The sequence below is a fragment of the Helianthus annuus genome, chromosome 17 (genome assembly GCF_002127325.2).
Source record: "Helianthus annuus cultivar XRQ/B chromosome 17, HanXRQr2.0-SUNRISE, whole genome shotgun sequence".
Classification (NCBI taxonomy): domain Eukaryota; kingdom Viridiplantae; phylum Streptophyta; class Magnoliopsida; order Asterales; family Asteraceae; genus Helianthus; species Helianthus annuus.
The window spans coordinates 79,278,731-79,422,909 of record NC_035449.2 but is presented as its reverse complement, the minus strand read 5'-3'; the positions used below and the strand labels follow the sequence as shown (position 1 = coordinate 79,422,909).

General features: G+C 37.0%; 4 protein-coding genes, 2 long non-coding RNA genes and 6 other non-coding genes across 12 annotated transcripts; 9 read left to right on the top strand and 3 right to left on the bottom strand.

Moving 5' to 3' along the window:
- Positions 1-45,151: 45,151 nt before the first annotated feature.
- Positions 45,152-83,985, top strand: LOC110912955 (tyrosine-protein kinase JAK1). Its single transcript, XM_022157795.2, has 9 exons — positions 45,152-45,363; positions 46,232-47,195; positions 58,629-59,748; positions 60,507-60,569; positions 74,741-74,806; positions 79,824-80,768; positions 81,231-82,130; positions 83,206-83,262; positions 83,362-83,985. Exons 3-9 carry the CDS (start codon positions 59,356-59,358, stop codon positions 83,899-83,901), a joined length of 2,964 nt encoding a protein of 987 aa, XP_022013487.1. The 5' UTR covers positions 45,152-45,363; positions 46,232-47,195; positions 58,629-59,355; the 3' UTR covers positions 83,902-83,985.
- Positions 46,236-59,225, top strand: LOC110914617 (receptor-like protein kinase ANXUR2). Its single transcript, XM_022159403.1, has 2 exons — positions 46,236-47,195; positions 58,629-59,225. Exons 1-2 carry the CDS (start codon positions 46,236-46,238, stop codon positions 59,223-59,225), a joined length of 1,557 nt encoding a protein of 518 aa, XP_022015095.1.
- Positions 83,986-89,007: 5,022 nt separating the features above from the next.
- On the top strand, positions 89,008-90,342 carry LOC110914615. The gene is made up of 2 exons (XM_022159402.1): positions 89,008-89,155; positions 89,237-90,342. Exons 1-2 carry the CDS (start codon positions 89,008-89,010, stop codon positions 90,340-90,342), a joined length of 1,254 nt encoding a protein of 417 aa, XP_022015094.1.
- Positions 90,343-101,032: 10,690 nt separating this feature from the next.
- LOC110914614 lies at positions 101,033-103,706 on the bottom strand. Its single transcript, XM_022159401.1, has 4 exons — positions 103,689-103,706; positions 102,105-103,586; positions 101,838-101,974; positions 101,033-101,372 (listed from the first exon to the last, which is right to left on the bottom strand). Exons 1-4 carry the CDS (start codon positions 103,704-103,706, stop codon positions 101,033-101,035), a joined length of 1,977 nt encoding a protein of 658 aa, XP_022015093.1.
- Positions 103,707-104,703: 997 nt separating this feature from the next.
- On the bottom strand, positions 104,704-105,838 carry LOC110910883. Its single transcript, XR_002576548.2, has 3 exons — positions 105,702-105,838; positions 105,096-105,152; positions 104,704-104,798 (listed from the first exon to the last, which is right to left on the bottom strand). It is a non-coding gene; the product is annotated as an uncharacterized LOC110910883 (long non-coding RNA).
- A 4,369-nt stretch (positions 105,839-110,207) lies between these two features.
- LOC118489604 lies at positions 110,208-110,309 on the top strand. The gene has a single exon (XR_004887621.1). It is a non-coding gene; the product is annotated as a small nucleolar RNA Z157/R69/R10 (small nucleolar RNA).
- Positions 110,310-110,393: 84 nt separating this feature from the next.
- LOC118489612 lies at positions 110,394-110,479 on the top strand. The gene has a single exon (XR_004887629.1). It is a non-coding gene; the product is annotated as a small nucleolar RNA R11/Z151 (small nucleolar RNA).
- A 40-nt stretch (positions 110,480-110,519) lies between these two features.
- On the top strand, positions 110,520-110,632 carry LOC118489615. Its single transcript, XR_004887632.1, has one exon. It is a non-coding gene; the product is annotated as a small nucleolar RNA Z152/R70/R12 (small nucleolar RNA).
- A 101-nt stretch (positions 110,633-110,733) lies between these two features.
- Positions 110,734-110,857, top strand: LOC118489628. Its single transcript, XR_004887645.1, has one exon. It is a non-coding gene; the product is annotated as a small nucleolar RNA snoR80 (small nucleolar RNA).
- A 1,013-nt stretch (positions 110,858-111,870) lies between these two features.
- On the top strand, positions 111,871-111,973 carry LOC118489607. Its single transcript, XR_004887624.1, has one exon. It is a non-coding gene; the product is annotated as a small nucleolar RNA Z157/R69/R10 (small nucleolar RNA).
- A 74-nt stretch (positions 111,974-112,047) lies between these two features.
- LOC118489609 lies at positions 112,048-112,133 on the top strand. Its single transcript, XR_004887626.1, has one exon. It is a non-coding gene; the product is annotated as a small nucleolar RNA R11/Z151 (small nucleolar RNA).
- Positions 112,134-115,490: 3,357 nt separating this feature from the next.
- Positions 115,491-116,988, bottom strand: LOC118489015. The gene is made up of 2 exons (XR_004885786.1): positions 116,873-116,988; positions 115,491-115,736 (listed from the first exon to the last, which is right to left on the bottom strand). It is a non-coding gene; the product is annotated as an uncharacterized LOC118489015 (long non-coding RNA).
- Positions 116,989-144,179: the final 27,191 nt, after the last annotated feature.

Sequence of the window (144,179 nt, the reverse complement as noted above, 5' to 3'; positions counted from 1 at the left end):
TTGAAATAAATTCAATCATTCGGTTCTATGTTAAAATGTGTGTTGAAAACATTTCTCCTATTTGATTGTGTGTGAAAGTTTGTTTCCATTTAGTTTCCGCTACAATTACTTGTTCATCTTCATTAATTCTCAAACAAAAACACAATCAATTGATACTCAGATCCTAACAAAACGAGCTCATATCCAACATGAATAACACATACAAGTTACTAATATGCTGAGCTAGTGTAAACTATATGTCAAACCCAAGTTTCCAACGCAATCGTGATTACCCAACATCGTCGAGACAAAGAGGGTGTAACATGTTTTACTTAACAATACCCCAAGCATCAAGGGCGGTGCGTTAATCCTATAGCGCTATAATTGTTAAGGTAGGCTAGCAAAGTTAATAAGCATATAGACACAAATATATACACAGCATATGAGATTAACAAGGATCACATGTTTTCATGTTTAAAATGTGGATAGAGTGTGATTTTGAATAAACAAGTCTCAAGTGTTGCACGTTTTTGTATAATGTACATGTTGCCCCCAAAGTGTTTTAAAACGAAAATGGGATCGAGTATACTCACAGTTTTGCGTAAGGTAAACACTAAAACCGCGAGCGGAGTTGATGAAGTCTCGAGAATCACACTGAAATGGTTAAACGAGAGTATAAGTATATTCTCGAGAAGGAGTGTCGGATCAGAATGTTAAAATATAGAAATTAAACGAGTAGTAGTTTGGTTCGCACGGATGGGCATAGTCCATTCGTGCGGATCGACCTTTCCAGTAAAAACGGATCGCTTGATACGGTCTGATCCAACCTATTTTTGATTTGTACAATAGTTCAAAACAACAAATAAAATGATCAAACGTGCTATCTGATGTGAAAACAGAAAGTAAAATAATTTAGTTTTGGAAAAAGTTCGTTCGTGCAGATGGACTTAGTCCATTCATACGAATCGGCTGTTAACGTTACGACAGTTTGATTTATAATTTGATTCAATTGTATCCGTTAAGTAAATTGTACATAAACGAGAGAATGACAATGGACATGTGTGAAAACAGAAGTAAAAATCCAAAGCAGAATGCGTGGAAGTTAGTCCGCTCACGCGGATGGACATAGTCCATTGGTGCGAACCTACTGTTCTTGTTAAAACGTGTGTTTGATCCATTTAATCATACCATTTCTTGATGGAAATTAACTCTAATGCAGACCCTTAACTATGAAATGAGTTGAGGGTCTAACAGGTTCAAGATTCTATCAAGATCGTATGATTTTCAAAACGAAAACTTTAATTAAGTTGTAATTTGTTTAGATTTCTATAACTTTGATTCAATCTCGGATGACTGATGCTCCACAGCAGTTTGCCTAGGCAAAACGTGTGGAAACCATCTTCGAGATGGGTGGAATCCAAGGGTTTTGTAAAAATCAAGGGTTTGTGATTAAAACTCAAGAAACAAAATGAAATTAGATTGAAAAGGAGAGGAAGACTCTTACAACAGTTTCTGGTCGCCAATGATAGCTTGAGAGTGTTTGCAAAGAGTTGGGCGAATTTTGGAGTGGAGTAGTGTGCCTATTTATAGGTTTCGGGGGAAATTAGGGTTTCTTGGAATTTCGGACGAATGGACTTAGCGCGGATGGACTTGATTCCCGCGGATCTACTTGATCCGTGCGAATGGACTTGTTTCATTATTTTGTTTTCCAATTTTGATTATTTTACGTGTTTTAATCAATTTTTCGAGTATCAAACATCAATGTGTAATGAAGAATCAAGAATCAAGAATCAAGAATCAAGAATAATACAGCGTTCAAAACGTGAATTGTGAATACCAATTTGCACATAAGTCTAACATGAATATGATTAAAAGACTTGCGTTTTCATTACGATTAATAGTCTCGAATTACAAATTGAAACGAAATAGATTACAACAAGAGTACAAGTGTCTCAAAATGGAAAGTATAAGAAGACTTGCTAAAACAGGAAAGTCCAAATATGCGAATCGTTACACAAACCGTATCTCCCACATTATTTTTATTTTTTTCCATGTTTAATCTTATTTAATCATTTAGATACTTGTTAAAACATGTAATCTATTATTTATTTTAACTAGGTTTATCACTATCGCCGTGTTGCGGCGAACTTCTTTTGTCATTTAGTCTGTATTTACATGTGTTTTGAAATCACTACGAGCGCGTTATGCACATAACTGCTGACAAGAATAAAAAAAATGTAGAAAAAAAACAAGTATAAGATAACCGAAAGAAAAAAACCAAAAAAGTTTTATTGTAATGATGTTGTTCATATGAAACCCGTGGTCAAAGATGAGCAAATGATATTGGGTACAGGTACTGAATGGAGAGGACACTATTCAATAGATAAATTAAAAAAAAAACTTGCCACGTGGCAAGCTTTGAATGGAGAGGACACTATTCATTAGCTTTACTTTTTAATATATAGGAGAATTTTTCTTTTTTTATTTAATTATTTAATTAGCTTAGACATTTATTTATTATTAGTGGTTCATAAGAATACTTATAATCTATATATATATATATGGTCAGGATTTAGGGAAAACGATGAAAAGTGTGAGAACAGTGAGAACGGTTATGTATCGTCAGATTAAAACAATCTATGGACTAAATTGACGCGGTGACATTATCGTAAATAACATCAGTTTTCTTTCTAGAACGTGCTTCATTAAGGGTAAAAGGGTAAAAGCATCGTTTCATAACTAAGACGCCATTGAAATATAAAAAGCCATGTAAATGCAAAACGCCAATTTTATTCCTAACTCGTTTTTTCCGCGTTTTAGTTAAGGTTTGGTCCAACAAAAACGCCATAAAATATAAAACGCCATAAAAAATAAACGCCAAGCCTGAAAGATGGAACGTGTTATAGACTTAACAGATAAAAGCTGGGCAAAACCGGATACTTTGTTAATTGCATTTATTGTTATAATAATATCCCACCTAAACTACGCGCCAAAAACATCCTACAAAGAGAAACGTCTCAGCACCTTCTTTTGATCACATCAAAAACACACAAAACAAAACATAATGGTTCCTAAAAACCACTTACTCTAAAACGCCAAAAAGTTAGAAAAACCAACGATGGCAAACATTATTTCTTGGATACTCAGTAATGTTCTGCATGAAGTTTCACTAAATTGTTTGTTAGGCGAGGGGAGAAAGATTTTGCTGAATGAGATGGACAAATTTCAGGAAAAGAGAATGATAACACTGATATGTCATTTTGTCTTCTTTGTTCTTGAAGAAGATTTGGATGAGGAGAAGAGACCGATACCAGGGTAAATGCCATTTTGGACTCCATGATGATAATGAAGATTATGAGCAAATAGCATCGACCCACACGGCGTCGATCTATGTCTCCAACATCCACAAACCCATTTCAACACACGAACAAGAAAAAAAACCACGCCAAACCCAAAACACCGTTTATTTGTGACAGTTCTTTTAGTTTCAAAAGAAGCAAGAGACTGATGACAGTGAAGATTTGGATCATAAATTGCTTCTATTTGTTTTTTTTTAATTTTCTTTTTTTGTTGTTTGTTATGTAATTTTCAGTGAAGAACAACATTACATTAATCCTCTAATAAAAATATAATAAAACGCCAAACTCGCAAATGCTTGTGAAACGCCATCATGCCATAAAACGCCTAAACTACCAAACTATAATAAAATTACATTGGACAAGTAATATAATAATATATCTAGAAAAGGTTAAAACAATGTGCAAGAGAATAAAACAAAAGTACCATCTTTATCTAAACGCCATTAGAAAACAAAACGCCATAATTACAGCCGTAAAGATGGGACGTGTTACAGCCATAAACAGATGAATCTGAAACAAAATAGAGTTACTGCAAACAGTAAAATGAAGCGACGGAAACATAATTATTAACATTTATTATATTAAAAGCCAAATACATGGGGAATTGAATTTATTTATCTTTTCAAAACGCCATAATTACCTGTCACTATGCGGGAAAAAAAGTCATTATAAAAGTAGAACATGAGAACACAACTTAACACGCTACACATTGTCTAAAACGCCACATATTGTCCAAAACGCCAAAAACTTAAAAAATGGCTAAGGTTATTGCATGGAGGTTTGAAAGGTCGGAGAGACGTTTCATGATAAAGTTCTCTGATTGGAGAAGGGTGAAGGTCAAGACAATCAAAGTCATACTTGGTATGGATGAAGGGTTCAAAGGGATATTCTGGCCCTTGGGGTTCCAATGGACAACGATTGTGAAAGAACTCGAACGGTAATAAGAAGATTGCAGAGAAAATTTCTGGCATAAGATGATGATGATGATGATGATGATGATGATGATGATGATGATATTGACGATACTCTTCTACCAACAGTTAGCAGTTGGGTGGTGCATGAAGAAGCAGGAACGGTTGAAGTGACTTCTTGACACGGGGTGCCATATTCATTGCCGATGGGGGAAATGTTGAAGACAGAGAGGCTGTTTCTCCTTGAACAACTCTGTGATTTAGCACCTTAGAACGATGCAAGATCCAGGGTTGCAATGATATTCAAGAATAGGCTAAAGCAAAGAAGAGACGAAGTGATGGCGTTATACGCCAATCTAAAATTTGATGATGATGATGATGAATCTAAAGAAAGTGATGAACAAAGCGATGGGTACATCTCTGATGTAATCCCATACACAGAATACTATTAGTTTGTTTTCATTTGGTCTTATTGTAATCTTATGAAAATATTAATGAATGGTAATGAATTACTAACAACGCCACGGACGCCAAAAAGTTGACATGGGAAACGCCATAACTCCAAAAAATTATCTATATGACAAAAACAATAAATTCAACGAGACAGATCCAAAAAACAATAAAATGCCAAGTAGTTAATGAATCTAATTAACGCCAAAATAATCTTAGACGCCAAAAATGAAGCAGCATGTGACACGAAATTTGGAAAAAAGAAGATTGAAAAGACAAAAAAGCCCCTCACCCCCTGATTGTTTCCCGCACCACGTGTTTAATCAGGATGCGTTCTCACCGTTCTCACACTTTAGGGCGTTTTCTCCTAATCCCGTTTCTATATATATACTAGTAGGATATCCGCGCGATGCTAAGGGGCAATATTTTACAACGCCATACTCGTTTCTCTTAGTTTATCATATCTTTTTTGTGTGAAGACTTTATTGTTACAATTTATACATAGAAAATTTTCTCATTATGAAATAAACAAAAATTTTTTGCAAGTCAACCTAGTAGGATACCCGCACAATGCAGCAGTGGCGACAATTTACAACACGGTACCTATTTCTATTACTTTATTGTTCGTAATACTAGTGTGGTTTATCTATTTCTTACATATATGAATGAAATAATAACTAACACATGAATAAGAAAATGCCAGTTATAGACATAATTAAAAAATAAAAATTTGAAGACATGACTAAGAAAATATAAGTCATAAAACAGTAACTTAAAAATAAAAATCCGTCCGTCAACTACTTGCATTGTAAAAAATGTCATTTCGGTTATAAGGGCTACACATCTTAATTAACTTTTTTGAACGGCTAATAGTTGCACTTCACATGAATTGAACCCTTTATCTCCTTTTATCCAAATGCCTAGAAGGTTTTCTTCTACCACTGTGCCAAAGTCTCAATGGACCAGATTTCAAGTTTAAATAGTTGGTGGTATTAAATAGAGATGGGCATAATCGGGTAATTTTAATACCCGGAACCGGGTACTACCCGTACCCGGGTTCTGATAACACTGAGTGGAACCGGGTACACTGAGGAACCGGGTCGGGGTTAAACCCGGGTAGAAGTCAAAAAAATGGAACCGATGTAACCGGTTACGGGTATTGTCGAACCAGGTTCGGGTATAGTTTGGAACCGGGTACATCGGGTACTGACAGGAACCGGTTCTGTGGGTATTTCAAATCAAAAGTTGTAGAACACTGTTTGGAACCGGTTCCAACGGATATATGACCGTTGGAAACCGATTTTATATTAAAAAATTGGCTTTTTTCCTATAAAACCCCAAATTTTTACCCTTCACTCCCATTATTACACAAGTTCTTCATTACCTTCAATTACTACTCCAAAAATTCATCAAACGAAGAGAGAATGGCATGCAACGAAGAAGTTGTGATGGTTTTGGAAACCAAACGAAACCCGACTATTTGGAAGCACTTTGACTTGTGTTTGATGACCGCCAACCATGAAATGGCTAGGTGCAAGGGTTGTGGAAAGTTTATGAAAGCAGCCGCCAACTCGACTCTAAAGAAACACACCGAACGCCATTGCCCCGTGACCAAGGCGAAAAACGAGAAGGATGAAGGATCCGGTTCCTCAAATGTTTAGGTTGTTGTTGTGTAATGTTTAGTTAAGTTAGGTTTGTTATGTTTAGTAAGTTAGGTTTAGTAATGGTTAGTTAATATTTATGTTGGTATGAATATGTTCGTTCAATGTAACCGGTTCTAATAAATATTTATGTTTTGGTTTTGTCACACCCTGATATTTACAGCTTAGCCCGGTGTGCCCGGTGGGGAGTATCGTGATGTAAGATTGATATCGTCATAGTCAAACATACACAGAATAGCACAGCGGAAGTCTTGGAATATAAAATATTATTACAAACCCAATTGTCAGAATATACTAAAAAGACAATTACATTCGAGCTTGCAATATTAAATCCACAGGCGGATCATATTAAAATGAACAAAATGAAGTTTAGCAGACTTTAGGGCATCCTAAGGATTTGCAAGATCCTTCATTGACACCAAGGAGCTTCCAGCCAATTACGTATAGTACCTGTCACTTAGTCTTTTGAAAATACGCCAGTTTACACTGGTAAATACAATTAACTGACTCTTTTGAAAAGTGTTTATAAAATTGGTTTGGATGCACAAGGCATAAAATCTTTTATGACTTGGGACAATTATTTAAATAATCTTGTATACAGATTTACATGTTTGTCGTACGTTCAGGGCCCGGAATAGAAGAGCTGAACCATGATTAATTAACACACCACTAATATAGTCCACAAGGAGTTAACCTCACGTGTGGATTATATTTATATCTTGATTCCCTTTTTGGGGAAAAGAAACCGTATCGCAATTGTCAGGTGTATGCCTACACCCCGTGCTTAGGTTGTGGCCATTTGCATTTAAATGATGCCAAGGATATCCAGGACACGGTCATTAACCCCCAAATGCTTTGTATCAAAAAAGACAGATTAAAACGGGTTCTCTCAATGATTTAATCATTAATCGATTAAATATTCAATACCCGACCAAGCGGTAATAATTTACCGTATCCCAAGCCCGTATAAGGGAAAATAAGTTAAAAATATTTACATGAGCTAAAAATTTAAATTATACTTAGCCGTATATTCTAATCAGCAAGTGCAAGTAGCTTTTACTGGGCTCCTAATCTGGAACGAAGGTTTTAATAACCTATTAGATTCCTAACGGGTCTTATTTAAGTTTTAATTTAGACCGGTTAGTTTTATAGAAAAGTTTACGGTACAAAACGCAAGATTAAGCAGTGACCGGATTAGAATATGATTTAGACCCAACAAGTATGAAGACTTGTATAAAATGGGTAAACTAAATACATTCTGGATTTTGGAGTAAAAATGATAAGGTTTGACCCGTCTCGGCTAATTTATGCAAACTAGTTACATAAACCGTACCAAACGCGTATTTGCATAACGAGTAACCGAATGAGTTATGTGCAAGTTCCATAAGTTACTATGCTTAAAATATGTTGTGATATCAGTAGGATATCTTCCATTATGCCCAAAACGAATTTAAAACCAATTTAAGCCTCGTAAGGGTTTTTTGGTCATTTTAAAGTTTATAAAAGAGGTTTAATAGCAACGTGAGATTCTGGTCTAAAATATTCAGTAAAAAATGTTTTAACATAAGGGCATAATGGTCAACTTTTAAGAAATTAACGGAAACATGCAATGTACTATGATTTCTAAGGGACCATGAAGTAAACCTCAGAGGGTTATTCTAACATATAACATGGTCACAAAGGAACCCTAAGGCATAACTAAACTAAGCTAATTCGGGTCAGAACTGAAAATCAAAGCAAAAGTCTACTTTTGTGACTTTCGGTTGCGAACCGAGCCTAATACTCAAAATTGTCGGGTTGAACATGCCTAGACATGTTCAATTAATATTTACCAAGTTATTAAAGTGATAAAACTGATTTTATAGCTTCTACATTATCAGTTATGAATTTTATTTAAAAACTGACCCATTTGACTTTTATTTTAATTACTTTGACCCGATAATTAACTAAGTAAACGTGATAATTAGGAGGTGCCCTTTTGAGGGTTTAACACCTACCTAATTACGATCACGTAGCCATGTTAGTTGCGAACAATGGCTTGACCGTTTATGGTCTAGCTAAAAGTCAAAGCGTTTATCGTAAACGCTTGACAGCCAAATAAAATACACTAGTCACGAAAGGACACTTACAAATGGTCTTATGGACTGAATAGAACTCAAAAGAGGTTCCAAAATGATCAGGATCCTCTAGGATTGAGATATGGCAAGATTGAGCTTGAAGGTGCAAGTGAAAGTGTGGGTGAAACACCCCTTTATATAGTTTTTGGGATTGGATTAGATCTTGCCAAGTGTTTAGGACTGTCTTAAGATTGTTACAGGTGTCTTTACAGCTGTTAAAAGCTGTATACCAGTCCGTAGTATGATTAAAAATGGTTTTGTGGGGAAACAAGAGGAGAAAAACCATCAAACTCAAAGAATTCTGCATACTGGGCTGCTGTTTGGTTTGCTGGCAGCCCGCGAAGGCAGCAGGCCCAGCGGTCGCCGCCTGCGAGCTAGTCCGGCCCAGCTTAAACTCTTCGGCAGATTGGCAGTTATGGTCCCTGCAATGTTTTATATGCTTTGAACCTTTAAAGTTTGCATTTGTGGGCTGCAAGTAAGAAATCAGTAGCTGGTATGCTGTTTCTGCATTTTGTCTTCTGTCTCGCCACGCGCCAGGGAGTGGTGGAGCTGGCGCGCCACGCGAGGCCTCCCATTTTCAGCCAACATATTGTTTGTTGACAATTTCAGTCCCTGGACTATCGTATTTCGCATATCTTTCCTGTTTAGCGATATGGACCCTTCAAACTTGGTTTTAATTATTCTTGGGAGTATGAACAAATGTCATAGGGTCCCCGGTTTGTCAAAAGATCGCTCGAAAGTACTTGTTTCTAAAATTGACGCTTTTAACCCTTTAATTTGCGGACTTGCGCATGTTGTCGCGAAATGGCGTAAAAACCATTCAAGGTCAATAACAAGCATTCCCAAGAGTATGGTGGAACATTACGACACTCCAGTACACTCTGGTTCGCTTAAATGGTCGCTCAAAGGTGTAGTTTCGCTTATTGTCGCTTTTAGTCCTTTAATCGCACAAGGTAGCACGTAATATCATTTAATGATATCTAAGCCTTTCGTGGCCCATATTGAGTATTCCCGAGCATATGCTTAAATATTATGACGCTCCCGTTTGCTTAAAAGATCACCCTAAGGTCTGTTGAACAATATTTTGCATTATGTTTTAGATCCGCCCTTGGATCCTTATACAACCGGCTGTATAATATTTTACTCGTACTTTACATTTCAGTTTGTATTAATATTTTCCTCCAAGACTTCCGTTGTGCTATAAACTGTGTATGTTTGACTATGATGATATCAACTCCGTCACCGATTATATGTGGAAATATCGGGGTATGACATACCAATCTCCACATAAGTCTAACATGAATATGATTAAAAGACTTGCGTTTTCATTATGATTAATAGTCTCGAATTACAAATTGAAATGAAATAGATTACAACAAGAGTACAAGTGTCTAAAAATGGAAAGTATAACAAGGCTTGCTAAAACAGGAAAGACCAAATATGCGAATCGTTACACAAACCCTATCTCCCACATTTTTTTTATTTTTTCCATGTTTAATCTTATTTAATCATTTAGATACTTGTTAAAACATGTAATCTATTATTTATTTTACTAGGTTTATCACCATCGTCGTGTTGCGGCGAACTTCTTTTGTCATTTAGTCTGTGTTTACATGTGTTTTGAAATCACTACGAGCGCGTTACGCACAGAACTGCTGACAAGAATAAAAAGAAAATATAGAAAAAAAAGTATCAGATAACCAAAAGAAAATCAACTAAAAAAGTTTTATGGAAATGATGTTGTTCGTATGAAACCCATGGTCAGAGATGAGCAAATGGTATTAGGTAGCGATACTTAATGGAGAGGACACTATTCATTAGATAAATGAAAAAAAAAAACTTGCCACGTGGCAAGCTTTGAATGGAGAGGACACTATTCATTAGCTTTACTTTTTAATATATACGAATATACAGGAGAATTTTTATATTTTTATTTAATTATTTAATTAGCTTAGACATTTAGTTATTATTAGTGGTTCATAAGAGTACTTATGATATATATATATATATATATATATATATATATATATATATATATATATATATATATATATATATATATATATATATATATATATATATATATAGGGTCAGGATTTAAGGAAAACGGTGAAAAGTGTGAGAACAGTTATGTATCATCAGATCAAAACAATCTATGGACTAAATTGACGCGGTGGCATTATTGTAAATAACATCAGTTTTCTTACTAGAACGTGCTTCATTAAGGGTAAAAGGGTAAAAACATCCTTTCATACGTAAAACGCCATTGAAATATAAAACGCCATGTAAATGCAAAATGCCAATTTTATTACTGACTCGTTTTTTCTGTGTTTTAGTTAAGGTTTGGTCCAACAAAAATGCCATAAAATATAAAACGCCATAAAAATATAAACGCCAAGCATGAAAGATGGGACGTATTACAGACTTAACAGATAAAAGCCGGAAAAACTAGATACTTTGTTAATTGCATTTATTGTTATAATAATATCCCACCTAAACTACGCGCCAAAAGCATCCTATAAAGAGAAACGCCTCAGCACCTTCTGTTGATCACATCAAAAACACACAAAACAAAACATAATGGTTCCTAAAAACCACTCACTCGAAAACGCCAAAAAGTTAGAAAAACCAAAGATGGAAAACATCATTTCATGGATACTCAGTAATGTTCTGCATTAAGTTTCACTAAATGGTTTGTTAGGCGAGGGGAGAACGATTTTGCTGAATGAGATAGACAAATTTTAGGAAAAGAGACTAATAACACCGATATGTCATTTTGGAGAGGACACTATTCATTAGCTTTACTTTTTAATATATAGGAGTATTTTTCTATTGTTATTTAATTATTTAATTAGCTTAGACATTTAGTTATTACTAGTGGTTCATAAGAATAATTATAATATATATATATATATATATATATATATATATATATATATATATATATATATATATATATATATAGGGTCAGGATTTTGGGAAAAAGGTGAAAAGTGTGAGAACAGTGAGAACAGTTATGTATCATCAGATCAAAACAATCTATGGACTAAACTGACGCGGTGGCATTATCGTAAATAACATCAGTTTTCTTACTAGAACGTGTTTCATTAAGGGTAAAAGGGTAAAAACATCATTTCATACGTAAAACTCCATTGAAATATAAAACGCCATGTTAATGCAAAACGCCAATTTTATTACCGACTCGTTTTTTCTGTGTTTTAGTTAAGGTTTGGTCCAACAAAAATGCCATAAAATATAAAACGCCATAAAAATATAAACGCCAAGCCTGAAAGATGGGACGTGTTACAGACTTAACAGATAAAAGCTGGGCAAAACCAGATACTTTGTTAATTGCATTTATGTTATAATAATATCCCACCTAAACTACGCGCCAAAAACATCCTATAAAGAGAAACGTCTCAGCACCTTTTGTTGATCACATCAAAAACACACAAAACAAAACATAATGGTTCCTAAAAACCACTCACTCGAAAACGCCAAAAAGTTAGAAAAACCAACGATGGCAAACATCATTTCTTGGATACTCAGTAATGTTCTGCATGAAGTTTCACTAAATGGTTTGTTAGGCGAGGGGAGAAAGATTTTGCTGAATGAGATGGACAAATTTCAGGAAAAGAGACTGATAACACCGATATGTCATTTTGTCTTCTTTGTTCTTGAAGAAGATTTGGATGAGGAGAAGAGACCGATATCAGGGTAAATGCCATTTTGGACTCCATGATGATAATGAAGATTATGAGCAAATAGCATCCACCCACACAGCGTCGATCTATGTCTCCAACATCCACAAACCCATTTCAACACACGAACAAGAAAAAAAACCACGCCAAACCCAAAACGCCATTTATTTATGACAGTTCTTGTCGTTTCAAAAGTGTTAGTGCATGCATCTGTCGACTTCGTCTTGAATTTAGTCTTATGCTAGATAGGTTAGATCAGGGCACGTTGTACGAGAAAATAGGATGTTTTAAGTTGTAAAGTAAGTGATTTCGCTTGAAGGGGATATTCCGCTTGAAATGACTTTGGTCATTTTCAAGCGGAATCACCAAATTCCTAATTCCTCTCAAACTGATGAGTGTGTGATTCAAGCTGAATCTCCACACTATATATAGGTTACCAGCGAAATCATATGTAATAGTTTCTGAATTCCATACCGAGGTGCTGCCGGTGTGAGGTTTGATTGTAACCTGTGTTATATTAATCACATCAGTGTTTAAAGTGAAGAACAAGCTATGTCTAAGTCTGTTTCTTGTTTTCCGCACCTGAAACAGATCAAAACTCCTCTGAACGACTCGTTCGGGTCTGAAAACGATCCTACAAGTGGTATCAGAGCTCAGGAGGAGGAGTTCTGCAGATTTCAGCTGATTTTCATTGCATTTTCTTACTTCTACACCTTCTTTCTTCACTAAAACAAATTTTAACGGTCAAAATTGGATCAATTTTTCACAGAATGTGTAAAACTACATATTAACAAACCCTTGAAAGTTTCATGCTAAAATACAGCTTAAAAATGGGTAAAATTGACCTTAGATGTGATTCCGCTTGACCGAACCAGGTGATTCCGCTCGAGATTGCATCTTATTTCGCTTGTCATTTCAAGCAAAATCTGGTATTTCGCTTCAAAAGTTGTTGATTCCGCTCCAATAGACCTATTCCGCTTGAAAGTATTTCAAGCGAAATCAGTGATTTCGATCGAAAATTGATTCCGCTCCAAATCATCCTGATTCCGCTTGAACTTCATATTTCGCTTAAAACTGATCTCGCTTGAAGTTGTTTCTGTTTGCAGGTTATTCCGCTTGAATGGTTGTGATTTCGCTCGAAGGGTATTTCGCTTGAAAATTCATATTTCGCTTGAACTTGTATTTTATGATGAGTGGCGAATTTCACAACGTGTTCGCCACATCTTTGATTACTCCGGCGTCCATTGCTCAAAACATGAATCTGGAAAGTGAAACCGGAACTACACAAAAACCCCCGAAGCTAATGAGCATTGAGGAGTACTATGGATGGAAAGATCGGTTTGAGAACTGGGTTCAAGCTAATCATCTAAGATCGTGGGAGTGTATATTGAAGAGATATGTTCTACCACGTACTGAATTGCAAACTGAAAAACAAATTTCTGTGTTTAATGACCAAGAACGAGAAATGTACAGAGCTGAAAAGATGATGATTAGTTTACTTCAGCAAGCTATCAAAGAAGACATCTTTGTATTACTCCAACATGACAAAACTTCAAAATCGATATGGGATGCTCTTAAAGTCAAGTTTGAGGGTAGTGAGAATATGATTAAAAGCAAGAAAGCATTGCTTAAGAAAGAATTTGATTTATTCAACAGTCTGCCCGGAGAAGATACAAAGAAGCTAATTGAAAGATATTGCCACTTGGTGCGATCCATGTCGATGCTAAGTATAACTAAAGATCGTGAAGAGTGGGTAGACAAGTTAGCTGATGCTTTACCACAAAAGGAGTGGGGAACTTACTTGATGATTCTAAAGAACACTGGGGTATATAATGGGTTGACAATTTCTCAGTTCATTGAGAAGATAGAGAGTCAAGATCTGGAACAGCAGAAGATTGCTAGGATGAACAATCCAAGTGGTCAACAAGACGTAAAAATGTACTACAAAGGCAGTGTTCCAGAAGTTGAAAGAAGCCCGAAAATCCAAACTGCATTTAGTGCTGGAGATTCATCTGAAAAAGTTGATCAGAGTTCAAACAAAAGCAGTGGTTTTTCTTCATATCCGAGTGTTAATCCAAAAGATACAACATCAAGTTTCAGCTCTCAAAGTTCTAAAAGTGGAAATGGTTGTTTGATACAATGCAACATTGCATTGAATCTTCCAGATGGTCAAAGCTTTTCTGAAGAGGTTGCAAAAGATCACATGGCATTACTTGGTTCCGTGCTACTATCTTATGAAGGTTTGGTTGCAGGGCGGATCGGGAATCCTATGCTAACAAAGGAGGATTACGATCAGATAGACGCTGAAGAGATGGAACTAATGGACATCAAATGGTGTCTAGCTAGTGTCCTTAGAAGAGCTGAGAAGTTTAAGATGATTACCGGGAGAAATGACTTTCTTGATGCACATGTTTCTACTTTAGGTTTCGATAAATCTAAAGTTACTTGTTTTAAATGCAGGGAGAAAGGTCATTTCAAGAGGGAATGCAAGAATAGAGATGTGAATGATGCAAAGAATCCGTTCAGTAAAGATGACTACTACCGGAAAGCCATATACTAACAAGTTGGTTAGCAACAACAACAAGAACCACAAGTGGCTCATGGTAGAAAAGTGATAGAAGATTCAAAGAGAGCATGTTTGGTGAACCAAGAAAATTTTGATTGGAACAAATACATTTCATCTGTCAGCAAAGCATGCTTAATTGATCAAGATGATGAAAGACTACCTGAAGGCTTTAGCTGGGATATGTTTATGGATGAGAAAGGAGAATTTAAAGCTTTTATTGCTAAAATTGTGAAAGAACCAGATATATTCACCGAATGGATGAAATCTATTGGAGTTAGTGTGAAGAATGAAGATGAAAAATCTGTTTCATCTAATGAAAGTTCACAGAGTTCTGAAGAAAGTTCAGAAAGAGAAGCTGTCTTTGATCAAACACCATCTGATTCTGGTTTTTCGGATGACTGTTCTGACAAATCATTAGAGTTTGATCAATCTCCAACTGATGACAGCAGTGACGATGAACAAGAAAGACATATTAATGTTGCAAAATCTCATCTCTCTCCTGAAAGTTTTCATTTCTATTTTGCAGATCGCTTGGAAAAGGAGAAATGAGCAGCAAAAGAACAAAAACAAATGAAAATTGATGGTGTTGTTCAAAAAGAAGAGATTGTTCAAAATGAAGAAGTTAAAAGTGTTGCTGAGGAGATTGTTGAAACAAAAAAGAAATGTGATAGTATAGATCAAGAAGAAGATTCTGATTTTAATGATAAAGTTCAATTTGCTAAAGAAGTGTTTCAAACAATCAAAAGAGTAGTTGAAGAAAATGAAAAAGTTGTAGAAGTGGAGAAAATTATCGAAGTAGAAAAGATTGTAGAAGTCATCAAACCCTGCACAAAGTGTTTAGAACCATGCAAGGAATGTGCAGCAAACGATGAGAAGTTGGCTGAGCTTGTGAAAATGAAGGAACAATTACTGTTCAATCTCAACTATGTGAAGGAGTCTTATGATGTTTTGAACAGAACAGTAACTGGTCTTCAGAAGACAAACTCCGAGAGAGAAGACGCTTTGATAATGATGAATGCTACTATGATGACAAAACAAAAAGCAATCAATCATTACATTGAAGAAAATGCTGAGCTGAAGCAAGAGTTGGAGGAGGAGAAAATTGAGAATGAGAGGATCAGACGTTTATTACAAAGTTATTCTAGTTCTGATTATCTTATTGATCGAATTTATCCGACTGTTGCAGGTTTTGAAGTATTCAAAGACGACAAGCCAAAGAAGAAAGATACTGGTAAGAAACCGACTGTTAGCTATAACAAGTGTCCGCCTCCGATCTGGGAAGGTTATTCTCCCAGAAAGCCAAATGAGGAGCAAGTCCAAAAGGCAGTCAATATAAAACTAAAATCCGAAACAACTGATGAATTACCAGAAAACATTGACGTCACGTTCACATCGTCTGACACTGATCATGAGTCTGAGTTAATAAAAAAAGTGGTCGATAAGGTGTTGGATACTGATGAGGATCTGAGTCAAAGTCTGAGTCTGGAGGGTCAAGTTCGTCAATCAACAGTTCAAAACCGATGGGTAAAAGAACTTACAGTAAAGAATGTTTGTTATCAGAATCAAATTTGGATGATGAAACATTTGAAGTTGCATATACTTTGAATGATTCTGACAAAGAGTTTCCAATAAGAAGTGTTCGTTTTGACATGATCAAAAATGTTTTCAAAATGATAGAAATTAATATTTATGAAATAAAAGATTTAAATGTTATTGGAAAACCTAAAAAATACACTTCAAGAGTTCAACAACGGTTAAACAAGAAAAAGGGTTACAATTCTGGTTCTGGTTTTCAAAAGAAACCAAACGATAATGGTAGCTATAAAATGAAAGGATTGGGTTTTGTTCTACCAGAAAACTATAAAAATGATAAAATTTCTAAAACAAACACAAAATTTGTTGCAGGTGGAAGTGCTGAAGAAGAACAGAAGAAACCATTCTGGAGACAATCAAACCAGGAGTTTCTTGCTGAAATGAAGAGAAAAGGAACTGGAGTTTTTCACCGGAAAGATACTCGCATCTGTTTTAAATGCAATGAAGCTGGTCACATTGCATCAGTTTGTTCTCAAATGGCAAAACCAAAACAGGGAGTATCTGAAAAATTGAAAGAAAAAATTGTTGATGATGAACCACCAACTGAAAAACTCAAAACTTTTGAAAATTCTACTTATGAAGTTGGTGAGTGTTCAAAGAAAATTTTTTACAAAAAGAAAGCCAAGGACAACCTAGTGTGGGTTGTCAAAAAGGGTGATGAGAAGGTCGACGATGAATCTGATTCCACAAAATCAGTGGAGCCACAAGTTGAGGTTAAAAAAGAAAAATCCGTGCCTTCAGTAGATGATGTTAAAATTCCATCTTTGAAGTTTGAAAATATTAAGCAAAAAGTTGGTAAGGTTGAGATCTCAAATCAATTCTTTTCTGATCAGAAGGAATTTGATATTGAGAAAATATTCAATGGGAATGTTTAGAAAATTTTTGGGAAAATGATTGATGGGAAAGTAAAAGGGGTTAATGATTTCTATGCAACAAAGAAAGCAACTTATAACCCAACTGAACAAGAGCTGAAAACACCCAAGGTTGGTAAGACTTGGGTGGAAATTCTTTTCCCTTGAAAACTCTGGACTATGCCAGAGATCCCAAGTTTGTAATCGTGGATCAGGAATCGGCATCATTCTTGTTATGATAGATTTTGTGAAAGATTTTAATGTTGATTAATTTTACAGGTAATGGACTATGTCGGAGCTTCCAGGTTGGTAAGTGTGAAGCAGGAATCAGCATTCTTGATTCATAAAATGGTTTGAGTGTAGATATGTTATTCCTACACTTGATGCAGGTATTTGTGTTCTTATAAGTGGTAAATCAGGGACATTAAGTTGTACCTGATTTTCTTACAAAATTTTACTTCCAAGTGGTACAGAGGTTTGTACTGACAAAATGAGTACTCAAGGTTATTAAGTTGAACTTGATGTAATCCTCATTAAAATGGTTGAAAAACAAGATGATGAACCAATCCCTACAAGTGGTAAAAACAAACTTATTTTCCAGAAAAATCATTTTGATTAAAACAAACTTAAGTGTTTTGAAATCTAAATGAGAAAATAGTTTGTTAAAAGGGGAAGTTCTGATTGTTTATGCCTAGTGGATGGCGAATTGAAGCAATTATCGGTTGTCATTTTATTTGTATAGTTTGTTTTCAAAATTTTTTAAGTGGGTCAAGAGCTTAGTTTGTTTTTTCAAACTTTCTTTAAAATGTGTTTGCATTTTAGGGTGGGTAAAAATTTCAGAAAATCCAAAAACATTAGAAAATTTGAAAAAGCTAAAAACATGATAAAATCAAAAATGAGTTTTGGTGTATAAAAGAGGAAATGATAGTACATCAGTGGACTGTCACAACATGCTAAAGAATTGGAAAGATAAAATGTGATAAACAATCTCACTGCGGATGTGTCAGTAGATTTTTGCACATTTAGTAGATTATGACGAGATATAAACCTAAATTTCAAACTTGCTTATTTCGTGGGTAAAACTTCGTGGATATACGGGTAACCCCCGAAATCTTGTTTGAAAGGTCCCTCTTTTTGAGATACTAGGTCTTTATACTCAGTGATATCTGGGGTATTATTCCGGGACTTCTACTGAATGGAAATTCTGACCTAGTCCCCGTATAATACTTTCTGCAAATGCTTTGAAATATAAGCTCACCCTCAGTAAAAATGATGAAACAATAAAATTGATAATCATTGCTGTTGAAGAAAAGATCCTCTAAAGGGGACACACCAAAAGTCGAGCCGTCATCTCTCTGCTGAACGGAAGTTCTGACCTGAGCTCTCACGGTTTCGCATCTAACCCCTTTACATATATCATCTGTGGTATACTCACCAGTAAGACTGAATATTGGGATCTGGATACGGGAGTATATTCAAGTAGTGGGACACACGAATAAGTTTAAGTTCTTAAGACATTAACATCGTATCTCGAAACAGTTTAACTTTGTGTGAAAATTTAAGTGGACCAATATACTGACAATCTAGGTGAATTGTTTAGAACTTAAAATGAAATGAAGCTTAACGGTGTTGGTGATTTGTCTCAAAAACTGATATGATCCCCTTTCACAAACTCTCAAAAATAGAGTCTGTAAATATTTCTTTACTGCATTTTATTTCTTTGAAAAATCCAAAAAGATTTTTGGCAACTGGTGTTGAAAAGCTGATTTTCAAAGTTCCAAGTGCTAAACATGATGACGTGTTTGTGAAAAGGAGTCTGTGTTTGGAAATGAATGTGTTTTAATCAAAATTTTCAAGTGGTTCATCAAAATTTTGGTTGATTAGAGGGAGAGTTTGAGTTAGTGCATATATTTTAATATTAAATTGTCATAAAATTTACTTTGAGGTAGAGATTGTGCAGATAACCTGAGCAGGACGAGAGCCAGGTTACGATCTTGGAACAGCATCAAAGAGTGTTTGGACATGAAAAGCCAGGTTGATCGATCCTGCGAAGCTTGTGTTTAAAGAGTCAGGTTCCGATACCTGAAAACTCGGTGGACAAAGATTGAGCCAGGAAACGATCTTGAACCTGTGAAAGCCAGATTACGATCTTGAAGCAGATGATGCTGATGAACTTAAGGAATGCCAGCACATTGTTAGGGGGAGTCTGTTGATGTTGATTGAAAGAGTGAAGCCCAGAGACGGATCAAGACTGAAGTTGCAAAGACTCGACACAGTAAGACTCGTCAACATCTGAGGGGGAGTCTGTTAGTGCATGCATCTGTCGACTTCGTCTTGTATCGAGTCTTATGCTAGATAGGTTAGATCAGGGCACGTTGTACGAGAAAATAGGATGTTTTAAGTTGTAAAGTAAGTGATTTCTCTTGAAGGGGATATTCCGCTTGAAATGACTTTGGTCATTTTCAAGCGGAATCACCAAATTCCTAATTCCGCTCGAACTGATGAGTGTGTGATTCAAGCGGAATCTCCACACTATATATAGGTTACAAGCGAAATCATATGTAATAGTTTCTGAATTCCATACCGAGGTGCTACCGGTGTGAGGTTTGATTGTAATCAGTGTTATATCAATCAAATCAGTGTTTAAAGTGAAGAACAAGCTGTGTCTAAGTCTGTTTCTTGTTTTCTGCACCTGAAACAGATCAAAACTCCTCTGAACGACTCGTTCGGGTCTGAAAACGATCCTACAAAAAGAGGAAAGAGACTGATGACAGTGAAGATTTGGATCATAAATTGCTTCTATTTATTTTTTTAATTTTTATTTTTCTGTTGTTTGTTATGTGATTTTCAGCGAAGAACAACAGTACATTAATCCTCTAATAAAAAATATAATAAGACACCAAATGGGCAAATGCTTGTGAAACGCCATCATGCCATATACGCCCAAACTACCAAACTATAATAAAATTACATTGGACAAGTACTATTGTAATAAATCTAAAAAAAGGTTAAACAATGTGCAAGAGAATAAAACAAATGAATCTGAAACAAAACACAGTAACTGCAAACAGTAAAATGAAGCGACGGAAACATAATTATTAACATTTATTATATTAAAAACCAAATAAATGGAGAATTGAATTTATTTATCTTTTCAAAACGCCATAATTATCTGTCACTGCGTGAGAAAAAAAGTCATTATAAAAGTAGAACATGAGACCACAACTTAACACGGTACACATTGTCTAAAACGCTACATATTCTCCAAAACTCCAAAAACTTAAAAAAAATAGCGAAGGTTATTGCATGGAGGTTTGAAAGGTCGGGGAGACGTTTCATCATAAAGTTCTCTGATTGGAGAAGGGTGAAGGTCAAGACAATCAAAGCCATACTTTGTATGGATGAAGGGTTCAAAGGGATATTCTGGCCCTTGGGGTTCCAATGGCCAACGATTATGAAAGAACTCGAACGGTAATAAGAAGATTGTAGAGAAAATTTCTGGCAGAAGATGATGATGATGATGATGATGATGATGATGATATTGACGATACGCTTCTACCAACAGTTAGCAGTTGGGTGGTGCATGAAGAAGTAGGAATGGTTGAAGTGATTTATCGACACGGGGTGCAATATTCATTGCCGATGGGAGAAATGTTGAAGACAGAGAGGCTATTTCTCCTTGAACAACTCTATGATTTAGCACATTCGAACGATGCAAGATCCAGGGTTGCAATGATATTCAAGAATAGGCTACAGTAAAGAAGAGACAAAGTGATGGCGTTATACGCCAATCTAAAATTTGATGATGATGAATCTGAAGAAAGTGATGAACAAAGCGATGGGTACATGTTAGTGCACCTACGTCTGCTGACTACGTCTTCCATCAAGTCTTGAAGATTGGACAGATCAGAAATGACACGGAATCCTAGAATAGTTTGTTTGTAGTTGGATCGCTTATTTGTACCTAGTCTAGGATCGCTTTTGTGTCATAGGATGTCAGGATCGCTTATATGATCATATGCTGGATCGCTTTTTAGTCATGTTACTGGATCGCTCATACGTGCATGTACGTATGAGCGAACCTGAATCTCTATATATAGGACATATGAGCGATCTCACAATATATAGTTAAGGGTGTATTGTTCCGGTACTCTGCCGAAGTGCTGTCTGATCGTGTAATCTTTCAAGATATCAATACAACAGCAAGTTTAAAGTGTATACAGCTTCAATAGCACCGAATTATTAGTTTCCGCCTCTTAATTCGGACACGAACTTCTCTGAACGACTCAAACAGGTCTATGAACGATCCTACAAGTGGTATCAGAGCTCAGGAGGAGGAGTTCTTGCCATTTTAGCTGCTATTCTTCTGATTTTCTACACTTTCTTCACTTTTTCAAAAATTTTCACGGTAAAACAAGCTCAAAATCACACAGTGCACTCAGAATCATGAATTAACAAATCCTTGAAGTTTTCAGATCTAAAATCAAAGTAGAAACCAAGATTTTAGGTGATTTGTTCATTCAGGATCGCTCAAAAGATGACGTAAACCTCTGGACCGCTCGAAATTTTGGTTATGGACCGCTCATCAGTACACTTTTGAACCGCTTTTAGTGACATAACTTGGACCGCTCATCCTTTAGTCCGCTCGTACGAACGAATTTTGGACCGCTCGAACAGACATCGTGCTTGGATCGCTCCAAAATCAAAAGATTGAACCGCTCATTCAGATTGTTGTTGGACAGCTCGAACTAACCTTTGTGAATCGCTCGAACTAACCTTTGTGGACCGCTCATTCAGATTGCTGTTGTGCATTTGTGAACAATTTGTGAACAATGGATACAGAATTTTATAACGCTTTTTTTACTCAGAATGCTTTAATTGAAAATGAAACCGGAACGTCTCAGAAACCACCGAAACTCATGGATATTGATGATTACAATGTGTGGTCGGAACGATTCGGAAATTGGGTAGAAGCTTATCATCTTGATGCGTGGGAACACATCGAGGAACAATATGTTAAACCCACGAAGGACAATATTGAGAATGGTACTCCACTAACACTTAGAGAGATGAGTACTGCAGATAAAAAGAAATATCGAGATGAGAAATTGATGGTGAGTCTACTTCAGCAAGCGATTAAATAAGATATTCTGATCTTGCTTCAACATGACGGAACTGCATATTCAATTTGGACAGAATTGGAAGCAAAGTTTACAGGAAGCGATGATATGTTAAAGAACAAAATGTCTCTCATGAAGAAAGAATTTGACTTGTTTCGGGGATTAAAAAATGAAACCACCAAACAAATTATTGATCGATACTGTAATTTGGTGAGAAATATGACAAAGTTAGGTATCAAGAAAGATACTGATGAGTTAATTGAAAAACTTGCAGATGCGCTTCCACACGAAACATGGGGAACATTTCTGATGATGCTAAGATCTAACAGAAAAGATTACAGAGCTATGACTTTAGGAGATTTTATCAAGCATTTGGAAGCTCAGGAGATGGAGCAGAGAAAGATCGCTAGGATGAAGAACTACGATGGAGAGCAAGATATCAGTCTGTACTACAAGCATGGTGCTACTGATTCAACAAAGTTCTCTCCTAAGATTGAAACTGCTTACAGCGTTAAAGATTTTCCTGAAAAGAAGACCTCTCAAGGATCAAGCAACAGCACAAGATTTTCATCTTTCGATCCTAACATTTCTGTAACAAAGAATGGTAGAAAACTTCAGTGTAACATTGTGTTAAGCCTTGAGAATGATCAAGACTACACTGAAGATATTGCAAAAAATCAAATGTCTTTGTTAGGGATGATTTTAGAGTCTTATAGTTGTTTTGTTGCAGGAAAGATCGGAAATCCAATGCTCACGAAAGAGGATTACGATCAAATTGATGCTGAAGAAATGGAATTGATGGATATAAAATGGTGTATGGCGAGTGTGATGAGACGCGCTGAAAAGTTCAAACAAATTACCGGCCGTGATGATTTTCGTGATGCAAATGTTTCAGCTTTAGGTTTTGACAAATCTAAAGTTACATGTTTTCGTTGCAGGGAGAAGGGGCATTTCAAGAGGGAATGCAAAAACCGTGAAGCTACCGGTGTCACACCCTGGCTTTGCGGAAGCGTGGTTAATTTGGTGTGACTTCTTAATACCATAGCTTAATCATAACAAAGCTATATGAATTAAAAATATGCAAGATCATCCATTAAGTTTTGAAAACCAAATACAATACCATTGTTTTAACGGGAATACACCCTAACAACCATAATCTTGTTCAACAAACAAAAAAAACATAAACACAGTTTAAGGACTGTGACTTGTCCAGGAAAGAGTCACATTCCCTAAACCCCGGATGACCTCGGAAACTAGTGTAGCGGGAAAACGTGCCATACCGTGCCAGATCCTTTAATTCCCTGAAATACATGTAAGTTGAAAAATCAACAATAATGTTGAGCGAGTTCATGTGTTTAGTATGTGCGTGCGAATAAACCTTTATAGCCATTGTAAGTGTGAATATTTTGTAAACTCTGGTATGAAAGCAAATAAGGAAACATATCAGTTAATGTGTAACCACATGGTCCAACCTGCGGGCGCATGGGAGGGGATAGGACAAGGTCACCACATGGTCCAACCTGCGGGCGCATGGGTGGGGTTACGACAAGGTCACCACATGGTCCAACCTGCGGGCGCATGGGTGGTGTTACGATAAGGTCACCACATGGTCCAACCTGCGGGCGCATGGGTGGTGTTAAGACAAGGTCACCACATGGTCCAACCTTAGGGCGCATGGGTGGGGTTTGTTATGCTTAAATAGGCCTATCACTTGTATCCCTCGATCGTACTACGAGGACTAATGTTCTTAAGGTTTCACCTACCCAAATCACATAACCTAACAGTTCCTTCCTTAGCTGACCATACCATGTAAGAAATATTCATAATCATAGTAACATGTATTTCACCCCCGCAGTTTAGAAAACTGAAAACAGTTATGAGAAAAGGGGGACATGAACTCACAGTCAGTGCGTCGCTATACCAAGTACTCCAAATGTCCGAAAGCTGTGCAACGACCTACATGTGCTAATTCTATTAGACGGATGGCCGTGCCTTAGCTTTATAGTTTAAGTTTCGGGAAACAGTTAGACAACCGTTCCTTGTATATACTTGGTAGTTTAATCTCCTTCCCAAGGATGGGGGATTTAATACATGTGTATTTGTATCATCTCATTAAGTCCCACTTAATATATTTTTACTTCTCATTCCAAAATATAAGTATTTTTCTCAAAAATATTATATTTCCCTTCATATAATACTTTCCAAAATAATACGTTGACAAAATACGCGTTAATGAATATTTCCGTATAAAGCGTAAGTTGCGTTTTAGCGATCGTGTGGTAATAGTAATTACCGTTGTAACTTATATGTTTGTCGTGTAAGCGTTTGTATTATTTTGGGTTCGTTATCGTTGGTAAATATTATTTTTATTCTAAAAATAATATTTATGTATTTTCACAAAATAATCATAATCAGTGTGGTGAAAAATATATTTATCGAATAAATATTTATCACGTTTAGTTTTGTGAAAATCCCACCTCCGATTATTTAATAAATAAAGTCATGGCGAAATATATTTTGAAAATATATCAAAAATAGTTCTAACACTTGTAAATAATTCTAAGTGTTAGATTTTAGAAAAATTTCGCCAGAGTTTCCCCTGTAACTGGAGGTGGCCACGCTTTCAAGCGTATCATTTTCTTTTACAAAATCACTTCAACACTTCTTTAAATCAATCAAACAATTTTCGACACATCAAACTAGTTTCAACACATCAAACTTGCCTTAACACATCAAACTAGTCGGCAAGTATGTAAAATCGCATTATTACATGAACTTGTAGTTTTTCCGAAAACTATAGTGTAGATCCCGTTATATTTGGTGGATCTTTGTATAAAATAGTTTAATCTCGTAAAAACCCCGTTTTTAGAATAAATCATCCTTTACAACTTCCCGTCATCTTTCTCAAAGATTGTTATCTTGTCGAAACTTCTTATTTCACAAGTGTTTATACACTTGTGGTTTGTAAAATCACCTTTGTTAGTATGTCACCCGACTTTTATAAAACATGATTTTCTCGACACTTGGTTCTACGAAAATACCACTTGCGGATACGTAGATCCGCTAGTTTTAAACACCATTTTACTAGTAATAATACTTTTACACAAGTTCATGTTTCTCGTGTGGTGGAGTTTCACCTTTTAACCCTCGTACCGATAGAAACAAGCTTATGTCAAGATCTATGATCTTAACAAAGTCGGGTTAAACGATGATAAGAGCCACCACAACATAGATCGGGCCTCAATAACCAACATATTCAAATACTACAACTTTTACACAAGACATGACCTTTTATCCAACAAAATTCATGTTTTAGTAGACTTTAGAGATTCAAAACGCATGTTTCCGACTTTTAACCGTTATAACTCATATTAACCACTTTAGATACGTTCGAGAGTGAGTTTTAAACATTATACCTCTAGCTCGGGGCTACGGAAGAATCTAGGCGAAAATGTGGTGGATAAAAGCTAAGTAACGAGGTCCTTCCACTTCCGCTTGCTCCAAGCTTCCTAATACGTGACCCGTAAGGCTTGTAGATACTTGGAATGTGAAAGATGGAACTCGAAAATGGATGGGTGGATGGATGGAGGTTCGGCCGTGAGTGGGAGGGCAAGAGAGAGGAGAGAGTTTGGTGATTAAGTGAAGTGTTTAATCTCTAAGGTTAAAGTGGGGTATTTATAGAGAAAATTATGATCATCGTCCAATGGATCTTATGTCTTCTAGATATTAGACATAAACAATTTAATAATCAAAAGTTGTACTCCCTTGTCTCCTCTAGTTGGCCGATTCCATTGAGGGGGGGGGGGTATCCAGTTCGTTTTCAATCGTTCAGTTAGTGTTTAGTTTAGTTAAGTAGGTTAACTTTAGGGATTAACCCCGTTAGTTGTATGATGCGTTATAAAGCGAGTGTTAGGGTAATCAGGGACCCTAACTGGCTCAGAAAAAGACCAATAATATTTCTGGCAATATTTTTATGTTCCGGGTATAGTCCGGTTGTTCGGTTGGATGGTAATCCGTTAAAGTGCTTAAGTAATCTTTTAAGCGTCGTTAATAATATTTTTAGTGACACATCTTATTCTGCAAAGTGTCAGGAATATTTCCTCATGTTTTGGCACTTTATTAGTTAGGTAAAAGCTAGTATGTTAATAAAAGTGCTGTGTTTCGTGCTTAGAGTACGTTTTAGGCACATCCAATCTCTGTATCTTATTCCTAGAGACGCAGTTCTACAACCCTTGTATCCCTACACACACTCTGGGTGTAGTAAAATATTTCTGGCTCATACAGGCCTTTAGAGGCAGTGTCTGCCTGATGCTGGCTTTATCAGCATGTTCAATAGGTTATCCGTTCAAATGCTACTGTGCTTTTGTGCATCACGTTTGTCACTAAAGTTCAGTAAGTAAATAATGTAGTGGCGGAAATCAAAGTATGATGCAGATATGTACAAGTATCAACAGTCAAGTAGCAGTTCATCAGTAATCTCAGTTTAAGCACAGTAATTAAGCAGCAGTTAATACTTAATTAAGTCGTACGGATACCTGGTTTAGTGAGGGTTGTCACATTCTCCCCCCGTTAGAAGAATTTCGTCCCGAAATTTTAGGTTCTGCTTGTAGAAGCAGGGTTCTTAGGAAATAAGTGGGGGTATTTCTCTTTCATTCGGTCCTCACGCTCCCAGGTGAATTCAGGACCATATCTAGCATTCCAACGAACTTTGACGAGCTTGACACTGCTCCGGCGGGTCTTGTTTACTTTCCAATCCGTGACCTCAACAGGTTCTTCAACGAAGTGGAGCGTGTCATCAACATGAATTTCGTCGGTAGGAATGGCCACGGTATCTTGAGTTGGACTTCTCTTCAGATTGGATACATGAAATGTATCATGAAAATTATTCAGTTCGGCAGGTAGATCCAACTTGTATGCTACGGTCCCAATTCTTTCCAAAATTCTGAAAGGACCAATGTAGCGCGGATTCAACTTCCCACGCTTCCCAAAGCGTGCCACCCCCTTCCAGGGTGATACCTTCAACAAAACCATATCTCCTACCTCGAACTCTTGAGGTTTCCTGCTTCGATCTGCGTAGGCCTTTTGCCCATCGCGAGTCGCACTAATGCGATCTCGGATTTGTGCGATCTTGTTGGTGGTTTCCTGGACTACTTCAGGACCAACCAACTGTCTATCACCAGCGTCAAACCAACAGAGCGGTGATTTGCACTTGCGCCCATATAAAGCTTTGAATGGCGCGGCACCAATACTGGTGTGGTAGCTATTGTTATATGAAAACTCAACCAGGGGTAAATGCTTATCCCAGCTACCGCCCAAATCCATCACACATGCTCTCAGCATGTCTTCCAATGTCTGAATCGTCCGCTTGCTTTGACCGTCGGTCTGCGGGTGAAAAGCAGTGCTCAGATTCAACTTTGAGCCAAAAGCTTCCTGGAAGGATTGCCATATCCTTGATACGAACCTTCCGTCTCTATCGGAGATAATCGAGAGAGGTACTCCATGGCGTGTAACAATCTCTCTCATGTAGATTTCGGCCAATTTGCTTGTATTATCCTTCTCGCGGATAGGTAAAAAGTGTGCAGACTTTGTTAATCGATCCACTATCACCCAGATAGTGTCATGGCCTCTTGGCGTTCTTGGAAATTTCGTAATAAAATCCATAGAGGTTTGTTCCCACTTTCACTTGGGAATCTCTGGTCGTTGCAGAAGTCCTGAAGGCTTCTGGTATTCTGCCTTAACCTTGGCACATGTTAAACATTTGCTCACATAAACAGCAACATCGCCTTTCATCCTAGGCCACCAATAATAATCTTTAAGATCCTGGTACATCTTATCCGCTCCAGGGTGGATAGAGTACCGTAACTTGTGAGCTTCATCGAAAATAACCTTCCTTAAACCACCAAACAAAGGAACCCAAATCCTTTTCTCAAAACACAACGTTCCTTCCTTGTTTGGTACCAACAACTTCTCCATCCCACGGAGATACTCTTCTGCAAGGTTTCTTTCCTTGGGAGCTTCTTGCTACGCTGCACGAATGCGCGAGGAAAGATCGGTTTGAATAATCATTTCCAAAGCTCTAACCCTTATGGGCTTGATTCTTTCTTTACGACTTAGGGCATCGGCGACCACATTCGCCTCCCCTGGATGATACTTTATCTTGCAGTCGTAGTCGTTCAAAAACTCAACCCATCGTCTTTGCCTCATATTCAACTCCTTCTAGTTGAATATATGCTGGAGGCTCTTGTGATCTGTAAGGATCGTACACTTCGTACCATAAAGGTAGTGTCTCCAGATCTTCAAAGCAAAACCACTGCGCCTAGCTCCAAATCATGCGTGGTATAGTTCTTTTCGTGCACTTTCAGCTGACGTGACGCATAGGCAATAACCTTTTGGCGTTGCATCAACACACCACCCAATCCTTGACGCGATGCGTCGCAGTATACCACAAAATCATCGGTACCTTCCGGTAGAGCTAGGATTGGCGCGTTACAAAGCTTACCTTTCAATATCTGAAATGCTTCCTCCTGTTTGATTCCCCAATCAAACTTCTTATCCTTCTGCGTGAGGAGCGTCAATGGTTGAGCGATCTTTGAAAAGTTCTCGATGAACCTTCGATAATAGCCAGCCAAACCCAAGAATTGCCGAATCTCGGTTGGCGTCTTTGGCGTTTCCCAATCCTTAATCGCCTTGATCTTGGTTGGATCCACGTGGATTCCATCTCCATTTACCACGTGCCCAAGGAATTGGACTTCGTGTAGCCAAAACTCGCACTTAGAGGATTTGGCATACAGCTGCTCTTTCTTTAGCAGTTCCAAAATAGCTCTTAGATGCTGTTCGTGCTCAGCCTTTGTTCTTGAATAAGTCAAGATGTCGTTGATAACACAATCGCGAATTTGTCCAAGTACGACTTGCAAACTCTATTTATCAAGTCCATAAACACTGCAGGTGCGTTGTCAACCAAACAGCATAACAAGGACCTCGTAGTGTCCATAACGAGTTCTGAAGGCTGTCTTCGGGATACTTTCCTCTTGTATCCTTAGTTGATGGTATCCAGATCGCAAGTCGATCTTTGAGTAAAAGCTCGAACCTTGCAGTTGATCAAACAGATCATCAATCCTTGGCAGAGGGTATCTATTTTTGATCGTTAGCTTGTTCCGCTCCCGGTAGATGATGTTCATTTGAAAATCATCATCCTTCTCTTTGACGAGTAGTAATGGGGTTACCCCAAAAGGGAATTTTGGTCTGTTATCTTCCTTCTCTACCTATTGCTAAAACTTCTTTGTTAATCCTTGCATCTCCGGAAATGTAAGTCGCTATGATGCATTGACTACGGATGTAGTGCCTGGAATTAAATTGACGCGGGATTCGACTAATCGTTGAGGAGACGATTCCGGCAAGTCTTCGAGGAAGACTTCGGGGTATTCTCCAATCACAGAGATGTCTTCGGGTTTTGGTTCTTCTCTGCCTGATGATCCGTAGGAGCGTATCCTGCTCCATGAATCACTATCATTTCTCCGTTCGTCGTCGGGGTGCGGCTGACAATCTCCGCTGGGTTGTTCGACAACTAGTCCATCCCAATTATCACATCGAAGCTTCCGTTAGGCTTGTTTTATCGAGAACTGGGTATCTAGGTTACTTACTACTAAAACAACTATATTTCCTGAAGCTAAAATTTGACAATACTGTCAAATAGAGCGTAACATTGACTATTATGAGACGTACCGATATCCATGCTTAGATTATATCCCCACTATTGAGCTTTCATCCACGTGCCTGAGTGTTCTTAGGGCAATACTTCCTGAAATGCCCCACATCACCACAATTAAAACATTCTTGGCCACAGCCTTGATCGTCACCATCCCTGCCTTAATAGTTGTTGTCGTTGTGATTTCCTCCACGATTTCCGTTACCATCTTGACCTCTATTTCCATGTTCAGTACCTTGCCGACATGTTTCCTTGACATGTCCCACCTTACCACAGTTACCACATTTTCCATATCTACACCGCCCGTTATGGGGACGTCGACAGTTGTCGCACTTTGGTAGAATACCCGTGTACTCTTTTCTCTTTTTGGCCTTGTCGTCGCTACTCGACTGGGTACCCTGTTTGAAATTCGCCAACTTCCTCTTGTTGTTCCCAGATGACTCTACATGAGTCCCCTTCTTCTCCTCAGAGGCTGAAAATTTGTCCATCCTGATTGCCTCTTCCGTCAAGGCTACACTTAGATTGATGGCCTCAGAGATTGTGGCAGGCTTTGATGCCGTTACCATGCTCATGATTTGGGGAGCCAATCCCCAAATGAAACGCTCAATCCTTTTAAACCTCCGGATCTACCATGTAAGGAACGATACGCGATAGAACTTGGAACTTCTCCACATACTCAGCTATTTTTGGACCTTCCATCTTCCAGTTCCAGAACTCAGTTTCTACCTTCTGGCTTTCTGTTCTCGAACAGTACTTTTTATGCATTAGCTCTTTCAGTTCGTCCCACGATAGAGCATACGTGGCAGCCTCGCCCATTGTCTGAACCTGAAGTTTCCACCATGACAGAGCCCCATCTCGGAACAGCCCGGAAATGTACGTGCCCTGATCCCTTGGGGCGCATTTGCTCGCACGCAAAACAGTGTCCGTCTCCTCAATCCAGCGTACGAAGGCTACGGCACCCCCAGTGTCGTTGAAATGTAGGGGCTGGCAGCCTAAGAACTGCTTGTAGGTGCAGCCGTTGGGTGGGTTATCTCCTGAGGTACCTCCGTTGCGCTCGGAGTGATGGGCCTCGTATTGTGCGATGACTACAGCAATGATTCCCTGAAGTTCCGCCTCATTGGTGGGTATGCGTACATCCCGTTTTGGAGGCATCTTCCTATGATGATCGTATGGGTCAGGTCATAGTAAGTATAATGTGCGTAAGTATACAACAATATCAACACATAACATCTCATGTTATCAATAAATCAATCACGTAACATCTCATGTTATAGAATATAAACAATAGATCACTTCGATTTCATTACCACAGATCGAGACCAGAATGTAAGGTTTACAGGTACCCAACTGTATCATACAACATCAATGACTTAGTAGGTGACGACCCTTGGCAAGTCGTGCGATCGCTGGTCATGTTCAGGAATCTCTGACTCGTCCTTTTTCAAATTCCAGGACTCCATCTCAAGCTTTTGTTATTCCAGTCTTAGAACCATATTTCTCCTTAATCATTTCCTTGAGCTCGTCCCAGCTCAGTGCATAGGCAGCATTCTGTTCCATGGCCTGACCCTGATAGTCCCACCATGGGAGTGTGCCATCTAGAAATGACCCCGAGGTAAAGGTAACACTCGGTTGGGATGAACAATTAGTCATTCTTGGTATGAAGTCAATATTTTCGGACCAACGAACAAATGTAACGGCGCCTCCTGTTACGTCGAAGTTCAAAGGCTTGTAGTTTAGGTGCTGCTTATAGGTGCAGTCAGCTGGGGGGGGGGGTTATTTCCAGTAGTGCCATTGCTGTGCTAAAAGCGGAGAGCTTCATGTCATGCAATTGCCTGTGAGATGCGTTTTTGTAGCTCGGCTTCTATCCTTGGCAACATACTGGTGTTTGTGTCACGCCTGGGTGACATTCTCTTCTGCCGAAATGGCATGAAGTGGGTTAGACAACTTCCCAATTGTCTATGAGATACATAGCACCATAAGCCATCATGTACTCACCTAATTTTATAAATATACTCAATGTATGGGTGGGGAAATAAATTACTGAGCCTTCACATAGGCTTGCCAATTTGGCTTGTTGCTTGAAATAGGATGAACTCGAGGCTTCATCGCCTTGGTCATTTGTGTTCGAGTTATTTCCTGCCACATTGGTTTTCATTAGCTTGACCCACAGAGTCCACCAGGATTTCTGTGCACTACAAGTCGTTATTACGTGGGCCCCCGTAATAATAAATTGTCTTGCACAGTTACCCCAAATTTTCTCTCGTCCAAGCAGATGATCAATCAAGGAGCAACAGCAGGTGCATTGGCATGAACAGGGTCATGCTCTAATGCGGTGTTAGGAGCGACGCCTGGCTCAGGGGCCACGGCTGGCTCCGGATCAGCAACTCCATCTCAAAATCAGCTGGATCAACCATCACAGGGGGTTACAGGATCCTCCAAGGGTTGGCCTAAGCGTATGAACTCAAGGTCATGGTCTGGATCAAGACCAGATGGAAGAACAGGATCATCCTCAATACTGTGATCAAACTCAAAGCTATGTGCGGGAACCGGTGCAGCCGATGATGCCGTATCAGGGTCGGCGTTGTGTGAATGGTGCTGCACTCCCTGTATATGCGAAGATGCGGATGTCAAGAACTCAAATGAGTCTAGGACAGGGGAATGGGCATAAGTTTCCCCTGCAGGAGCGTCCGCAAGCAGTAGGCTAATACCAGCAGCAATAGGATCTCGCCCTCGAATGGGTCCTCCTCTAGTAGATCGTTATCGTCGTCAGAGGCCACGTCGGGGGGGGGGGCATATCAACAACAGGATAAGCGGCAAGGGGCAGGAGCAGGGATCACCGCGAGTGGCAAATTCCCAACAAGATGGCCATCAGTAGGCTCTGCTACGACTTCAGGCAGCGCAAAAGGGCTGAAAGTCGTCATTGTCTGTGCCAGTAGTATCGGAAAGGTACACCTCGTGCTCCGATGAAACTATGTCGTCTGATACTATGGCCATGGGATTCGTAGTGTCCATCTTTCTAGTACATGATGAAGGCATGACGTGTCTAACACAAACACACATACGTATAATAATCAATCATATATTCATGTAAACATGTAAGTCAACAATAAACAATCAAATAATTCTCCTAGTCCCACTAGCCTCCCAGTCTCCTAGACTGACATTCCTAGTCCCACTAGCCAAATTCCTCCCAGTCTCTAAGACTGCTCTATCATCCACCTCGACCTCTTAGATCGAGCCTCAGCCTCCAAGACCGAGCCTCAGCCTCCAAGGCTGAGCCTATTCTCCCTAGTCTTACTAGCCATCTACCTCGATCTCTGAGATCGAGCCTCGGCCTCCAAGACCGAGCCTCAGCCTCCAAGACTGAGCCTAACATAAATAACATCTACCTCGATCTCTAAGATCGAGCCTCGGCCTCCAAGACCGAGCCTCAGCCTCCAAGACTGAGCCTAAAAATAATAAAATGTGCTCAACATTTGTTTATAAAAAGGTTTTGGATCTGGACTTAAGTGGTATGCAGTAAAAATGTTTTCGTGAGAGCCCTAGTGATCATAGTCTAGACTCGAGAAGGAATCCTAGTTCGCTATGATCAGAGCTCTGATACCAAGCTGTCACACCCTGGCTTTGCGGAAGCGTGGTTAATTTGGTGTGACTTCTTAATACCATAGCTTAATCATAACAAAGCTATATGAATTAAAAACATGCAAGATCATCCATTAAGTTTTGAAAACCAAATACAATACCATTGTTTTAACGGGAATACACCCTAACAACCATAATCTTGTTCAACAAACAAAAAAAACATAAACACAGTTTAAGGACTGTGACTTGTCCAGGAAAGAGTCACATTCCCTAAACCCCGGATGACCTCGGAAACTAGTGCAGCGGGAAAACGTGCCATACCGTGCCAGATCCTTTAATTCCCTGAAATACATGTAAGTTGAAAAATCAACAATAATGTTGAGCGAGTTCATGTGTTTAGTATGTGCGCGCGAATAAACCTTTATAGCCATTGTAAGTGTGAATATTTTGTAAACTCTGGTATGAAAGCAAATAAGGAAACATATCAGTTAATGTGTAACCACATGGTCCAACCTGCGGGCGCATGGGAGGGGATAGGACAAGGTCACCACATGGTCCAACCTGCGGGCGCATGGGTGGGGTTACGACAAGGTCACCACATGGTCCAACCTGCGGGCGCATGGGTGGTGTTACGATAAGGTCACCACATGGTCCAACCTGCGGGCGCATGGGTGGTGTTAAGACAAGGTCACCACATGGTCCAACCTTAGGGCGCATGGGTGGGGTTTGTTATGCTCAAATAGGCCTATCACTTGTATCCCTCGATCGTACTACGAGGACTAATGTTCTTAAGGTTTCACCTACCCAAATCACATAACCTAACAGTTCCTTCCTTAGCTGACCATACCATGTAAGAAATATTCATAATCATAGTAACATGTATTTCACCCCCGCAGTTTAGAAAACTGAAAACAGTTATGAGAAAAGGGGGACATGAACTCACAGTCAGTGCGTCGCTATACCAAGTACTCCAAATGTCCGAAAGCTGTGCAACGACCTACATGTGCTAATTCTATTAGACGGATGGCCGTGCCTTAGCTTTATAGTTTAAGTTTCGGGAAACAGTTAGACAACCGTTCCTTGTATATACTTGGTAGTTTAATCTCCTTCCCAAGGATGGGGGATTTAATACATGTGTATTTGTATCATCTCATTAAGTCCCACTTAATATATTTTTACTTCTCATTCCAAAATATAAGTATTTTTCTCAAAAATATTATATTTCCCTTCATATAATACTTTCCAAAATAATACGTTGACAAAATACGCGTTAATGAATATTTCCGTATAAAGCGTAAGTTGCGTTTTAGCGATCGTGTGGTAATAGTAATTACCGTTGTAACTTATATGTTTGTCGTGTAAGCGTTTGTATTATTTTGGGTTCGTTATCGTTGGTAAATATTATTTTTATTCTAAAAATAATATTTATGTATTTTCACAAAATAATCATAATCAGTGTGGTGAAAAATATATTTATCGAATAAATATTTATCACGTTTAGTTTTGTGAAAATCCCACCTCCGATTATTTAATAAATAAAGTCATGGCGAAATATATTTTGAAAATATATCAAAAATAGTTCTAACACTTGTAAATAATTCTAAGTGTTAGATTTTAGAAAAATTTCGCCAGAGTTTCCCCTGTAACTGGAGGTGGCCACGCTTTCAAGCGTATCATTTTCTTTTACAAAATCACTTCAACACTTCTTTAAATCAATCAAACAATTTTCGACACATCAAACTAGTTTCAACACATCAAACTTGCCTTAACACATCAAACTAGTCGGCAAGTATGTAAAATCGCATTATTACATGAACTTGTAGTTTTTCCGAAAACTATAGTGTAGATCCCGTTATATTTGGTGGATCTTTGTATAAAATAGTTTAATCTCGTAAAAACCCCGTTTTTAGAATAAATCATCCTTTACAACTTCCCGTCATCTTTCTCAAAGATTGTTATCTTGTCGAAACTTCTTATTTCACAAGTGTTTATACACTTGTGGTTTGTAAAATCACCTTTGTTAGTATGTCACCCGACTTTTATAAAACATGATTTTCTCGACACTTGGTTCTACGAAAATACCACTTGCGGATACGTAGATCCGCTAGTTTTAAACACCATTTTACTAGTAATAATACTTTTACACAAGTTCATGTTTCTCGTGTGGTGGAGTTTCACCTTTTAACCCTCGTACCGATAGAAACAAGCTTATGTCAAGATCTATGATCTTAACAAAGTCGGGTTAAACGATGATAAGAGCCACCACAACGTAGATCGGGCCTCAATAACCAACATATTCAAATACTACAACTTTTACACAAGACATGACCTTTTATCCAACAAAATTCATGTTTTAGTAGACTTTAGAGATTCAAAACGCATGTTTCCGACTTTTAACCGTTATAACTCATATTAACCACTTTAGATACGTTCGAGAGTGAGTTTTAAACATTATACCTCTAGCTCGGGGCTACGGAAGAATCTAGGCGAAAATGTGGTGGATAAAAGCTAAGTAACGAGGTCCTTCCACTTCCGCTTGCTCCAAGCTTCCTAATACGTGACCCGTAAGGCTTGTAGATACTTGGAATGTGAAAGATGGAACTCGAAAATGGATGGGTGGATGGATGGAGGTTCGGCCGTGAGTGGGAGGGCAAGAGAGAGGAGAGAGTTTGGTGATTAAGTGAAGTGTTTAATCTCTAAGGTTAAAGTGGGGTATTTATAGAGAAAATTATGATCATCGTCCAACGGATCTTATGTCTTCTAGATATTAGACATAAACAATTTAATAATCAAAAGTTGTACTCCCTTGTCTCCTCTAGTTGGCCGATTCCATTGAGGGGGGGGGGGGTATCCAGTTCGTTTTCAATCGTTCAGTTAGTGTTTAGTTTAGTTAAGTAGGTTAACTTTAGGGATTAACCCCGTTAGTTGTATGATGCGTTATAAAGCGAGTGTTAGGGTAATCAGGGACCCTAACTGGCTCAGAAAAAGACCAATAATATTTCTGGCAATATTTTTATGTTCCGGGTATAGTCCGGTTGTTCGGTTGGATGGTAATCCGTTAAAGTGCTTAAGTAATCTTTTAAGCGTCGTTAATAATATTTTTAGTGACACATCTTATTCTGCAAAGTGTCAGGAATATTTCCTCATGTTTTGGCACTTTATTAGTTAGCTAAAAGCTAGTATGTTAATAAAAGTGCTGTGTTTCGTGCTTAGAGTACGTTTTAGGCACATCCAATCTCTGTATCTTATTCCTAGAGACGCAGTTCTACAACCCTTGTATCCCTACACACACTCTGGGTGTAGTAAAATATTTCTGGCTCATACAGGCCTTTAGAGGCAGTGTCTGCCTGATGCTGGCTTTATCAGCATGTTTAATAGGTTATCCGTTCAAATGCTACTGTGCTTTTGTGCATCACGTTTGTCACTAAAGTTCAGTAAGTAAATAATGTAGTGGCGGAAATCAAAGTATGATGCAGATATGTACAAGTATCAACAGTCAAGTAGCAGTTCATCAGTAATCTCAGTTTAAGCACAGTAATTAAGCAGCAGTTAATAGTTAATTAAGTCATACGGATACCTGGTTTAGTGAGGGTTGTCACAACCGGTGCCCAGAATCCTTTCGGAAACAATGATTATCACAAGAAGGCCATTTATTATCAAATCACTCAACCAGCACAGCAGCATCAGGCACAAACAGCTCATGGAAGAGATGTGGCTGATAAAAGAGCATGTGTTGTTAGTCAGGGAAAATATGATAATTTTACCTGGGAAAAGTATCTTCCAAAAGATAGCAAAGTGTGTCTAGCTGAACAAAATGATGAAAAATTGGCTGAAGGTTTTACCTGGGATGATTTTTGTCCAGATCAAAATCTTATGGCCAAAGAGATGTCTAAAAACACTTCTCATGCTTTCTTTGCTAATGCGTATGATTTGAAATGTGCAGAACGGTGCAGAAAAGTCATGGAAGCTGCTGAAGAAAAACGAAGAAGGAACAGAGAGGAGGCAGAAGAGGAAGAGAGATTGAAGGAAGAAGCGAAAGCTGAAAAATTGAGAAGAGCTCAATTTTTAAATTCAAGCAGGACAGTGAAAGAAGTTCCTGAATTTGAGATAAAAGTGGATGCTGAACCGGTCATGGTCCAAGAAAAGTGCATGAACTGTGATTCGCTGATTAAGCAGAACAATGAGTTGCTGCACAATATTCACAAGCTGAAAGAATCGTATGATACTATGAACAGAGAAATCAACAAATATACTGATTCTGATGGTGAACAAGCTGAAGCTATGAATACTTTGAAGATAGCTTATCTGAGACAGCTTGATACGGCAAACTATAACATAAAGAAATGTGCAGATCTCGAGCTTGAGTTGGCAACACAAAAGATAGAAACTGAGAAAGTTAAGAAATTATTAGACAGTTATTCATGTTCTACTTTTGTTGTTGACAGGATTTATCCAGTGGTGAAAGATTTGAAGACATTTGAAGAAGTGAAGATATTTGAAGAAGAAAAATCCGTGACAAAAGATGAAGAAAAATTGAAGACTTCTGGTAAGAAACCAAGTGTATCCTACAATAGATGTCCGCCCCCAGTCGAAAATGGATATTCACCTCGAAATCCAAATTCAGAAAGAGTCAATAAAGCGATCAATTTGAAATGGGAGTCTGGGTCGTCGGATAACTTACCAGAAAGTATTGATGTCACTTATACGTCATCAGACACTGATCATGAGTCAAAGTTGATAAAAAGTATGGTCGATCAGGTGTTAGACAGCGATGACAATGAGAAGCCAAAACCGGAGTCCAAACCTGAGTCAAAATCTGAGTCCAGTGCGTCTAAGCCAACAGTCAAAAAGGACAAACGGGTTTATGGTAAAGAGTTTTTACTTTCGAAATCTAATTTGAATGATGAATCGGTCAAAGTGGCATATACTTTGAAAGGTTCTGACAAATTATATTCAGATGAAAGTTTTCCAATAAGAAGTGTCAGAATTGAAATGATTCAAAAGGTTTTCAAAATCACAGAAATTAATATTTCTGAAATAAAAGATTTTAATCTTAATGGAAAACCTAAACAATACACTTCAAGAGATCAACAAAGAATCAACAAGAAAATGGGTTACAATTGTGGTTATAGTTTCCAAAAGAAACCAAACCATGATCGTAATTACAAAAAGAAAGGTCTTGGTTTTGCTCCACGGAAAAACTATAAAAATGAAAAAGTTTATAAACCAAAAACAATGTTTGTTGCAGGAAACAACAGAAGCTGAAAAAGAGAAATCATTCAGAAATCAGACAAATCAAGAATTCCTTGCTAAGAAGCAAGAGGGCATGAAGAAGAAAGAAGACCCGAAGAAGGTTGAAAAGAGATCTTGTTTTCAGTGTAAAGCTGTGGGTCATGTTGCGAAAGATTGTCCAAAGACATTTCGACCAAAACAAGAAGTCTCAAGAAAAATGAAAGAAAAAGTTGTTGAGAAGACTGAACTGTCAACCCGGAAGTTCACAGGCTTTGAGAATTCAACTTATGAAAAAGGAGAATCTTCAAAGAGTGCTTCCAAAAGAATAGACAATGCCACAAATCAGAAATGGGTTGTAAAAGGTTCAGGTAACAAGTCTGGTGATGAATCTGATTCCATAAAATCAGAGGAGCCACGTGTTGAGAAAAAGATTGAAAAGAAAGTTCAGAAAGTGGACGATGTGAATTTTCCGCCACTAAGTGCTAAAAATTACAAATCTAAAATCGGAAAAGTTGAAATATCAAATCAGTTTTATTCTGACAAGAAGAAAATTGATGTTGAAAAAACTTTTAACGGAAATGTAAAACGCATCTTTGGAAAAATGGTCAATGGTAAGGCCCAAAGCATTAAAGATTTTTATGCTTCCAAAGGATGGGTTTACAAGTCGGTTAAAAGGAACGAAGAAAACAATGAGGTTACACCCAAGGAAGGTCAGGCTTGGGTGGATATATTTTTTCAAGAATGAAAACCTGACTTGCCGGAGATCCCAAGATGGTATTGCGGATCATGAATCGGCATCTTTCTAAATCTGTGTTTGAAAAGTTGCAGGACTTGCCGGAACTCCCAGGTTTGTAAGCGAGGAGTAGGAATCGGCACCTTGAAAATTCAACCAACAGATGGTAATTGGTTGAAAAACAGGTTTGATAAGCTTAATTGCTAAACTTACAAGTGATTGTATGTGTGTGGTTGTTATAAATGGTTCAGAACGAGAACCAGTTGATTTTACAAGTGGTTAAATCAGGGTCATTAAATTGGACTTGATTTAATTATCATTCAAGAATTTGGTAAACAAAGTGATGATTTGAACCCCATTTTTAAAAAAGATAAAAACAACTAAACTTGTTTTCCGGAAAAACCATTCTGATTAAAACAAACTTAAGTGTTTTGAAATCATTATGGGAAAATAGTTTGTTGTGAGGGGGAGTTCTGATTGTTTAAGCCAAACGGATGGAGAATTGATGTGTTTCGATGTCAGTTGTCATGTTCTGTACAGTTTGTTTTCAATTTTCTGTAAATGTATTTGAATTTTAGGGGGAGTAAGATTTTTTAGAAAATCCAAAAACATCAGAAAATTTGAAAAAGCCAAAAACATGATAAATTTGAAAAATGAGTTTTTGTTGCATAAAAGAGGAAATGATAGTACATCAGTGAACTATTACAGCACGCTAAAGAATTGGAAAGTCAAAATGTGATAAACAATCTTACTGCGGATGTGTCAGTAGATTTTTGCACATTTAGTAAATTGAAACGAGATATAAACCTAAATCAAAATTACTTAATTCGTGGGTAACTATTCTTGGATATATGGGTAACCCCCGAAATCTTGTTTGAAAGGTCTCGTATTCTGAGATACTAGGTCTTTATACTCAGTGATATCTGGGGTATTATTCCGGGACTTCTGCTGTATGGAAATACTGACCTAGTCCTCGAATAATACTTTCTGCAAAAAGCTTTGAAATATAAGCGCCGCCCTCAGCAAACTGATTAAACAATAAAATTGGTAATCTTTGCTGTTGTAAAAAAGATCCTCTAAAGGGGACCCACCAAAAGTCGAGTCGTCATCTCTCTGCTGAACGGAAGTTCTGACCTGAGCTCTCACGGTTTCGCATCTACCCCTTTACAGATATCATCTGTGGTATACTCACCTGTAAGACTGAATATTTGGGATCTGGATACGGGAGTATATTCAAGTGGAGTGATACACAATTAAGTTTAAGTCTTTAAAACATTAATATCGTATCTCGAATCAATTGAAATCTGTGTAAAAATTTAAGTGGACAAACATACTGATAATCTAGGTAAATTGTTTAGATCTTAAAACGATTAGAAGCTTAATGGTGTTTGTGATATGTTTTATAACTGATATGATCCTCTTGCACAAACTCACAAAAATATTGTTTGTAAATATTTCATTTCTGCATTTATTTTCTTTCAAAAATCCAAAAAGATTTTTAGTGTGTTTTAGCATAACTTTTTGAAAAATCAAAAAGATTTTCGACAACTGGTGTTGAGATGCTGATTTTCAAAAAAATTCAAAGTGCTAAACTTGAAGAACTGGTTTGGGGAATGTTTGTGTGTAGATGGCAAAGTTGTTTTGATAAAAACCGGAAATATTCTTGAATGCAAAATCATTACTGTTTTGGTTCAACATAGTTTCTAAACTGTTGAAAATTTTTATCTTTGTAGAAACTTATGGTTGGGTAGAGATTGTGCAGGTATTAAAAAGCCAGGTTACAATCTTGAACTTGATGAGAGCCTGTTAACGATCTCAGAACCAGTGAAAGTTTGAATTCCAGACTACGATCCCAGTTATGTGAGAGGGGGAGTCTGAAGACACCGAGTCAACATTCAAATAGAGAAGAGTTTGTTGATGATGGAGATAGAGAACGAGGATTCGTGGAACGACAAAATATTTCAGATGCAGATTGTCGACTGATGAAGATTGTAGATAGACATGTGCAAATGCAGACTGGAATGATCTATGAAGACAATTATGAAGACTCCGTCAACATCCGAGGGGGAGTTTGTTAGTGCACCTACGTCTGCTGACTATGTCTTCCATCAAGTCTTGAAGATTGGACAGATCGGAAATGACACGGAATCCTAGAATAGTTTGTTTGTAGTTGGATCGCTTATTTGTACCTAGTCTAGGATCGCTTTTGTGTCATAGGATGTCAGGATCGCTTATATGATCATATGCTGGATCGCTTTTTAGTCATGTTACTGGATCGCTCATACGTGCATGTACGTATGAGCGAACCTGAATCTCTATATATAGGACATATGAGCGATCTCACAATATATAGTTAAGGGTGTATTGTTCCGGTACTCTGCCGAAGTGCTGTCTGATCGTGTAATCTTTCAAGATATCAATACAACAGCAAGTTTAAAGTGTATACAGCTTCAATAGCACCGAATTATTAGTTTCCGCCTCTTAATTCGGACACGAACTTCTCTGAACGACTCAAACAGGTCTAAGAACGATCCTACAGTACATCTCTGATGTAATCCCATATACAGAAGACTATTAGTTTGTTTTCATTTGGTCTTATTGTAATCTTATGAAAATATTAATGAATGGTAATGAATTATTAACAACGGCATTGACGCCAAAAAATTGACCTGGGAAACGCCATAACGCCAAAAAAATTATCTATATGACAAAAACAATAAATTCAACGAGACAGATCCAAAAAACAATAAAACGCCAAGTAGTTAATGAATCTAATTAACGTCAAAATAATCTTAGACGCCAAAAATGAAGCAGCATGTGACACGAAATTGGGAAAAAAGAAGATTGAAAAGACAAAAAAGCCCCTCACCCCCTGATTGTATCCCGCACCACGTGTTCAATCAGGATGCGTTTTCACCGTTCTCACATTTTAGGACGTTTTCTCATGATCCCGTTTCTCTCTCTCTCTCTCTCTCTCTCTATATATATATATATATATATATATATATATATATATATATATATATATATAGGGGACCGCTTGAATGAGAACCACCCCGAGTTGTAAGAACCGCGAGAACCACACCATACGGGTCGCTGTTTATCACGATTTTTTTTACAACCAGATGTGTGTATTATAAACACATCCGTAAAAAAAATTTTAAACGCCGCGCCCGAGGGGGTAGTTTTTTACACCACAAGTTTGGTGTTTTTATTTTTTTTTTCTTTTTTCTTTTTTTTACACCAAACTTGTGGTGTAAAAAACTACCCCCTCGGGCGCGGCGTTTAAATTTTTTTTTTACGGATGTGTTTATAATACACACATCTAGTTGTAAAAAAAATCGTGGTAAACGGCGACCCGGATGGTGTGGTTCTCGCGGTTCTTACAACTTGGGGTGGTTCTCATTTTAGCGCAATTCTATATATATATATATATATATATATATATATATATATATATAATAGTAGGATACCCGCGCAATTCTAAGGGGCAATATTTTACAACGCCATACTCGTTTCTCTTAGTTTATCAAATCTTTTTTATGTGAAGACTTTATTGTTATAATTTATACATAGAAAATTTTCTCATTATGAAATAAACAAAAATTGTTTGCAAGTCAACCTAGTAGGAGACCCGCACAATGCAGCGACGACGACAATTTACAACACGGTACTTGTTTCTATTACTTTATTGTTCGTAACACTAGTGTGGTTTATCTATTTCTTACATATATGAATTAAATAATAACTAACACATGAATAAAAAAATGCCAATCATAGACATAATTAAAAAAGAAAATATAAGTCATAAAAACAGTAACTTAAAAATAAAAATCCATCCGTCAACTACTTGCATTGTAAAAATGTCACTTTGATTATAAGGGCTACACATCTTAATTAACTTTTTTTTAAACGGTTAATAGTTGCAATTCACATGAATTGAACCCTTTATTTCCTTTTATCCAAATGCCTAGAAGTTTTTCATCTTCCACTTGTCCAAAGTCTCAAAGATTTCAATTTTTTTTTTAAAAAATTCAAAGATTTCAATTAAGTCATCTCAAGTTTAAATAGTTGGTGGTATTAAAGAGTTTAAATACTTTTGAGCCGTCGGAACCTTTTTTTTGTCTCAAAGTTGAATAGTTTATTATTATATACGTATATTTTTGGTTAAAACTCGGGGTTTTTTGACGGAGTTAAGTAATGTGATCAAATTAGAAAAAAAATGGAAAACTCAATGATTAGATGAGAAATAAAAAACTATTTGCACTAAAATGACAATTTGAGACAAACATGACAATTTACTCTTATGCTTAAAAGAAAGAGTAAACTGTCAAAATGGTCCATGAGGTTTGGTCACTTTTAACACTTTAGTCCAAAACTAAAATCTTTTAAATCTGGGTCCATGTGATTTCAATTTTGTTGCCATTTTAATCCAAAATCAAAATCTGTTTAGATTTTTAAGTTAACATTTAACTTTTTTGTCTGTTTCCTCCCTTTTAATGAAGGGTAAAATAGTCAGATTTTTTTAATTTGTTATAACAAGGAAGGGATGAAGGTAGGGGTGTTCACGAGCCGAGCCGAACCGACCGGACCTTTGCTCGTGCTTGGCTCATTTACAAACTGAACCGAGCGGAGCGGCTCATTTAAATCCGAGCCACAAATCAAGCGAGCATTTTCCGAGCAGTAAATATTTCGAACGAGCAGCGAGCGAAGTTCGATCGATTTGGACAACCGTGTTGCCCGATTTAAATTTGTTGAGAGAGATAGTGACGATGTAGGGTCTCAAGTTTTATGTCTTAATAAACAAGCACATTTCATGGCATAATATTTTTCTTTAGAATAACAATGTTGTGGCCAACGAGGCGATGATCATATTGCACAAACAATGACGTTGAGAGCAAGAGACGATTGACCAAGGGTAACGACATGAAACATTGAGGCGATGAGCAGACTATCGGTTATTTGTTTAGGGTTTAACTTTTAGATTTGATATTAATTTTTTTATTGACGTGATCGGGTTATTACGTATAGATATAGTTCTAATTTTATATATAGTTGACCAAAATCTAAAAGAGTAGTATATATGAAACTCTAAATTTAATTTATATTTAAGTATATATGTATGTGTGTATAAATATAGGTGTGTGTATATATGTATAATTTATATTAGTGTATATACATGTTTATATATGCATGTGTATATGTATATATATACTAACTAAAAATAATAATTCGAGCCGAACCGAGCCGAGCGGACCTTTGCTCATGCTTGGCTCGTTTACAAACCGAACCGAGCAGAGCGGCTCGTTTACAACCGAGCGTCAAATCGAACGAGCATTTTCCGAGCAATTTTCGAACGGCCTAGATGAAGGGAGTAATTTAAGGAGGGGATCCATGTAGTAAAATAATGAGGTGAGTTACGTTTAACGAAACTTTTTTAAAATTTGTATGATATTAGTCTATTACGAATAATTTAAAAATAAATAAAAAATATGAGAACTTAAAAACAAAACACCGTATTTAGAAAAGAAGAAAAAGAAAAATGCCCTTTCTATGCAATTTCGTTATAAAATCCCCCGCAACCCTCCACCAGAGTAGAGTACGTAGCTATTGTCTGTCCTACTTAAACTCGTTTACACTACAGGCAACTTCTCCTTTTCATTTTATATTTTTCAATTGATCATCCTCTTCAACTCCTTCAAGCCAACGCTGCAACTGATCCCGCCCGCAGTTGCTGCTTCTGCTCAGAGCCGTGTTTGCTGCAGCTCCATATTTCATATCTGGTTCAACCCCTAATTACCAGGTTAGCATATTCAAAACCCATTTTAACTATGATTAACCGGCCTCTTAGCGGTCTTAGAGCATTCTCATCCAAACCATCAAAAAATATGTGAGGGGTAGTTTTTATATTATAAAGGGTATAAAAAATGGTTGTGAGTGGAGGAGAGAGAAAATGTTACTGTTCATCTGTATATTTGGGGGGACACTGTTCACCCAGTATAATTTTTTTTAATATATGTTGAAAGGGGTTGTGAGTGAAGGAGAGAGAAAAATGTAATGATAATATTATTTAATTGAAAAGGAGAGAGAAAAAAAGTATTTGTTTTTAGTGAAAATATATTGATATAAGGGTTGTTTTTTACTGGAATGTATGTATAATTTGATGGATTGGATGAGAATGCTCTTAGACACCACAAAATGCCAGGGACATTAGTTTTCGTAAATCAAAGAGAAAACGACGTTAGTTTCAGTAGTTTAGAATAAAAAATAGAATAAATTACAATTTTGGACCCTGTGGTTATATTACTTTACCCTTTTAGCAGAAAAAGGAATCTTTTAACATCTGATCCCTCAATGTCTTTTTTTCTAGCCCTTTTGGCCCCCAACGTCTTTTTTTCAAACCGTTTTGGCCCTTAAAAGTAAATGGATGGGGTTAGTGTTAGGGGGCCAAAAAGGTTAGGAAAAAAGACGTTGGGGGCTCAGATATTAAAAGATTTTTTTTGGGCTAAAAGGGGTAAAGTGATATAACCACAGGGGCCAAAATTGTAATTTACTCTAAAAAATACTACAAAGGTTTTACGTATAGTGTGGTTGCTCGATTGTAAGTATAAGTTACCTTCTCATTCATTTGTAATCCATTGATTTTGCACTTTTTTTAACCTAATAAACAGTAACATGGCATCAACTCCAATCACCAAGTTAGCTCACTTACAAATCCCACTTGAAGAAGTACTCAAGGCCACCAACAACTTTCATGATGATAACATTATCGGAGGCGGTGGATTTGGACGAATATACAAAGGGCAACTCCAGCGGTCTGGAGAGTTGATCAAGATTGCTGCGCTGAGGTTAGATCGTAAGCAAAGGGAAAGAGACCTGGAGTTCTGGACGGAAATTTCAATGCTTTCTGATCTGAAGCATACAAATATTGTCTCTATTGTTGGATTTGTTTATGAAAAAGATGAGAAGATCATCGTAACCATGTATGAGGCCAAAAAAGGAAGTCTCCAGGAGCATCTAAATAAGCCCAACCTCACATGGACGCAAAGATTAAAGATATGTGTTGGTGTGGCTCGTGCGTTGAGTTACCTCCATCATGACAAGGGACGTAGCTATGGTGTTATACATCTTAATGTCAACAGCTCCACAATTTTATTAGATGAGAATTGGGAAGCCAAGTTATCCGGTTTTAAAGTTTCCATCAAACAACCACTTAACCGAATGGACCGGGTGTTCCTTTCTAAGCCTATTGGCACTATAGGGTATATAGACCCAGAAATTGTAAAGAACAAAGGTGTGACCCACAAGTCAGATATCTACGCATTCGGTGTGGTTTTGTTTGAAATGTTGTGCGGGAGGAAAGCATATATTAAGAACCACGCTAATAGCTTTCTAGATCGATTGGCGAAAGCTCATTATAAAGATGAAACGCTCCATGATATAATTCATCCTGATCTAAGGAGTCAAATGTCCCCGTATCAAATGTCAGTGGTATCATTTAGAAAATGCTCAAAAATAGCATATTCTTGCTTAATGGAAGATAGGGCATACCGCCCAGATATGCCCAAAATTGTTGAAGAACTCGAGAAAGCATTGACGCTAGCACTGAAGTTTCAGCCACGACCAGAAAATTTTGTAAGACCTTCTTTTGTTTTATATTGTGTTTTTTTCTTCATCTTTTAACCTATTTCCCTTAATTTTACTTGTTTACTTTAAAGACTAGCACTTTAACGAAAGAAAAATAAAATACCATACAACAGGTATAGGATCATATACAAACAAGTATATTTGTACAAACTGTAAGAACTAACAGTTTAATAATATGTGTCCTCAATTAAAAAATTGATTTAAGGGTATTTTAGACTTTTTATACCTTTTTACTTTCATATAATTAAAAACAATAATTAAATTATCCATAAATTCATTCAAGATTAATTCAAATCCTAATCTCCTAATTTGTTCTTCGTCATCGAATCAGCACCGTAATCAGCATCACCGTCAACATCTAATTAGTACTCGTCTACATCAGCACCTTAATCAGCACAGTAACACTACCGTCAGCACATCCGACAGTAACATCCCACACCACCACCATCAGCACATCCTGTAACGAGCATAACACCGTAATCAGCACAACTTCATGTTTTTTTAATTTTGTAAACAACAGATACTATTACATAACTAGCAGAATATCATTTTTTTTTATTTTATAAACAACACATATTGTTACATACTAACACAATTTCATGTTTTTGGTTTAAATTTTGTAAATAGCACATACTATTACATAACTAGTAGAAAACAAGTTTATTTACAAATAGGCTTCCAATAACAACCCAAAAGAAAAAAATAGCAACACACAAGAATTACACAACAAAATAAAAACTTACGTATAGATTTTAAATCAACAAAATAAATTTTTCATACTAGTACATTCCAACTACATAACTAGCATAATTATAAAACATATTTTTTTTTTTTTACTTTTTAAAAGTCACTTTTATAAATAAAGGAAAAATATATAGCAATATGGTACTTGTATTGAAGATAAAAAATACTTGATTTTATGATATATTTTTTTTTCAAAAATAATGAAGTATATAAAAGTTATTTTAGTTTAAAAAATTTGATGAAATTAGTATTTAATGGGAAATGGCTAAATGACTAAAATGCCTCTAACTTAGTGGTAGTAATTATTAATTATAGGAGTTTTATTTGTAATCAATACCAATTATTGATTTAAACTATCGATAGCTCAGATATGTTCTTACGGTTCTTTACAGTTAACACTGTTTCTACAAGATCTTAACTTACATCTATACTATATAATAAAAGAAACCTATTTTAGGACAATTGTCATTCTCTCATTTAATTGATTAAAATTATTAATAATTCTCTCATTTAATTGATTAAAATTATTAATAATACTAAAAATAATAATATTTAATCTATATTAATACAAATTCTTATTATTAATAATATTTATTCAAATCTAAAATCTAATCTAATAAAATATAACATTAAATCTTATCATTCATGTTTGTGATAAAGGTGTGATTTATATGCCATGCTTTAAACTTATATAAGAAAAAAGAGAAGTTATTTTAATCATGATCAAAAGTGACCAGAAACAAAATTATTATTTTACCCAATGAGATATAAGAAAAAAGAGAATATATAAATCTATACTATATCTATACTATATAATAAAAGAAACCTGATTTTGAACACGTGTCATTCATTGAAGATGTCTACATTTATGATTTCCTACATTTTCATACTTAATATTATTATTTACCAAATTGACACTTTTTTATTTAGTTTACCCTTATCTCATATTTTATGAAAAAAAAATATCGATTATTCTATCTCTTATTTTCATATTGCATTTTTTTTTTAAATTTAGTTTGTACTTATCTTTTCCGTTCAAATGGGACAGAAGTAAAATTATTGGGTTTCACATTTGTAATTAGTTATTTTTTTATTAAGATGCTATCGTTCTATTTGCTCATGTTCAAAATGATCAGAAAAAAAAAACCTCAGTTATTTTTGTTTCTAGGAAATCATAATTCTTTTATTTGATTCAATCATTCTAGAAGTTTTAAAACTAAAATATAATCTATCATAATCAAATTCACATTTCAAAACCCTCAAAATTCAACCATTCAATAATCACAATTACTCATACGTATAAGCCCATATATAATCTAACCTACTTTTAATAAAGGATTCCAATTAATTCTACGTGAAATTTATAAAGACTTTTTGTTATACACTTAATTTCATATATAATCTAATCTAACTTTTAATAATGTATATATGTGTGGACGCTCGGAAGGCAAAAGTGAAATTGCACTAATTTTAACGTTATTTCACTAAATTTGTGAAAATAACGTTAAAAGCGACGGACGGTTAATCATGCATCATCATCATGTGGTGGCGTTGATAGCAGAAAGACAAAAGGGAACATGCACTAATCGGTCTTTGTCCCGATTGCTAAGTGTTATGTGCCTTATGTCCAAAGCTTGATGCAAAACTACTATCGAGTCGGGGGTCTTACTGAAAGCAGCCTCTACATCTTACTCTCCTCAGACCCTACCTTAGCTTTGCTATTTGTGGTATTTACTGAGTATGATGATGATGATGATGATGATTTAGTATATATAATTAGATTTATTCAACCCGTATAATACACGGGGTTTATAAAAATATAATTTTTTTATTATTTAGTTTATAAAATTACATTTATCCAACCCGTGTAATATATAAGGTTACAAAATTACATTTATTTAACCAGTGTAATACACAGTGTTTTTAAAGATATAACTTTTTTTTATTATTTAGTATATATAGTTAGATTTATTCAACCCGTAGGTTTTTATTATTTGGTATATAAAATTACATTTATTCAGTACAATACATGAGGTTCTTAGAGATATAATTTTTTTATTATTTATTATATAAAATTACATTTGTTCAACCCGTGTAATAAACGAGATTTTTAAAGAATAATTGTTTTAATTTAATATATAAAATTATATTTATTCAACCCGTGTAATACACGGGTTCTAACCTAGTTGATTTAAATATAACAAACTAATTGTATAGTATGACTAAAAATTCGTTGTTAGTTACCGTTAAAAGAGAATTTAGTTAAGTTTTACTTTAAACTAAAATTAATATAAGACATATAAGAGTTGTTAATTTAACAAAAAAAATGGTGTTTACAGTTCAGTTTTTAATTCCCAGCATTGAATTTTTAATTTTTTTTTAGTTTTTAATTCCTACCATTAAATTTTTAAATTTTTAGGATTTTTTTTATTTAAATTGCTTCCTTGTGATTTTGAAATGCTTTGTATTCGCATTTCATCCATCATCCTCAACCACGTAATTTAACTAGAGTCGTATTTTTTTTCCAATGATCAATCGTTTCTACTCATCGGGCAAATGATAAAAGTTTGGTCATTTAACGGTCTACATCATGTCATCAGTTTTGTCTCTCGAAAACTCAAACCCAAACAAATCAGTTGCTATTCAGAAGGGGGTAGCGGCGCAACTTGTTGCTCGTCTACCTGCCATTAGTCTGTAATCGTCTTTATTCATTATTTAAAGCTATTTTAAGAGTTAAAAAAAAAAACTTTGAAAAAAAAAAAAAAAAAAAACTTGAATCCAATAACTGCAGCTTCTCCATCTCAACAATAATCCCATCCGTTTTCGGTTTAACGCAACATCACCAATGTTTATTGCTTGATCTTCAAACCCAACCGGTAAATGATAGAAACTTTGAACGCTATACTGATTAGCATCAAAAAATGGTAATGTCGAACACTATGCAAACCTTCACAAGATCTTTATATCCAAAACTTCCCGAATACTGTTGAAATATCACCCGAAATTCCCAAGAATTTACAAATCCTTAAATTTTATTCCCCCTAATTCTTGGTAAATTCACACCTCTTGAAATGCGGAAATTTGAGGTTTTGGCCCATAATAGTCACATCGATGAACGATCCACGATTACCATCCAGTGCTCTGCTCTACTATTGTTCCCGTGACTACCCCCCCAATCTTCAATAACACACATCTTCAACATCATCAACTAATCCAACAGCCAATGTGGGGCTAGCTCACTTGGTTGACGCTTATGTCTCTTAGAAAGGAGGTCTTGGGTTCAATTCCAAGCAAGGAGTAGTTTAGGATTTATTTGGTCTAATTTAGGGGTGTAAGCATTGCCATTAAAAAAAAAAAAAAAAAAAAAAAAAAAAAAAAAAAAAAAAACCTAATCCAACACATTAATAATCGAATTTAATGCTAAAGGCTAAACACGTAAAGTCTCAAAAGAAATATGTTCCCAAAAATTTTCACAACACTTCGAAAGGGACTAGCTTGAAATCAACTTCCCAGCTCATTCACATTTGCAAAATATCCTTTTAGGGAATGAGCTACAATTCCAACGAATCAACTACAATGTTAGTGAATGAGACTTCATGTAGTGAATGAAACAACGAATGGCTGAACTCTAACGAATGATGGCTACTTCAGCGCATGAGCCTTTTAGCGAATGAAGGATCACTTAGCGAATGGGGATATTTTTAGTAAATGAGTGATCAGTTGGCGAATGAAGGCTTAATTGATAAGACTATCAACATGAATGAGACAATTGCTAAACCCAATGAAGTGAATGAAACTGATTCGCTAAAACTTGGTTAGCGAATGAAGCTTATTCGCTAAGATCACTTAGCGAATGAACAATGTTAGATTGCATGAGACGTTTACAATTCTTTTGACTTTTCTTGCCTTAAAAAATCTACATCACTCAATTCTCAAAAACATTTGACTCTACTAACACTAATACACTCTAAATCACAAATCTATCAATCATATCCAAACAATTTTGATGATTAAATACAGATAGATCCAAATTGAATCGAAAAACAGTACGGCACACAATCAAATTCAAGTGTACATTGATCTAATTAGATTGTTAGATCGATTAAATCGGGTACCGGCTCTTATACCATCTCCCGTTCGCTAAAACCAAATTAGCCACCGGGAGACATTCGCTAAATGGTTTCCAGCAAATGAGTTCATTATTCGCTCATTTGCTAACCGAATGAGCTCATTCGCTAACCGTCTGTTAGCGACTAATGCATTGGATAACATATTCTAGCAAATGGGTTTCCTTTTGCTAAACATCCCTAGCAAATGGACTAGTTTCTTTGTTTAACGACACCTATTCAACATACGAGCATCCTAGTCTATAAGAACAACAAACAACACACCAAAATGCACTAGCATATTATATTTTATATATACGTATAACTAGTGTTTTCTTGAGAATATAAATACTGTGAGAAGTAGCTAAAATTAAACAAATCATTTTTTTATACAATATACATCTATTGTAATTAAAATACAACATTAAAAAGAATTTACTCACTAGTTATTCATTTGTCATCTCTAAATTACGGTTAACAAATTTATTATATGTGTGAATAGTAACAAGTTACACATGTGTAAATGGTAAACTTACACATGTGTAGAAAAAACTATTTTCATATACATCTAAATTTAAACTTGTAAACTATTTTTATGTAGTGTTTTAATAATAACTAGTTTTATACACCGCGCGTGTTGCGGCGCTAAACCGAAACATTTTTGGTTTGATACCATATGCGTTTTACATTACAAGTCATAACACAATCATGCTAAATCGAATCATCACATTAAAACTCACAACTCGAATTTTTTTTGACCCAGCAATGAATTCGGAGTTGCAATTCACATGTTTATGCGTTTTATTGACCTGTTAAAGATTCCATTGTTTTAATTCTTGACTTTTAAGAACAGTTTTTCAAGAATCTTTGGGTAAAAGAGACATGAAGTTTATTTCCACCTTACCACTTTTTTCAAGATTCAATTTTAATTTCAATATCAACCCAAATGTTTCCAATGGATATCTAAAGCGAATGTATATCAAAATTCTACTAAAATTATATATTAAACTAAAAAATATTTTAAACGGCAATTAGTAATATGTTTTTTTATGTACATGGATGGAAAATAACAAATAACTAATAAGAAAGGTGTCGTCTTCCTATTGTGAAGTTCGATGAATTCTTACCCTCAATTCTTTTCCTTTCACTACAATCAAATCAAGATCCCCTTTCCAAATATGTTCCTCTGTATACCAAATAAAACGCAATCAATCACCCTTTTACAAACCCTACTCAAATGCCTCTCCCCAGAATATACCGAAGAAAAGCCCAAGGATATTTGGAAAAATTACAATAAGTCATTTGCAAACCAGGAGTTATTGTCGTGGAAAGAACTTGAATAAAAGCCAAACATCTTCTACAAATATAAAGAAAAAGAATAAAAGCCAAACATCTTCTACAGATATAAACAAAAAAAAAAACAAACCCAGCCAACAACACCCCACCATTTTTTCCGGCTAAAACCCTTTTCAGTCCGACCCACCTCCAACCCGACCCAATTTCGCTTTTACGAAATTTACGAATCTTAACAACAAACTCAATCAAAATCAGGACTCATAGATGTCTTAGATAAGTTAATGCTTATCATCATCGACCGAATATAAAAACCAACATCAAAAATCAAAACCACCATGGATCTTAAAGCCAGGGTCTGGCTCAAAGTTTCCAAAAACCATGGCTGCAAGATGGGTTGCAGGTCAAAACCTACCCTCCACCATCCCTGCCATGCCAACCTCATCAATTGTCAGAAAATGTTTTCAACTATCACAGCCAAGAAATAACCAATGACAATACTTTAGAAGTAACCACATGCAATCGGTCACTGTCGCAACAATCAACAACCAAGGTTGAAACCGGAGATGCCGTCATCGGCACCGTCCACCGTCGTCGGCACTGAAGGTGCCGCCGTTTGGAACGGAAAGATGGAGCGACGACATATTTGTACTCATCGGCACCACCGGAATGAAACAAAAGTCACCTCAGGTCGCCGGACATCACCTCAGATCGCCGAACATCGGTGAAATATGAGAGAGATAACAGAGGAGGTGGATAAAGAAGATGATGGAGAGAGAAAGATATCAGTGATAAATAAAGAAGATTGTAGAGTGAGGTTTAAAAACCCAAGAAAAAAGGTGTCATGAGTCTAAACATCCAGCACTTCATACAACACTGTTCATTTCACTTGTATTATTAATAGATATTAATATTAAGTTGAAAATTAAATTTTGAATTTGAATTTTTTATCGAGTTATCGCGGTTCTCACATAATATATATGAGTAAATTACACAAAATGTCCTTTGTATTTATACTTGATTGCAAAGTGTATCTTTTAGGTTAAAAATTACTAGAATTATACTTTATGTTTAAAAAACCTTGCAGGTCACTTCCTTTCCCAAAACCTCTCGTTTATTTTTACGTTAAGTCAAATGGACCTTACATGAGAGTAAATTCACCATTTTACCCTATTTACTCAAACATGAGGGTGTATATATACACACACATACTAAATACATAAACCATTCCCCTCTCTTAACTCTATCTCTCTCTCTGAGTTTTGGTGCCAACATCACTATCCGACCACCCACCACCACATCTTGCTACCATAACATCCTATAACCACCACCAAAACCATGAAATCCGACAACCACCTAATCTCACCACCAAATCCAGGAACCACTACACCACCTCCACCAGACCCCATTACCATCAATACCAGCAAATCTAACAACCATTACCTCCTAGCTTTTTTAATCCAACATCTTCAACTTCAACGCAAATGACATCTAGATCCCGTTGGACCTCTTTCACTCAACGCCAAAATCCACAGGTTCCGTTATCCCTCATTCCGAGGTCCAACCCCTCCACTCCGGATTCATCACATTTATGATATTGTGGATCAAGTGGGCCCGAATCAAAATTGTATTTGAGGTATACGGGTGGTCGCACAAAACCCTAGATCCCCATTAGAATTTTCATTGTTTTATAGGTAAGTGGCCTAAACTGAAACTATATTTCTTCTTTAGGCTTCCATTACCATCCATATTCTCCTTCTCTGTTCTAATTCTGAAATCTGGTTGGTCTCCCTCTACCTGTCTCTAAATTATGATTTTCCAGTCAAAGAAATCATAAACATCGCTCTGCCTCGTGAAGAAGGAAGGTAGTGGTGGTATCGTGTAGTATTGGTAGTGTTAAAATGGTAGGGGTGATGCGGTGGTCACAGGAAAAGATGCCAAAAGTTTTAGGTTATGTTGATGGTGGTGGTTGGGGTGGTAATCGAACACGAACCCGATGGGTAAACCCGAAACCCGTCATATTTGGGACAGGTTTGGGGTCGGTTAGTCGGGTTTGGGAATAGTTTTTATTTTTTCGCGGGTTTGGGACAAGTTAAGGATTTGGTGATACACCCATTTACCCGATAAAGTGTACTCGTTTACCCGATTGTATACTGATGCGCGTTTGGTGTTATAGATTTTTATGTATATTTTTAGCCCTTTTTACACGTTAGTCAAGTTTTAAATTTATAAAACACGATATTTTACTAACACCAAACACACATATGAGCAAGTGCACCCATCGTGAGCGTAGTATAGTGTTGGTAAGATATCGAGGTCGTCCAAGGACACAAGAGCTTTTAATACCGGTTTATCCTCAACGTCTAATCAAATCAAAAGTTTAGATAAAGATTTTAAACTAGAAAATAAAAACTAAAAATGCTGAAAAATAAAAATAAAACAGATAGACAAGATGAATCACTTGGATCCGACTCGTGTTTAGTGTAACCTTTGATTACCTTCGCACTTTTGCACTTTTTAAGAGATTATCTTAGTTATAGTAGTAGGCCCCTCTTTTGAAGGTGACATTACCCTTAACCCAGTAGTTTGAGTCAGCAAAGATACAATCCTAAAGGGTTGGATTATTGAAAAATAATTAATTAAGTTATTAATGCGTAATGTGGTAGGCCCCTCTTTTGAAGGTGACGTTACCCTCGGCTAAGTAGTTTGAGTCAGCAGGGATACAATCCTAAATAACTGGGTTAATGTTTTAATAGTAGCTTACATATGAGGGGATCAAGGAGTTCGGACCCCCGCCATCCAATGCCAGTGGGTATTGAAGGAGATCCTACTAAAGTTGACCCAGGTCCTTGCAGGATCTATGCACTGAACAAGGCAAGACTCTTACCAAACTATTCCCTTAACCCCCGACCAGGTAGCCAACATATCTCCATATAGACCGTGGAGATATAAATAGTGTAAATCTTTTATTTTATATAGACAGTAAAATAATGCCAAGACACCACGGATAAATGATAAGGAAGATTCACCTTCAACATAAAAAACTAGTTATTAAAGTCATTAATACATAACCAAATAAAAAGTGCGAAAAGACTAAAAATAAAAAGTATTACACTAGACACTTGTCTTCACCAAGTGATGTAAGAGACTTAGGCAAACATGGCCTTTGATTGTCAAGAACTCTTACAATCAATCTTGGATCCCGAGATTACTCCCACACTCTTTGATGGATGATGGATGATGGTGGTGGATGTGGGTTGTGATGGTGGTGGGTGGGTGAAGTGTGAGAGAGGTGGTTTGCCAAGGGATGGTTTGCAAATGAGCCAAGCACCCCTATTTATAGCCTGCACAGAAGCCCGGACACGGCCCCGTGTCTATTGGGCATGGCCCCGTGTCCACACATCCTCTCTTTCTTCATTAAATGCAGTTTGTCAGCATTAGTTGACCACGCCCCCATGTCCGCTGGGCACGACCCCGTGTGCAGAAGCGTATCTGTACTATCAAGATTTTCCTAGATTATGCTAATCTTAGAGTTGACCACGGCCCCGTGTCCACTGGACACGCCCCCCTGGTGGGTGATAGAAGCTTCTACAACTTTGTCTTTTCTGTAGACACTTGGGCACAGCCCCGTGCTCATTGAGCACGGGGCGTGTTCAGACTTCTGTTCTCTTGTTTTTGCTTTGGAAGATGCTGTCGAGGGGGCGGGCATGCCACGTTTATTCCTTTTCTTGTATTTATGTTAGATTTAGCTGACTTTTTACTTCTTTTGTTTATTTGAGCTCATTTAATCCTGAAAATACAAAAGGAATACAAAAACACACTTTTTCCAACATTAGTACTAAAAAGGGTTAGTTTTATGCCACATTTGATGTAATTTATATGTTGCATTTTGCACAGTATACCTAATAAATTTCTTTAATATTATTAAATATGCATATATATATATATATATATGATACATCTAGTTTTATACATATAGGTATTTTATTTCGTATAAATTGTAGTTATTTGATATATTTTTTATAGTGATAATACTAAATGTGACCAAATGTTACCCGATGGGTTTTGGGTCCGGTAACCCAACGGGTAAGCTTTTTAAATTCACGGGTATACCCGAAACCCGCAGGTATACCCAATGGATATTTACCCTCTAGAGACCTGACGAGTTTTGGGATAGGTTTCGTTTAAGCTTATCTAACAGGGTTTGGGGTTGGGATTACCTAAACCGGTCTCAAACCCGACCCATTTCCATCCCTAGGTGGTAGGGTAATTGGTGGGGTTGGGTTTAAAGTCATCCGGTTCTTTGTGGCGACAGTGGAGTGGTGGTGACTGAGAATGGAAGTGGTGGTGGTTATCGGAGAATGGTGGGTGATCTATAGAGAGTATAAGATAAAGAAGAGAGAAAGAGGGAGAGAGAGAAAGGTGGTTTGTGGTTATTTATATTTGTCTTTTATAAGTTTCAAACTTGATTATTAAACTATTAATTAAAAATACTAAACTACACTTAAATAATCAGACTTAAAAAATTTGACGTCTGTTAATCCAAAGGATGTGACCTGCAAGGTTTTCTATACATAAATACGATTCTTGTAATTTTTAAAGCTAAAGGACACACTTTGACGTCAAGTATAAACATAAAGGATGCTTTCTTTAAATTATTCCTCTCTCTCTCTCTCTCTATATATATACATATATATATATAGCGGTTAGTTAACGTATAATTGGGGTTAACGTACAATGCGTCGCTCTGAAATATAACATGCGGATTTTAAGTTATAACATGCGGATTTTAGTTATAACATGCGGATTTTATTTTATGACTAACACGTGATGTTTTATAACATGCGGATTTTACGCTATAATATGCAGATTTTTATGACTAACACCTGATGTTTTATAACATGCGGATTAATGGTTTTTGAGGTTAATAACGTGCGGACTTCTTATCTTGTATGCTCGTACGTTAAGGCCAATTGTACAATACACACACTCTCTCTATATATATGTGTGTGTGTGTGTTTTTATTTATAAACTGAAAATGAACATATATATATATATATATATATATATATATATATATATATATATATATATATATATATATATATATATATATATATATATATATGGAGAAAACAAGACAGGGTGATGGATTCGAATGTTGTCCTTATTTTCTATAGCGATAAAATATATATTAAGCACAAAAATTCGTTCTCATATTTATAACAAGTATATATAATTTCATAATTTGTAATTCTCTTTTCGCCAATATTTGTAGGGAAAGAACTTGGAACACTTGAAGATTCGGCTTGATGATATAAAGTTGGCCACAAGTAACTTTTCAGAAACATACAAATTTAGTAATAGCAGTCTCTATACTTGGTACGCAGCAGACGTCAGTCGTTTTGATAAAGGAAACGCTTCCTCTGCCACACATAATTTTTCAGACACATACAAAGTCAATTTTGACAGGCGCTATAGTTGGTATGCAGCAGATGCAAACCATTTTGATAGAGGAAACCCTTCCTCCACAGAAGGGAAGAGCAAAACTGAACTATCCAAGATAGACAACAGTGTAGTTGTAAAACGCTTCCTTCCTAATAATGACGATTACGAAGAAGATTTCTTTTTTACAGAACTTGTAGTGCTTACTAGTGTTAAGCATCACAACATAGTCACTTTAATAGGATTTTGTGTTGAAGGTTTTGAGATGATACTTGTCACAGAGAAATTTTCTAATCGATACCTTTCCGATCATTTGGGAAACGTCAATGCCATGTGTATATTGACTTGGGAAAAACGTTTGAAAATTTGCATTGACATTGCACGGGCATTGGTTTACCTTCACTCTGAGATGGAAGACAAAAAGGGATAATACACAACTATATAAGTGGCGCAAGATTTGCGTTGGACGAGAATTGGGGGGCAAAGATTGAAGATTTTGAGTTGGCGGTATTTCTACCTCCAAATATAAAACACGAGTTGCTCTGCAACAAAGAATAAGTATGGAGTTATCATTCCATGTGGATCCGGAATATAAGAAGAGTCATAAGGCAAAAAGAGAGTCAGATGTGTATAGCTTTGGAGTAGTTTTGTTAGAAATACTCACCGGAAGGCATGTTTTTGACAGTAATTACAGTACAAAGAGTCATAAAGGGTTGGTTCATGTAGCAAGACGAAACTTCCTCAACGGAACAATGGAGGACATGATAGATCCTACATTAAAGGAAGAGACCAACAAAAAGAGTTGTATTCCGAACAGAGGAGCCAACAAGGATTCTTTGCACACATTTATAAAAATTGCAAACGAGTGTATAGAAGAGACTCAAGACCAACGTCCAACAATGAAAGTTGTCCTAAAGGAACTAGAGAGAGCATTGTTCATTCAAGTACATCAGGTGTGTGTAGTTTTAATCGTAGGGTGCATATTATCTTAATTAATGCATAATGAATATGCATTACACATATACAATGCTTCAATTTTTTTTGCTAATTTTTTTCATAGAAAGGGTGTTGAATATATCCAAATGAAGACATAATTGAAGAGAATGAACACTTCCATTTAAACACAAAACCTTTCAAGGATAAAAAGCGATAACCTATGATAACGCTACTGAACTAAAGCTAGCTTTAAACATTGTTGATCCACAACTGAAACCGTATACGTCTTTGTTTTCAAAAAAAAAAAAAAGGAAATATGACTTTATAGGACACCGGGTCCAAACCGTTATCATTAGAAGAATTGGTTCATGTGTCCGGTATATAGTTTTCGTATATAATTTTTTAGGTATATACGTTTTCGACCTCTGGTTTTATAATTTTATTAGGTATATACGTTTTCGACCACTCAATCAAAAATCTCAAGCTTCGCCATTGCATGGATATTTGATTTTTAACGGACAAGGCATGATATATTGTTTCTATCTTAAGTTAATTTATATTCTTGTCGTTTCCTTTAGTACCTATTTGACCTTTAATTTATTGTTAAATTTATTATTTAATGGTTTTTATGGTATTATCTTTGAACACCAATTTCGCCCAACATCTTATTATCTATTAGTTTTTCTCAGTAAATAGTTTTTCATCACATTTATAGTTTTTATCACAAATTTATAGTCTTGAGTAGTAACATTTTTTCCCTCACATTATTCCTTAGGAGGAGCCAATACAACAACTGGATAAGGACAACAGACTTAAGATAACAACTCAAGAGATCCCGGTAAGACCTTTAGATTCTTTTTTTTTTTTTTTTTTTTTTCATTTCATCCTTTTTGTTAACAAAATGTTTTGAAAGAAATGAAATTTAGAAGTTGAATTAAAGTTTGATAAAATCTAAATATGATAAATTTGAAACACTCACATTTTCTTTACTAAAATAACATGTATGTATTCTTTTTAACAAGGAAAACACACTCTTAAAATTCATCTATTGTCAAGTTTATGAGACTTCAACCCAAACTACTTTACATAGATAAAGAGCTGGTGTCACTAGAGGTAAGAGGCCAACATGAAGTATTAATAAAGGGATTATAAGTTGGTCATGACCTTTGTTTATTTGAGTTATGAACAGATATTTGGAAATCACAAAATTAGTGATAAAAAGTATTTATAACAAACTTATGTGAACGCTAATACATAATTACATAAAATATAGTGAGTTGTTATTAATGATTTATTTGATCAACTTATATATTTATATAACTTTAAAGAGTATGAGCGGGAATAGTGTCACGCACCTGCCTGACACTAGGTTGTCTAGCCACGTTTCTAGTCTTCCCACGCCGCTAAAGAAGGAAACACCCTCGCTTTCCTCCATCACTCTTTAGAGCCAAACAGATGAGAGATGGAGAGAAAGAGAAGACCACACCAAAAGAGATAATGTTAATTTTATAATGGGTTTCACGGTAAGGTGTTGGCGAAAGTGAGTTTCGCATGTAAAAAATCTGATTAAGCACAAACTTAATCTTTGAAATAAAATCAAGTATTATATATAATAGTTCATAGACTCGCATATTACATGAGATTGTATAACAAAATTTTTATAATTATAAAATCTGTATATATATCTTTTTTCTATTAAATTACAAATTACATTACCTTACATATACAATTATAAAAAAATTACAATTCACAAATATGTAAATTGTTCTTTGTAAATCACATGTAACAGAACATAGGTACAAATGAGAAAACAGGTTATTCAAAATCATTTCAATGTGGTGATGACAAGTAGCATTATATGAAATCTTTTTACAATCATACATATGTGTATATTGTTAAATTTTTATTATACACTGATGTATATTATCAAACATATATAAACATATATGTACAATGATACTTCTTTTTTTAATTTTAAACACGTAATTATACATATGTGCGCTAGAAAAAAACATGTTCAAACCATAATTTTTCTTAATATCTAAACTCTAATAAAGCATCCTAATAAATGACACATGACAATTTCTCATGCTACCTAATTATAGTATTATATTTTTATTTTAATTTTTTATTGAAAATAATTCATGGATAACCAATTCTAATTTTACTACAATTAAAATTATTCAATTGAATATAGATAACGATTAAACATTATAGAATATAGTACCCATAACTAATCGAGTAACGTGACTTCTGAGCCTCATTAAGGACCTTGTCTTGGAATCCACCATGAGCGGGCACCTATACACAGTTACCCCATGCTAACACGACATAAGAGTTTTCGGTTAACTTATCTTGTTTTCCAAACACTCTTTGTTCCTTCACGTTCCCTCCTTCAAAGCCTCGACATGTGCGTCTTTTAGCTGTCGAAGGACACTTCACATCATTACGAATAGGAAGTTTCCCATCCTTTCAACTCAAGGCATCGGTGACGACATTAGCTTTACAAGGGTGATATAAGATTTCACAGTCATAATCTTTAATCAGCTCCAACCACCTACTTTGTCTCATGTTTAGATTTTTCTGTTTGAAGAAGTACTTCAGACTTTTGTGATCTTAATCGATAGTTCACTTCGTTCCATAAAGATAATGTATCCAAATATTTAACGCGAACACACTACTGTTTCAAGCTCTAGGTCATGAGTTGGGTAGCTAACCTTGTTGCCGCAAAGCATACTGAAGAAACACTAGATAAATGGTCGGAACCGAAATATCTAGGGGGTTTGAATCCGCATAAAAGGGTTAGCTCTCTCTCGGTTGATTCAGTTGCTGCCGAACTTCTTCTCCGATGATTCTGCAAAAAAGAGCACCGTTAGCCTCGCCAAGGGGAGAAGAGGGTTCTCTCCTTGACCCGACTCCGGTGTGAGAATAAGTATAGGTAATGGAGAAGAGAAAGTATTTGAGAAGTGAGTGTGATCTGAGTTTATACCTGAACAGTTCTCGTATTTATAACCGGGAGTTTGGGAGGGAAAACCTGTTATTGAAAAGATGACGGAAGATGCTAACGCCGTAGCGGTTATATTTTCTTCCGTTAAGTTCTTTGATCCCACGTCAAGTTGCCTCGATCCGATGTGAATGCACACGGATCGTGGTTTGATCTATGGCTGGGGGATTGCCACGTGGAAAGTGATTAAGTGGAGATCATTCTCCAATTGCATGCTTTCGTTGTGGTTTCAGGGATGCCTGTGGTAATGACACGTGTCCAGACGGTTGTAACCGTCTAGGTGGTGCACGATCATATTCTTTCTAGAGGATTACTGCTGTAATCTAGTGTGACACCTTACTGTGTGGACACAGATGTATAAATCCCAAGTCTGGGCAAAATAATATCCAAGTTTGGATATTTGGGCGGAAGTATTGATCTTCAGGATTTTAATCCTTTGCTAATGGAAGAAGGCGCAAGGATTTTATGCTTTCCTTTGGGCGCGCGACTATAATTTGTTGATTACTTTCTCCCTTTTGTAAGACCAATGCGCGGCCGCGCAAGGTTAAAAGGTTGAAAGGCCAGTTTGTGGTATGGTCTCAAATCCTTTTTATGAGGTTTTTGGGACCTTACCCCTTCAAGTCCCCCCAGTCTAGTGTTGTACTTATGCAAATAAGTGGAGCACTGGACTTATGAGAGGGAAATGCTTTTTGGGCGCGAGACGTAAGAAATCTTCTCTTGGAAGCTTTATTTTGTTGGAAAAGGGAAAAAACGTGACTTTGTAATCATGCTCTGACATGTAATGACGTCAACTGGCAGTAAGAGTGGGTATTTTTCTCTTTAGTCTTGAGATTTGTAGTGGCGCTTGTCAGACTTCATTAATGAGGAAATTCCTGTAGCGCCGTTTGGATGTGATGTAATTCTGACAGTTAATGATGGGTAGGTTTCTCCTTTCCCGAGGTTGAGTTCTCTTTATATATATGTATTTTCGAGATACCTTGTCTCCTAGTTGATTCTTATCAAAAAAGATGAAACGTTCTTACCATACTCGTCTCTTGCTGGATGTTTTTAGGGTGTATGAAGCTGCTGAAGGTCTTATACTTCTTTCTTGTTCACCGCCACTCACTACTATTCCGGTAAAGAATCTGTTCAAACCTGTTTCTCCGGCGGTTGTTGATTCTGACTGCAAGGCTCTTCAGCATACGGATGTTACTGCTAGTGCTAGTATTGTGTTGGATGCCGATGGGTTGATGGCTCGGTTCCCGATGCTTCAAAAAGGAGAATGCCGGTTAGTGTATCAACGCTGAAAAATTCGTCGGAGTGAGCAGGTGTCTGTTGTTGATGATGATTCCGATGCTGGTTAGGTGTTTAACCTTAGGACCAGTTTTCGTCTTTTGTTGATGCTTTTTGTAAGTTTTTGGTACTGGACAATTTTTTTGAAGATCATTGCTATGATCTTGTTAAGTGTTTATGTTACACTTTTTTGATGATGTATATTGTGATATACTTCTACTCCCGTAGGGTTTAATTCTTGTATGTGTGGATTACAATATGTTGCATGTGTATAATTGCTTTTGGATAGGTAAGGCGAATGAGGGATGGTATTGTGCTCATGTGTGAACGTTTGTCTAAAAGGCACAACAACTTGCCTGTTTTAGACTGTTCATGAGGTGTACAATGTTTGACCATATTGTTTTCGCGCGAACCAAAGAAATTACATGCAATTTGTAGTAAACAGTAATATAAGTAAGAATGATGTTTGTATTGATAAGAGCGCAAGGCTTGTGATACAAGACATAATAAAGAAATACATTGCCTGTATGTTCTTTCCGCTTTTGTAGACTTGGTTCATATGTAACACCTGCGCAACTGTTGTGCGTTCCAGGTGCGAGGGACTAGGGTCCCATCGATCCTTTTTAGGGTATACGCCCCCTTGCCTAGGACCTCGTTAGTGACGTATGGTCCTTCCCATCTTGGCGCTAATTTGCCGGGCTTTTCAGCGTTTGAAGCCTCATTGTCGCGCAAGACAAAATCGCCGGGGACAAAGGTGCAAACACGAACGCGCGCATTGTAATATTTTTCGAGCTTGGATTTGTACCTTGCTTCCGTTATGGCGGCGTTCTCGCGCCTCTCTTCCAGAAGATCCAAATCCATTCTTCGCTCTTGTTCATTGTTCTGTTTTTCCATGGCTATCATGCGCGGTGACGGTAAACCTATCTCAGCTGGAATGACGGCCTCAGACCCATAGACTAGACTGAACGGAGTTTCGCCGGTGCTAGTCTTTGGCATTGTTCGATGCGCCCAGAGGATGCTGGGAAGTTCGTCAACCCACCCTCTGCGCGCTGTCCCAAGTCGCGCTTTTATGCCGTCAACGATTTGTTTGTTTACGCTTTCTACCTGACCGTTCGCTTGAGGATGCGCAACGGAGGCAAAGTTGTGCTCGATCTTCATTTCTTTGAACCATTTTTGAAGATCTTCTGCGGCGAAATTTGTACCATTGTCGGAAATAATGCGCAATGGTAATCCAAATCTGCAAATGATATGTTCCCATATAAATTTGCGGATTACCATTGCTGTTGTTGAGGCCAAAGCTTTAGCTTCCACCCATTTTGTGAAGTAATCCACCGCGACGATGATGAATTTTACTGCACCCGGCGCGTCAGGAAATGGGCCAACAAGATCGATGCCCCACTGTTGGAATGGCCAGGCGGAAGTAACGGGAATTAGCGGATTTTTGGGTCGGAATGTCTTTGGTGCGTGGCGTTGACATGCCTTGCATCTTCTTAATAGATCAACTGCGTCCATGTGCATTCCTGGCCAGTAGTATCCGGCGCTCATTATTTTTGCCACGACCATGCGCGGTCCTGCGTGTATCCCGCATAATCCCTCGTGGATTTCTCTGACTAGGTATTGGGCGTCTGTTTTATCAACACAGCGTAGTAATGGGCCCATGAATGATTTTCGATAAAGGACGCCATCCGCCATCTCGTAATTTATTGCTTTGTGTTGTATTTTTCGAGCTTCTGCCTTTCCTTCCGGAAGTTTTCCGTGTTGAAGGTACAAGATAATTGGAGACATCCAGGATGGATCTCCCATTTCTATGACACTTACTTGCTTGAGATGAATGGAAGGGTTGGATAATACCTCTATGCGTACCTCCTTTGCTAAGTGCTTAAAGCTGGTAGCAGCTAACTTGCTTAGCGCGTCAACGTGCTTGTTCTCGCTTCTGTTTATGTGATTAACTTTGAATGTTTGAAATTGGCTGAGTAACATCCGCGCTTGTTCAAGGTATAACGCCATAGCTTCCCCTTTCGCATCATAACGACCGTTAACTTGTTCGGCTACTAGCTTTGAGTCAACGTTGGCTTCAAGGTTTCTTGCCCCCATTTTGAGTGCTAAACGGAGACCTGCTAAAAATGCTTCGCATTCTGCTTCATTGTTGGTACTTTGGAAATCTAAGCGTATGGCATATGTAAGTTCGTGATTATCCGGACTGACTAATCGGAGGCCTGCTCCTGCTCCATCATCATTGGAAGCACCATCTGTGTGTAAGGTCCAGACTCTGTCGTCGAAAACAGGTGTTGGGTTCTGGATTGCCTCACATTCTTGTATTTTATCGATGGGAACTTCAGTGGCGAAGTCTGCTAGAACTTGCCCTTTGATTGCTGGTCTTGGTCTGTAAAAAAAGTTGTAGCCTCCCAGCTCAATGGCCCATTTAGCTAATCTTCCCGCCACATCAGGTTTTGACAAGATTTGGCCTAAATGATAATTCATGAGAACTGTAATGACATGGCCTGAGAGGTATCTGCGCAAGCGTCTGGATGCGTGTATTAGTGCTAGAACCAATTTTTTTATCATTGAGTAATGAGTTTCGGGGCCAGTGAGCATTTTGCTGATATAGTAGATTGGAGTCTGGATATTTTCCCGTTCTACCATTAATACTGCGCCTACCGCTACTTCCGCGGCTGACAGATATAAGATTAACGGTTTTTTTTCTTTTGGCGCGGTCAGTGTTGGCAGCTGAATTAAACATTCTTTCATTTGCTTGAATGCTGCTTCTGCTTCAGGCGTCGATTGAAAAGGAGTTTTCTTTCCGCAGTTTCGCAGCGTACTGATAAATGGATAAGATTTTGCCGCATGATTAGCCAAGAATCTGTTCAGAGCTGCTAATCGTCCGGCGAGCCTTTGCATTTCTTTGACTGTTGCAGGTGATGGCATTAGCTGGATGGCCTGCACTTTTTCCGGATTAACCTTAAAGCCGTCTCTTGTAACTATGAAACCCAAAAATTTTCCTTCTTCCATGCCGAAGGAGCATTTCGTCGGGTTAAGTTTTAAGTTCACGCTACGTAAGGAATCGAACGTGCGCTGGATATTGTTGAGCATTGTCTCCTCTTCATGGCTCATGACGACGAGGTCATCCATGTATACTTCGACAGTTTTGCCAATATCCCCGCTGAAGACTGTGTCCATTAGGCGTTGATAAGTTGCGCCTGCGTTGCGCAAGCCAAACGGCATTTTCGTGTAGCAGTAGATGCCTTTATCTGTGCGGAACGCGGTTTTGTCTTCGTCTTCTTTTTTCATCTGGACCTGGTGATAACCCTTATAGCAGTCGAGAAAGCATTTCCATCTGAATGATGCTAGAGAGTCGACTTTTTTGTCTATCTCTGGGAGCGCGTAGCAATCTTTGGGGCATGCTTTGTTTAGGTCCTTGAAGTCGACGCACATTCTCCACCCGCCGCTATGTTTTTGTACCATCACTGGGTTGGCAACCCATGTATGGTATTTCACTTCGCGCAAGATTCCCGCATTGAGTAACTCTGTCACTTGCTCGTCCATTGCTTTTGCTTTTTCTTCACTGAAGTTGCGCCTCCCCTGAGCAACAGGTTCTACTGATGGTTTGATGTTTAGACAATGTTGCGCGATGTCGCGTGGAACTCCAGTCATGTCTGCTGGGCACCAGGCAAATATATCTTTGTTGTTAGACAACAACTCTTTCAGTTGTATGCGTGTTGCTGGTGAAATGGCTTGTCCTAGCAGAATGGTCTGCTCTGGGTATTCGTTGTTCAGAACCCATTTCTCTGGTTCGTTTGGTGCCGAAGATTTGACAACCTTTGCTGGTGGTTCATCGTCCACAGACATGACTTCTTTGCTTGAATAGAGAATTGCAACTCCGGTTTCTGTCGGAAATCCACAAGCAGCATGTGGAATGGAAGTGATCATGCTGAATTCTCTTTGTGACCTTCTCCCGAGCAAAACATCATGACGTGACGTTGCTAGCATGACCATGAAATTGACTATAACTGTTCGTGAATGTTCGCCATCTGACAAAGTCACCGGGAAAACGATTTGCCCTAATGGGAATACAGCTTCATTACAGAATCCGGTGAGGGGAAAATCGACCGGTTCTAAACGTGCTTTATCTTCTGAATCGAGCTGTTTAAAGCACTGTTCGTATATGATGTCCATCGAGCTTCCTGGATCTATGAACATATAGTCCGTTCGGTAATGACCGAAAATACCAGTGATAATCACTGGTCGTTCTTCCTGAGGGCCCCCAGGAACAACAGGGAACACGACTTGCTGTTCTCTCCAATGTTGATCATAGTTTCGTTTATTTGGTCTTCGTGACGGACCTCCTTGAACCATGTGTATTTGTTTCTGATAACTGCTATCTCTGGATTGGCTGGATTGGATGTCCCCCCAACCTGGTGTTGGTGGATCCAATTCTGTAGTATTGATTTCTTTTCCAGATCTGATGTTTGGGAAATCAGATCTGGCGATTTGCATAACGATTGTGTCTAAAGCAGCTTGGCATCTGTTAACCCAATGTTCTGGGGATCCTTCTATTTGGAAATTGTTTTCGACTTTTGGTCGAGGACCAGCTTGCCGGTGAGAAGACGAATTTTCTGCCATGTGCAAAAACAGTAAAATGGAATGAACTGAATCGAAACGAGGTGGAAACTAGAAAAACTGAGAAAATGGTGGGCGCCAATGAAGAAACACTAGATAAATGGTCGGAACCGAAATATCTAGGGGGTTTGAATCCGCATAAAAGGGTTAGCTCTCTCTCGGTTGATTCAGTTGCTGCCGAACTTCTTCTCCGATGATTCTGCAAAAAAGAGCACCGTTAGCCTCGCCAAGGGGAGAAGAGGGTTCTCTCATTGACCCGACTCCGGTGTGAGAATAAGTATCGGTAATGGAGAAGAGAAAGTATTTGAGAAGTGAGTGTGATCTGAGTTTATACCTGAACAGTTCTCGTATTTATAACCGGGAGTTTGGGAGGGAAAACCTGTTATTGAAAAGATGACGGAAGATGCTAACGCTGTAGCGGTTATATTTTCTTCCGTTAAGTTCTTTGATCCCACGTCAAGTTGCCTCGATCCGATGTGAATGCACACGGATCGTGGTTTGATCAATGGCTGGGGGATTGCCACGTGGAAAGTGATTAAGTGGAGATCATTCTCCAATTGCATGCTTTCGTTGTGGTTTCAGGGATGCCTGTGGTAATGACACGTGACCAGACGGTTGTAACCGTCTGGGTGGTGCACGATCATATTCTTTCTAGAGGATTACTGCTGTAATCTAGTGTGACACCTTACTGTGTGGACACAAATGTATAAATCCCAAGTCTGGGCAAAATAATATCCAAGTTTGGATATTTGGGCGGAAGTATTGATCTTCAGGATTTTAATCCTTTGCTAATGGAAGAAGGCGCAAGGATTTTATGCTTTCCTTTGGGCGCGCGACTATAATTTGTTGATTACTTTCTCCCTTTTGTAAGACCAATGCGCGGCCGCGCAAGGTTAAAAGGTTGAAAGGCCAGTTTGTGGTATGGTCTCAAATCCTTTTTATGAGGTTTTTGGGACCTTACCCCTTCACATACGCTATCACTTTGCCTTGTTGCATGGGGACATAACATAAACCCTGATATGAAGTGTCGAGTACACTACTAGATCCACATTGTCTTTAGGTAGGCCAAAATCTGTGAATCAGTCTCTTTTACAATTCTTCAAATGAACTATCCTGGGTCAGAGCCCATTCAACTTCACTTCCTTCATGGTCAGCTTTGTCAGGGAGAAGTCCTTTTTGAAAAGTCTTAGATGAACCTTTGATAATAACCAACCAATCCCAAGAAGCTACGAATCTCGGTCGATGTCTTTGGGGTATTCCACTTCATCACTATTTAAACCATTGTAGGACCCACAAGCATTCCACTCGGGGTTAACCGCGTGGCCTATCAATTGGACTTCCAGTGCACACTTTAAAAACTTCGCATACAACTTCTCCCTTTTTAACGTCAACAAAACCTCTCGAAGATGACTAGCGTCGTCCTCTTTGGTCTTAAAATAGATCAAGATATTATCGATAGAAAGGATGAAAGTCCTGTCCTGCATCCGGCGGTACACCCGATTCATCAGGTCCATAAATGTTATCGGCGCATTCGTTAATCCGAAAGACACTACTAAGAATTTGTAATGACCATAACCAGTACGAAACCTTTCGTATATCTTCATCTTTGACCCTCAACTGATGGAACCCGACTAGAGATCAATTCTTGAAAACCAAATTACGCCTTGTCTTTGGTCAAACAGATCGTCAATCCTCAGCAACATGTATGCGTTCTTCACGGTGAGTTTGTTCAGCTTCTAGTAATTAATACACATCCGCATACTTGTATCCTTCTTCTTAACGATCAAAGCTAGAGCACCCCAATGCGAGATACCTGGTCTTATGAAACTTTGATCCAGGAGATCTGGTAAATGGGCCATTAGGTCCTTCGACTCCTCCGATGGTGCTAAACGGTAAAGTGTAATCAAGTCAACGGGTTTCCCGTTTAGAAATTTCGGTGGTATTTCGCTCTCTTTGCATATACCAAGAAAACATGGTATGAACCAGTTTATTACGTCTTCCATGCTACCCTCATAGAATAATTCATGCCTTACTAATTCCTAATGCAATATGATCAAATCGAGCACATCCAGGAAGCTTTCGACTATGACATCATTCTCTATCACATCTTCCTCATCTTGCGCAATCATCACAGCCCTCTTTCATATCGCTTCTCGTGGATTCTCTTCTATACCATCCATGTAAGTCATCAAACCTAACTTTGCCCTTTTGGAATATTCAACCTCATCTTTCTTCGTACCCGAAACGCCTTCTCAGAACCTTTCTTTATTTCTGTCTCTCAACTTCAAATTCTTTTTCATAAAAATCTTCAACGTATTCTTGCAACTTTTCTTTCTCGTTGAGGTATCCATTTTCAACATCTAAGTTCTCGTAGAACTTAGCTAAGTATTCTTGTTCTAAATCCACTTCGGATTTATTTTCAAATACATCAAAACCTTTCGCCGTATCACAAAAGATCCTTTTCAACGTACACGTGTCACTCAAAGTAACCACTTCAATCCCTTGGTATAGCAATTGTTCTAGACTAAGAACATTGCGTTTCATTTTTGGCACATAATTCACACAAGGAATTTGCTTATCGTTTCACCAACCGGAACTTTAACTTCGTCGATGCTGTGTGTGAACGAGAACTCCTTCCGTTTCTCGTTGGTTATAACCCCAAAGTGTCTTTTGAACACTTTAAACAGATTTCGGTTTCCCGTCATGTGTGTTTTAAAAGTGGGATCAACTACCCATATTGTTTCCCATTCCCCTCCGCAAGTATCCTTTACTAAATAACCACCGTCTTCCGGTAAAGGACTAAGATTGATATACTTACTTGGGCAAATAGATGCATTGTGCCCGAATTGCTTACATGTGAAACACCGTATCCCTGCTTTCCTTGGTCTTCCCACTAGTCCAGTACTTTTCCAACTTGTTTTCTTGAAGAAATCTTTCGGAATCATCTTCTTGGGGAACTTGTTAATTGGCGACTTCCAAGAACTTGATCTTCCTTCCGCTGCCCTGGGCGCACTTTCCCTTGTTCTTTCTGGTATCGCGTGAATCAGCACCAACCGATTTTGACTTGTTCACCCTCAGCCAATCTCCGAACCCATCATCCTTCTTCTCCTTGATCTTGGTAGAACCTTCGGCTCTAATACCAATGTTGGTATCATCACTTACGGGTTCCGAGGACCATTGTGAACGAGAACGAGTATCATGGCAATCATAAGTGTGATCGTAACAAATATCGCACCAACAAGCCTTTATGATAAAAATTGTATAAACAAACGAACTGTAAAGTGAATTACAGAATTGAAACTAACCGAATTGAAACTTGAAATAACTAAACTTGTAATCAGATTAGAAACTGGAAGTTTGGATCCGTATTTATAATGGGTGTGTGTGTAGAGTTGTGTCGCTTCAATAAAGAGATACATCTCAACCCTAACCCTAATGGACTTCTAGACATAAGTATTTGACCTAATAAAATCATAAACAATAAAACAGTAAATTGTTTGACACAATTATACTAATAAAACATAAATGTTGCTGCTGCGTTTTTCTTTGCGGCTTGGCCCGAACTCGGGTGATCTTGATTATCTGACATCAAGTAGCAGTAGTGGTAGAAACAAAACCACAACCACGAGACCTTTTATCCTTTGTTTTCTAGTTTACGGCAACATCATTAAAGCAAATATAAAAGGCAAATTGGATTTAAATAATCCCAACTTGCTCAATTTGGCCGATAATAATCCCAACTCAGTTATTAGCCGATAATAATCCGAACTGGTCCACTTTTGGCCGATAATAGTCCGCCGTTAAAAATAGCTTAACGCAGTTAAGCTTTTTTCCGAATTACAAACCGAAGTTTTATGGATTTTGATCAGAACGAGGATACGAGTTGATTGATATAAAATTTACCTCGAAATACTGCCCTAAACGACGAAAACGGTGGTTCAATTCGGGTGTTGAAACTTCCAATTAACAACAATCAAGTCGTTTGAAGCACCGTTTTGAGGTAAGTTTTACATAAATCGAATCGAATCGTATCCTCGTTCTGATCAAAATCAATAAAACATCGGTTTGTTTGTAATTCGGAAAAAAGCTTAACTCCGTTAAGCTATTTTTAACAGCGGACTATTATCGGCCAAAAGTGGATCAGTTCGGATTATTATCGACCAATAACTGAGTTGGAATTATCATCGGCCAAATTGAGCAAGTTGAGATTATTTAAATCCAATTTGCCATAAAAATAACTTTTATCTTTTTGGTGATGTTGCGTCAGACTCCACCAAAGAAAAAGAATATTACGAGGAAGATGAAACCGGCTGGAAAATCGGAGGTAGGGTTGGGTCGATTGTACTCTGATACCCATAACAGAATACGCCAAAAGTAAACCCTTATCAAGTTATCATTAATTTCAAGTATATAAATACAAAATTTACGGTTTACCACCTTTGACCATTGAAGAAACACCAAATTAATCCGTAGGTTAACTTGTGGGTTTAGTCTTGTCAAAATAAGGTTAATATTCTTTTTTCCTCGATTGCTTGCTATGAGATCCTGCAAAACAAAAAAACACCATGAAGCTCGTTACAAGGAATAGGGGGTTCTTCTTTTAACCATCCTCCGGCGTGAGAATAAGAACTTGTTTTGAGGATAATCAGTGTGTGTAAAAAGTGAGAGAACAAGAGAGTGATCCTTAAACCTCGAGATGAAATTCTCTATTTATAGCCGAAGAGGGGTGTGAAGGAGGTGGGCTGATGGGCCTTGGGTCTGACGTCGACAACAAGAAATATCCTTTTGCTCCTGAACACGACCGTTAGTGTTTGCAGGTGAAAGGGGAGTCGGCGCATGGTGATTGGTGACATGTCAGTATCCTTTTGTACTTCTTGTCCCCTGCACGATTTTTCATCGTGAGATATTGCTGGGGACAACCTGTCGTGCGCCTATTGGCCATTTGCTCTGACATTCGTGCCATCTGTACTATCTTGAGTCATCTTATTGGCGCCACGAAACTTGCGCTTCTTACGCTTGCACCACTTTATTGCGAAATGAATTAAGTATTAAATTTTACCTAATTTGGGTATGGTTCTATGCGCGCGACCTGAGCTTGTCTCGTGTAGTCGGCGCATGATTTGGGACCATACCCCTTCAACTATAGAATTGATTACATCAAGATACCAAAATATATCCTGGTTTGTAATTTTTTTTTTCTTTTAAAAAGCAAAGAGTTATCATTATCTAAGCTCTAGCTAAAGTGGCATGTTAGACTATCCATTATCACAATCCAATCCAACCAAACCTTTTATTAAAAACTAATTTCTCTTTTCTCCATATACACAACCCAACCCAACCCAATCTTACTTTTCACTCACATTCACAACCCAACCTACACCAATATTTTATTAAATAAATATAATTTATAATTATTGTTTATTACAAAAATTTATATTGATAACAACTTAAATAATAGAAAAGAAAAAATATATATTATAATATTTAGCAACCGTTTGCAACCTTTAGTTGTCCCATCAAACCGTTTGAAGCATAAATTAATTTTTACATTTTTAAATTGCAAATGTTTTTTTGTCTTTTTGTAAATGTGGCAACCGGTTGATGAAACCGATCACCGTAGTGGGTAGGCTTAGATTATATGCCATTTACCTGAGGCCTCACGGTTTGACATAAGGGTGTTCCATCTTGTATATTGCAAGGAAGAGCGAAAACACAACATTTTATGAAGTATATTTTGACTTGTGTCCCTCAAACTTAGCACCGGCCGAACGTTAGGTCTGCCTAGTTCTGACTAATACTAACCGTAACCAATACATGTTCGAGAAAGGTTTGTGTGGGGTCTGCTTATCTCCTCATAATGATACACGTCTTTGTAATACACATATCTGGTTGAAAGTCAAATGGATTCATCACATTTAACAGAATTTGTTTCTAAATGCTTTAATGCTTTAGTTTTATATGTACAATTCCCATTGCTACTTTTAGTTGAAAAGTCGAAGTTTATTCATGAGGATGTGCTACTTTTACTTTTAGTTGTTGATCTATAAGTAGTATATAGTTTTGTCATTAACTCATAGTTCTTAGCACTAATTTTCTCTTCATATTGTTGCTTAAAGGAGAAGGGAGTACAGCGCCCAAATAAGAAGACACCACTTGAACTTCTGTACATAAAGGCAGTAATGGTTAGACCCTCCTCTTTTCTTCTTTCAACTTTCTATGGTATTAACTCTTGATTTTAAAAAGCGTGAGACATTTCGAGGTGTTTAGGTCTTGAAAGACAAGGCGCATGGCGAGAGCTTTATGTACTCGAAGTGCCTTGTATGATATAATATTTACAGATTAGTTTTGGATAACATATACAGTATTTTAAATCATCAAAAACCATAAATTAAGATTATAAAAGAATTACACATATTTTAATAACTTTATATACTACCAAGCAAACAACCTCAAAATATATAAGGCAAATGTATGAAGTAACCCCAAAGAAAGAAAAACAACTTAAGGCATGCATTGCGCAAGGAAGAAAAACGTAAAAACACAAAACTAGCCAAACAGTCAAGCTCACTTCTACATCCTTTTCTAGAACCGTGACAATTCTTTTATGAAAAGGTTAAGACTTTTAGGAAGAAGATAAGAGTCAACCGCGTTACTCCTAAGGCTTGATGGCGGAGCTAGAAGAAAAACTCAAGAGTATCCAATATTTTTTTACCGTACATTTATAAAACAAACAATTTTTTACTGTATATTCAATGGCGGATCCAACATTTTATTAATTTGTATGAAGTCACTATTTTTAGAAGCTTCAATTTGATAAGCGAACATAAAAATTTCTGGCTCGGTTCGAGTGGGTCCTGACATAAGTTTTTTTTTTATTTTATATGTACTAATAATTCATCACCAACTTTAATTTAGTATATTTGTTAAAGTATTTAAGGTTTTTTAATACTAAATAATCTCTACAATAAAACATTTTTATACGGAGAAAAATGTTATCTGGTATTTACATAGTTTAAAAAGTTATATGACTTGTGATAAAAGTTTGTTATAATTAGTAAGCTTGATGTGAAAATAAATAAATTAATAAACTAACACATAATAAATTAATTAAATAATTAATATTAATAATATATTAATTAATAAAGTAATAGATAATAACTACTATAAAACTAATTGAATAATAATAATAATAATGAGTTAATTATCAAAGTTAAATTGAATAATAACTAGAATTAAGCATCCCGGTGTTGCGGCGGGGGCCTAAAACTATGCCAAATAACATCAATGTCACACCTCTGTTAACGACCATCAACACTGAAGTTGCGGCGTGTTGATGCGAAAAAATAAGACTGAAACATATAACATATAAAAAATAACTATGTCGATTTAGTACCCACGCGTTGCGACAAACTTGTTAAATGGAAAAATAGACGTAAAAGCGTTGAACCACACACGTACGTTGCGCCATGTTAACTCGCAAAATAACGTAGAAAAGAATAAGTAAGTCGATGTAGGATCCGCGCGTTGCAGCGAACTTGCCAAAGGGAGGAAATAGACACGTTCCCACATACCTGTCAAATGTGAAAAGATAGACCAAAAACGTTGAACCACACACGCACGTTGCGACGTATTAACTCGCAACTTTTAGAACGAAACGTAAAACGAAAAACTTACGAAAGATAAAAAGTATGGGGACCAAAGTTGTAAATAAAAAAGTTTTGGGTTAAAAGTGAAAACAATTTTTTGAAAAACACCACATGCTTGGAGTACAACAACACAATGCAACAATGTTTTGCTAATTTATATTATACTAGTATTAAGCCTCTCTGCGTTGCGGTGGGGGCGTAAAACCATGACAAATAGCACCAATGTCACAGCACCGCCAGCAACCATCAACATTGAAGTTGCGAGGTGTTAACGCGAAGAAATTAGACCGAAACATAAAACATATAAAATAATAACTAAGTCGATTAGGACCCGCGCATCGCGATGAACCTATCAAACGGGAAAAAATAGACGGCCATAAAAACGTTGAACCACACACGCACGTTGCGTAATATTAACTCGCAAAATTTAGAATGAAGCGTAAAACAAAACGTAAAAACGTTGAATCGCATACAAACGTTGGGTCGTGTTAACTTACAAAATTTAGAACAAAACGTAAAACAAACATTTTGCGAATTATGAAAAGTGTAGGGTACCAAAGTTGAAAGTAAAAAGTTGTGAGGTTAAATTTGTAAAGATAGAAAGCTTTTGGGTTAAAAGTGTAATTATATAATTTTTTTTTTTTTTGAAAACATCCCTAAATATAAAATATAACTTAACTGTGCACCACAATGTTGTTAATTTATAATGGATTAATATGTTAGTTATCAAAGTTAAATCGTAAATAACAAACAAAATACCAATGGGATGATGGTCCATTAGCAAAGACAAAGCCTTTAAAACACCTAGGTTGGAAAGGGGAAGGTCTTGGGTTCAAATCTCACAGACGACAGGAGATTAAAGAAATTAGCCGTTAAAAAAAAAACAAACAAAATAGAAAAGAATGATATGCTACAGGAGATTAAAGAAATTAGGCGTTAGAAAAAACAAACAAAATAGAAAAGAATGATATGCTGGTGAACGCACGTGGGTTACAACTAGATTAAATCAAGAGAAAAACTAGATATGCTGGTGAACGCACGTGGGTTACAACCCACTCTCCATATTTCAAGAGATAAAACTAGATTAAATCAAGAGAAAACACTAAATCTCAAGAGAAAAAACTAAATCAAAATAATGACAATATCTTTTGGTTTAACAAAAGGAAGAGTATTCTTCTTCTTCAAGCTTTTCAACGCCGGTGGAGATCTCACTTTTCTTTAAGAAATTTCATTTTTTAAGTATTCGGGGTATTCTAATGTTTGCTCAGGATTATCCGAATATATAAAACTGAAAATAAAAAATTCTTTTTTGCATTTCGCCAGAAAGTTAAGGGGTATCCCGAGAACCCCCTCACCTCCACATAGCTCCGCCCCTGCTAAGACCATCCATAGTGGGGAGTTTTTGGCGTTTTGTTCCAAAAAAAACAACGTCCCTTGGGCCTTTTTTAGAAAAAAAAAACCTTTGAAGTGTGCTTTATAAAACGCCATCTTCTTTTTGTTTGGCCAATAGCATTTTTTTGAGGTTTTTTTATTTAATTCTATTACACCTCTTTCAACATAATGCCCCACAATGCCCACATCCTCACTACACCCCTTTTAACATAACGCCTCATAATGTCCCATTGCTGACTGGACTGTCACATGATGCAAAACGCCCAAAAGTAAGGGCGTTATATTCCCCTCCCACTGCACATGGTCTAAGGCTGGTTTTCTTAAACCAAGATGTAACTTAACAAGTTTAATTAAAAGGCAATTTGGTTGTAAATAAGTTTAGAAGAAATGCTATCTTACAAAGGTTATAAGGATATTAATAAAACATTTAGAGTTTTAAATGATGTATGTGAACTTCCCTAAAAACGATATAAGGAATACATAGTTGTAAAAGTTGATCAGTTCTGTTAATATGTAATGGAAAAACATAAAAATAATACATGTAAATAACATTGAGACCAACAGAGAATCCAGAAACAGAAATAATCATTGAGTTTGATATGTTAGTTAGCTTGATTTGGTTCCCAATTAGAGTATATATGGTTGATGGGTAGTTCCGAATTCTAGGGTTGAAGAACTCGTGATTATGGAAAGAGGGGAGGTCGAGATCATGTGATGTTATTATGAGATTCTAACCTAAACCCTCTCTAGTCATCTCCTTATATACACTTTAGGGAAAACATTATTAGTTAATAAGGGTAAATTGGTTTATCAATAATCACAAACTAATATATTATAAGGTATAATTGTATTTTAATCTATATAATATAAATGAGTATGATAAGTACATAATTAAATATTTATAATTATATATTTAATATAACTATATATTTAATCTTATAGGAATAAAAATGCACAACACTAATATGGTAATAAAGTAACTGTAGGTCACATCAAAATCCAGTTAAACACCCAAAACAAAGAAAAGTTCAAAACGAAATACTTAGATAATCAAAGTACAAAAAGAAACAAAGTTTTCTATTTACAATGTCTAAATTTTTGCAAGAGATAGAGGTAACTATTAACTACTAACACCAAAATATTTAAGGCTTAAATGAGTTAAATAAATGAAGTCACTAATCTCACTATGTGTGTATGGGTCGGTTTGGTTTGGTTTTTATCATTAATCATAACCATAACGGCTAACTTTGGTTATGGATTTTTCTAACCATAACCATAACTGAACTTTGGTTCTGGTTAATCGGTTATGTAGTCGGTTATAGTTCGGCTTCAGTTAATTTCGGTGATTAACCAAAAACTTTAACTAAAACTAACTTTTCAGCTGAAGTTAAAAATATACGTCGATGGGCCAACAAAATAAGAATAAAATCCATCATGTTAGTCTTAGCTTGGGCCTTTTATAACTCTAGCAAATCTGTTAACAGGCCTATTATAAGCAACGAACAATTAATTTGATTAAGTTAACACAAAGGATGTAGATTGTTTCATATTACCATTTAATCTTGCAAACCTTAATTTAATTTGGTTTACCTAATTAAATTTTTATGTACATGGGTCTTATTCAAGGTTGGAGAACTCGCTAGTCGCTAGTCGGCCGGTGAAGTGGGGACTAGCGACTACTCGGGATTACTCGGGATTAATCAGGATTAATCGGATCGGGTTTTTTATATGTAATTTTTAGTTTTATGTATATATATATACATTTTTATAGGTAAATATTTTAAGTAGCTAGGTTTTAAATCTTACTCAACTCATTTATTTAAGTATACATGATTAATTGTTGGAATTTCAATGATTTGGTTGGAAACTGACCGGAATTTAGAGGTTTTGGCCGGAATATACAAGTTTTTTTGCTGGAATCGTCGACTTTTGGCTGGCCTAGTCGGTTAATGGACCGATTTAAGAAAAATTACTCAGTAACTGGACGACTAGCGATTAATCGCCGACTAGTCGCGATTTTTACAACACTGGTCTTATTTACTTACTAGCTATGTATAAATGGTTTGTGGGCTTGGGAAATGGGTTAGGTTGGCACATTTTCTTTTCACACAGTTTCCTTGTCATTATTGCACCTCTAACTCTCTTTTCAACCTTGAATCAGTTGACTCGCTTGAAACACTTAGAGATTCCTCTCACCCAAATTCAATCAGCAACCAACAATTTTTCAGAGGCATACTTGGTTAAAGTTCTCTTTGATGGCCATAGATTGTACAGAGCAGATATCGAGCATTTTGATGAAGAAAATGGTTCATCCAAGAGACGCAGCACTGTGATTATAAAACGCTACCCTATGGAAGATGACTTTCATGATGAAGTATTGTTTCTTAAAGAAATTACCATTCTTGGCACTGTTAAGCATCCCAACATAGTCACGCTACTTGGATTTTGTCTTGAAGCTTCTGAGAAGATCCTTGTCATTGACAATTTTTCTAATGAATTCCTTGGTGATTATCTGGTAAACTTGAAAGATAAACGTGTTTTGACTTGGGAAAAACGCTTGAAAATATGCATTGATGTTGCACACGCATTAAGGCACATTCACACTGCGATGGAACACGGAATAATAAATGGTGACATATGGAGCTACAACATTTGTTTAGACGAGAACTTGGGGGCAAAGATTGTTAACTTTTGGATTTCTGAGTTCCTGCCTCCAAATCAAGAAGACCACGGTACCGATATCAACTGGAGTGGCAGACAAGCCTACACTGATCCAGATATTAAGAAGACTCATAGGTTAAAAAGAGCATCAGATGTTTATAGTTTTGGAATAGTCTTGTTTGAAATTCTATGTGGAAGGTTATGCATGGACCCAGGGTACGCCCATGTATTCATACAAGGTGCCAGGAGGGGAACGCTAGACGTCATCGATCCTATAATAAAGGAAGAAACAGATGAAAACATTTTTGTTCTAAATAGTGGACCTAACAAGGATTCTTTGCACACGTTTATCGAAATTGCACACAAGTGTCTAGAGCAAACTCAAGACCAACGTCCAACAATGAAAGTTGTAGTCGAGGAACTTGAGAAAGCATTACTCTTCCAAGTAAGTTATCGTTTTAACTTCATATTATGGATGCCTAGAAGTAAAATAGTTTGATGATGCACTATAATATCAAAAACAAATGTAGATTACTTGATGAGGTTAGATTCAAATTGTTAGGTTTACACTGTTAAAAAATCCTTTCCACTTTCTAACATCCTTTCCACTTTCTAACATTTAGCATTCATCTTATTAAGTTTACTTTATAGACATTAAAGAGATTTCTCAATCCGACCTTTTAAACTCTCAATTTAGGACTTTGTTGATATGATTATACGGTAGCATAACAAAAATGATAAAAGTTCAATTTAAACCTTTTTTTAGAAAACAGAGCATAGTGCATAGAAAGTTCAACATAAGTTAACAATTCATATAATTTTATAGTTTTTACGGTATTAAAAGAAATATTACCAATTTTATGTTTTATTAATATGTACTTTTTACTTGATGTGTCATATTTAACAGAAAGACAACAAGGACAACCCCAGAATGTTACTTGAAGACATAAAACGGGCGACACAAAACTTCAGTAGTGTCAATTTCATTGGGAGAGGAGGATTTGGGAGTGTATATAAAGGAAACCTTCAAGATGATGATGGTTTTAAAACCATTGTTGCAAAGCGGTTGGATACGAAGTTTGGTCAAGGGGAACAACAATTCTTGACTGAGCTCCAAATTCTTTTGGATTATAAGCACCAGAATGTCATTGGTCTTGCAGGCTACTGTGATGAAAATGATGAAAAAGTCATTATCTATGAGTATTTGTCCAGGGGAAGTCTTGATAGGTATTTGAATGATTCTTCTCTTACATGGGTGAAACGGCTTAATATATGCATTGATGTTGCAAGAGCGTTGGATTTCTTACATGGAGGAGTTGGAAAACAAGCAAAGGTGATACATAGGGACATCAAAACTGAAAATATCCTGTTAAACGATGATTGGAAAGCAAAATTGGCTGATTTTGGGCTTTCACTAATATGTCCAATAAATAAGGAAACAGACTATATCATCGATCACGCGTGTGGCACAGAAGGATACGTGGACCCACTTTATAGACAATCAGGATTCCTAACCATAGAATCTGATATTTACTCGTTTGGTGTTGTATTATTTGAGATTTTGTGCGGAAGATCAACGTTTGCAATCCGCAAACATGAGGGAGACTATCTACCGGATTTCATTAGAAAAAACTTTAAAGAAGGAAAGCATGCCGAGGTGGTGTTCAATCAAATAAGGGAACAGATCGTGCATAAATCATTGACTACATTTCAAGAGATTGCCTACCAATGCTTACATCATGAGAGAGAAAAAAGGCCGACAACAAAAGAAGTTCTAAAGGAACTTAAGAAGGCACTAAAATCTCAAGTAAGTGATAATCATGGTTTTACTTAAGTAAGGTTTCTTTAAATGCGATGATATATACCTAAACTTAGCATGTGTTCAGTTAATCATGTAAAAGATTATTATACTTTCACTTTGTTACTTTATATAATATATAGGGAAAAGATTCCGTATAAATAGTCTTATTGTACAAAACGTACAAAAGACATAAAAAAGTAAAAAAAAATTAAAAAAAAAGAAACACGGTGGTATTTTCGTAATCATTTTTACTAGCAATTACCCTACAAGATCAAAATTACCTTACAAGATCATTTGTAAAGTAATTACCATACTCTACAAAATTGCCCTACAAGGTCATAATTACCTTACAAGATCATTTGTAGACTACTTATGATACTCTAAAAAATTACCCTACGAGATCAAAATTACCATACAAGATCATTTGTAAAGTAATTATGGTATCCTACAAAATTACCCAAAAGATTATTTTACAAAATTACCCTACAAAATCATTTATTTTGATAATTACGATACAAGTAAAATAACTATGAAAATAGCACCGCATTTTTTTTTCACTTTTTCATGCCTTTCATTCGTTTTGGACGATAAAGCTATTTGTATTTTGATTTTTTTCCATAATATGTATTCATTCCAACTAAACAAAGGTTTGATAAACAGAAAAAGGAAGGATAGAAACTACAGTATTAATATCAACTAAGATTTATAACCAATAGTAATTTATATTTGCTTTATTTTTTCTTAACTTTTTTAGGACCCGGTTACAATCTATTTTCACATTCCACCCACCACTTTTCGAAATTCCGTGAAAAAATTCAAAATTGGGTGATACGAAAAATAAAAGGAAAATGTGTAAATAACGAATGATTGGTAACTTCTATACAATTAATCCTTTAAAGAAATCGTGAGTAAAGAATGTCAAAACTAGATTGCAACAGGAGGAGAAATACGAGACTACAAGTCTAATCATATTATTTTCTATTTTCTAAATAATTCCAAAGAGATACATCAGTACAGGGATGTACCATTAACTTATAGTTTGTAGCACTAATTTTTTTTATTCTTCATAAATTGTTGAAAGGAGGAGCAAGTACAAGGCCAACAACATATGAAACTTCAATTGTCGGATATAATTCCTGTAAGACCCTCCAATTAGACTTTAATATCTCCGGTCGGTCACAACTATACATTGATATATATATATATAAACTATTTACCTTTGTGTGATTTACCGCAGGTACACTCCTTGGATAGAGATGAGGAAGGAAGTAGCGGACCCAATGATGACACTCTGCCGGAAACAGATGGGGACATACCGCAGCTCTCCAACGAAGATTCTATAGATCAAGATTACTTAGATCTTCTTTTCAAATTAATAATAGAATCCAACAAAGATTCTATAGATTCTGAAACAGGAAAGCAAGTTCAACATCCAGAGTTATCCAAGCACACAGAGCAGGATCCTGTTTCTCCCACAGATCGTAAAGCCACAAGTATCTTGCCGGGAAGCAAGCAGCAGGTTCTAAAGCACCTGAAACAGGATGTGATACTCGGAGATCATCAGGTAAGAGTGCTCAAGGAGGAGTTGCACAAGGTGGAGATGGCAAACAAGTCACGTTTAGCACTCATTCAAGCATTGGAAGAAGACGAAGAAGATGATGATGATGATCATAAGCATTGGAAGAAGAAGAAGATGATGATGGTCATCATCATCATATTTGGTATGATGCTGGTGATGATTCTCTTCTGGAACAAGTTTAGCATGTTTTTTATTTGATATGAGATGTTCGTTGACTGTTTTCGTACTTTTTTTTGCAACACTTTTTCTGGTTGAGTTCAATTGGAAATGGGTTTGCCTCAATTTCCCTCACAAAATACTAATGGTAGATTTGCATGCTTCTCAACATATTTTTTTAATCAAAATGAACATTGAAAAAAAAAAACTAAAATCCAAAATACTGATTTGAGATCCAGTCAAATGCGGACATGTGGGCGGGTTTTCATAGGACGAGTGTCAACAAAAAAGATATAGAAAATGGACCATTCGCGGCAAAGGGGGATTTTTAGCTAGATGGTACATTTTCCATTGTTTGAAACCAATATGGTACCCAAAAATGAATCTGACAACCCATGGAATTATAGTCTAGTGGTATTTTGGTGGTGAGATAAGACTTGTGACCATTAAGGTCATGGGTTCGATTCCCACAAAGGGGGTTTTTCCCAGATTTATTGGGTTTCCTCCTGAATTGGTGTATAGGCATTATTGCCTAGTGGAGATGGATATGATCGGGTGGTTCTGCTGGTAGCACGATGATACTCCAGTGGTCCGTCAGTGATCCAAATTTGCCGTTAAAAAAAATGAATCTGACATGGCATTCATTTAGGTTATTTAAGGTGGTTGAGGAAGGAGGGTTGAATAAAGGTTCAACTGAAAACAATGAACCAAGTAAGCTAAGTTTCTTATTTGTTTATGGACCTTAATATTTGTAAATAAGTAGGATTTTTCCCTCTCAGGCTTTGAGGAGGGGTTAATCTGCCTTTAATACGAAGGCATCTACCGCCACACATATTCAAAGCAACGAATTTTCTCTCCCTTTTCTACCTCTTATGAATAAAGGGTTGTACGTGCACGTTGCGACATAACTTTTTTTACGATATACAAAGCGATGGCAGTAAACACCCAATAATACTTGATCAAAACAAACAAACAATGAATTAGAATGAGAAACCAAATACTGAATCAAACTATGAGCTCTTAAATGACCATCAGAACTTGTTCATGTCATTGTAATCAATCAAACTAACAAATTATATTTAATATATAAATATTATATTAATGATGCATATCTCTCCATGATTATAGGAGATCTCATAATATATATGTTTGATATCAAAGAAAGGGACAACTTTGCATTCTATCATGGTATCATTGTGGAACCCTAACCCTAATCGATCCCCTCTCTTCCACGGCTTCCTCTGCAGCCAAAAATTCTTTTCCTTGTCCCTTCTATTTTTCGCTTCACATCATGTGTTCTCCAATTCACCCTGCAGTCACTGTCACAAATATTAAAACCCTTATTGTTGGGTCAAAATGGAGAATGATGTTATCAATTGAGCCGGCGTTATTTAGCATATTTATTATTTGTATGATGTAGCGATGCTAGTTAGTATACTTGTGCATTTTAGCGATTTTAGTAGGTTTTCCGAGCAAGAGGCGGCTTGCTTGGAAGACAAGGTTCAAGGGTCTATAAATAGGGAACTACACCTCATTTGTTAGGGGTGCATTTGTGAGCCACCACCCCGGGTGAGGTGGATGATTATCTTTTGTATTGTCTTACCACATTCAATGAAAATATCCATGTTTCAATACCTAAAGTTTCTATCTTTCTTGTTTATTATCGTTTAGTTTTGGCTCGAATCACCCGTCTCACTATTTTTTACCGAACCGAGTCTGAAATCGGATCGTTACGGGACTATCATTTGGTATCAGAGCTTGGTACTCAATTTGGGATTCAACAATCTCCAAATTTATCATAAAAATCTGATTTTTATTTGAAAAATTTTGAAATTTTTAGGGTTTTTGAGTTTATTCACTTTTTCTTCAAAAATCTTGTTTTTAAAAGGTTTAAAGTATTTGTTTGTTGATTTAGAGTTAAGACTAGTATTATTAGAAAGATTCATAGTGATTTCATATCATTTAAAGAAGTTTCAGCTCAAATCAGAAGGTTTTAGATGAGTTTTTGAAGTTTCTGGGCATTTTTATTGTTGAATACAGCGATTTTATTTTGATTATAGCGTTTTTATTGAAAGTTCCGGCGAAGTTGGGTTTTCCGGCAACTTTCCGGCAAAATTAACTTTTCCGGCGAAATTAAATCTTGAACGCGAGTTCAAGTTCTCTGGCGTATTAAATACGCTGGTAAGTCACCGTTTTCGTCGCCGTGATTCCGCTGGTTTTAATCCGGCCGGCGAATTTAATTAAAAAAATAGGGGTAGAGAAAGATCTGTTGCGTATTTAATAACTAATCAAATACATATATACACATTCTGTTTTGAAACTTTGCATTTCCGGCAAACTTCCTGCCATTAAATTAGGGTTCCGGTTAGTTTTTCCGGTGCCACCACTTTTCCGGCAACCTTCGATATCCGCCGTGCCAACACCACTGCCTAAACATCCACCACACACCGTTCAAACATCCTTGTTAAACCATCACTTCCCACCTTCGAAGCACCTCTCGAGCACCGCCATCCCTACGCCTCCACAAAAACAACCAACCACCGCTTCTCCTTCACTGACCACCACACTCCGCCGAACCTGCTCCACCGTCGATCACGGTCACTGTCCAACAAACCACCATAATCAACCACCACTTCACCATAAACCTCTGATCACCACCGTCTCCGGCGTGACATCATCTCTGTCACCGAGAGCACCACCTCCGACCACCGACTGCCACCTTGCAACCACCACAACCTTCTCCCAGACTGAAGCAACAGCTTCCTCCTCCACCTTCCGACCAACTCCGACCACTTCCATTACCACCATCAACCTCCGCGTTGAATGCCACTCCCACACCAACCATCGTTCTACACCCAACCTCCACCCTACACCATCTCCGAGCCACCATTGAACTATCTTTACAACACCAACCCGTCATCTCGATCATCATCGGAAAGAGGGTTTTGGATTTAAATTGAGAGTTGTTTAAAGTGAATTTAGAGAGAGAGAGAGAGAGAGAGATCTGTTGTTGTTCTTTGTTTAGAGAGAGAGAGAGAAGAGTATAGAAGATAACTTTCAGAGAGAAATTTGGTGACGGCTGAGTAAAGGCTAATTAGGGTTTTGGTGGTTATCCCAAAGTAACAAAAGACAAATTCATAACTCCATTTGATAAAACTTCTGAAGTCCGGAGCGGATTTCAAAATTTTCAAAAGTTTTGTTAAAGTTGTAGTTAAATATTAAAAAAAAAGAGGTCATCATTTGAATTTGAGAATTTTTCTAAGTTCACGTGACATAAGAAATCTCAATTCAAAGTTCACATATCTAATTTTAATATTATTATCCAATTAAATTAATATTTGTTATCCTATTTTCCATAACAAGCTGGTCCCGGGAATTCACATTTAGAAAAGTCAAAAATAATTTTCAGAAATTTAATTTAGTTGGGCCAATTTGTCATTTGCTAGGTTTGCATTTTCATTGGGTCGATTAGAATGGATTTTTTGGACTAAAAGGTTGTTTAAGGAAAGATAGAGTAGGGCTGAGTTTTAACTGTTATTTTTAGGCCGGGTCTTAAAATTTTTATTTGTGGGCCTAAAATTTTGATCAGTTTTGTGCCGGGAGTTTCATGCTATTTTTGGGCCTTTTCGAGTCGATACTTTTTAGGTTGATACGGGGTTATTGTCAAAGCAATTTAACCTGGGTTTTGAGCTGATACAAATATTTTTTGGGGGGGATTAATTAAAAAAAATGTTTCAAAATCAGTTGACTCGCATTGCACAAGTTGAATATGAAACAGGAACCGCACCCCGACCTTCAAAGTTGAAAGGATCAACCAATTTCAGCAGTTGGAAAAACCAAATCAAGTCCTTTTTCGAGTACACAGACTATAACCAATGGATCTCAATCACCGTCGGACCTTACGTCCCCATGACTGTTCGTGATGATATTCGTGTAATCAACAATGATCCCTTGACCTTTACCAAGGAAGATAAGGCATTGATCCAACGTGACCGCCGGGCTCACGCTACTCTGACAATGGCCTTATCAACTAATGATTGCAACATGTTTGAGGAATACACTACCGCACATGAACTCTGGTTGGCTCTACTTGACTACTATGAAGGGAACAGAGAAATGCTTCAGAAAAAGAGAGACATGGTCCAAAAGGAATATGACATGTTTGGCGGCTTTCGTGGGGAAAGCTTATCAGGTTACATCAGCCGATTTTTAAACATGAAGGCAAAAATGAAAAAGGCTGGTAATCCCATCACCAACCGCGCTGCAATCAGTAAACTTTTGAACTCACTTCCAAAAGAGTGGAGCTTAAAATGTATGAAAATTAAACAAAGCTTCTTAAATAACTGGAATCCAATCACGTTATCAGATGTGATCGATGCTCTAGAATCTTTCGAAAGAGATCAAGCCGAACATCCTCATAAATCTGTCCAATCTGCTTCTGCTGATGCGCACAAGAACATGACATCTGTACCCCCAACAACCTCCAACGACTCTAGCTCACAAGTTGCAAACACGTCAAACTTCAACAATGCTTCCGCAAACTCTGAAAAAGCTCCACAATGTGATGAAAAGAATATTGTGGTCGATGATGCTCAAGCTGTGAAGTAGGAAGAAGGGAGCAGTGCAGCAAGTGAAAAGATAGAAGAAAAGATTCCTAATGAGGCGATGAAAATGGAATCCAACAAAGAAAAGGATGAGGAAGACTTGGCAAACAGCATTCCTTACGAGTTTAAAGTCAAATTATGTTCCCAACCATGTGTGAACGTCGTGGCACATTACAAATCCCTCAACCGTAACCTAATTAGAGACAAAGAAAAAGTTTTGCAATTTAACAAAGAGTTGAAAGAAAATGAAGCTGCATATCAGAGAAAGTTGAATTCGACTTTAGCTGAAATGCAGACTTTAAAAAAATTTGTTTTTAGAAAAGATTTTGTCATAAACGACTTAACTGAAAGATTAGAAAAATCTCAAAATGAAAACAATAGATTGCAAATAATAATTGATAAATGGAACGTCAGTAAAAAGGCACTGGTTGACATTAAAAATTGCCAACGACCGACATATGTGAAGGATGGGATTGGGTATAAGGATAGGCAAGGAAATGAAAGAAAACTCTTCTTTCCACCACATAGCAAAAACTATGTGCCTATGCCAACTCCTCATCCCGATAATGATTTGATTGATGAAAATGATCTTATTGCTCAAAATGTTTCTTGTAAAAATGAAAAAGTTACTAACCTTTCTGAAAGCAATGCAGATATGATCGAGCGTGAAGAAGATGGGTGCGATGAGGACTGTGGAGGATAAAAAATAGGGATAGGATATTCAGGCGACAATTATTCCACTGTTAACTGGTTCGCCTGGAATTGTGATAAAGCAAACAAAACTTCCATTCGGGATGACTGTAATGGGCATGTGCCTAAACCTAAGACCCACAACCACGATAATGTAGTGGTTGAATGTTTTGATTTGAATTCTGCCTTTTGTGATGAAAAAGTTGCGTGTGAACCTCCTGTGTTTGTTCCAGAATTGAAACAAAACAGATTCGGAAAATTCCTCATGGAGGAAATTCAAGAATTTGTTCCATCTCACACTAGTACGTCAGAGTCGGAGAAAGAGCTAAATGAAGAAAGCAGCAGCGAAGATACAAACACCACAACTTCAGAAGGTGGCGAAGGAAGCTCAAGTGATGACCACGATTCAGACTTTCAGTCATTCCAAGAATGGGAAAGCTCAAATGACTTGGAAACTTCAGTAACGGATGCTTGTAAAACGGTTGAAGACCTTGAACCATCGGGTGTTCAAGAACCAACAACCTCAAATGACATTGCAAGTCCAGTCAATCAAGAACCACTAGAAAAACACTTAGTTATTGAAGACTGCACAAGCTCAGATGATGAATCAGTGTTGAATGAAAGTGTTGGGGAGTCAAAGATCAAAAGATCATCTGAAGTTATCGAACATCACATCTGTCAACATGCTGAGTCAAGCTCAAAGCAATCCCCTCCCCTAGGTGCATCACATGGAACTGCAAAGTCTCAAAAGCCATTCAAGGCTTGTTTTAGGTGTGGAAAAGAAGGTCATGTGCTCAAACAATGCCCAGAACGACACGATCCAGACGGTAAAGGCAACCAATATTGCTTCTCTGGATCAAAAGGTAAAAATCACACATCTTTGAAAGATCAAATGAAAATTTTTCAATCCAGATCTCCACATGTGAAGCCAGTTTCACATGATTCAAAGATGAAAAGGACCAACACATCAAAATCTCAATCTTTCCCACCGGGTCTTAAACATAAGATTGTTTCAAACTTTAAATCTTTTACAAACAAAATTTTTAAACCAACACAAGTTTGGCGAGTCAAACAAGTGGTTGTAAAAGAAATCAATGAGGGAAAAGATTTGGCATATCGGGAGGCTTATTATTTTGATGAAAGGGGACAACCCAAGACTACGATGGATTGGGTTCCACTCTCTAACTGAATTGCTTATGAGTGTAGGAACATCCAAGGAGGACTGTTAGTAACACCGGTTATTATCAGTGGTTGTTCTAGATACAAGTTGGGGAAAATCACAGGTTTGGTTATGGTATCTAACCTGGTTGCACACTTAACTGCACTGTAACACACTCATTTTCTTGTTGACATATGCTTTTGTGTGCCTGATGTAGAAGACTTTATTTTGTAAATACATGTTTTAGAATTTTTAATTTTTCAGTAATTGATTGTACATAAATAAAATTTTAGGGGGAGTATTAAAATACTTCCTAGACCATGAGATGTGATTATTGCAAAATAATCATGATCTTATATGAGAAATGATAGGAACTAACTTGATTATGTTTTCGCATGAATAGGATCTGATGGAGGATACGGCTCCAAGTTAACGATATGTCGGTAGATTCAGCATTTCAGACAAGTAAACTGCATCTTGGTGATAAAGATAACGTCTACACAAGGATTCTGGCTTTTCTCAGGCATTACACATCACAATGGGTAACACGTTGCGGCATATGGCTTAATGGTCTTAAATCTTGCGTTGATAGATTGCCAAAGTCTGAGATCTCGGGTCTTTATATTGGTGTTTCATTCGAGGATATCATAGTTGTTCTTCTGCTACATCCAGATACATGCTGACCTAGACGCTATGATATTCTTTCATAATAAGTGCCTTAAAAAAAGGCCAAACCCTTTTTCATAATAAGCGCCAAAATTGGCCAAAACTTTAGATAGATTAGTTTGGTCACTCTGCTGTACGGAAGTACTGACCTGTTCACCAAACTATCTGTCTCAGCCCTCGGTAGTTCTTGGGATCTCTGTTGTACGAAGGTACAGACCTGATCGCCGCTCTATCGTTGAAAAGAATGAAACCAATATACTCACCTGTTATGAGGAACCTTTGTGCATACCTTGATCGCGGGGGTATGTCCTGATGTGGGACTCACGGCCTTAATGATTCTATTCTCAATAGCTTGTGTGGGGGCCATAGAAGTCTTGTAAATATACCCAAAACATGATAATTAATCACCGGATGTATGTCGAAAGAATGGTGCATGGATTTAAGCGGACAAACATACCAGCAATCGTTCTTGAGTCGTAGATCAAGTTGGTATGATCTCGTATTTGATCAGATCTATATCTCAAAGGTTGAAAGTTAAAAAAAAAAAACTAAAAAAAAATCTAAAATCCAAAAATATTTTTGATTTGTGTAAAGTTGTTTTTCTAAGTCTTCCATATCACATCAATCGTGTCTTAAACCGCTTGAGATACTCTTTCCATTGCACACCACAGATGAATACGGTTTTGTCTGTACCTTGAATCAGTCTAAAAGAAAATGTGGAGTTGTGTTTATATCTGTGAACAGGTTACTTCTACTATTTGCTGCAATGATGGCCGATCATCAATTGAGCAAGATACCAGACCAAAGCACCGGTTTCCTGAAGATTGTAGAAGACACCAAGCTAGGAATCCTCCTCCTACGTCTTCTGATTCACTCAAGCTAAAGAGAGTTGAAAAAGGTTGTTCCTGTTTGTCAAAGATGATGCATGCAAAAAGGGGGAGCTTATTCAGATAAAGTACTCAAAGAGCAAAGTGTCAAAAGAAGATCTTCAGTGAAGAAAATTTGGAAAGCATTAGTCTAGGGGGAGATTGTTCGGTCTAAAATTGAGACTGAAGCTTGCCAAATTGAAGATCACATCATGCATGATGTTGACGGTTCTAAAGATGATGCAAGAGTTTGATAACATTAGCCTAAGGGGGAGATTGTTGGGTCTAAATCGTGTAGTCTAATGTTATCAACGAATCAAGTCAACAAAGTCAACGCCAACAAGTCAAAGTCAACGCACAAGTCGACACGAGAAGATCGAAGAAAGATATGGCGTGTGAACGTTCGAGATATGATAGTTTTATTGCTTTGGATAGTTAAATATATTTTGTTTTAAACAAAATATATTTATTATCTTATTTAGTTAGTCTTCATGTTTATTGCTACTTTTGGTAAGTTTTAATCTCGAGGGTCCTAATTGTAATTAGCCAAAAATGGTAAGGCTATAAATAGATAGAGATGATTAGGGTTTTGGAAACACATTTGGAGAGAGATTTGGGGGCTAACATTGTATTCATCTTTGGAAATCAATCAAGGATTTTAGAGTTATATATTTTTGAGTGTGTTCATCTCGATTCTTATACAAAATCAGATTTTTAGCTCGATTTGATCCTACACTTATTCCCATTACTCTTGATATTGAACATGGACACTATACTGCATGGTCCGAATTGTTCAAAATACAACGCAAATCCCATGAGGTCTATGACCATCTCCTTCCTAAATAATTTACTGCAACATCCTCTTCAGATAAAGACAAAGAGAAACCTGCGCCAACTGCTACTTGGGAACGTCTCGATTCCATTGTCTTACAATGGATATATGAAACGATCTCCAACGACCTTCTACACACCATACTGAAACCAAATACTACTGCATACGTGGCATGGACGGCTGTTGCAAACATCTTTCAAGATAACAAAGTCACCCGTACTATTGATCTAAATAACAAGTTCGCCAACACACGTCTTGATTAGTCTCCTATAATGACTGCCTACTGCCAAGCAATCAAAGTTATCTATGATCAACTAACTAATGTTGGCTCTCCTATAACTGAGGAACAACTGGTACTCCAACTACTCATGGGGCTTAACGACCAGCACGAGAGCACGACTACAATTATTTAACAAACGAGCCCGCTTGTCACACCCTCAAAATCCTAATGCGGAGTATTACCGCGAGGCGTATGACTGGCCAAGATCATGCCACCAATCATATTGAACAATTTAAATAAGTAAATAAAACCGAACACAATCAATATGATTGGTGTCCTACAGTTCAAACAAAGTCTAAGTTAACAGCGGAAGCATTAAGTTCAAAAACCAAAGTAAAAAATTTAGAGTTCATAAAGTTTATCATGAACCCCACAACAGTTCATGTCCCACAACGACCATTCCTCCGTGCAAACTCCAGCATAGTACCTAATGACCTGCAAAGCATGTAGTAACGTATCAACAAAAATGTTGGCGAGTTCACAGTTGTTTAGTGTTTGATCGGAATGTCACGCTCCGGTCAAAGATAATATTTATAACCGTAATTACCCTTAACAAATAGCTAGTGGTAGCAAGGGGTCGAACCACTAAGAGTATGTGGTTTGCGAATGGATTCGATTGAATAAAAAGGAATGTCACAATTTATGAAGCTTGCTAGAATAATTTTTTTTTTGTATTTTTGTTTGGTTAAAAAGATGTGAATTAAACTAATGGAGTTGATTAAATTACTAATGATTAACAGGTTGCAAGAAGGTAATTGATTGTTTAAACAATAATGAGAAGAAGGGTTCACACCCGGTTTCGGTAGTTGCCAACCTAGATTTCTACAAGTTTTAGAATTGACCTAATTGGATAAATGATCAACGGATTTAGTGTACCGTGACTTAGGTTCCAATAACTATCAACACTCCTAAGAATGGACAAGAATGCACTTCGTAATCAACACAAGTAAATCCTAACCAAGATAACGCATAAGTGCACAAATTCATTTCACAAAGTCATAACTTTATCATCGTTCGACAATTTGTAAATTCAATTCAAATACACAACAATTATCAAAGGTGTTCAAAATCAAAACACAATTTGTCACACAAGTCAAAACTAAACACAATTCGAAACACTAAGTAATACAACTACCTACACCGGGGTAAAACCAAGGTGATTAGTTGCTCATGGTTGAAGGAACTTGATCACCGAATGATTGGAACTCGATTTGGATCATCTTGAAGCTTGGAGAATGGAAGAATGGTTTATGGTTAGGGTTTTGGTGAGTGATGATGGTAGAAAGAATGATGGATGAATGGTTAGGGTTTGTGGATGGTTGGTGATGGTGAAGTGAATGGTGATTCGGGTTGATTCGGATGAAGCTTGGTGTTGTGGATGAATTAGAGATGATGAGAGTAATGAATTATGGCTCCAAGATGAAGATTCAAACTCTCCCAAAGTGTAACTCCCGTATTCATGGCCTCAGAGCCAATGAAAATCGTTCTTCACACCAAAAAATCCCAAAAATCGCGTATCAAGGAAACCACTGCCCGTCGCCGACGGACCTGATCTTGTCGCCGATGGGCTCCCCTGATCTGCTTTCCGTCCGACGCCTTGATTCACTGGATACGGGCAAAGGTGGCTGACAGGGTTATCCAAACCGCGTCGCCGACGGCTTGGAGCCCGTCGGCGACGGCCTCTCCAGCTCCAATTCCCTAATTTTCCATTTTGCACTCCCGTTTGATCCATAAGGACATGAGAAAAGCATTGTTGGACAACCTCTCTGGATGCTAAATCAGCTTTTCTTATGTCATCGGGATTTCTCCTTTTATAGAAAGTATAGATTGTTCTATATTTAGATTTTTAGATTAGATATTTTTATGAGGCAATATTAAAAATAAAAGTTATATTTCTTTAATAAAAAAATATTTAAGTATTACATGTGTACAGAGCCGTATCTGAGAACTCTCAAAATAATTTAGGTCTCGGGCGAAATAAAAATCTGGACCCAAAATTGTGGTAAGAGGAAATGAGTTTAAAAAAAGACTTTGGTGGTTGAGCCAAGCCTTGAACTTGAGATCTTTACATTATCTTGAGGTGACTTTTTCCACTCCACCACCAACAATTTTATGTATAATAGATGAATGCATATATTAAATATATAATTTACTATATATATAAAAGACAAAATTGAAAAATCAACCTTTATGTTATATCCAAACTACACTTCGTACCTTTCACTGTGAAATCGGCAAAACCAACCTTTATGTTAATGTTTTGCTACAAAGTATAGCCTTTAACACAAACGATATTAGTTTTCTTGGTTAACTGCCCTCACATGCATTGCAAGTGAGGGTATTATGGTCTTTTCCTATTTTGTCAATACAATTTATATATTTTTATTTATGTATTATTGCAATTTAGAGAAATAAAGGATCTGTTGTATATCTCTCATTGGTTCCTTTTAGTTAAACACATCATTGGGCCCTACATCATCTTCTTCCATACTCACCACCTACATCATATTCTTCCCTCCCCTCCACCTCCATTCCCAGAACCCTAGCCCACTGTCGCCGGAATTGAAACCTGAAGCATCACCATTTCCATCTTCGGCAACTACAACAAGCAACCACCGTAACTCCACTCCACCGCACCACCCCGTCACCACAATAAGCATATTCGACATTTCCATATCCCTTTGGTCATAAAACAAGAAATAAATTGCAAATTCTCAATTACCTATACTTGAAGTCTAGATCTCGCAATCATGTTATTACCACGCTGTCTACTCTTGTTCTCACCAGATTCACCTCACTGTGTAACAGTAGCAGATGGTCTCCATAACAGTAGGTTCGGTATATTAATACCGATTGCATGTATTATACGGTGGTACAATTGTAATAAAACTCAAATTCTACTAATGGGTTGCCAGGTGTGTCACTAAGGGATTCGGGCCTTGTGTTGCCTAAAAGCCCAATTCAAAGAAAAATAAAATATTCGGTCAACAGCAACCTACTCCGGTCAAAAGGGAAATTCGGATATGTTTTCGTTTTTTCACCTAGCATGACATTTATTCGCACTTTGAGCTTATGTCGCTTTAGAGCATTCATAATGGATCCCTTGTATTTATGTGAGTGGATTAGTTATATTATAAGACCATCCGTAGTGGTCAAGCCCAATGGAGCCCCCTTCAATTATATAACATGTGTGTGTAGTAGATGGAACCCGCTTTAATTATGTATATATATGTATGTATATACAGGTGAGAGAAACCAAACACATCACCCCGCTATACACATCACGTCCCATAGAGGATGGAGCCCCATAAAGCCCGGACGGTGTTCCGAGCGTTATGGGGCGCTATGACCCAAAATGGAGCCCTATAACGAGCGACTACACATGGCCTAAGGAATGGTTGTGAGTGGTTTTTGAGTGGGGGAGAGAGAAAATATATAGGAATGTTACAGTTCATCTGTAAGTATATTCGAAACATTGTTCACCCCTTATAATTTTTTCAATATTTTTAAAGATTATTGTGAGTGAGGAGAGAGAAATGTAATAATCAAGGTATAAAAAATATTATTTAATTGAAAAAAAGAGGGAAAAGTAATGATTTTTATTTTAATTATATGGATATAGATAAAGAATCAAATGTGAATCCTCTTAGATCCTCCATCTTTTAAATAAGAGTTATTGGATTTTATCACCCCCAACTATCGACCTTTGGCCGCTGCCACCCCCGATTGACACTTTGACGCCCGACACCTCCAACTTGACATTCAGTTTGTGCTGGCACCACTCTGTTAACAAATCACTAACTCTGTTAGTTTTTAATCCTACGTGTCACCACCTTGCTTACCTGGACATCATTACGTGGCGATTAAGTCCATGTAAAAACCCTGGATTGTCTCCTAACACTGATCTAAACCTAATCGATGAACACAGAGATAAAGATACAAAAATCAAAGACGAAGATACAAGAATCAAGCACTAATCTTTTGCATTAAGGTACGATTTTGCAGAATTTTGAATTTAGGCATTGTTTTGAGAAGTTGGAAACAATAGATGTCATGCTTTGGTATGGTGGTTATATTGAAGTAGGATTTGGTCAATCACAGTATGTTGGAGGTGAATCAAGGCTTGTTAGAATATATGTAGACCACGTTTCATACTTTGAACTAGTAGAGTATGCAATGGAATCAGGTTCTTACAATTCCAGGGACATTTATATGTATTGGTTGGATGCTGATGATGGGGAACTTAGGCACTTTAATAATGATAAAGATGTTTTGGACTTGGCTATTAAGGTTTTAACTAGACTGAACCATTTATGGATGTACTTATCCAACAAGGTCCATTAGTGGCACCTAAAGCCCATTCCAGTTCCAGGCCCACTAAACCAGCTGCCCAACCCACTTCCCAGCCCAATGAACAAAAAGCCCAATCCAAAAAGTCTGTTAGGTCAACTGATAGGGTTTTATAAAACACCCAAATATCTCATTCTTCCAACAACATAAAATTTCTTACAATTTTACAAAATTTTGACATGACCCGTTCGTAGTAAGTACTTTTCTCCCTGTTTTTAACAATACCAATATAATTATTACTACGATACTTTCCAACAAAGCAAAGGTTAAGACTATATAAGGTTCACCATGAACGTTTTGTACAAACTACACAAAAGTTTAGTATTCAAACTTCTTTCTAACACTAGACACTTACTAATTAACATTTACTAGACAAAAAGGTAAGTTAACCCATCAAACAACAACTTGGACCGGAAGCGCATAAGGTCGACATAACGTGTGTGTGTTCGGTCCGGGTGCACCGCAATCAAGCAAGGGATTTACCTATCGTTCATAACAACAACATTGTTAGTTCATAATACATAGTAATTTAAAATCCTTTAATTACCTATCATTGTTCGACCCGTTAACATGACATGTTACCTTATTAACATCCTTACTTCCATTCGAAACATCCAACTTATCACTTTCCGACCCATTCGTAATGAATCGCTACATAACATGCTTTCCAATATACTTACATCCTTTGACCCGTTATGTACATTTACAACAAATCCATAGTACCAAATACTACTATTCATAAAACTACATTTAAGGTAAATAAAGCTCATATGAACTTACCACGATCTTGGGATGCTTGTGCCTTTGAGTGACTTGCGCCTTCTTCCTTCTTTGTGCCTATATGTCATCATCTCGTACTTTAGCTTTCTTAAACATTAATTTCACAATCCTTATAGTATGTATGGCGTTTACTAATCATATACATCATTGTCATGAGAAAGTTGCATCATCTTAACAAGTATTCATGCAAAAGCCATAACTAAACTCACTTAGGCATTTTGTCAAACACATGGTGTGCATATCACTAGATTAGCATAATGTACAAGCATTTTAAGCACAACTTCCATAGTTCACTCTTTGAGTAACATAAACATCCTACTATGTTAAAATCTATCATTCAAATCATGAGCATATAGTTCTAAATCAATTATTCATAACAATTTCATAAATCAACCATCAAATTAACATACAAAACTTCACAATTGTTAAACATTACTTGACATGCAAGTGGGTTTTGCCCTAACCTTGTTCATATTCGAATTTTAGCATCTAATGATATCTAGATCTTCCTAGCAACCATTAATCTTACTGAATTTTGTATTACATTCACGAATTACACAAAACCCACATAATCAAACATCATCAAATCACAAAAATTTGACTTACTTGAGGTCAAGAACACTTAGATAATCAAGATTCTTAGGTCATGCATTCGATTCTTCAATAATCTAGCTTTCAATTGAGGGAATTTAGTGATTTAGGGTTTTGTGAGGGAAGGAGTCCCCTCCTGGCTTCTCACGATCGCAGACCACACCAGACTTGTCTCGTTTCTTTTTTTTTTGTCATGTTTTAATCCCATATTTACATATCTAGTCCCCCATCTTTTAAGCCCCATTCACTTTTCTCATTTCTAATTACTAACTTGGTAAATTAATGCATATATGGGTTTTTTTTTGATTTGTTAAATGGTACAAATCTTAATAATGTTCTAAATTTCATATTTATCCTTTCTTTTCGTCAATGTTTGTGACGAAGCATTAAAACTCGTTACATACGAAATTTGGGGTATTACAAGTCTACCCCCCTTAAGATGGTTTCGTCCCCGAAACCAGAATACATACCGAATAACTCTGGGTAGTGCTTTAGCATATCATCCTCCGCTTCCCATGTGAGATCCGATCCCTTCCGATGTTGCCATTGGACCAACACTTGTCGAACGGATTTGTTGCGGAGTTGTTTTACTTTGAAATCTTTTATTGCTACAGGCCTTTCAACATAATTCAATTTTTCATCTACTTCAATATCGTCTAAAGGCACATATGCAGTCTCATCTGCGAGACATTTTCGCAACTGCGACACGTGAAAGGTGTTATGAATCCCATCCAACGCGTGTGGTAATTCTAACCGATATGCTACCGCCCCGACCCGGGCGAGTATTTTGAAGGGCCCAATGTATCGAGGACCTAGCTTCCCGCGTTTACGAAAACGAATTATTCCTTTCCATGGAGAGACCTTTAATAACACATGATCTCCCACTTGAAATTCTATTTGTCGCTTTCGTCGATCCGCATAAGACTTTTGTCTATCTTGCGCTGCTTTTATTCTTGACCTAACCATATCAATCTTTTCATTTGTCTTGGTCACTACTTCTTTTGACACGATCTCTCATTGACCCACTTCCCCCCAACAAACTGGGGTCCTACATTTCCTTCCATAAAGCATTTCGTAGGGGGCCATTCTTATGCTGTTATGATAACTATTATTATATGAGAACTCTACCAAAGGTAGATGATCATCCCAGCTTCCTCCAAAATCCATAACATACGCCCTTAACATATCGACTAATGTTTGAATAGTTCGTTCTGACTGACCATCGGTTTGCGGATGGTAGGCGGTGCTAATATGTAAATGGGTCCCCAATTCTTCATGAAACTTCCTCCAATAACGAGATGTGAACCGGGTGTCCCGGTCGGATACTATAGACACCGGAACCCCATGTCGGGATATAATCTCGTTCATATAGACTTCCGCCATCTTTTCTGAGTTATAATTTTCCCGAATGGGTAGGAAATGTGCGCTTTTGGTCAATCTGTCAACGACCACCCATATTGCATCGTGCCCTTTTTTTGTCTTGGGAAGCTTAGTTAAAAAATCCATCGTTACATGTTCCCACTTCCACACCGGGATCTCCAAGGGTTGCAATTTCCCATACGGCTTTTGGTGTTCGGCCTTTACTTGAGAACATGTCAAACATTTCGCAACATATTTGACAATGTCTCTTTTCATCCCCGGCCACCAATAATTCATTCTCAAGTCTCGATACATCTTTGTAGCCCCCGGATGAACGGAGTATCGAGACTTGTGAGCCTCATTTAACAGTAATTCTTTCACATCACAATACCGAGGTATCCAAATTCGATTGTACCTCGTTTTCGTACCATTTGCATTCTCTTCCAATTCATGAATAAACCCTTTCGTCCTTTCTTTCTTTGAGTCGACAGCTTTTAAAGATTTTGTTTGAGTGTCTCGAATCTCATCAAGGAGTTTAGGAGTGACTACCATCTTCATGGATTTTACCTGAATCGGGGGTGGGTATTCCTTTCGACTAAGTGCGTCCGCCACTATATTAGCCTTCCCGGGATGGTAATGAATGTCGCAATCGTAATCCTTAATGAGTTCCAACCATCTTCGTTGCCTCATATTGAGATCTTTCTGTTCGAAAAAGTATTTGAGGCTTTTATGATCCGAGAAGATAGTACATTTCACCCCATAAAGGTAGTGCCTCCATATTTTCAAAGCAAACACGACTGCCGCCAATTCTAGATCATGAGTTGGGTAATTGTTTTCATGCTGCTTGAGTTGTCTTGAGGCATAAGCAATGACCTTACCTTTTTGCATTAATACGCAACCTAAACCTTGGTGGGAGGCGTCAGTATATACTACTAATTCATCCGTTCCATCCGGTAGTGTCAACACCGGAGAATTTGAGAGCTTTTCTTTTAAAGTCTAAAATGCCTTTTCTTGTTCTTCGCCCCATATAAACTTTTCATCCTTCTTTGTTAACTTCGTCATAGGAGAGGCTATCTTGGAGAAATCTTGGATAAATCTTCTGTAGTACCCAGCCAAGCCTAGAAAACTTTTTATTTCGCTTGGATTCTTCGGGGGTACCCAATTCATTACCGCATCTACCTTGGACGGATCCACATGAACACCATCCACATCGATCACATGACCCAAAAATTGTACCTCTCTAAGCCAAAAGGCACACTTTGAGAACTTTGCATATAACTTTTCCTTGCGAAGCGTCTCCAATACATCACGTAAATGGGAAGCATGCTCTGCTTCACTGCGGGAGTATATTAGAGTATCGTCGATGAAAACGATTACATACTTATCAAGCATAGGTCGGCACACCCGATTCATTAAATCCATAAACGCAGCTGGTGCGTTCGTCAGCCCAAAGGACATTACTAAAAACTCGTAATGCCCGTACCGTGTTCGAAACGCAGTTTTCGGCACATCTTCTTCCCGCACATGCAGTTGGTGATATCCCGACCGCAAATCAATTTTTGAAAACCAACTTGCCCCTTGTAGCTGGTCAAATAGGTCATCAATTCTGGGCAATGGGTATCGATTCTTCACCGTTAACTTGTTCAACTCTCGATAGTCGATGCACATTCGCATCGAACCATCTTTCTTCTTCACAAATAATACGGGTGCTCCCCATGGTGAAACACTTGGTTTAATAAAACCCTTATCGAGCAACTCCTGAAGTTGCGTCATCAATTCTTTCATTTCGGTTGGGGCCAACCGATAAGGAGCTTTAGCTACCGGTTTTGCACCCGGGATAAGCTCTATTTTGAATTCTACTTCTCGTTCAGGTGGAAGCCCTGGTAGGTCTTCCGGAAACACATCCGGATATTCATTCACCACGTTCACATCTTCAAGCTTTGGGACACCTCGATTAGTGTCAATCACATAAGATAGATAAGCTCTACCCCCGTTCCTCACATGTTTGACAGCTTTGATTATAAAACATAAATTTCGACTTGATGACCCTTTCCCCTTGAACACTTACCCGTTTCCCCCCAGAGGTTACTACATGAATGACTTTCTTTTCACATTGAATTTCAGCGTGGTTTTGGGCTAGCCAATCCATTCCTACAACTACTTTAAATTCCCCCATGTACATTGGAACAAGATCTATACTAAATTCCTCATCTTCGATTAATACCTTATAGTTTTTGCAAATATCATGCAACAAATAGCTTTTACTATCAGCAACTTCGACCTCTAAGGGTGTTAACATCTTTTCAAGCTTAAACGATGGGTGAGCTAACAATTCATTAGAAATAAACGACCTACTAGCCCCGGAATCAAATAAAACATTCATAGGCATAAAATTAACCAAGAATATACCTGAAACCACATCCGGGCTAGCTTTAGCTTCATCCGAGGTTAACTGAAACATCCTCCCGCGAGCCTTGGGGGGCTCATCCTTCTTTCCTTCTCTCTTTGCCCCTTGTTGGAGTTTCGGACATTCCGCTTTAATGTGTCCTGTTTCATTGCAATTATAACACGCCTTTGGGTTTTCGGGGCACCTATAAAATGGATGTCCCTCTCGTCCACATTTGTAGCATCCCTTCTTTCCCGACAAACATTCACCCGAATGATGCTTCCCACACGTCTTGCAAGTCGGAATTTCACTACTTGCTTTCCCCTTCTTGCTTTGGTCTTGATATCTTGCCTTTTTCGATGGGCTTGCATTGGTAGGCTTCTCCGCTACCCTTTTCTCTCCCCGTTCAACCTGTCTTTTTATCTCAATTTCTCTGTCTCTTGCCCATTCAATTAATTCATTTAACGTTGCACACTTGGAGGGATTTACAAATTCCCGATATTCAGTCTTTAACATAGCATGGTAACGTATAATCCTTTGCCTCTCAGTCCCCGCTATCTCCTCACAGAACTTCACCCTCTCAAGGAACTTGTTTGTTATCTCGTCAATCGTTTCATCCTTTTGTCTGAGACGTAAGAAGTCTTCCTGAATCTTATCAATTGCGGATTGTGGACTATAATATTTCAGAAATAACTCCTTGAATTCTTGCCATGTTAACGACTGTACTTTATCATCCCCCAATTCCTTCGAGTATGCGTCCCACCAATCTTTTGCTTGGAGTTGTAGGAGGCCCGTGGCAAACATTACTTGATCCTCCACCTCACATCTACTTCGTGTAAACACGGCTTCGGTACTTGAAATCCACCTTTGACAAGCTATCGGATCAACTTCCCCTTTGTATGGTAAGGGGTTACATGCCATGAACTCTTTGTACGTGCATCTCCGAATGCTTTTCTTCACTTGCAATTCACTAATCATTTCTTTCAATTCTTCCACCTTGGATGTTACCGAGGTATTAACTATCTCCAATACTTGTCCTTCAACTTCTTGAGCTAGTCGGGGTACACTAGCCTCTATTGCTTTCTTTACTTCTTCCACAATCATAGCTCTTATTTCATTTCGGCGTGCTTCGTCGTCCTCATTCACATTCACTATATCAGCCATCTACATATAACATTCGTTACATTCATTAGATTTCATTTCATGCTTGCCACCATTATGTTTTAACATCATTTTATCATGACACATTCCATTCATTATTCATACTTCATGCCTTGTCGTCATTGACGATTGTATCGTGTCATTCTTACTTTAGACATTCATTCATTCTTTCTGTCGTAACCAAGATAATAATACGTAGCTCTCATTCTTTCCAATACGTAAAAGAAATCACTCATGACTAAATCATACTTAAGCTTTCTTTGGAAACTCAACGTTTCCGACGATCTACATCATAGTATTCCTTCTCCCTTATACCTTGATATTACTTTTCTTAACCTTTAGGATCACATTATATCGTTCTTAATACCTTCCGTATGAATAAAACAATAAACAGAACAATATACTTTAAAAAGGGCTGAAAATGACCTCCACCGTAAGCTACGGTGGCTACCGTAGCTTACGGTGGCCCCTTTTCCTTTACGGTCCTGGGCTACTGTTTTACGGTAGCCACTTTCTCCCAGGTGCTACCGTAAGCTACGGTACCACCGTAACTTAGCTAGTGCCCAGCGTACTATTATTGATTTTTCATGTTTTTCTACCCATTTTGACCCGTATCAACCCCCAAACTGATCTGATTCATCCTATATCTTCCCACTACATCTCGTAATCATTTCATAACGTTCCGCAACTAATTATATTGTAATGCAAAATCATTTCATAACGTAATCATTTAAAACACTTACTTGCTTTGCGCCACGGATCGAACACACACTTCTCCCGAGCTTTCAGTTTGAGTTCAAGCACTTGATGCTTAAATCCCTCAAACCCAGGCTCTGATACCAACTTAAAACGCCCAAATATCTCATTCTTCCAACAACATAAAATTTCTTACAATTTTACAAAATTTTGACATGACCCGTTCGTAGTAAGTACTTTTCTCCCTGTTTTTAACAATACCAATATAATTATTACTACGATACTTTCCAACAAAGCAAAGGTTAAGACTATATAAGGTTCACCATGAACGTTTTGTACAAACTACACAAAAGTTTAGTATTCAAACTTCTTTCTAACATTAGACACTTACTAATCAACATTTACTAGACAAAAAGGTAAGTTAACCCATCAAACAACAACTTGGACCGGAAGCGCATAAGGTCGACATAACGTGTGTGTGTTCGGTCCGGGTGCGCCGCAATCAAGCAAGGGATTTACCTATCGTTCATAACAACAACATTGTTAGTTCATAATACATAGTAATTTAAAATCCTTTAATTACCTATCAGTGTTCGACCCGTTAACATGACATGTTACCTTATTAACATCCTTACTTCCATTCGAAACATCCAACTTATCACTTTCCGACCCATTCGTAATGAATCGCTACATAACATGCTTTCCAATATACTTACATCCTTTGACCCGTTATGTACATTTACAACAAATCCATAGTACCAAATACTACTATTCATAAAACTATATTTAAGGTAAATAAAGCTCATATGAACTTACCGCGATCTTGGGATGCTTGTGCCTTTGAGTGACTTGCGCCTTCTTCCTTCTTTGTGCCTATATGTCATCATCTCGTACTTTAGCTTTCTTAAACATTAATTTCACAATCCTTATAGCATGTATGGCGTTTACTAATCACATACATCATTGTCATGAGAAAGTTGCATCATCTTAACAAGTATTCATGCAAAAGCCATAACTAAACTCACTTAGGCATTTTGTCAAACACATGGTGTGCATATCACTAGATTAGCATAATGTACAAGCATTTTAAGCACAACTTCCATAGTTCACTCTTTGAGTAACATAAACATCCTACTATGTTAAAATCTATCATTCAAATCATGAGCATATAGTTCTAAATCAATTATTCATAACAATTTCATAAATCAACCATCAAATTAACATACAAAACTTCACAATTGTTAAACATTACTTGACATGCAAGTGGGTTTTGCCCTAACCTTGTTCATATTCGAATTTTAGCATCTAATGATATCTAGATCTTCCTAGCAACCATTAATCTTACTGAATTTTGTATTACATTCACGAATTACACAAAACCCACATAATCAAACATCATCAAATCACAAAAATTTGACTTACTTGAGGTCAAGAACACTTAGATAATCAAGATTCTTAGGTCATGCATTCGATTCTTCAATAATCTAGCTTTCAATTGAGGGAATTTAGTGATTTAGGGTTTTGTGAGGGAAGGAGTCCCCTCCTGGCTTCTCACGATCGCAGACCACACCAGACTTGTCTGGTTTCTCTTTTTTTGTCATGTTTTAATCCCATATTTACATATCTAGTCCCCCATCTTTTAAGCCCCATTCACTTTTCTCATTTCTAATTACTAACTTGGTAAATTAATGCATATATGGGTTTTTTTTTTATTTGTTAAATGGTACAAATCTTAATAATGTTCTAAATTTCATATTTACCCTTTCTTTTCGTCAATGTTTGTGACGAAGCATTAAAACTCATTACATACGAAATTTGGGGTGTTACATTTTAGTGGATATAGACAAAGAACATGCTGAAGATAGTGATGATAGTGACTATAATGTTGAATTAGTTGGGTTAGGAGAGTCAATTGATGATTCGGATGATCAAGATTTTGGTAAAAAAAGTGAAGAATAAACATACCTGCCAAAGAAACGTGATAAAGAATAGACAACTAACTGCAAGGTTTATAGCTAATGAGTTCCTACCATTGTTTATCTCAGTTGTTTTATATGTCAAATTATGTTAACTAGTGTATTTTTATTGGATGCAGCTGGACCTGGATCAAAAAGACAAAAAGGGGCACTAAAAGAAGAAAAAGTCAACTCAGCAGTCAACCCAACAATCAACTCAACAGTAAACCCAACAGACCACTCAAAGAGGAAATAAACAGTCAATTAAAAGAGGAAGGCCAAGAGGGAAGGGCAACAGAGAAGGCTGTACTTAGTTGGTCAAAGTTTGACTTGTGTTTGGACAATTTGATGTATTGTATCGCCTATTTTGGACAAGAATCATTTAGGCTTAATGTTATGTAGTGACTCTATGTTATGTAATGACTTAATGTTTTATGTAATGTTTGGTAAATTAATGTTATAGCTGCAGGGGTATTTTGATAATTATACAACAGTGCATATTAGTTTTTGGTGTTGCAGGGGTATTTTGGTAATTATACAGCAGTGGTATATATACAACATGGTATGTATAAGTTTTGGTTGTTGTAGGGGTATGTCTATACACACCACTGTACTTTGGCACCAAATACAATAAGGACTGAACATTTGTTATGTGTCAATACACACCACATACAAGGGACTGCATCTAAAGTGTCAATGGTCACTTCAGTAGGCTCACTGCAGTGGACTCTTTTGCACAATAATGGACTGCATATGCAACAAGGGAATTCTGGTTTTTCATTCATAAGTTCAATATGGTACAACCAAATTCAATGAATACTTCAACATGTACATCCATATGGCAATGACAAAAAACAAAGTAAACACAAATGGTTGCTTCCACATGGACTCTTTGCCACGCATTTAACTTTTCAGCATCTTGTTCTCTTCTAATAACAACTTGTTCTGCAATTGCAAATCCTCATTCTTCAACTCTTCGTAACTTACAGGACTTGAACTGCAAATTGAATGAGATTCGAATAATTTATCGAAATCTTGTTTCCACATAAAGAACTTGCAATCGGATAACTACAAACCAATATTACCACTTCAGTTTCAACAAAAAATTAAGTTCAATAGATAATTAAACAACTTACAGGCCATTGAGGGCAACCATAAAATTGATCACCATGTCGAACACTTTTTCGTCCAGCCATGCGAAAAACAGCAACAATTTCATGATGACAATACAAGTTTCCATCCAAATCAACCTTGAATATTTTAGGGGTTCGGTTCACACTCCATGAAGAATTGGAAGAGGAACTCATGTCGATTAGAACTTAGGTTGTGTATATCACTTTAACGATTCGGACATATGCTTCAGTTGGGCTTGATTCGATGAGAGAACGGTTGCTTGATGAGGAAATTAGGGTTCGTTTATCATCTGTTGTGTTATAAAGGAAGGAGATGAAAGGGCTTGACACATAATCGCCATGTAATGATGTCCAGGTAAGCAAGGTGGTGACACGTAGGATTAAAAACTAACAGAGTTGGTGATTTGTTAACAGAGTGGTGCCAGCACAAACTGAATGTCAAGTTGAAGGTGTCGGGCGTCAAAGTGTTAGTTGGGGGTGGCAAAGACTAAAGGTCGATAGTTGAGGATGATAAAATTTAATAACCCTTTAATTAATTATCACAATGGATGGTTTTTTATTAGTTATCACAATGGATGCTTTTTTGTTCAACGTAGATATCCTCAATCAATAAGAGAAAATTTGAATTCCTTATTGTGTTTATAAATTTGAAGCTTCTTTTTATTGTGTTTATAATTTGAAGCTTCTTTTATTGTGTTTATAAATTTGAAGCTTCATTTTTGTGTTTAAAAATCATCAATTTTCATAATCACCACGAGCACATCACATTATAATGTTAGTTTTGTCAATTATATTATACTTATGTCAAATTCATACTTGTCATCAAATACGTTACTATAATCTTACAACACAACAACCCACTTATAAATCGTCAACATGTATATGAATCATTATAAAAATTTGGTTGAACATGTTGTGTTCTGGTTGACCCGAATGTGTGTGTGGGGGTTGGGGTCGAAATCTTTAACACAATAATAATATGGGTCGGGGTTAGGTTGCACATATCAACCTGCGACACGTCAACCAGCCAACCCGACACAAGTACCCTGGATCCCACCAACACCGTCACCTTATTTTTACCCTAAACTACTCTAGTAGGTGGCAACACTACCCTAAATCACGGATCCACCCTTTTACTTTATTCTCTTTCTCTATCCTAATATGTAACTACCACCCAAATGGCTAAATTCACAACCTGATTTGAGTACACAAATAGGCAGCGGCGATGTACCCGATTTAGGTACCCTACATGAAAGTATGGGTGCACAAAAAACCAGACCCTAGAATAAAACTCAGAACCAATTATTTTTGTACTCTGGGTATTTTATACACGTAACCAAACCCGACCCTACCCGTAGGGTACGGATATAGTATACATTTTGAGCTCAATACATGTATCCGAAACCGTACCTGGTTTATACACAAAAATACCCGTAACCGGTTGTATCCTATGCCCGAACCCGATACCAGTTTTTTTTAATACCTGATATAACCGTTATAAGGTATATTTTTATGTTTACTTTACAACGGTTATATTTAAGTTTTCCAAAAATGCATATTATAAAGCAAATAATTTGTACTTGAGTGAATGTTTGTATTTGTAATTTATTTTAATTATTTTTACAAATTACAAACCAAATTTATTTTGTATCTAATCTAATCTAACTTATAATAAAAGACTCCAAATAATGACACATGTCATTCTCTCCTTCAACCTCATAAATTTTATTTATATTTATTTAATAAAATTCTTTTAATATTAATATTAATTAATAACCAATATATAGATATTACTTATTTTTATCCTTATCTTTATCTAAAATTAATAAATAATTTTAATTCTGCAATTTAGACCCTTTGTTTTTTTAATTTTAACCCAAAGTTTTTCAACTTTTGCAATTTAATCCCAACTTTTTTTTATTTTCAATTTTGGTCCACTATACTTTTCTTCTTTCCCAAGTTTTTCCGTTTCGTTCTAAATTTTGTAAGTTAACGCACCACAAGGCAACATGCGTGTGAGGTTCAATATTTTTTCGTATATTTTTTTCCCGTTTGACTAGCCCATCGCGTCACATCTATTTTTCTGCGTTTGACAAGTTCGTCCAACACGCGGGTCTGGATGGACTTAGTTATTTTTTTCTATGGTTTACGTTTCGGTTTAATTTCTAAGCAACGAGCGTGCATGATTCAAAGATTTTACGTCTGTTTTTCGCTTCGCGTTATTTTTTTTCCCGTTTTTATTTATTTTGTTTTTTAGGAGCTTTTCCAGTGTTGGTGGTCGCTGACAATGGTATAGTATTGCTACTAATTAACACAGTTTTATTACAACATTTGCAACGCAGGGGCTTAATACTAGTGTAAAGTAATAAATAAATAAAAACTTATTTTGTTAAAACCGGGTATTGATACCTAAACCCATACCCGGTTATACATGAAGCCAATCATACCCAACGTACACAGGGTATGACTTTTCTTCTCAATATCCGTACCGGAACTCTACCCGGTTTCTCTCGGTATTTCATTTTTCAATACATAATCATACTTGAAACCGGATCCGTACTCCAGGCATTAGAAAACCCCCCTCCCTTAAAATTTTAAAATTAGATTAAAGAAAGGCCTGAATGTGTATCCTTAAAAGCCCAGACAATACTGGGTTACACAAGCCCATATATCCCAAACCCTAATCAGGTTCACCTATGGCACACTCAATCGCCATAAATAAACATAGCGATCTTCTCTTCTTCCATCATTCGTCGTTCTTCACTATTGGCTGGACACATTACCATCACTGGTAACTTCATTTTTTATTTTCTGTATTCAATTCGTTTTTGAAATTGTTTATTTGTGCGATGATGAAGCAATATTGTGGACTAGAGTTTCTGATGTTGGGCTCTTCTTCCCAATTCCTTTGACGACAAACCCTTGGCTGTCTGAGCACCAATTATTAATCGTTATTTTTCTCCAAGTTTTCTTAATTTTTGGAAAATATTTTCACTCAAATTTTATTATTTTGTGAATTAGGTTAAGAGTTAATGATGAGAAACATAAATATCTTAGCGGATTTCAGTAAGATTTTTAATCAATGATCTGATTGTTACACACACTGAAGCTCTTAATTTTTTTTTATATGAAATGGGATGTAAATAATAATAATAGCAGTGATGAGGTAAAACACATGAGGATGTGTTAAGGGAAGTGGACAAGACGATTAAAACCGTTTTGCCGTGATCCCCATTTTAAACGACTTCTCCTTCCACTGAGCTTTTTTTTTATTTTCATTCCAACTCTTATTCAAAATTACATTTTTTTGTGTAATTTGTTTTACATATATATGTATATATTTGAAGAGATATTTTGCGTCCATTTACCAATTCTGGAGGATAAGTTGGTTCCTCACGGTGTAATGGCTCGGACGCCAAATTAACAATTGTGGCCATCCTGATCAATGGCTTCTCAATACCATTGCATCCTGGAAACACCTCATACATTTTATTCTTTGTTAACATCCAACTATTTTAAACCTAGAATTTTATTTTAAGAAACGCTTTGTGTTTTATTTAGACTCTTTTCTACTTGATATGAACCTGAGTTTGATTTGTAAGAAAATATAATGGGTTAGTGATCTGCTAGACTGGAATTGCTGGTCAGACTCAATTTGCTGCTTAGATGATTTCGAGTAATAGTGAAACTGTAACAAAGCAAAATGATTATCAAACAATTTGAGGATGCTGAAAGTAGTAGAGAAGGAGAAAGCATATCTCATAAGGATGATGATAAGTATGTTTTTAAGTTATTATTATTGTTTACCATTTTTCTAGTGCGAAACAAGATAATGCAGTTGTGATATTGGCAGTTCTGCTGGTGGTACGATGATACTTCAGTGGTCCGTTAGTAATTCAAATTTGCTGCTCAAAAAAAAATATTTTGGGTGCAAAGTCGTTGGGTGCTCTCTAGTTGTTTGACCAGGGAGCTAAGGGTACTCGGCTTAGACAGGGAGAGAAATTAGTTTTTGCAAATATGAATATAAGTCAAATAATATTAAGTCAAATTCAGCTCAGTTTATGAAATTTGTCTCTGCAGCTACTAAGGAAATTAGGGTGTTAGGAGTGGGGGGCGGAAAACCCAATTCACCGATTCGGTGAGTAGTGGCAAACCAATGCCAAAGAAGTTTACCGATCAAACCTTCACCAATTCGGTGAGTGCTGGCCGACGTGGGGAAGGGAGGAAGGAGAGAGAGAGAGGGTAGTGTGGGGTGGAGTCCATTCCAATCTCAACCAATCACAATTTTTTTTAAAGTTAACACTTTACCAAATGTCTAAACCATTGCCAACACTTTTCCACCAAAGTTTAAATATTCTTCACTGATTGACGTGGCGCACTCTGATTGGTTGATTTTTTAGTTTGCCACTCTCAAGTGTTTAACCACTCGTAACACCCTTAGAGATCTTGTTTTACAACCATGGTAATAATGTATTATTTAATTTGAACACATGTACATTGTTAGTTAGTGCAGTGATGAAGCATATATTGTGGACTAGAGTTTCTGATGTTGGGCTCTTCTTCCCATTTCCTTTGACGACAAACCCTTGGCTGTCTGAGCACTATAATTTCATCTTATTCATAAGTTTTCCACTGATTTTTTAAAACTCAGAGTTTATTCTTTTTATAAAATTAGGTTAAGAGCTAATGATGAGAAACATAATTATCTTAGCGGATTTCAGTGAGATGTTTAATCAATGATCTGATTGTTACACACACTGAAGCTCTTAGTTTTTGTTAAATGTGATGTTAATAATAACGCTAGAGGGTATGGTGACATCCCATCCTTGGAGGACCATTCGTCACGTAGGAGCCACGTCATAGTCCTCCCAAGGATGCTCCATCACCCAAAACTAGAGGGTATGGGACGATGGTTCTAGTCATAGTCCTCCCCACCACTTTTATGTTTTTTTATTTTTTTTAATCTTCTACTTTTTTTTAACATTTAACAAATAAACTAACAAAATATTTTCATTAATATTAAAAAACATTACATAAACTTAAAAAAAAAATAAAAAAAACATAAGCTTAAAAAAAAGATAAACTAAAAAAAAAGATAAACTTAAAAAAAAAGATAAACTTAAATCCTAATTTATTAAAATAAGCTACTAGTCTTCGTCTTCCATGTCGTGGTTGGGTTCGTTTTGAGCGTTGTTCCAAATGTACTCCACCAAGTCCGCTTGTAGGTTATGATGTGTGTACTCGTTACGTAGAGCGAACATGTTCAAAACTTGTTGTTCCCCATTAACTAGAACAGAATTTCCAGTAGACGCGTTTTCATCGTACTTGTATATCGCTCTACATTCGTCTTCAATGACCATGTTATGAAGGATGATACAAGCGTACATAATGTTTCGTAACCGCTTTGGTGTAACCGAACGTGCTGGATGTTCAATGATTTGCCATTTTTTTATAGAACACCAAAAGCCCGTTCAATAACTTTCCTCGCACCCTCTTGAAACTTCGCAAACTTTTTTCTTTTATCGTCCGTCGGGTACGGAATAGTTTTAACAATTGTCAAGTATGTTGGGTATATCCCATCGGCTAGGTAGTAACCTCGCCTGTATTCCACGCCCGAAACCGTAAAGCTTGTGTCTGGACCTGTACCCGCCACTACATCATCAAATATCTGTGACTGGTATACGATGTTAAGGTCGTTGAGCGAACCAGGTAGACCAAAAAAAGCATGCCAGATCCAGAGATCCTGTGACGCAACAGCCTCTAGAATAATAGTCGGATGTTCATGATCTCCCCTAGTATACTGACCTTGCTAGGAAACTGGGCAGTTCTGCCACGGCCAGTGCATGCAATCAATGCTCCCTAGCATTGCTGGGAAACCACGTCTCTGTTCGTGTGCTTGATATAACTTTTGAACGTCGTTTGCGTTCGGCTTCCGTAGGTATCGCTTGCTATACAATTTGATAACCCATTGACAAAACTTGTGCAAACATAGACGTACGGTTCTTTCAGACATCCTTATATATTTCGCCTAACGCATCGGGTGCGAAACCGTATGCCAGTTGTCGAATGGTCAACGTACATTTTTGTAAATTACTGAAACCCTTTTGCCCCCTAACGTCGTTTTGCAGTGTAAAAAACGGATCAGACTGGGCCATGTCGCCTGCAATACGTAAAAATAGTGGACGACTCATGCGAAACCGACGTCGAAAAATATCGGCTGGGTACACGGGTTCGTCGGCAAAATAATCGGCTACTAGTTCAGCGTGGGCGGCTATAAATTTAAAACGATACATAAATGAAATTAATTATAAAATACATTTTCAAATCTATATAAAACATAACGAAAAAGAAATACTAAAATACCTTCTTGGTCTTGTTTTAATTTTGGTCGTCTAGTTAGCCTTTGGGACGACGCTTCATCACCCGCCATGATGACCTGAGCCGCGTTCATAACCATTTTATGCATAATAGCATCCTCTTCCGAAGTTGAAGAATACCACGTAGACGAAGATGATGAAGAAATGGAAGAAACTGAAGAAATGGAAGAAGGTGGAGACATGATAATTTTTTAGAGGTAGATGGGATGGTAGCGGGTAAAAAATGGTATAAAAATAGACGAGTTTTTATAAAAAGGGTAGAGGGGTTATAAAATGTGAGAGAGATATGAGGTTGTAGTAGGTGAAAAGTTGTGAAAAAATGGGTAAAAGATATGAGGATGAGTATGTTTTTAAGTTATTTATTAGAACATTCACATCCATTCCATCAACTTTAACCCTATATTCTAACTAAAAATCACTACTTTTTAAAATTTACCTTTCATTTTGAAAAACCCTTCACATCCTATCCTTTATTTTTATCTCTATATTCTTTTTTTATTAATTCTTTCTATTTCTTTCATTTACAATCTTAATCACTTACTATTTTGTGTCATTATAGAGGGTTAAATGGTTGTGCAGAAGTGTTGGAAAGGAGTATTGTGAAGAATTTGTTTGTTGGGGGAACCACATGTGGTTTTGAGTCAGATTTATATGAGCTAGGGGGGTTTGATGAGGTGGAAAAGGAGGCTGAAGAAGGGTTGATAAAATATTGAAGAAACAGTTATCCCGGTAGTTATATGGCAACCTTGTGTAATATTGAATAAGCATAGTTTTACTACACTAGGGGATATATTGTTATCAAGATATGTGCTGTAGATTGAAGAATTGACAATAACTTGCTTTATTTGTTCTTTTTAAGCTTTCTCACTTACAAAAATCATAAACATTCAACATATATTGGCTTACTGAATATGATCCGTCAAGAAAAGCGTGTGATCAAGTTATCTTTGTAAGTTACTAGGTTATAACCCGGAAATTTTCTGGGTAGGAAAATTTAATTTACAACAAATAAAAGTAAAAAAATAACACTTTGAACATCTAAAGTATCATTTTTCCCTTTTCTCCGCCATAATTTTTTAATTGGGTTTCTTAAACTTTTCTTGTTGTAAAGAACCATAAAAACAAACAAAAGCAAGAATGTAAAGTACACACCTACATTTAGAGCATTTACATTGGAGTCTCTATTCTCTATATCATATAGAGAAAATAAGAGAGGAAACAACAAAAATACCATCATATTTGAATCTCTATAATAGAAAAAAAAATATACCATGTAGTTGTGAATCTTTATAACCCGGGAACTTCCCGGGCAGAAAAAATCAATTTATAATCTAATTATGTCATTAAATAAATTAAAAGACATGTTTTCAAACGTTATTAAGTGTTTAAATAAATAAGTTAATATTTGGTGTCGATACTATGCGGTACCAATGTATCATATTAAAGACATGTTTTCAAAGGTTATTTGCCGTAAAATAACAATTTTTCCATGGGGCGCCTCCTTCCTTTTCTTTACATGTGCACCCCTATGATATGCGATACGGTACCGGTTAAGCCAAAGCAATTATGAAGAAATGAGTTGAGCCAAACCACTTTTTTTTTACCATAATCCAAAGAAATAAAGGCACTTACGTTTTTACCTTTTTTAACCGAAACCTAATTACCAAACCTGACCCAATGCTAACTAAACCGAGTGTTTAACACAATTTTACATGAAGCCACACATGACCTAAGTAACCTAAGTAAAAACATAACAAAAACTTTCCATATCAAACGTACATGAAGCCACACATGACCTAAGTAAAAACACAACTAAAACTATCCACAACAAACAAAATAGAAATACAAAAATAAAAACTAAATATAAACATCTCAAAAAAACATAAGACAATCTTCATTCTTCAATCTTTTCCAGGTACCCATCCTTCTCTGATTAGCATTCATCCAAACTAACATCTTTCAAAACATCAAACTTCAGCCAAATTTATCTTCCTAAAAAGCCACCACAAACCTTGATTAATCTCAAAACATTAAAACATTAATAATAGTAATTAATACTTATAATCTCGCAAATTTACCAATTTCATAGGCTTGGTTTCTAAGTTAGTTACTTGTTTATACCTTCATTGGAATTAGTACTTCGATTTAAGCAAATTCATGAAATAACCTGTAGATAAATTAAAGAAGACATAGTAAACGACTCCGTAAACTAAACTACTTAAAGAAAAAACATGTAACATAAAAAACATTTGCGGGTGTCGATTTGCTTTTCCCATTCATCTCCATTGATAACTTTAATAACGATTTTGAACTTCACGATTGTATTGTAGATGAGATAAATTTAAAATTCACTAAAGTTCTAAATCAATTGAACAAACGTATGGACAAACAATTATAATAAATGATGTTTGTTCACATAGTAAACGACACTAACAAAATAAAAGAGCAATTAAAAAGTGTTAAAAAGATATCCAACCCAACTTGAACCAATTTGATTCGACCCATAGTAAAATATGACCCATTTTGACATAAACACATTTTGTCTTGTTTCCTAAGCCACCCACAACCTACTTATCTAGCCACCTCTATAAAAGATTAATCGATTAGAACTTGATCTATAAAACTTGAGTTGGTTTGCTTTGATCATAGTAGATCACCCACATACCACAACCATGGCTCAATCAGTGGGTTGGAGATTTTAAATAAGTTAAAAAACTTACTTTTTATCAGCAAAGAAACAAATTTATTTCTCCAACAAAGCCATGATGAGTAGGATTCTAAACATGGAGAAGAAAGAAAACAACCACCACTATGAGAACCTCTGACAACGAACAATTAACGAAAACACACCAAACCTAAACATAAACAAAAGTAAAACAACTAACCAAATTAAAGATGAGCATTTGGTACCGAGTACCGTTACCAAACCGAACTTTTTCGATACTGGTACCCATTTTTTCATTTTTCGGTACCAGTATTTTGATTGATTTACCTGTAAATACCGGTACCGAACCGGTTATATTCACAACCCCACCCATTTTTTCGGTTTTCTGTACCAGCACCAGTATTTGCTCATCCCTGAACCAAATAACATCCATGTAAAACTACCACATTATGGAGACTTAAACCTGTATTGTCGATCTTTTTACAGCCCACCAAAAAGTCGTCTCATTTTTATGTGTAGTGTGTACAGATCTAAACAGGACACAAACCTAACATGATATAAATAGTTTAGGGATGGGGCTCAACAAATTTGGGTTATAAACAGGTTCGAACACGGTTGACGTGGTCAACCTATACAAAATTAAGATTAGAAAACAAATATTCTATGAACCCACCAACTTTAAAACAACACCAATTGGAACCCTAATCATAAAAATGTCGTTTGCCCCTATCATATCACATCTAGTTATTTATAATCAGACATACCCAAATCAGCCCGTTCATAAGTATAGCGGTATACTCTAAGCTGCACCTCTAATGAAGGTTTTCAAATATATAGAGAACTATTGTAACAATATTGTATTTTTGAACATAATTAAGGTATTTAATATTTAAAAGAACTAAAAAAGACAAAAAAATGTTTAGGGTATTAACCTGACCCGTTACCCAACTTGCCTAACCCCGCCATCCAGTTAAATTTAGGCAAGAATGATATACATACCCCTGAGCACAGATGGTGGTTTGTAGAACTCATGCCCTTTTATATTGACATGAAATAAAATTCATATTTAAGGACCTTGCAGCAAGATCTGCAGCTCCAGAAGCCGTCTGGTAGGGCTTGAACTATAGCTAAATGAAACCTACAACAGAAGAATCGAGTTTAAAAAAGTAACATGGACCTACAAAAGGTTATTAAGAATACCTGAACGTTAAGATAACTTTGAACCAACTCCATTGTTGAATAGGTTGCTGACATGTAATTATTTGAACATTTTTCGTAGGATCTGAAGCACCAAAAAATGATTCCAAGAGTCGACGTTCATGGCTTCTATTTCTCGTCTCTCTCTACATCATGAAGCACTCTCAAAACCAAACATAGGTTATAAGTTGAACAATTGCAAGTCTCTTAATTCCATGATGTATTAAATGAAAAGAAATAATGAACCTGTATAAACCCAATAGCTTTCTTAGGCCATGAGTCTGCAATCAAATCAAATCAAAGATATGAATAGTATATTTATATTCCCCTAAAGATAAACAGAGCATCTATCCTATATATGCATTTCATTGTTTCCAGTCACTCAAAATCCATATAACAAAAACAATCAAGTAAATAACAACACAACAACAATGTAACTGAATCAAACTTTTCTACCAAATCGACGAATTTAAAAAAATTACTGAACAAAAACATGACAAAAAAAGTTTAAAAAATTAATAAATAATCTCAAACATGTGATATATACTTACCAATGTGTAACGGAAAAGGTGGGGTTTAGAGATGTGGCTTCAACGCCCAAATCAGCGACCGCCCAGATCAGCGAAACCAACACACCACGCACTAACTTACTGTTCATTCAACGAATACTTAACATATATAGTTAGGGTTTAATTGATAATGGTATGGGACAAACAAACAAATAAACTTAAATAACGTTGTGTTAGTGGAATTCAAATTAACATATACACACAAACTTATACAGTTAGGATTTCTGATATTAACAATAATCCTCAAAATTGAGAAACATCTGTTAAAAAACACATGAAAATATATGAAATTTATGTAAAACATATACAATAAGAGGAAATGAAGTAAGAAGATGGATTGAAAAAAATACGGATCGATTCAATTTTTACAGTAAATAAACAATATAATCTATAACGGAACATTAAAAGAACTTTACCGGGTCAATACTCTTTCCAAAAACTCGCAAGGAAATAGAAGAGAGGACAATCAGAAAGCATCAGCGTCTTCTAAACCCTAAAGCACCATCATGGTCGGCATATCAAACCACCATCGCTTGAATCCAACTATGTTACCTCTGATTGCCACAACGAAGAATGAAAGCGACGATGAAGTTTTCTGTTAGGGTTTACAGGGAGAATAGGAGAAAAAGTCGTCTCTGTGGCTTTTATATATATCCAAAAACATGGGTATGGGATGACCCGAACAAAAACGGATCCCGCGTGGATTTAAGATTTTGTCTATTTAGAATGATTCCCTCCCAAAATCAACCTCCACTAAATCAATGGATGCCACATAAGCAAAATGGCTCCACCATTCAAAGACAAATGGCCCAAATCATCTCATTTATTAATATATATAAATAAGTTGCATACTTAAGACTTTTCACATACAAAGAATCTAAGATGGAGATGCTGACAACCCCTTTTGCCTATCATCCACTGCTGCCGCCAACAAACAACTGCATTGGCCACCACTCGCCACCCTCATCGCCCCTTGAAATATATCATTTTGGGAAACTAGATGCAAACATAAAAAGAACAATAACAACAGATGTAACCTTAGTGGAACAACAACTGTTATAAACACCAAAAAGACAGCGTTCTGCATCGTTTTTCAACACTGCACGCAACAGTGTTTCTGTAGGTTTTTGGATCGGTTATTACCGGTTTTTCAGCAAAAAAGGAGTGTTTATTTAAGCAAAAATACGCTACAAAAGTGCGGTTTTTCAGCAATAAAACGCTAAAAAACTGCATGTTATATATGTAAATGGTTTGAATTTTGAATATGGAGCCAGGATTTTGAATTTTGAATATGGGCAGAGGTTTTGATCACAGTGGTTTTAAGTGTGTATAGTGTGAGATTAAATATATAATTGTTATAATATTTAATCTTGTAGCCATTATAATCATTTATATTATATAGATCAAAATATATTAATAACCTATTAATAATTAGTTGGTAATTGTTAATGGACCATATTAACTAATTATGTTTCCTCTTGCGTGTATATATAAGGAGATTATTAGAGAGTTTAAGGGTTAGACAATTACACAAACCCTAATAACACATAACATCATATATTCGGCTCTCTCTCCCAACCGAGTCCTTCCCTTGTTTCGGTTTCATCACCATCATAGCATTACACCCTAGGGAGGAACCAGATCATCCTAACAAGTATGTCAAACTCAATGGCTGCATCTCTGACTGGATTTTCTGCTGGCCTGTCTGCTGTAACAGGTAAGTTATTCATGTTTTCCATTATATTTAAACAGAACTGATCAACATGTGGTATCAGAGCATATGTTGATAAATCAGTTCTATTTTTGTATCCTTTATTCTGGGATTAAAATCTGGAAAACATAAGTTTTTTAAAGCCTTATAAAATCACGGCTGGTTTCGAGTACCATTGTGCCGAAATCACTGTTTTCGGAAGATGTTGTTTAATATATTGACTCGAAATCGTAATGAGTAAATTAATGTCCGAAATCTGTTAACAAAAGTCTTAAAATTCAGGTTTCGGATCCCAGAATTATGTCTTAATTTTTAGGGTTCATCACATGTTCTAAGAAAAACACGAAAATTCCTTAAGTTTTGGAATATAATTTGGATTAGTGGGTGTTTTTTTTACTACTTTGATCTGAATTTTATCTCTTAAAATTTTTGAAAACTGTTAAAAGATAATCAGACTATAATTTTCGAAATCTTTAATAAGTTTAGATCAACAATAAAACAGGAAACACTATCCTACAATCCCTAAAATTTCGAGTTTTCAGTTATTTTCACAATGACAGCTGTTAACAGTAGGTACGCGATCATCCTTAACGAGTCGAGACCACAATTTCGACTCGAGACCACAAGGTTTCGACTCGAAATCATAAAGGGTTCTCAAATCTTTACAACTCCAGACCATAAGGTTGCGACTCAAGACCATAAGGTTGCGACTCGAGACCATAAATGTCACACCCCGATATTTCCACGTACTACCGGTGGGCCCGGTGGGGAGTATCGCGACGTAGTTGATATCATCATAGTCAAATAATCACAATTTAATGCACAGCAGAAGTCAAAAGTAAATATATTACAAACCGATTCAAAAGTAACATCAATATTACAAACAGTCTGTGAGATGGATCCACAGGCGGATCTTAAAACAGAAAGGTAAACACGGTTCAACAGACTTTAGACGTCTAGAACTTGCAAGATTCCCTATTAACGCCCTGAGCTCCCAGCCAATTATGTACAATACCTGTCACTTAATCTTTTTGGAAAATACGTCAGTTTACACTGGTAAATACAATTAACTGACTGTTTTGAAAATGTTTTAAGAAAATTGATTTGAATGCACAAGGCACAAATATCCTTTTATAACTTGGGACAATTATATAAAATAATCTTGTATACAGAATTACATGTTCGTTATACATTCAGGGCCCGATGTTAGAAACCGAGTCAAGATTAACAGACACACCACAAGTATAGGCCCACAAGAGAGTGAGATACCGTTTTCCTTATGCAACTGTCAGGTGTATGCCTACACCCCGTGCTTAAGACGTGGCCATTTCTTTATAATGATGCCAAGGATATCCGGGACATGGTCATTAACCCCCAAAGGCTTTTATTTCAAACAAGAGAGATTAAAACGGGTTACCTCAATAATTTAATCACAATCCGATTAAACATTCAATACCCGACCAAGCGGTATTATTATTATATCGTATCCCAAGCCCGTATAGGGAAAATAAGTTAAGAGTATTTACCTGAGCTAAAATGTAATTTTATTCTCAGCCGTATATTCAAATCAGCAAGCACAAGTACCTCTACTGGGGCTCTCAATCTGGAACGAAGGTTTTATTAACCTATTAGATTCCTAACGGGTCTTATTTAAGTTGTAACTTAGACCGGTTAGTATTAAGGAAAGATTTACGGTTCAAAACGCAAGATTAAGCGAGGACCAGATTAGAATGTGTTTCAGACCCGACAAGTACGGAGACTTGTATAATATGGGTAAACTAAACACACTCTGAATTTTGAAGTGAAAATGATAAGGTTTGATCCGTTTTGGTTAATTCATGTAAACTAGTTACATAAACCGTACCGAATGCGTAAAATGCGTAACGGGTAACCAAATGAGTCATGAACATGTTTCACAAGTTAATATGCCTTAAATATGTTGTGATATCAGTATGATACCTTCCATTATGCCCAAAACGACTTTAAAATCAATTTAAGCCCAGTAGGGTATTTTGGTCATTTTTAAGATTATAAAAGAGGTTAAATAATAATCTGAGGTTCTGGTCTAAAATGATCAGTAAAAATATTTATTTTAGTAAGTTATATCAGTAATATATCTCACATATGTGAAATTTATAATTTCTGGCCAAACTATGAACCGTAGGGGCATTTTGGTCATTTCACATATGCTTTAAGGGTTAATTTTAGAAATTCTGAGTTCAAAACTTTTATTTACTGTTAAAGTATAAAAATTTATTCATAACATCAGTAGGTAACAAGCTTTAGGTGCCAAATATGGTTTTAAACCATACTATGCGCCTAAATCGCATAAAAGTCGGTATTTGACGATATTCGGGTTGATTAAGGAAATCTGAGATTTTGATCAGCCTTTGCCATTTAAAATAACTTATTTAATATATAAAATTAGTAGAAAAAGGTTTGGTATGTAAAGGATGTGTAAAACTCATTTTATTAGCGAAAAGGGCATTATCGTCAATTACCGAGTCTATGCGAGAACCCTATGTTATGATCAGTTTAAAAATAAATAAAAATCTTCAAAAATCCCAAAATATTATATTACATCAGTGGGAAAAAGGTTTGGTGTCAAAATTTGGGTTTAAATAGGCTTGATGTCGAAAATGCCGTTTAATTAATAAAAAGCTTTCTATTTACGATATCGAGCATAACTCTCATTTTAGACCACGAACTGATGTGAAATTTTAAGGACATGTTTATAAAAAGACTAGACATGTTCAATTAATATTTACCAAGTTATTAAAGTGACAAAACTGATTTTATTGCCTTTACATCATTAGTTATGAATTTTGTTTAAAAATGACTCGTTTAACTTTTATTTTAATTACTTTGACCCGACAATTAACTAAGCAAACGTGGTAATTAGGAGGTGCCCTTTTGAGGGTTTAATACCTACCTAATTATGATCACGTAGCCATGTTCGTTGCGAACAATGGCTTGACCGTTTAAAAGTCAAAGCGTTTATCGAAAACGCTTGACTTTTCGGCTAGAAACGCCAAATAAAACAAACTAGTCACGAAAGAACAGTTACGAAGGGTCCAATGGACTGAAGGAGGTTCTCAAGAATTTCTAGACCCTCTTAGAATCAGAAGCATAGCAGATTCGCAAAGATGTTGTGAGATGAACAATGAAACCCACCTCCTATTTATAGTTTTCGGGATCTCGTAGGATCGTGACAAGTGTCGGGAAGTATAATCAGATCATAACATGTGTAAAGTGGTTTTATAAAACAGGTAGCAAGCCCCTAGATTGATATTTGTGAGTATGGAAACTAGTTTTAACAAAAACCGGCAACAAAAACAGGTTTTCTGCATTTGATCTGTTCATGGGGCCCGCGTAGGATATCTATATGGGCTTACGTGGCCCGCCTACACTTCAGGTCCAGTCCACAGTTTGGCAGAATTACATATTCAGTCCTTGTATGTGTTAAATGCTATTTCTGACACATTTAAGGCCCGTTAAGCCATGTTTAAAGCTCTATAATGATGCCTAAACATAGGGAACATAAAACATGCTAAAAAATATCTCGGATGTCGGTTCGTTTGGTCGTACGGTCACGTTGTTCGACTAATTACGACGAAACACGAACGGATGCTAAAAACGATCCAAATTATGTGACGAATGGAATTTTTTCATGCCAAACACTAAAATAAAATATTTTAATGCTTACATAAATTTTTGGATGTCTGGATATATTCAGAGCGTAAGATATGCGCGAGAATGCAAACTTATGCACTTTTTGACGCTTTTAGTCCCTATTGATCAAATAAGTTTATTTTTGCGCACCAAACACCTCTAAGCCTATTTCTAAGCTATGTAAAGGATATTTAGGGCATGTTTAAATTATGATCATATTCCGGAAGGTCCGATACCATACGATTCGATAGACTTTTGCAGTTTGACGCAATTAGTCCCTTTAATGCGCAAAGTAGCGCGAAATGTCGTCTAATGATATCCAAGCCTTCCATGGCCCATAATGGGTATTCCCAAGCATGTGTTTAAATATTGCTATGCTCTTGTTCGCGTAAATGGTCACCAAAAGGCATAGATTCAAAAGTTGACGCTTTTGGTCCTCTGATGCGCAAACTTGCGCATATCATCGTTTAATAGCCTCAAAGCCTTATCTAATCCAGATTAGGCATTCTTGAGAGTATTATTAAATATCACGATGCTTCAGGTTCGCTAAAAGGTCATTCATGTCACACCCGGACCACGTAAAACATCAAATCGTGGCGGAAACGTCGGGGAGTGTTGTAACAGAATTATTGTTTCATAACACATGGAAATTTGAAATTTTGTTTTATTGATTAAATGAGTTACAATGTCTTAACAAACAAAGAAGTATAACATAATTAACTAGTCTTGCATCTTTTATTGTCACTAAGGCCCAAGTCCGCCTATGTGTATCTTGATCAATCCTATGCATCATCTCCTGAAACACATGTGAAAATAGGTACGTCAGCATAAAAATGCCGGCGAGTACATAGGTTTTATGAAAATAGGATTCATGACTTATAAGTTTAAGAAAAAGTCGTTTAACAAAAGTCAGTGATGATCCTTGTAAAATATTTTGTTTTATAAATCATTTGAAAAGCGATGATAAAGTAGATGATATGTAAAAGAGTAATGTAAGGTTAAATAAATAATCAAGTAAAATGAGTTTGTATAAAACAAGCTGTTTTGTAAAACAATGTCTTATGAAAAATATGTTATTTGTGTAAAATGTATAAGTCCAAATTGAATGATTTAAATAACGCTACGACATGTAATATAATACAAGCACTTATATATAGGAAGTACCAGCGGCGTATCCACCATGCTTGTACCACATTACACATGCCTCGTTACTTAAATCATTTACCCAAATAAACCACCAATGTAAATTGCCCATTTCTAAGCCATTTGTCAAATGTCTTTGTGTAAACTATGTCAAAATGTTTATGTCAAAATGTAGTCCATGTAATGTGTATATCAATGTCAAAATGTCTATGTCAAATGTCAATCCTGTAATGTGTAAACAAAATGTCATGTATGGCAAGTGAAATATATGTATCAACTAAACCATAGGTAAAGATGCACAAAAACAATGTATTGAAGTAAAACATGGTTTAAATCAAAGTTATGTTTTGTGGAAATGTATGCTATACTGAATACAAACATTTATGCGGTATTGTGAAAATGCATACATTCAAGCCTTGTGACTGTGGCGATAAGCCCCTAAACGAATTTAAAGGTCTATCTGTGTTACGTTTTATCGAATTCGGTCATTCCTTCCATCCAAACATACCTAGGATGTCAGGAACGGGAGTTGTCAATTCCTATGGTACCATTACCTACTAACGAGCGGCGTGATCAAAGTTAATGAATGTATATGGTCCCACTTAAACAAACCAAATGTCATACCTAAAATGTAAGCATGTGATGAAATGAAAATGTACTAAGCATGATGAACATACATAGCATGTGATGTAAAACAAATGCACTAAGTATGATGGACATACATAGCATGAAAAGGTAATGTAAAACAATGTACTAAGTATGCGCTAAATGAACATACATAGTATAAAATTTTATGTAAAATGATGTACTAAGTATGCACATAATGGACATACATAGCAAAAACATAATGAAATCATGTACTAATAGTGTACTAATGAGCATAGCAAGTATATGATATGAAAACATGGAAAGCATGAAAGTAATAAGTAGGCACATGTGTTTCACCCCAAAATGTTTGAAAAACAGCAAAAGAGGGGACTATGTACTCACTTGAGGGTGCTTAGAAGTCTTGAACAACAACCAAGCAAAGCTAGAGGGATCACGGAATCAAACGACACCCTATATAGATAACTACATAAATAACCGGACCTAAATCGGGAGATTGGATAGTATGAGGTTTCGTAAACCAAATGAGTATTGGAACTCACATGATATGGTTTAACAAAGCCCCCATACTAAAATGAAACCTAACCTAAGTGCTTACGACCCATTACGATCCGTTTAGGTAGCTTATGCTACTTTAACGCGTCGTTTTCGTAAAACGCATTCGGACCGCTTAACTAGTCCTATGACAAGTAAAATATGCCTTAACATGTCTAATATAGTTACCTAATCAGCTTAGATGTCAAAATTTAGGTTACATATGCTTAAAATGAATTTATACATAAAAAGGGTATTTTGGTAATTTACCTAAGGCACATATACTACCTATCATACAACTACTTAAACGATGTGACCATAAGGTATAACCTCGGAAGGTTATTCCCTATACAACTATGGTCACCTAAAGTATTTGGTCGGATCCTAATGATCGACCAAATGGGTCGGGTTCGAAAGTATGAGCGATTGATTAGATCGCTTACCTTTACGACCCTAAACAAGCACAAATCTAAAAGTGATGAGCTAAACATGCTAGAACATGTTTAGTTAAGTTAGAAAACAGGTTTGGTATCAAAACAAACGGTTTTGATACCCTAGAGTAGTTTGGTTACAAAATACGCGAGAAAACGTATTTTGGAAGAAACTACGACTCGTCACTGAGCCTAGATAACATGGTAGTCAGTAGGTATAGTCACTAGGGACTATAACCATCGTGATTACGCTCACGTTATGAAGTTCAAACGAACTTTGCATTGACCATAAACCGGTCAATGTAGAAAGTCAAATGCAGGTTGACTTTAACGCTAAAAACGAATGAAAAGCACGAAAGAATACTTACAGAAGGTCCCCGCAAGATTTGATCCGATTCACCCTCAGGTATGAAGTATAAACTCCAACTTAGAGGGCCAAAATCAGATTCAAATTGTGGGTTTTGAGCAAGACATGGGGGGGGGGGGGTATTTATCGATGTAGTAGAACCGTTAAGATCGTTCCTCGTTATCCGAGATTCAATCACAGCCGTACACCTCGAGCCCATAGTTTTATAATACCATTGGAGCCCCTAGATTAAGCCCCTTGTTTGCTAGAAACCATTTGCAAGTGGGTTTAGAGGGTATAACAACTGTAATCAGCTGTTTTCAACAATTCTGCACATCTGGGGAGCTTACATGGCCCGCGTAAGGGGATAGGTAAGGCTTATGCGCCCCGCTTGGGGGTCACAGATCAGCAACATGTTTCTGTTTTGACATAAATGGTCCCTGCATGTGTTTAAGCCCCTTTTTGACACGTTCAAGGCCCGTTAAACCATTTTTAAGGCTCTACAATGATACCTAAGTATGAGGGACATGAAACATGCTAAAAAATACGCCGGATGTCGGTTCGTTTGGTCGTACGATCGCGATATTTGCTTAATTACGACGAAATGTGCATGAACGCGAAAAACGATCCAAATTGCGCGACGAATGGATTTTTCTTATGCCAAACACTAAAATAAATAATTTAATGCTTACATAAATTTTTGGATGTCCGGATGTATTCAGAACGTAAGTTATGCGCGAAAATACAAACTTTTGCACTTTTTGACGCTTTTAGTCCCTAAATGAGCATAAAGTTTATTTTAGCACACCGAACCCCTCAAAGACTATTTCTAAGCTATGTAAAGGATATTTAGGGTGTGTTTAACTGATGATCAAGTTCCAGAATGTCCGTTACAGTATAAATTGACATACTTTTGTAGTTTGTCGAATTTAGTCCCTGTAAGCGAATAAACTTGATTTTGGCACACCAAACCTTCCAAAACTTATTTCTAAGTTATGTAAAGGTTTTTTAAGGTATTTTAAGCCTATGTCACTGATCCGGAGTGTTTGTTGCATTAAACTGGTTATATTCACGCATCGGTGCGCGCATAACCTTCCAGAAAGCGATTTAAAGCCCGGAATCGAACAAGAATTGATATGTGCAAATGATACACATATTTATACAAATCCCAAGTATGAAATACAATATTTCATTGGTTTGGTGTTTGTTTGATGGTTGAAGTGACGCAGGTGTCACAATTCAGAGGTATAATTAAACATATTGACACTTTTGACCCCTTAAACTTGCAAAGTTGCGCGTAGCGTCACTTAAAGGCATAAAAACCTTAGACGGCCAATAATTGGCATTCCCGAGAGTATAATAAAATATCATGAAGCTCTTGGTTTGTTAAAAGGTCACTCAAAGGTAAGAATTAACATGTTGACGCTTTTAACCCTTCATTGCGCAAACTTTTAATTAATTACGCAAACGGCTACACTCAATCAACAAGTGGCTCATTTGTGAATATAAATACCGTAAGAGGTTATTTAGAAACTTAATTTAGGTATGTTGACACTTCTAGTCCTTTCATAATCAAGGTTTTCGATTTTTCGAAAAATTAGTCCCTTAAATTCAATGTTTGACTAATTAGGGTTTATTACACGTGTCAATACATCATTGGACGTGATTTTACGAGGTGTTACATCCTCACCCCCTTAAAAGAAATCTCGACCTCGAGATTTGTTAAAGTAATGGAAGTACTTTCTGATGTATCATGGACTTAACCTCTGTAGGATCGTTTGCTGACCCGAACGAGTCGTTCAGAGGTTATCTCTTGTGTTTCAGATGCGGAATAATAAGAAATACAAGTAGAAGTAGCTTGTTCTTCTTTCTAACTACTTGTTTTATTGATTTGCAACGTTTTACAGCTCGATCTTCACACCGGCAGAGCTTCGGCGTGGAACTCAACAATGACTACTGAGGATCGCCCTAAAGACCTCTATATATAGGCTATTGGAACCGCTTATGTGACCTATGTCCATAAGAGCGAACCAAACATGTCCATATAAGCGGTCCATATTTGACAAATAAGCGGTCCAAGTACTCTATGACCCTATGAGCGATTCTAGGCTATAAACCCTATACAGACTCTTGTTTTCTCGTATTTCGTGCCCTATGCTATACAATATGATATAAGACCTGATCCTAGACACCTAGACGCAATCAACAGATGCAATGCACTAACAGACTCCCCCTCAGATGTTGATGGAGTCGCCAACACACCTTGACTGCAAAACTGTGTCTTCACATCTTCAGTCTAGATCAGTCTCTGGGCTTTCTCTTTCTTTCTATCTTCAGACTCCCCCTCTCGATTTACTGGCATTCTTTTGTTCTTCAGTAATATCTTCAGGATCTTTGTCTGATCCTCACAGGTTTTCAGAATCAATCTACCTGGCTCTAACGAATGTCTTCAGGAATTGATTTTCAGGATCGAAAATTGACTCTCTTTTAGCAGAGATCTTCAGAATATCGAAACCTGGTTACCTGCACAGTCTCAACCCAGACATAAATTTTCTAATTTTATCACATATCAAATACCTGTGCACCAATACATGACTCTTATAATCACTAAAACAATCATATAATTGCAACATCTCAGGCTCTCTCTCAAATATCTATGATGAACCACTTGAAGAAGGTTAGATTAACGAAAACAGTTAGATTTACACAAACACTCCCCCTCAAATGCTTCTCATCATGTTTAGCACTCGGAATTTTGAAAATTAGTTTTCCAACGTCAGCTGTCGAAAATCTTTTTGACATTTTCAAAAATTTAGCTAAAACACACTAAAATCTTTTTGAATTTTTTAGAGATATTTCCTGACACCATTTGTAAACAAAAACATATGGAAATATAATATTTACAAACAATATTTTTGTGAGTTTGTGCAAGAGGATCATATCAGTTTTTGAGACTGATCACAAGCACCGTTAAGCTTGATTTCATTTTAAGATTTAAACAATTTACCTAGATTGTCAGTATGTTTGTCCTCTTAAATTCTCAACACAAAGTTCAATTGACTCGAGATACGATATTAATGTTTTAGAGACTTAAACTTAATTGTGTATCACTCCACTTGAATATACTCCTGTATCCAAATCCCAAATATTCAGTCTTATAGGTGAGTATACCACAGCTGATATCTGTAAAGGGGTTATGTGCGAGGGTCGTGAGAGCTCAGGTCGATACTTCCGTATACGCAGAGAGATGATGGCTTCGACTTTTGGTGGGTCCCCTTTAGAGGATCTTTTTTTTACAACAGCAATGACTATCAATTTTATTGTTTAATCAGATTGCTGAGGGCGGCGCTTTTTCAAGCATTTGCAGAAAGTATTATCCAGGGACTAGGTCAGTACTTCCATACAGCAGAAGTCCTGGGATAATACCCCAGATATCACTGAGCATAAAGACCTAGTATCTCAGAATATGGGACCTTTCAAACAAGATTTCGGGGGTTACCCATATATTCAAGAATAGTTACCCACGAATCAAGCAAGTTTGAATTTAGGTTTATATCTCGTTTCAATTTACTAAATGTGCAAAAATCTACTGACACATCCACAGTAAGATTGTTTATCACTTTTTTTAAATTTACATTTCTTTAGCGTGCTGTGATAGTCCACTGATGTACTATCATTTCCTCTTTTTAGCACGAAACTCAGTTTTGAATTTTATCATGTTTTTAGCTTTTTCAAATTTTCAAATGTTTTTGGATTTTCTGAAATTTCTTACTCCCCCTAAAATGCAAACACATTTCAAAGGAAATTTGAAAATAAAAAGACTCTGACCCAATATAATCATGAAAAGTAAAACAAACTGTACAGAAACTTGACAACTGACATCGAATCACATCAAATCGCCATTCACTTGGCATAAACAATCAGACCTCCCCCTATCACAAACCATTTTCTCATTTAGATTTCAAAACACTTAAGTTTGTTTTAATCAAAATGATTTTTCCGGAAAATGAATTTGTGTTGATAAAAACCATTTGTAGGTCTGTTATTTTAAAAACGGGGATGTGGTTCATCATCTTGTGCTTCTCTTGCCATGAATAATAAATCAAGTACAATTTAATGTCCCTGATTTACCATTTGCATTTAAGAACCTTCTGTACCTCTTGTAAATGTAACCTCTTCAAAGTATACAAACATCTCAAAATTTAACCACAAATACCACTTGTGAGATCAAGATTACCACTTGTAGGAATGTTACGTCTACATCACCATTTTACCAATCAGGATGCCGATTCCTGCTTCGCAATTACCATTCTGGAAGCTCCGGCGTAATCCTTCAACCTGCAAAACATTCAATCACTATTCAAAATCTTTCAAACAAACTTTTCAAACACTAAAAAGATGCCGATTCCTGATCCACAATATAAACTTGGGATCTCCGGCGTAGTCCTAAGACTATCATGGGAAGCAGACTTCCATCCAAGTCTTTTCAGACTTGATGGCCTTCAGTTCTTGAGCAGTAGGATTGTATGTTGCCTTTTTAGTCGCGTAAAAATCTTTAACCCCTTTAGCTCTCCCACTTAACATTTTCCCAAAAATCTTTTTAACATTCCCGTTGAATGTTTTCTCGACATCAAAATCATTCTTTTCTTTGTAGAACTGATTCGAAATCTCAGTTTTTCCAACTTTCTTTTTCACTTCTTCAAACTTCAATGATGGAAACTCCTCATCATTCACTGAAATCTTCTTTTCAACCTGTGGCTCTTCTGGCTTTGTGGAACCAGATTCATTGCCGACATTCACTTCACTTTTCTTCGCAACCCACACCTGGTTGTTTTTTCCTTTCTTTTTGTAAAAATTCTTTTCCGAACACTCGCCAACCTCAAATTTTGAATTTTCAAAAATTTTAGGTCTATTGGTTGGTGTGTCAACATCAACAACTTTCTCTTTCAACTTCTGAGAAACTCCCTGTTTTGATTGTGCACTTTTTGAGCAATTCCATGCAATGTGACCAGCTTCATTGCATCTATAACAGGTTCTAGTCTCTCTTTGATAACATATATCAGCTCCATTCTTCCTTTTCTCAGCAAGAAATTCTATGTTCGACTGTCTCCAGAACGGTTTCTGCTGTTCCTCCTCAGCACTTCCACCTGACACAAATTCAGATTTTATTTTAGAATTTTTCATATTATTATCATTTTCTGATGGAATAAAACCAAGACCTCTCTTTTTGTAGCTACGATTCTGGTTAGATTTCTTTTGAAAACCTGGACCAGAATTGTTGCCCCTTTTCTTATTTAAACGTTGCTGAACTCTAGAAGTATATTTTTTAGGTTTTTCAAAACTTTTCAAAATTTTTAATTCTGGAATATTAATTTCTATTAGTTTGAAAGTTTTGTTTATTAGTTCCGTTTTAATACTCAATATTGGGAACTCTTTATTGTAATACAATTTGTCCGAACCATTCAAAGTATACACAACTTCAAATGTTTCATCATTCAAATCTGCCTTTGACAATAAAAATTCTTTACTATAAGACCGTTTTTCCTACGAATTTTGACTGTTGACTGACGACTTTGACTTTCCAGATCCAGATTTCAACTCAGACTCCTCATCAGTATCCAACACCTGATCGACCACCTTTTTGATTAGAACAGACTCATGATCAGTATCGGACGAGGTATACGTGATATCTATGTTATCTGGTAAACCGTCAGTTGTGTCGGTTTTAAGCTTTATATTGACTGCTTTTTCCAATTGCTCCTCATTTGGTCTCCTAGGTGAATAACCATCCCAAATTGGAGGTGGACATTTGGTGTAACTAACAGTCGATTTCTTACCACAGTCTTTCTTGTCTTTTAGCTTCTCATCTTTGAAAGCTTCCATACCTGCAACAGTTGGGTAAATACGGTCAATGAGATAATCAGAACTAGAATAACTTTGCAATAAACGTCTAATTCTCTCATTCTCTATTTTTTTCCGTCTCCAACTCTTGCTTCCACTTAGCACTCTCTTCGATGTAGAAGTTTATTGCTTTTTGTTTTGTCATTAAAACTGCATTCAACATCGTCAGTGCTTGTTCTCTCTCTGAGTTTGTCTTTTGAAGACCAGTTACTGTTTTATTCAAAACATCGTAAGATTCTTTCACATAGTTGAGGTTGAACAGTAACTGCTCCTTCTTCTTCTCATACTCAGCTATGATATCATCTTTAGCTGCACAATCATTGCAAGCTTCCAAGCACTTCTCACACGGCTTGACGACTTCAACAATCTTCTCAACTTCGATTGTTTTAACAACTTCAACCACTTTTTCAACTTCAATCACCTTTTCTTCTTTTTTCACAACCTCAGTAATCTTCTCAGCAACATTCTCAGCGTTTTGAATATCACCTTCAGATTCAGCTTGTTGTTCTTTAGCAGCTCGTTTCTCCTTCAGTTTCTCCATTCTTTCTGCAAAATAGAAATGAAAACTTTCAGGAGATAGATGAGTTTTTGCAATATTTATATGTTTTTCTTCCTCATCATCACTGCTACTGTGATCTGGTGATTGATCAAATTTTACAGACTTATCAGAATCACCATCAAATACATCAGAATCAATCGGTGTTTTATCAAAAAACAACATCTTTTTCTGGAACATTTTCATTTTGTACATTTTCATCAAAACTCTGTAAATCTTCATCTGAGCCCTGTAAACCTTCATCTGAACTTTCTGAAACATCCCCAGAATGTTCTGAAAGTTTATCAGTACTATCTGAACTTTCAGATGACACAGATTTTTCATCTTCACTTTTCACAGTCTCTCCAATAGATTTCATCCAAGTAGCAAACAAATCTGGCTCTTGGACAATTTTAGCAATGAAAGCTTTAAACTCTCCCTTTTCATCCACAAACATATCCCAACTGAAACCTTCTGGTAATTTCTCATCATCTTGATCAATAATGCGTGCTGCTGTGGCTTCAGATGGTATGTAATTACTCCAGCTGAAATCTACCAAACATGCTCTCTTGGGATCTTCAATCTTTCTCCCATGAGCTGTCTGTGGTTCTTGGGATTGACCAACTTGCTGATAGATAGCTTTGCGATAGTAATCATCTTTCCCAAATGGATTCTGTGCTCCACTAGCTTCTCTTCCTTTGCACTCCCACTTGAAATGGCCTTTCTCCCTGCATCGAAAACAAGCAACTTTAGATTTATCAAAACCTAAAGTAGAGACATGTGCATCAAGAAAGTCATTTCTCCCGGTAATGGTTTTGAATTTCTCAGCTCGTCGAAGAACACTAGCAAGACACCATTTAATATCCATGAGTTCCATTTCTTCGGCGTCTATCTGATCATAATCCTCTTTGGTAAGCATAGGATTTCCAATCTGACCAGCAACAAGACCTTCATAGGATAACAAAATTGATCCCAGAAGTGCCATGTGGTCTTTAGCAGTGTCTTCAGAGAAGCTTTGACCTTCTGGAAGGTTGAGAGCTATGTTGCACTGAATTATGTATCCATTACCGGTTTTTGTACTCTGAGACTGAAAACTAGTGTTAGCCTCTTTCGGATTCACACTCGGAAACGATGAAAACCCGCTGCTACTCTTGTTCGAACCCTGATCAGCTTTTTCAGATGAATCACCAGCACTGAATGCAGTTTGTATCTTCGGACTTCTTTCAGATTCAGTAACTGGAACACTACCCCGGTAGTACATCTTCACATCCTGTTGACCACTCGGACTATTCATTCTAGCAATCTTTTGCTGCTCAAGATCCTGACTCTCTATTTTCTCAATGAACTGTGAAATAGTCAGCCCGTCATACACACCAGTATTCTTTAAAATCATCAAATATGTTCCCCACTCTTTTTGAGGTAACGCGTCAGCCAATTTATCCACCCATTCCTCATGACCTTTTTCAACTCCCAACATCGATAACGATCGCACCAAGTGACAGTATCTCTCGATTAGCTTTTTAGTATCCTCTCCCGGCAAACTACTAAACAGATCGAATTCTTTCTTTAACAGTGCTTTCTTGCTCTTGATCATGTTTTCACTTCCCTCGAATTTAACCTTAAGAGCATCCCATATTGACTTAGCAGTTTTGTCGTGCTATAATAAGATGAATATATCTTCCTTTATCGCCTGCTGCAACAAACTGATCATCATTTTCTCGGCTCTATACATTGCTCTTTCTTGATCAGTAAATTCAGATATCTCTTTAACAACTTGCAAATCTGTTCGAGGCAATGTGTACTTTTTCAATATGCACTCCCACGATCTGAGATGATTTGCCTGAACCCAGTTTTCAAACCGATCCTTCCACCCATAATACTCCTCAATGCTCATCAATCTAGGAGGCTTTTGAGTCGTTCCCGTCTCATTTTCCAAATTCATTGCTTGAGCAATTGCGGCTGGAGTAGTCGATGTAGCAAACGCGTTGTAAAACTCGGAATCCATACTATCTTAACACGTTTTTCAATGAAGATGACAGAACAGCGAACCAAAAATGTCCTTTGGAGCGGTCCAAACTTAAAGATCGTTCGAGCGGACCAAAGTTGTTCGAATGAGCGATCCAGAGAAATAAATGTCTTAAGAGCGATCCAAGATAATTCAAATGAATGATCCAAGATGTCTTTGGAGCGGTCCAGAAATGTACACTTGAGCGGTCCAGAAACTGTTTTATGAGCGGTCCAACTGCAAATTTGGAGCGAACCAGAACCAAAATTGTACGAATAAGCGGTCCAAAACGTAATCTAAGAGCGGTTCACGATGACGTCACTTCGAGCGATCCACATATCGAATATGTTTTGATATGTTTTTAAGCTGTATTTCGGCCTGAATCTTTCAAGGGTTTGTCTAAGTATAATTATACACAGTTTGTGAGTTTTTGAACGAAATTCAACCGTGAAATCTCCCAGAAATGAAAAAAATAAGGTGTAGAAGTGAGAAGAAACGATGAAAAACAGCTACAATCTGCAGAAAACCTCCTCCCAAGCGCTGATACCACTTGTAGGATCGTTTGCTGACCCGAACGAGTCGTTCAGAGGTTATCTCTTGTGTTTCAGATGCGGAATAATAAGAAATACAAGTAGAAGTAGCTTGTTCTTCTTTCTAACTACTTGTTTTATTGATTTGCAACGTTTTACAGCTCGATCTTCACACCGGCAGAGCTTCGGCGTGGAACTCAACAATGACTACTGAGGATCGCCCTAAAGACCTCTATATATAGGCTATTGGAACCGCTTATGTGACCTATGTCCATAAGAGCGAACCAAACATGTCCATATAAGCGGTCCATATTTGACAAATAAGCGGTCCAAGTACTCTATGACCCTATGAGCGATTCTAGGATATAAACCCTATACAGACTCTTGTTTTCTCGTATTTCGTGCCCTATGCTATACAATATGATATGAGACCTGATCCTAGACACCTAGACGCAATCAACAGATGCAATGCACTAACAGACTCCCCCTCAGATGTTGATGCAGTCGCCAACACACGTTGACTGCAAAACTGTGTCTTCACATCTTCAGTCTAGATCAGTCTCTGGGCTTTCTCTTTCTTTCTATCTTCAGACTCCCCCTCTCAATTTACTGGCATTCTTTTGTTCTTCAGTAATATCTTCAGGATCCTTGTCTGATCCTCACAGGTTTTCAGAATCAATCTACCTGGCTCTAACGAATGTCTTCAGGAATTGATTTTCAGGATCGAAAATTGACTCTCTTCTAGCAGAGATCTTCAGAATATCGAAACCTGGTTACCTGCACAGTCTCAACCCAGACATAAATTTTCTAATTTTATCACATATCAAATACCTGTGCACCAATACATGACTCTCATAATCACTAAAACAATCATATAATTGCAACATCTCAGGCTCTCTCTCAAATATCTATGATGAACCACTTGAAGAAGGTTAGATTAACGAAAACAGTTAGATTTACACAAACACTCCCCCTCAAATGCTTCTCATCATGTTTAGCACTCGGAATTTTGAAAATTAGTTTTCCAACGTCAGCTGTCGAAAATCTTTTTGACATTTTCAAAAATTTAGCTAAAACACACTAAAATCTTTTTGAATTTTTTAGAGATATTTCCTGACACCATTTGTAAACAAAAACATACGGAAATATAATATTTACAAACAATATTTTTGTGAGTTTGTGCAAGAGGATCATATCAGTTTTTGTGACTGATCACAAGCACCGTTAAGCTTGATTTCATTTTAAGTTTTAAACAATTTACCTAGATTGTCAGTATGTTTGTCCTCTTAAATTCTCAACACAAAGTTCAATTGACTCGAGATACGATATTAATGTTTTAGAGACTTAAACTTAATTGTGTATCACTCCACTTGAATATACTCCTGTATCCAAATCCCAAATATTCAGTCTTACAGGTGAGTATACCACAGCTGATATCTGTAAAGGGGTTATGTGCGAGGGCCGTGAGAGCTCAGGTCGATACTTCCGTATATGCAGAGAGATGACGGCTTCGACTTTTGGTGGGTCCCCTTTAGAGGATCTTTTTTTACAACAACAATGACTATCAATTTTATTGTTTAATCAGATTGCTGAGGGCGGCGCTTTTTCAAGCATTTGCAGAAAGTATTATCCAGGGACTAGGTCAGTACTTCCATACAGCAGAAGTCCTGGGATAATACCCCAGATATCACTGAGCATAAAGACCTAGTATCTCAGAATATGGGACCTTTCAAACAAGATTTCGGGGGTTACCCATATATTCAAGAATAGTTACCCACGAATCAAGCAAGTTTGAATTTAGGTTTATATCTCGTTTCAATTTACTAAATGTGCGAAAATCTACTGACACATCCACAGTAAGATTGTTTATCACTTTTTTTAAATTTACATTTCTTTAGCGTGCTGTGATAGTCCACTGATGTACTATCATTTCCTCTTTTTAGCACGAAACTCAGTTTTGAATTTTATCATGTTTTTAGCTTTTTCAAATTTTCAAATGTTTTTTGATTTTCTGAAATTTCTTATTGTAGGATCGTTTGCTGACCCGAACGAGTCGTTCAGAGGTTATCTCTTGTGTTTCAGATGCGGAATAATAAGAAATACAAGTAGAAGTAGCTTGTTCTTCTTTCTAACTACTTGTTTTATTGATTTGCAACGTTTTACAGCTCGATCGTCACACCGGCAGAGCTTCGGCGAGGAACTCAACAATGACTACTGAGGATCGCCCTAAAGACCTCTATATATAGGCTATTGGAACCGCTTATGTGACCTATGTCCATAAGAGCGAACCAAACATGTCCATATAAGCGATCCATATTTGACAAATAAGCGGTCCAAGTCCTCTAAGACCCTATGAGCGATTCTAGGCTATAAACCCTATACAGACTCTTGTTTTCTCGTATTTCGTGCCCTATGCTATACAATATGATATAAGACCTGATCCTAGACACCTAGACGCAATCAACAGATGCAATGCACTAACAACCTCCATAGCATATTTGGGCCTCTAAGGGCATCTCAGTTGACCTATACAATAGGCACATACTCTCTTTCGGAGCTTCATAACCTGTCGATCCTTAATCTATACAGGTTTCTCATCAACCCATAAATTTCCATTAGTTTGCATATCATTATGTGATAATGCTTCTTGTCTTATCGGCGAACATATCCTTAAGTCACTAGTGTGGAACACATTAATTTCTATCAAGTTCCTCAGGTCAGTTTTAACTTATAGGTTACCAACCTTGATATATTCGATTTCCTCGAATGATTCTATATATTCGAACTTAATTAGCCTGGTAAATTAAAAATTCTGCACACCATTCTTAGGGTGATACCTTCAATTGAACCCTATTCCTTATTAAGGACTTAAGAGGGTTGCGGCTTTCATCAATCCTTGATTTTCCGCCGATTACTTGCAACTTTCGGTCGATTACGGGTTTATATGATCTTATTCGTTGTTTCCAAGGCAACTTTTAGATCCTGATAATTGGACTTACCAAACTTCTGCCTAACAACGGACTTATGACATTCCATTTATACAAGGTCTCCAAAGGAGCGGCCTTGATGCTTATATGCTAACTATTAGTTATAAGATAGCTTATTTAAGGTGAGATGGTCTTTCCAACTACTGCTTAAATCAATCTTAAGAGATAGCTAATCCTTACAGTTAGTCGAACCAATCGACGATCCTGGGCAGTTGATGGCGATTCTTAATTATTGCCTAAATAGGGTTGTGGTAATTAATGCATAAGCAAAACGATCCCTTTTTCTTAATTAATAATATTGAAATTCTTAGAATTACGAATTAGGCTTTAAGAATCTTTATCTTAAAATTCATTTAATTAGGGTTTCTATTATTCCCTAATTGGTGGTACCAATCGACACGGAGACCTCCATACTGCAGCCCTAAGCGGGATGTTAATCTTAACTCTACTAGTCTTCGGAGGTAAACAGGGTACTTCTTTGGGGAATATAGTCGAGACTGTTAGGATCTGAGTTTGGAATGATTATGATTTGTGTTTGAATTAAGATGGAATTATGAGTGAGTTGTGCAGCGGAAATTAAATGGAAGCAAACTTTTCACAATCAAACAGAAGAAATGCTTTCAATCATACATTTTCAACACAGAATCAAATGATTAAATTTATTTCAAACTTTGATTACAATGCATGTATGATATGCAAACTCCCCCTTAGCCCGAGCTCAGTGTTTGTTCGTGCAGGAAGAAGATGGTGAATGAGCTAAACAGAACAGTACAGAGTACTGTTCTATTTATAGGCACTTGCAAACCACTGAGCATCTAAGCTGACGTCACCATGAAAGTGATATCTAACCTCCTAACAAACTCTAACCTCTGATCTATACAAACACTGCTATGCTAACAGTGACACTTCGGGTTTTTCCCGGGCAACCTTCTTGAATTAACATTTGTGTATGTATACGTGTATATTATAAAATGAAAAGTTTCCATTCTATCTCAGTGTGCTATGTGTTATTAACGTGTATGTAATTATATATATAAATATATACATATGTATAAAGTGAACCGAGACCGGCGAACCCGACTCGAGACCACCCGGTCTCGAGTAAACAATAGACACTTGGGCTGGTTGGGCCGTACAACCGAGAAGCCCAATTCGGAAACACCTAACTCACTCGAGACGGGTATAAAACCCTTGAGGGTGACCAACCTTTACAACTTTTCCCATTTTCAAACCCTCTCCCTCATCTCACTCACTCTCTCTCCCTCACTAAAACCCTAAACCCTAACAAAATCATCCTCCCCTCCTTCTCTCTTGGACTCAATCGGAAACACCAAGGCTCTCGGATCAAGCTCGAAATCGTCACTCGGAAGTTGATTCTTTGATCCTTCATACCCTCAACATCAACCGGTTAGTATATTTAGGTGTTTGCTATGATTCTTGGGTATTGATGATAAGTGTTTACCATGTTTTTAGCTAGAAATGTCACTAATGATGATGATGAACATGTTTTAGCTAGTTAGAAATCAAACCATGTGTTGTTACTATTGATGATGTTTTGACCGAATACTAGCATGAATTCTTGTTCTTAAAATGGATGAATGTTGATGTTTAACATTATGCAAGCATGTTGTGAAATTTATTGTGTATGCTAAATTAGGAGCCAAAGATGATTTCTGCCATGAGTTCATGTTAGGATAGGTTTGGTTGTATAAGCTTGTTGTTATGAAAGTTTATGCATGATGAGCAATTTGAATGAATGAATGATGATGAACTAGATGAATGTGTGATGAATGTAATATGAATATTTCAAATTACCATGATTGATCTGTTTTTGTTATGAATTAGACAAGGAAACATGTTTGTAAATTCTTATTGGTTAGTACACAATATCATGAAGCTGCAATTCTATTGGATAGTACATTTGGAACAGGTTCTAGAAGGATTCTTGTGCATGTATCCGGGGTTGCGAGTCGAGACCCTCGGTTGCGACTCGAGATCACCTCATGACAACTCGAGACGGACTTCAGGGACTCGAGACCGGCAAGGTCTCGACTTGAGACTTCATGATCTCGACTCGATACTGGAATCGAGACCTCTGAGGTTGCGACTCCTGACCAGCACCACTCGAGACCAAAACATGATAACACGAGATCTCCTGGTTGCGACTCGAGACCGCGTGTTCTCGAGTCGAGACCGCCTTGTCTCGACTGGGCTGCCAACCTTGGTTATTGGGCCACAATGTGTTTTGTTTGGGCTACTTGTTTGACTGGACTATGTGTTGCTGAATTCTGTATGACTGTGCAAATATTAGGGCCGGCCCAATAACCCAACAGATAACTGTATGTATCCTATGTGTTTAGTACGTGTATGATATACGTGAATACTTATTCCCAACCTGACCTATACTGGTAACCATGCTAGGACGTGGTGACCAACGTGTTTGACCAAGTAAACAAAACCTACCGAGCAACCCAAGGTGAGTTCACAACTTAAAGCATGCCTTCCCGGTGGATTGGGAAACGGAACTAAAACGACACTATTCCCTTGTTACTGGGAACAAACCTACTTTTCTTCCCTTGTTACTGGGAACAAACTTAGTTAATTACTGTTTATACGAAATGCAACGAGCAACACTAAACGAAACTCTATCACATAAGTCCCTACTACATTATACCGATTAGTCGCCGGGGTCTGGCGAACGGGTTATTAGTTGATAGCGCTATTTAGGTCTAACCAGCCTCACACCGACCCTTGTTACTGGGAACGGGCGTGAACTAATAGACTCTGACAACCGTCAATGATGATAGAACATTGACAAACGGGGCACAGCAGAAACGCGGGGTTAACTTAGTATTCAGTATTGGAAAAACAGTTTAGTCGCTTACTTTTGGGGTAGCTCCCCTTGGCATGTATAAACGGATAAATTAACTGGTGAAACAAGTTTTTGGTAATTAAAAACTGGACAACTCGTGAACTCGCTCAACATTATTGTTGACACCTTCCTGCATGCTTTGCAGGTAACCAGTGACTCAGGAGCTCGCAGCTTGGGGACGTGTAGTGGTCGTCAAAACCCGTGTGTTGGGTTTTAAATCATCTTGAACTATGAACTTGTTTTAAACCTATTTGAATTATGCTTCCGCTGTTTACTTAAACTATGATTCGAACTTGATCTTTTGAAACTTTAAACTATTTTGGTTGGTGAACATGTTACTATTAAATCAACGCTCAGTATAATTGGTGGCTGGATCCTGGTCAGTCACGCCCTCAAGCAGATGATACTCTGCAGGTGGAATTCGGGGGTGTGACAGATTGGTATCAGAGCCATTGGTTATAGTGAACTTGGTTTTAAAAAGGGGGGAAAATCTTTTTGAGAAAAACCAGACTATAACCCGTAACTCGTGATGACACTACACTCCAAGTGCAAGACTCGACTTACCTGACCTCATAGCTCAGACCCGTGTTTACTTGCTTGTTTGTTTTATGCTTTTTACTCTGCTATACGTACTAGTTTGCCTGATTAGATAGATACGCCTCCCCTCTTCTATCTCATTCTCGCTATATTATGACATCACACTCATACTATGTTTTCTGGTTATGAAGACAATGAGTGGACGCGGACGAGGAAATGTCAACATGACTCAGGCTCAGTTCACTAATCTGATCACCACGGTGGCTGCAGCTTTCGCAGCTCACCCCAGAGGTAAAACTCGTTATTTTAGGGTGTTTAGATCCTACCACCGTATCGCCTTTTCACCTCTAAGCCTATTCGCATCGCTCTCACAACAGGTCAGCATGCGCCTGCGCAACCACGCGTTTGTACTTTCAAGACCTTCATGGATTGCAAGCCCCTCCCTTTCAATGGCACTGAGGGTGCCATAGGTCTACTACATTGGATCGAGAAGGTCAAAGCTGTCTTTGCTGTCTGCGAATGTCCCCCTGCTAATTGGGTGAAGTTTGCTACTGGTACCCTTGAGGGAAGCGCACTTTCATGGTGGAAGGCGCAAATTCAAATGCTTGGTTTGGAGACTGCTAATGCTACTGCATGGGAAGATTTCAAGGATATGATCAAGGAAGAGTATTGTCACAGGGATGACATCCACAAACTCGAGGACGAGTACTATGGTCTCAAGATGGTTGGGTCAGAGATTGAGACCTACACCAAGCTGTCCAACGACTATGCTGCACTTTGCCCAAACATGTATCGAAGGATCGAATTGTACATCAAAGGCTTGGTCCCAGAAATCCGTAGCCATGTGACCTCGGCCAACCTCGATACCATACAGCCCGTGGTTCGTCTTGCCCACAAACTCACCAACCAGGCTGTGGAGGAGGGCAAGTTGCCCAAGAGGATCAGTGCTACGGAAGGAACTTCTAGTGACGGTAAACGAAAGTGGGATGGAAATCAGGGCAAGGACGCTAGCTCTACTCAGGCTCCAGCCCAGCAAAGGAGAACTGAAAACAACAAAGGCCCTCAGCAACAGGGTGGCTATCGGGGAAGCTACCCTAAGTGCAACAAGTGTAACAGACACCACAATGGGGCATGTAACAAGGGTCAGTGTCAGTGATGCAACAAAATGGGGCATGAAGCCAAGGATTGTAGAAGTCAGTTCCCGGCAAGGCAGAATCAGCAACAACCCCAACAGCAGCAGCAACAAGGAAACAACCGTGGATGTTACAAATGTGGGGCAGTGGGACACTTGCGAAAGGACTGCCCAGAGCTAAACCAGAATCGCAACAACAACCAGGGAGCTGGGAACCACGATCAAAACAACAATGCTGGGAATGGTGCAAGGGGAAGAGCTTTCGTGATTGGAGCTGGGGAAGCAAGGAATAACCCCAACGTTGTGGCGGGTAAGTTCCTACTTGATGATCGCTATGTTTCTGTGTTATTTGATTCTGGAGCCGATGCTAGTTATGTATCCCTGCGTATTAGTAAGAAGCTTAAGCACCCACCTGCATTATTAAGTTCTAAGCACATCGTCAAGTTAGCCAATGGTAGAAACATCGAGGCCTCGCACGTGATCCACGACTGCAAGCTAGAATTGTCTGGCCAGACGTTTAGTATCGATCTTTTCCCTGTCATTCTTGGAAGTTTCGACGTCATCATCGGTATGGATTGGTTATCCAAACATCGCGCTGAAATTCTCTGTCAAGAGAAAACGGTCCGTATTCCACGTCGTTTTGGCAAACCCCTCATTATTCAAGGTAACAAAGGCGGAGAAGTCTCGGGCATCATCTCGTTCCTAAAAGCCCAGAAGTGTTTACAAAAAGGGCACATCGCTATCTTAGCACTTGTCACCGACATACAAGAAAAGGAAAAGAGAATTGAAGATTTTCCAGTGGTACGCGACTACCCCGAGGTATTTCCTGAAGAACTACCGGGACTCCCTCCTCATCGTCAGGTCGAGTTCCAGATCGAGCTAGCTCCCGGAGCGGCGCCTATAGCTCGTGCGCCTTATCGGCTAGCCCCTGCAGAACTGAAGGAACTCTCTACGCAATTACAGGAACTATTGGATAAAGGATTTATCCGTCCTAGTTCGTCACCCTGGGAGCGCCGGTACTCTTTGTTAAGAAGAAGGATGGCACGTTCCGAATGTGCATCG

What these genes read in the sequence shown, in the direction of transcription:
- LOC110914617 (XM_022159403.1), top strand. Translation starts at nt 46,236, where the DNA reads ATGGCATCAACTCCAATCACCAAGTTAGCTCACTTACAAATCCCACTT. An exon ending in AGCCACGACCAGAAAATTTT is followed by an intron (nt 47,196 to 58,628) that starts GTAAGACCTTCT and finishes CAATATTTGTAG; the next exon opens with GGAAAGAACTTGGAACACTT.
- LOC110914615 (XM_022159402.1), top strand. Translation starts at nt 89,008, where the DNA reads ATGCCAACTCCTCATCCCGATAATGATTTGATTGATGAAAATGATCTT. An exon ending in AGATGGGTGCGATGAGGACT is followed by an intron (nt 89,156 to 89,236) that starts GTGGAGGATAAA and finishes ATTGTGATAAAG; the next exon opens with CAAACAAAACTTCCATTCGG.
- LOC110914614 (XM_022159401.1), bottom strand. An exon ending in TAACCTCTGGGGGGAAACGG is followed by an intron (nt 101,975 to 102,104) that starts GTAAGTGTTCAA and finishes GGTGTCCCAAAG; the next exon opens with CTTGAAGATGTGAACGTGGT. An exon ending in GTAGCTAAAGCTCCTTATCG is followed by an intron (nt 101,373 to 101,837) that starts GTTGGCCCCAAC and finishes ATACTCCCGCAG; the next exon opens with TGAAGCAGAGCATGCTTCCC.
- LOC110912955 (XM_022157795.2), top strand. Translation starts at nt 59,356, where the DNA reads ATGGAGTTATCATTCCATGTGGATCCGGAATATAAGAAGAGTCATAAG. An exon ending in TAACAACTCAAGAGATCCCG is followed by an intron (nt 60,570 to 74,740) that starts GTAAGACCTTTA and finishes TGTTGCTTAAAG; the next exon opens with GAGAAGGGAGTACAGCGCCC. An exon ending in TGTACATAAAGGCAGTAATG is followed by an intron (nt 74,807 to 79,823) that starts GTTAGACCCTCC and finishes ACCTTGAATCAG; the next exon opens with TTGACTCGCTTGAAACACTT.